The sequence below is a fragment of the Dermacentor andersoni genome, chromosome 8 (assembly GCF_023375885.2).
Source record: "Dermacentor andersoni chromosome 8, qqDerAnde1_hic_scaffold, whole genome shotgun sequence".
NCBI classification, from domain to species: Eukaryota; Metazoa; Arthropoda; class Arachnida; order Ixodida; family Ixodidae; genus Dermacentor; species Dermacentor andersoni.
Window position 1 is genome coordinate 102,720,113 of NC_092821.1, and position 113,619 is coordinate 102,833,731.

Below are 113,619 nucleotides of genomic sequence, written 5' to 3' on the forward strand. Positions count from 1 at the left end.
TTTACTCTGCTACACGCGACCCGCCGCTGAGCGACCATAGGAGCAGTTCATCAATCGTCGATTACCTGTGTGCATCAGCCAGTGAAGTTCGGGTGACCGATGATGTATAGGTGGTACCGCGTTCCCCTTGTTGACAGCACTCGCCATCGCACACACAGCCAGGAAATGTTGCTCCCCATTACCAGGAGACGCTGTGGAACCGTTCTGCAACATACGACCGGGGCTTGACGCTACCACCCGCTCCACGCGTTAGCCGGTAGCCGTCTCCGCGGCATCACTACCCGTAACCAGCACCTGAAAACTAGTCAGCTCGCCCTCTGCAGGTGAGGTCGCGAGACACTCTTCGATGTCGACGGAAATACCTCCACACATTTTAAGGTTTAAGAAAAAGGTGTTTCAATAACGACCTTAGTGGACACGGAGGAACCGTTTCGGTGATGAGCTTTGTGCTTAGACGTATCCTAAGTGGTATTCGTTTGGATCATGCCGATACATTTCGCCGAGTGAATGGAGAGTTGTTGCATCTCTTCGGGGTGTGCAATCTGGACATTATTTTGGATGGTGAGGCACTTAAAGGAGAGTTCACTGTTCTACCTCATTCTACACATGACGTAATCTTAGGCCTTCTTTTTTTAAACTGTATGGTGCCACTGTCCGCTGCACAACGGGAAAAATTATTGTAGGTATGAGCTTTTCGGCTGCCTTCATGAAAGGACACCGTGTAACAAAAGAGTGCTTTATGTATCCTGGGATACAGCTGTGCCTCAATTACCTGCAGCCTATATTTCAGTCAGCTGTTTCCCGACCACTGACAGAACGCCTGACGCGACCGTGGGGTCCGTTTATGTGAGATGCATCAAGAGGAATGTGCTGATACCCTATTGTTCGCTGTGAATTCTTCATGGTCGCGCTAGCTTGTGGACTGTAATCTCTCTCAGTGGATATGCAACACTACCTAGGCTGTGAAACTTGCCGCCTAACATGGGCATGAATTGCTGTCACTCCCTATTCTTACAGTGGTCCCTGATTGTAGGATGAACGCCATTTCGTTATTGCAAGCTCTTCTGCAGGATCCTTCCTTCTAACTACCGCGTACAAGTCGCTTAGCACTAACCAGCGTAATCAAGCGCCAATATTCTTCTGAAACATGACGGACCGTTTGACATTTCATAGCAAGTGGGGCCACCATCGTCTCCTGCACTTTGTGACGCTATTTCGGACCCTGCCTGGTCATTCGCCGTATTGGCACACAGGATTGTGAAGTCATGCCAGACGGCAACAGGCAATCACAGCGGCGCCGCTCGTGACCTGAAGTCGTCCATGTTGTGCGCCTTACCCTTGTACCAGCGCTACGAACTCCCAGACTGTTTCGTTGTTTGTTTGTTTTCATAAAACATGTGCTTAATCACTTGCCCTCATATTTGTAGCATCTGGATGATGCTCCCAAGAGGGCGGCATTGATGCTTGGTCTTATTATATCCCATTTCCAGGACTGTATTTCACCCGCTAACCTAAATTTATCGCTTGGCGCAAGATGCGCCTCCGTAATATAGGACTTACTCGAATCTTATCATTGATTCCATCTGTTGTGTATGTTTTCGCCGAACATTGCGGAATATTATTGCACGCGGGGCACGAATTGTGTAGTACTCTCTGGAAGGCACGCAGGTGCCAGCTGATTACTCTGAAACGTTCGATGATTCATGTAAAATACCCCACGCGCTTGATTCGAAGGTCACATGATCACCGGTTATACTCGGAGCTATTCTTGTGCTTGGAGTGCCACTTTTGTGGGCATAATTTCACCCAAAAAGTTATCTTGGTGATTTAAGTTTTCCTACTGTGTTCCTTATTTTCACTACATGGTGAGACATGTATCAAATTTCCACGGCTCAAACATACGCCCTAGGTGCTCAACCTGCATATAAAACGCTAGTTTGGATATTTGTGCTGTTGTTTCCACTTTCTCCACTCAATCGCTAAGGAAAAGATGCACGATTCCAGAAGCTTATGTCTAACCAATACAGTACCCTTCATTTGTATCTCGATATGCTTTCACACATTAAATAAACGTGTTTTCACTTGCAATTTAGGATTCCCGCCAATAGATGTCTTTCCTTTCACATTTCCTTTATGGAAACATATGGATTCTTTTGGCGTTTTTACAAAATACTACTGTTATTGGACTTCGGCGGAGTTCCAATGGGTTTTCAAGATTTGCCTGAGATAAACTAACGCAACCTGCGAAATCGGCAACTTTTTCGTGCCGCGTTTATGATCCGTATGCAGCACTCTCCTAAATTGTGATGCTCTCACCAACGCAATCCTAAATCAACTCGCCGTGGCAATTTGCTACATTATGTCAGATATAACTTGAAGCGCAAGGCGTGGAATGACTTTTTCCAGGGCTGCTTTCGAAAACGACAAACACAGAACGGTATAATGGTCACCAGCTACCACACGTTCTGTGCACATTTTGATGAGAGATGAAGTATAGCCGTCGGTTACTAGCTCTGTACATGTACTGGCAGGGCGTCAGATCTTTCCCGAACCACACTCATAACTGAAAGGTGGGATCATATGTCGGAGAAAGACATGATGCGAACACAATAGACTTGAAAGTCAAGTTAACTTCCACGTTACAAGGATAAACACATGCTTTCTGAGAGTTAGTTGTTGCAGTCCCACTTCCGAGAGCTGCAATACATAGTTTGTTTAAGTGTTGTAATGATGGCAGTTAAGGACGGTCACTGAGTACGTGAGGTGAACAGGACCGACGCGCTTGTGCCAACAAGGAGTGGCTAGAGTACGGCATTCCACCATAGCTTATCTTTGAGTCTGAATTATGGCCGTTACCATCGCGGTAAGCGGAGTTCCCATTAATTTCTGTCTATGTAATTTCTGTCTATGTTTTTGACCAGCTTGTTATTCTTTCTACAAAATGTGCCTCGTGCACATATACATCAGAGCATCTTCCCTTCCCTTTGATTTGTGGCACCAATCACACGCGCCACATATAGTGAAATTTCCCGCTAAAGTATGGCATTACCCGACCAGGTGCCAAGTACGTCGAAGTCCCCAAAAGAGTTTTGGTGTTAAAGCACAATATGTGGAATTTAGCAACAACAGCATTGGGAGAACCTCAGCATAAACAATAAAAAACTAAGTGCACAACGCTGCAGAATACAAAATAAAGTCTGAACTCGCAATCAGACGTGTAAGGTACGCTAGAGGGTTAAGTAGTCTTGAAACATGAGCTCGTTAAAGCCCCATATAAATGTTGTTCCACGCAGCACAAGTAATTATAAATACACGAAAATGCATATTTATTTACAAGCGACTTTGTTATTCAGTTATGACTCAATCGCACTGACGTCGACAGTGATTTATGAAATACCGCGGCCAAAGCTTAGGCAATTATACTGCTAAATGGGCCCTGAAACGGCGGGCATCACTGTAGACAATAAAAGGATCATAAATAGGAAATGTTCGGCGTGAACAGCTTAAGGGAAGCCAAAATAAAAATAAAATGAAGGTAAAAAAATAGTGTCGGCATCACTTTTCTGAGAATATTACTTCTTAAGATTCAATTTTTGAAAGAAAAGATTGAAGCGTTTGTCTACTAAAGAGTGTAAACATGAATCGAATGAAAACATGGTAGCTCTATTGATTTTGTTTTTTATTTGTGCTGAATTGATGAGGCATGAAACCACGAATTTTGCCCAGATGGGGAGCTTTCTTTGCGTAAGCGCAGGTGAGCCTTAGACCTGGGTCAGTTGGCAACACCTAATGCTCCAATTATCGCCAGTGCTCAGGTGAATGCCATGCTTCCTACACGAGATTGACAAAAGAAAAGTTGTGTGTCGGCATTTATTGAAAAATCCAAGATTTAGCTGAGTCTGACAACATCAAATTTTGTTATTTACGCATTGTTTACAGGCCTACTGGAATATTGTGATTCTATTGGTATACTTTGATTCTAGAAATTACTCAAATGCTTCGAGAATTTTCTACAGGTATTGCGCATCCTTTCAGCTCAGTAGTTGATCGTTCTACACATCCAGAGGCACGCGAAAGTTCATAGAAATGGCTAGACAACAAGAAGCTGAAGGTAAATTTCATCGTCGCAGAGTAAGAAAGGCTAACCTAGCACGAGCTACATTACTACATTTCAATAATATTCTTGTTCTAGAACGAATGACCCACATTAAAGATAAATTTCATTCAAATTATATATATGCAAATGCATGCGGTGCGTGCTAATATTTTCATGGATGTATTCTTATTAGGCCGTTTTCTCAGCTGTTGTGCCGAATGCAACTAGATTATAGCAAAAATTTGCATGTATTGCCTGCATAAAATCACAAAGTCCACAATCTCAAAACAACTGCAGTGTGTTCTGCTATTTACACGCTCTCCTATGTCTGTGAAAGTGGCCCAATCAGGGCATCGGGACCACAGCACGCACTACTACCTGCTTAGGGCTGTCCGCAAAAAAAAGGACGTGCGCCACTTCCAGGCATCATGCGTAACTGACGTCTTGATCAGTTGCGCTCTTTGCTTGACAGCGATTTGGCAAAAGCAATAAAAGCTACTCGTATTGCCATTCGGTTGGAGTGCCACTTTTTGCTATATATTTGGGATTGTCTTTGTGATAGAGAGACCAGGGAAGCCATTGAAATTAACTATACAGCTACTTGGATAGGCCACCACATTTCTCGATAATTTTATTTGGTAGTCTTATTGCAATAAACGGACCCGCAATGTCATGAAGCATGTCATAGTGCCACTCATGATGACATCTGCATTACTGGTTCGTTGGTTTCAGTGACGCGTAAAATTATTAGTTTTTTCGTGCACTCTTGAGTATTCGTTGAGGCATCTTGTCATAACGCACCATCATTACTGAATGTAGCCGGCAGAGCATATGGGGCGAAATAGTGAAAGTACCTCTTTGAGAGCTTACGGGTTTAAGTGCTTGATCATTTTATACAGTATTATGTCACTTGCTGGAGCATACTTGCTACGATTCAGGGAAGCCTGGAACTCGGCCGTGGTAAATGGACAATTGTATATTCCATTGGACGCGCCTTTCCAAACCACAGTGGGCGAAAAGCTCGTTCGACATACCAGATATTCTCACATTCTGTGTACAGATAATATTTGGAACGTCTGTCAAAGTAACCAACACTAATTATACTGTAGCAGAATAATACCAGCGTTATTGGGGTCGTTATATGATTCGGAACAACACATTACTGTTAAATCACAGCTTAGGACTGCAATGAGAAAGCAATAGAAGGTCGCATTATGGAAAATAATTTTCAGAAAGACAATTTCTGCTTTAAAAGACTTGTTGCACAGGCTGAATCACGCGCACGCACATAGCGACGCATCTTACACGAAGCCAAGCCTGCAAATGAGCGCCATCGCGTGGTGGTTTTAGCGTTCACACGCGGATCTACGCAATCAAAAGGCTATGCGTTGAAATTTCTTGGCGGTGGTAAGCAGTGCTCTACTGAAGCGGGAAGCTCTGTACAAACACGTCGCGTGAAGGCGATATTATAATAATGAGAATAACAATGCGGTAACAGTCGTCGTCGTCGATGTAATGGGGCAGACGGTGGAACTAGCAAAGCCAACATTGCTGCGTGCTTTCTTAATGCTGTCGCATATATTGTGTGCATACTAAAACCGCGGGTTTAGGGCGCGCATCACTGGTCACATTCGACGTATTCATTGAACGTAAGCGCTTTCTATGCCGACGGCACGGCCAGTCTTAATTATCACAGTCTTTATCCTGTGCGCAAGTTCCGGTGCTTTTTCTTTTGTACAAGTCATTCGCTTACCCGCACCTGATTTCCCATTGAGGACCGTGCGCAGGTTCGCATGGCAAGGCACAAGAACCTCGGGTAATCGACTTGCTTTGGGTTCTTTCAATAAACACCTCTCTTTAAATTACCACAAGCAGAGGAGAAAAATAAATAGGTCATATAACGCGCAATTCTCACTGAAATATGTCATCCATCGGTGCGACAGACATTTGGTATGCTGGTCCTCCCCATACCCCCTATGCTCCTCGTTAGTACCACGACAGTCGAAGGAGAAAGGAGGCAAATACACCTACCTTAAAGCAGCACCCGCATGAACGCAGCATTCAGTTAAGCGAAAGCGAGTTCTTGAGGACTTGAAACTCTTTCCTTCGTTGCAACACTTCAGTTCTGCATAAGGTTTCTTTGATTCTTAGCTTTTCATTGGTTATGCTGTTATTTCTATATTGCTATTGATGTCGCTCTTAGCGCAAATTAAGCGCTCGTTGTTGCAAAACCTATTCTCGCTACTTACCTACCCTATGGGTCATTGCGCCTATTCGTGCCGCTTGGCAGAGAGTGGCTGCTACTTCGTAGGGCATCACGTTTTCAGAAATCAGTTAAATATTATATTTTTTCACCAATTTTCCGCAATTTATTGGTGCAAATATATTTATATTGTTAGAAAACGGCGTCAGTTCCCTCCTGTTTTTGAATGTTGAATGCATGGTGAAAACAAAAGCACATATGTTAAGAGTAGGGGGTCGAGATGGCGATAAGGTCTCGCTACTGAATCCACCGCTGTTTCCTCTAGCACGCCTGTTCCTTTGGGCTATTTTAGGCTAGGCGAAGTTATAAATATTTCGACATAATTTGTGTTATCTTTGTAGCACTGCTAGCGAGAATAATGCACAACTGGGCTTGGTTTTCTTTCCTAATACAGTACAACTCTGTTTTGGCGTTACACCCGTGGTTGTCTTGTTAATTTTAATTTGAAAATATAAGGCTAAGAAAATCAACAGTGAGGCGAAGGGACATGTTGGTAGCGTTGAACCAAATATACGAGTTGTTCACCATGCTGCAATTGGGGATCCAGTAACTTTCTGATAGAAAGTTGGAACAGGGGCTCTGAAATAACAAATGTGCGACTACTTCTGCAAAGGGCAACCAAAAATTTTCGTTCACGCGATTCAAAAAAATTATAAATTCTGCTTGTGTCTATTGAAACGATTGTAGCGCAAAGAAAGACGGACAAGTAAGAGAACAGTACACCACAATTGCTTATTTTATCAGCATTCTTATTCGCCATTCGTCATAAAATATCTACCCATCAGGTATTTCTCATGAGAATCTTCCTTCGCCGCCACCTACCAAAAAACTCCACATACTAAGTATGCAACGTTTGCCGCAAGACCTACCCCAAATGTTTTCGTCCCTTCATTGCTTTACCAGCAATAGAGGTGCAATCACCGAGCCTCTTGGCTTTAAATCCGCGACTTAGCATGGTAGCTTAAGTTTGTTGGGGGTTCATTGGAAAAAGGACCAAGAGCAAAAAGACAAGGAGACGACGTGTATGCGATTCCTCTCTCTCGTGGAAATAAGTACGTGGGACAGACAGGAAAGTGCTTAAATGATAGTATTAGAGATCACCATAACAATGCGCATAGCACGGTACAAGCGATCTCGGTATTAGTTGCCACAACCCGGGGTGTAAGCCATACTTAAAAAAGAAAGCGAAGCGCTGGCTAAACCTAGTTCACAGTTAACACGTGGAACCATTGAGGCCGATTTCATTGGTAAGTTTGATAGCTCGTGCGTCAGTTCTCCTTCGATTGCATTTTATTCTCGGGAAATGGCGCCTCTTGACACGATTTGAATGGCAAAAATTGCATGTGCTCTATAGGTACGTGGTTACCATTATCAGCATTGCAACCGATATTCCAGGTTTTTTTCCTGATCATGCACATATTTCGCATGGTGTCACCCTATATATTTATTCCTTCATTGCTTCGTGAATAAACTTTTGTAAGTCAGTGCTTTGTATGTGTTGCTCTCTCTTACCCCTGTCTTTTTTGCGCGGTGTCGTTTTTTCCAATTAAATCCGCGCTGGAGGAAATCTTCTCTGGCAGCTGTAACGCATAGGAATACTTCTGCTACTCTGCTAATCCTCTTATATTTTTTTCTGTGGCAGTACTTAGCCCTTATGTAAAGTTTGTGATGGGATCATTACTAAATTAAAAGACAAACCTATTAGTTGAATATGAAGGACGCTCTGGTGCAGGGCATTGAAACTGTTTGGACCACCTCAGTTTCTTTAACTTTCACCCAGTGCACGGTACACGACCGCTCTGACAAGCCATCCTCATAGGAATGCGACCACTGTGACCTCGAGCTCCACAGTGCAACGACATGGTCACTAAGCCAATACGGCGTGTAAATGTACAAAAAAAGTTATTGTCATGGTTGCAGTGCTTTCTACGTGCGACGTTTACCCCGTACTAGCAAGGGCATGTAGCAAGGTCTCTAACGAAAGATGGGATATTTTCTGCATACATTCTGCAGTAAATGAAAGTTTTTTAAAATTATTATTACGTGTTCTTCTTTATTCGTTTTCCGCTGACTACATTTCACGCCCTAACCGGCTAAAATGATTGCTCAGCGCAATGCCCGCCTGCGCGATTTCGACCTTGCTCGAACGTTATCAATGACTCTATTTGTTGTGCATATTCTTGCCGGGTCTTGCGTAAACAGACAGGAGGCGTGATACGAAATATGCAGTAGCTTCTTAAAGATGCGCGTGGACATAAAAAAGTTACGCCAGAATGTTCGACAAGTCATGCATAAAAGCCGACGCGCTGACCCGAAGATCAGGTTTTAGAAGATCGCGACTAAGCTCGCCGCCATCGTTGTGTTTGAGTGCTCACTGATTTCTGGCACAGTTTCACTCAATAAAAAGTTACTTTCGTGATTCATAGTTTTCGAAGCTGTGTTCTTCACCGTCACTACAGCATGACATCTTGTGCAGGTGCTTTGCGCTCATGCACCGTATGCCCTCGTAAAACAATGATCAAAACCCGAATCGCGAAGACAACACCAAGAACGCTACGGGCCAGCGAGCTAGCGGCAGGCTGCAAGAACAGTTACCGGAATACGGACCACTTCCAGAGAAGAGCATTGAAATCAAACCAAGTCAATAACGACAATGGCAGCCCCAGCTTTCCTTACCATGCTGCAACAGCTCCGGCAGCCACCTACCTTTCGTGCGTAATCGTTTCAGTCATGAAAAACTTGATGTAAACGTATGAAAGGGTAGCTACATTCAAAATTTGGAATTCAGAGGAAAAGCTGCGCAATGTAGCGATATAGTTGGAGGAAACAACCAGGACGTGGTATGACAATCGTAAGTCGAAGCGAACCAAGGGATACCACCGAATAGAAGTCTGACCTGCATGCTTTGCGCGTGCTCGAAGATCACTTCCATATTTCTCCTTACGTCACCATGATGATTCTTGTCAGAACAGAACACACCCGACAGATGAAAGACATTGCTGAGAATGACCTACAGTAGCGGCTCAGCCGCGAAATCGGTGTCACAAGGAGAATCGCGAAATTTCGCCAAGGCCTAGCGTAGGTAATGGTGACCAATTTCTGTCGTCAAGCGGGAACATCTAAACAAGCGCCCGAAAATTCCATGCATGGAGCAACTTGCAACAGTCAGGGATAGTTGGTTCAGTCTGTCTCAGATAAACAAACGACGATGGTCCACTGTACGAAACCAGCCTTGATCTCTGCGTTTCGGCGTCGATAATCATCGCCTTAGTAAAACCACGAAGATGGACGTACACCCAATCCCACGGATAGACGAGGCGTTGGAGCGGCTTGGCAATGCAAAGTATTTTTCTTCGATGGACCTCAAGATGGGCTACTGGCTATTAGAAGTTGACCAGAGGGATAAAATAAAGACAGTCTTTATCACGCCGGACGGCATCCATGAAATAAAGGCCATGCCATTCGGCCTTTGCTCGGCATCTGCCACATTGCAGTTTGTAATAGACGCGTTAATTACTGGCTTGAAACGTAACAATTCATAAGACCATCTTGACGACTTCGCCGACTTTGCCTTGAACTTGAACGACCACGTTAAGCGCCTTGCAACAGTACTACAAGCAATCAAGTCAAATCGGCTCATCCCGAAACCAGAGAATTGTCGTGTCCCTTACGTAAAACTTCTGTTCATGGGCCACGTGCTATGCGAATGAGGAGTCCTTCCTGATTCGTAGAAAATAGATGCCATTCCAAACTCTTCACAGCCTGTCAACAAAAAGGGAGTGCAGATGTTTCTAGCTTGCTTTGACAAGAACTCGCATGGCCTCGTCTCTGACGTCGAATTTAACTGGACAACACCGCAAGTCAAGGTATAAGAATTTATGACGATGCCTGCAGTCGCCACTAGTACTCAGCCACTTCAACAAAGACGCCAGTGCCGGAGTACTCATTGACGCAAGCAGCGTAGGCCTTGGTGCTGTCCTGGTGCGGAGAAAACTTGAGAGGGTCATTTCTGACGCTAGTCAATCGTTCTTGAAAGCGGAAACCAATTATTCGACGACGGAAAAATAATGTTTTAACATTATTTTGGCTACCACAAAATTTCTTCCTAACCTATATGGCACACCGTTCGAAGTCGCATGCGACCATCTAGCTGTGTGTGTGCTAGGTATATTAAGGGAACCGTCAGGATACCTAGCACGGTGCTCCGGTGCTATTCGCATTATCGCTGAAAGCCATCGCTAGATTTGTAGTAATAACTTTTTCAGCCTATTTTATACACGCTGAGCCAGCGTGCCCGCATGTCTGTCTGTCTATATATCGATCTAGATATCAACCTATCCATCTATCACCTCTCGCCACCATTACGCCATAGTGTTCGTTTTTTAACTAAATCACATTTATTTCAACCTAATCATTCCATTGATTACATTTCTTACCTCCATGATATGATATGCATGAAATCAGTGACATCAGTGTGAGGACCTAGTTTCTTGCGCCTTTATTCCATAATGGAATTACGACGGCCATAATCAGAATGTGTGTGACAAGCGCACATTTTATGATATGTATGTCAAAACTAGCATATCGCGATCAGAATGACTACTGAAGACATGCCTGCCATTGTACGGCATGGACGCATTACAAAGCTGTATCTTATGATTTCACATGCATGAAGTATACGGCAGAAATGATATCCATTACCATTCAATTATGTTATTCGTCTCAGATCATTCACATCACGTAATGTATATTTAGCTTGAGTCCCTAGGACATATGTCATGCTGGTGCATGCCACATGTCGTTCATGCTTGTGGCATGCCATGTCAATTACTTCTGCAAGTCATACCATACGTGAACGGGATTCGTGCATTGCATGAGCAGTACTGTTTGAGCAGTACTGTGAAAGACAAAACTAGTTTTTATTGGGCGAACCTGTGCCCACAAAACAGGCTACACTTAAAGCACAACGATAGCGGCGAACACAGTCGGCGATCGTCGAAAATCTGATCAGCGGGTCAAGTCCGTCGGCTTTTATACAGCAGTCATCGAATGTTCCAGACTAATCGCTGGGACCCGCATGCCTTCCACAAAGTTCTACAACATTCGAGTCACGCGATGAAATCAGATAACACAAGGTTCGGCGACAACAAACAGTGGATAGAAGCATCGATAACTTTCCAGAAACTTCGGATACATGCAGACGCGTCCAGCGCTGTGCGATAACATTTGTTAGCCGGCGAATGTGGTCGCCCGTTAAATATAAGTTCACGTGTCAATATATCATAATATATCAGTCATCATATAACCGCCGCAGGGGCGTCTGCGTCAGCGCGCGTTTGGTATATTAAGACCCCAACGACCAGAGCACACAGGGGTCAAACCCTCCCATGTGTAGCCATGTGTTGGGGAAAGGGTATCCTGGTGGCGGAGGCTAAGCCTGGTGCTTGGACCTTGAGGGCACCTCGGCGAAGGCAACATTCCTCTTTGGACTCTGCTTCACATAGGCTACAGCTCCGGACTCACCATCCCAGGGGAAATCGGCAGTCACCTTTTCGTGTACTCTTTCTACACTCTTTTTCCTTTACTCTATACTTTCATACCGGCCATGTCTTCTTTTTGTTCTTACTTGAAATTTTTGTAGTGGCAAGGGTTAACCTTGTGTGGCTAACCTGCCTGCTTAGTTATGTCGTATTTGGTCATAACCACGTTCTACAGCTCGTGTTGGCTGGAATTCTCTCGCAAGGGCACCTGTCACGTCCTCCTATTCGGCCCAGTTGTGGGCGGCTGGTTTTGCTGCCGAAATTAAGATCTGAGGGCAACATTTTTCTTCCCCAAGCTACCTTAGCATCCGCTTTCCGAAGGAAGATGCACTGAACAAACATGAAAAACTTTTATCCAGCACAAAGAAAACATCCTCGCTATACCATGTCCTACCCTGTAAAGACTGTCAGAGCCATCTAACCGATCATTCTTGCCAAGTGTCTCGCGGACACACTGGGTAGTTGCTACAAAGTGACAGACGTGTCTAACGGCCACTTCATGCTTGAAATACGCGACAAGCTGCAGCATAAAGAAATTAACGGAAGATTACAATGCATCTTGATGTGAAATTTCAGCGCAGATCTCTACGTGTTTTCATTTCGCGAGGTATTGAGACATCGCACCGATCATCGCACCGCGTGGGAAAGCCGCGACGCGTGGTACTTTATGTAGGCCGACCACACAGTTGGCTATACGTCGGAACTGCAGCGTGAGCAACCATAATCTTTACCGGGAAACGCTTCCAGCGAATGCTACGCGCGAAGTCGGTGTTCACAGTTTCTTTGTTACCCCCCCCCCCCCCCCACAGCCGGTACCGCCACTGCCACATCTATCTGTGAGCGTCCCCTTTGAAACAGGGTGGCGGGTTTCGCCACCAAGGTGTTCGTAATATTTTGCACAATCTCCTATATGTAGTTAATTAACGTGAAGAATTCCGATCACCAAACTTTCTGAATCCCTATGGGGAATTTCATTTTTGTACGCCTCCACTGCTTGTCGCCTCCCTACTTGCACCAAATTTCCAAACCACTCTTACTAATCTCCACTGCGGACATATTTTTTCTTGCTCTTGCTGAACTCAAGGGCTTCAACTAATCAAAGGACCTTAAATTGATCACTGGGCACATACCTTGCATAAGCAGCGCGTTGGGCTGCTGCGCACGAGGTCGCGGGATCGAATCTAGGCCATGGCAGCCGCATTTCGATGGAGTCGAAATGCGAAAACACCCGTGTACATAGATTGAGGTGCACGTTAAGGAACCCCAGGTAGTCAAAATTTCCAGAATCCTCCACTACGGCGTGCCTCATAATCAGAAAGTGGTTTTGGCACGTAAAACCCCATAATTTAATTTTTTTTAGCTTAAACGCTAGCGCTATCTGGTTGGGCTTCAACCGCTTCAACAGCAGCTTCTTCCGCTTTTCTCCCCATGTTTCCGCTGCACCCCTCTCCTTCATTTTCCTTTTCGCGCTCTCTTTGTTATCGCCGTCTTTCACCCGCCTCTGCTCTCAGCTTTGGCTCTTCCATTGTTCGCTGTGCTCGTTGCTTGCACCAAGCATAGGCGAGCCACGCCGACGCTCAACGCACGAATGGGCACCTATCACGGTGACACCACATCGATCGCTGAATGCATGCAAATTAGTGATATCAGGTAAGATTACCTTTTGAACCTTGGTGAAGAAGAGCTCCTAGAGGGCTTGAATGGCAATAACATCATGCACATACGCAGAATGAAAATAAATATGGTAGAACAAGAAAATGCTAACAAGACGTCCGAACTGTCTGACATAATCAACGCTCAGTATTTAGAGAAAAGACTATGGGCGTATATCCCAAACCCACACCGATCCTTAAATTGGCAACACTATGGCCACGGTTCGCAAAGCTGCCGAGGGCGACAAGTCGTGGCAGCTGGCAGCTGCTTTATCTGGTTTGTTGGGCGAGGTTTTGAACGATTCATCAAATAGTTTGAGTTAGTATAACACACAGTTTCGTTAGCTATAGTAGAGAGGTCGATTGACCGTTTGTGAACTGTACGAGCGTCCGAAGCAGCTGTAAAATCTCGGTTATAAATATGTTTGTTTGACATAGGGTAATGCCCAAGTGGGCGGCAGGGTCATGTGATACCGTATTCAGGCGTTAGCACCTTATATTGTTTTTCATTCGCGAATCAAGAGGAGAACTGAGTTTTTCGGTATCGTTGCCCCGTTCTCTACGATGCAATAATCCATCTTGAAGAAAATGTGTCGCCATAAATATTCACTACATTCTATGTACGTGATCCCCTTCGGACATTACTATATCACCGGCGAAAAATAGAATGTCCAAAAACAAAGCTTTTATATTGCTACGGAACAGTATTTTCCATGACGAAGAGGCGATCAGTGAGAAGACAACGTCGACGACTGGAGGCTAGCGCGGGCTGTTGCCTCTTGGCCAAGTGCGGCGTATTCCCTTGTAAATATACTTGTATATAGCTTTCCGTATAACCCAGCCCCGTCGCTCCTTTTCGCCGACCACCTTCGGACGCCGCTCCCAACCGTAAAATTAAACGACGCAGCGCCTCGAGGTGACGCTGCATTGATCCCTGCGCCGACAAATCCTCTACTGACGTTGCCCACTCATGTGAATCTTCTTGACGTGCAAGTCGACAGTGTTTCTGCATCTGCTCTTATAGACACTGGGGCGCATTTGTCGCTAATGCGCGCTGACCTTCGTAACCGCCTCAAGAAAATAATCACGCCTACCACGGCGCCTGATGTCCGTATCGCCGACGGGGCAACAGCCCCCGTAATGGGCGTGTGCGCTGCCCGCGTCTCCTTCCCCGATCGCTGCACTATCGTGCGATTCGCAGTCATCACTCAATGTCCCCACGACATCATTCTCGGCTTGACTTCCTCTCCGCACATTCTGCTATCAACGATTGTTCCGCCAGTACTCTCCGCCTTGACCTGCCTGCTCTGGATCCCCCTGAACCACACCCCAGTCACCTCAGTTCCGTCGACTTCGTTCGCTTGCCACATTCGCCACGGACTTACGTTGACTTAGTGTCGTCCACGAGTGCCCGATGGTCATTACACCGCAGTTCCTATGCAAGACGTGATCCTTAACCACGTGACTTAACCACGTGATCAAAGTGCCTCATACAGTTGTTTATTACGGCGAATTGCGTCTGCCTGCCGGTAGTCAATTTTGGATTGACGACACAAGTGCTGCCACGCGGGATGTTTCTGGCCCAGCTTTGCTCACTCGAGGATGACTCAGTAGCACCTATTGCAGTAGACGACAATTCACCCGATCCTCCTCTACCGTCGCAGTCGGCAAATTTTACCATCGCCGACTTACAGAAAATGATTGCGCCCGTGACCTCTATCGTATTCTGGTTTCCTATCACAATATTTTTTACTTTAACGATCGTCCTTTGGCCCAAACTACAGCTGTTAAACATCGCATTATTACCGGCGATGCTCCTCTTATTCATCGCCGCCCGTATCGAGTGTCATCGGCTGAGCGTGAAGTTATTCACGCAGAAGTTCGCAAAATGCTTGCCAAGAACATTTTTGAACCGTCATGTAGTCCATGGTCGTCACGTGTTGTACTGGTAAAAAAGAAGGATCGCTCATGGCGCTTTTGCGTGGATTATCGGCGCCTTAACAAGATTACCAAAAAGGACGTGCATCCCCTACTTCGGATTGATGACGCCCTTGACTGCCTCCACGGTGCTGGCTACTTCTCCTCTATCGACCTTCGCTCCGGCTACTGGCAGATTGTCGTGGACGATCTTGATCGCGAGAAAACTGCTTTTGTAAAACAAGACGGTCTTTATCAATTCAAAGTGAAGCCGTTTGGTCTATGTAACGCTCCTGCCACTTTTGAACGCATGATGGACTCCCTTCTTCACTGTTTAAAATGTTCCACAAGCCTGTGCTACTTGGACGACGTTATAGTATTCTCCCCAACGTTCGCTACGCACCTCGAGCGCCTCTCAGCAGCCCTGAACGTTTTTTGTCGAGACGGTCTGCAACTCAACGCATCGAAGTGTCAATTCGGCCGTCGCCAGATTACCGTCCTTGGACATCTCGTTGACGCGAACGGAGTGCAACCGGACCCAAGCAAGATCCATGCAGTTGCGCACTTCCCTCTTCCGAAGTGTGTCAAGGATGTGCATAGCTTCATCGGCTTTTGTTCGTACTTCCGCCGTTTCGTGAGAAATTTCGCCGCCATAGCACGACCACTACCCGAGCTTTTGAAAAAAGACACCCCTTTCCAGTGGGGCGATAACGAGGCCTCTGCATTCTCACATCTAATCGACATTCTCACAACGCCTCCCGTTCTGGCCCATTTCAATCCTTCTTCGCCTACAAAAGTCCGTACTGATGCCAGCGGTCACGGAATTGGCGCAGTGCTGGCCCAACACCAGCGTGGCCACGACCGTGTTATCGCTTACGCCAGCAGGCTCCTCTCACCCGCGGAGCGCAACTATTCCATTACTGAGCGTGAGTGTCTGGCCCTAGTTTGGGCGGTTGCGAAATTTCGCCCATACTTATATCGCCGACCTTTTTCCGTTGTCACAGACCATCACGCGCTTTGCTGGTTATGCTCACTACAGGAAGACTACATCCTACAGGAAGACTTGGTCGCTGGGCCTTACGCCTCCAAGAATATTTGTATACTGTCACCTATAAATCTGGCCGACTACACAAGGACGGTGACTGCCTGTCTCGCTACCCGGTAGACGAGTGTGACGACGCCGACAGTAGTAGCGCCAACGCCATTTTCTCTGTGTCTGCCTTCGCTGACATCGTCGATGAGCAGTACCGAGACCTATCGCTGCGAGCACTTATCGAGCGTCTGCGCTCTACACCTACCGACGCATCCGTTCGCCGCTATGTTCTCCAGAGCGGCATTCTGTATCGAAGGAACTTCCTCCCTGACGGCTCTGATCTTCTTCTTGTCGTGCCAAAACAGCTACGACAGACTGTGCTCTTTTAGATGCATGGCGCACCCACTGCAGGACATCTTGGGGTAACCTGCACGTACGACCGCGTCCGTCGCCGCTTCTATTGGCCTGGTCTCGCTCGCTCCGTTCGACGCTATGTTGCTGCCTGTGATCCCTGCCAGCGCCGGAAAACACCTCAGGTGCTACCTGCCGGTCATCTCCAGCCGATCACCGTCCCTGTGGAACCGTTCTTTCGTGTTGGATTAGACCTGCTCGGTCCCTTTCCAGCGTCATCCTCTGGGAACAAATGGGTAGCCGTCGCGACTGATTACGCCACCCGATACGCTATCACTCGGGCTCTCCCTACCAGTTGCGCCACTGACGTCGCAGACTTTCTCTTGCGTGACATTATCTTGTTTCATGGCGCCCCGCGACAGCTGCTTACTGACCGCGGCCGTAACTTCCTCTCGAAAGTTATCGCTTACATTGTGCGTTCCTGCTCCATTCAACACAAACTGACTACCTCATACCAGCCTCAAACCAATGGCCTGACAGAGCGGTTAAACCGTACTCTTACCAATATGCTGTCCGAGTACGTTTCCAAAGACCACCACGACTGGGACATTGCCCTTCCTAACGTAACATTTGCGTACAATTCTTCCCGGCACGACACCGCCGGATTTTCTCCATTTTACGTACTGTACGGTCGCGAGCCTACCTTGCCCCTAGACATGGCACTTCCTCCTCCTGCGATCTCAACAAGCGAGTATGCGCGCGATGCCATCGCCCTCGCCAACCATGCACGCGAGCTTGCCCGTGCTCGTCTGACGGCCTCACAAACCACTCAGCAGTGTCAGTACAACGCCCGCCATCGTGACGTACAGTTTTCGCCTGGTGCGCTCGTGCTCCTGTGGTCGCCCTCTCGTCACGTCGCACTTTCCGAGAAGTTCCTTTCTTGATACACAGGGCCCTACCGCGTGCTGCGCCAGGTGACGCCTGTGACTTACGAAATTGCTCCTGTGGGTTCAACCTCGTCCTCTCCTCTGGCATCTAGTGATGTCGTGCATGTCAGTAGGCTCAAGGCCTACTACACTGCTTCCGAGTCCGATCTTTAGTCGCTCCGGGACGGCGCTTTTGCAGCCGGGGGTAGTGCTATGGAACAATATGTGCGATCACGAAAAGGCGAGCAGTGTGAAGACTACGACGACGATTAGAAGCTAGCGCGGGCTGTTGCCTCTTGGCCAAGCGCAGCGTATTTTCTTGTAAATATACTTGTACATAGCTTTTCGTCTGCGTGTTCCTACGTAACAATATCAACCTAAGTTGGTCACTTCATACAATGAAAATGCTTGCTAAAAAGGTACACATACCAGCAGGTACTGCATGAAACAATGAAAAGCGCAACCAGACAAAATTTTACGCAGTGCAAGGAACGCTGTGCTAACCTAAAACTAAACCATTTGCGCACGGTACATGAAAATATGGTGAGGAAAAAGATAAGTAAAATAAGAAAAAAGCGCACAATAATACAATGATGCCTGTAACAAATGAACAAGAGAATACTATGTTAGTATGTTCAAATAGTGTTTTAGTTTTGCTAGGAAATCATCATGACTTAGAGTTGATGCGATTTCACTTGGTAATACATTCCAGTAATATATCGCGAGAAACAAGGGCGAGCGACTCTAGAAGTTAGTGCGCGCAAGAATGGACTGCACTTTAAAGGGATGATCAAGGCGCGGGAAGATACGATGGGCGCGCTTGATGTGGCATCCGCTGAAAGACAACCCACAGCGATATAGCTTGTGAAAATGGGAAAGAAGTCCTATCAGCATTCGATTTTCAAGCGAGGGGAGATTTAGAGACATTTTAATGTTAGTGATGCTACACCTTCGAGGTTAGTTTCTCGTGATAAAGTGGGCAGCTTTATTTTGGACTGACTCGAGCTTGTTGATGAGGTACGACTGATGCGGATTCCAAATAAAAGACGTGTACTGCATTTTCGTACGAACAAGTGTCGTATAGGCTAATTTCGTTGACTTTTCTGCCGAGTAAAAGTTGCGCCAAATCTAGCCAAGGGTTTTACCCGCGCTGCTAGTCTTCGCTTCTATGTGATGATTCCATGAAACGTTTGAAGATAAATGAATTCCCAAGTATTTTACTGTTTGCGCATGTGCAATACTAACGCCGTTCATCGAGTAATGGGAAAGCCTCGGGTTACTAGATCTAGTGAAAGCTATAGCTATAGTTTTTGACACGTTTATTTCCGTTTGCCACTGTTTACACAGGTCCGTAGTTTTCGCGAGGTCAGACTCCAAAATATCAGTGTCGGAAGAGTTAATTATTCGTCCGTAAACTACGCAATCTTCAGCAAATAGTCTTATAGTATATATAATATTATTGCTGATGTCGTTGACGTATAGCAGGCATAAAATTCGTCCCCATGCCCTGCGGCACTGAAGATATTACAAGTGGTTGCGGAGAAAAAAATTCATTAGTAGTTACAAATTAGTACCGTTTAGTTAAAAATTTACTAATACAATTCGTAATCCTACTATTTATACTAAAAAAGCTAAGTTTCAATAATAAATGGTTATGAGCTACCTTATCAAAAGCCTTCGCAAGATTAATAAATATGGCGTCCATTTTTGAAGCGTCGTTAATAGCTTGGTAGAAGTCAGAGACTAGCTCGAATAACTGCGTCTCACATGAGCGACCCTGTTGGAGCCCGTGTTGGTTAATGAAGAAATGATTGTGCTCGCTTAGGTATTTCGCAATGGCTGGTGATTTAATGTGTTCTAATAGTTTACATGGAATACTTGTCAGGGAAATAGGTCTGTAGTTAGAGACAGATGACCGGTCACCGGACTGGAATATTGCAATTATTTTAGCTGTTCTCCAATCCTTGGGGACACATCCTGAATCACTAGAATGATGAAAAAGAGCAGCGAAAATGTGAGGTATCACTGGTTTAGTTATTTTTAGTAGTTTTGGACAGATTCCGTCTGAACCCGGAGCCGAGCTGTTATACAGGCGATCAATAGCAGCTTCGATGCCATTTGTGTGATTATGATATCATTCATGATGGAGGTAACAGAACCGAATTCAATATTAGTGGGCACGAGATGTTCACTTGTAAAAACATAACAGATGAAGGAATACAGTTGCGACATCCGATGATGGAAGGAATTCATTGTCTTTCTTTATGGAAGTGAAGCCTGATGATCACAGTTTAGGGTTTATTACTTTCCAGACTTTTTCGTGTTGTTTGCAAAAATGCTAGAAATACTATGGTTTAAAAATTTCTCTTTAGCTGCTTCAATTTTTGGTTTTGCATAACTTGCATTGTTCCCGATAGCACTTCCAGGCGTCATGAGATGTCGAAATTTTAGCTATTGAATAAGAGCGCTTTTTTTTTAATAATACAGCGCCTTACGTGAGAGGTGAACTGCGCACATCCAGTAGACATAGTTATTTGTATTTTTGGTATGTACTTTTCTTTAAGTTCAATTTGGTTGTTACAAACAACGATCCAGTTATCATTGCTATCATCACCATGCATGACGCTCAAGAATTCTACACAAAAAGCCAAGAGCTCCGTGGTTGTCATTTCAGCATTTCCTCGCCCATAATCATAAATGGTTTTCTTTTCCTGTACACTTGCTTCGCGCTTTATATCATATTCACAATAAAGGACGTTGTGGTCACTAATGCAATCTAACAAATGAACAGACACGTTGACACGTTCAGTTGTCAGCTCAAGTTCCAAGATAGCATCTTCCATGTTAAGGAAACTATTTTGCTTAATCCGTACGAAGAAATGACGTCAAGAAAATCCTTACCTTCAGCTTTCCTTGTGTCACCTTCAGCTGGAACCGTCCGCCAGTAAATTCCAGGGTAAATAAAGTCACCAGTAAAAATATTGCGCCAGCGGGGAAATTTGCTACATACAAAGGTTAGCGATTCATGTAGGCATATAAAGACAGCGTGTTGTGGGTCTGGAGGACGGTAACAAACACCAACCGCGCAAGTTACACATGAAAGCTGAAGCTTGACTCACAATATTTTAATACAGGAAACTGTGTCAAATAGGCGTGCTTCGAATGTTTTTTTACTGCAAGTATAACACCGCCTCCTCGTGTTTGTACCCTGTCTTTTCGAAACAAAATAAAGTTTTTAGAGAGAGATAATTCATTATCGGACACATTGCACGACAGCCATGTCTATGTCCCCAGCATTATATCAGCTGAGCAGGACTCGACAAACGCACAAAGCTGATCCTGTTTTCAGAACAGACTTCTAAAATTTGCCACAATAACAGACAGTTTTTTGTCATCTGCATGGAAACGTCAATTGCCATTCGTGGGAGCCTCACGTCTAGGAATGGTGACCCATTCATTGCTTGAAGGCTCGACGGTGAAAGCTTGGTTGCCCATTATATGTTTATCAAAACTGCAATTTATATTTCTCGTTCGGCTGGCTCTTCGCATGTGTGAAATCACGGAGTGTTTTTCTGATTAGTTGCATTCGCGGTGAAAAATCTTCCTGGATCGAGAGCGAGGGGCTGCGAGGTCTTTAGTCTGACTATTTCAGGATGTTGCTTTTGCCTCTGAAGTTCAGAAATTTAACCACAACGGGCTGAGTATGATCGGGTTTACGTTGCTCGACTCGAAGGGCTCGATTCATTTCACCTGGTTCAATAGCCAGGTTTGCCGTGACAAATCCAGAAATGAGTTTTTCATTATCGCTTTACCTTTCAGCAGCTTGTTCAGGAATACCCTTGAATACGAGATTATTTCGCCTCAATCGATTACTCAGGTCATCCACGACATAGTTTGTTTGCTGAGTCTACTTCTGCTCTATGTTCTTCAACTGCACTTGAGATTCTTGTAGAACAGAGCCGACAGCCATAACGCCTTCACTAAAGTTGTCAACAGTCTCAAGTCGTTCTTCAATTTTCGAGAGGCGCCTTTTGACGTCTGTAACAGTAGTGCGGATATCTTTCAGCTTATTTGTCACTTCCTTGTGAAATCGCTCGTTCGACACTGTAAGTTCCTTCATTAATGTCGCAAGGTGGTCAACCTTATCCGGACAAGGATTAACCTTAATGTCTCCTGCTCACAAATTTTTATTTCTTGGACGCCATATTTCTCCACGGCTGTCGGGGCGATTTCTTGCTGCATTTGCATGCCTGTTTCCAAGATTTCTATAGGCTTTGGCGGAGTTTTACTGCCCAGATTCCTAAGCCATGTCCTACGCCAATCGGACCAGTAATAATATCATGCACGCAAATACGTGACCCATTAAAAGAAACAGAAAGTTTGGAAAAAATGAAAGGTATATGAAACAAACGAAGAAAATAATCGAAATATATGGCAATGTATCAGGCAATTACAAAATATTTGTATGATATACGTGCCCTACGTTGAGCATATATATATATATATACTGAGTGTGTGTGTGTATTTGTGTGTGTACGCACGACGGAATACTTATATCCACATTGTCTTCCCTTTTGCCACGCCTTTGGCAGTGAAGCTCATAAGTCGTCTTCGCTAGTAGAAAAAAAAAAAAAAAAACGAAGATCGTGCAATGCCGGGGCGACGCGCGGCGGAGGTGAAACAGGCGTTAAGCACGTCCCATGCGTAGGCCGATCCGGAAGACAGTGCAACGCCGCGCCGACCAGCGGAAGAGGTGCAGTTCATATTAAGGGGCCCACATACACAGCTTCGCTGCTCATCCTTCGTCACAGAGTGTAAGGGCACTTATTTTTTTGTTGTTGTTCTGTCGTTGTACATGCGCATATATTTCACTTGCGTTGATAGAAACTAGAAGAATAGTGGTGCTGGTCATTGATAAGATGATTAATAAAGTGTATTTTCATAAGGAGAGATGCACCACTTCCTTTTTTTTTGTATGAGAATGTTGTACTAAATCTCTCCCTAACGTTATTGTATTAAAGATGGTAGCGCCTCTGTCAAGTTAACGCCAAACTTTCGCACTAAACAACTTTGGGAAATGTCACCCAAAGAACGCGCCGACATCTTTTCGTGGCCCTGCCGTCATATGCGTTTAGAGAGAAACCAAAAGTTACCGATCTAAATATCTGTCAGAACAACTAGTCGGAATAAAATGATCTCACCTTTAATAACATATTTCGTACGTGATGCATGAGAATGAATAACCACAAAGTAGGGAATAAATGTCGGACTATATATGTACTTCTTCAAACCACTATAGTGATTTCATATGAATCGAACATAATTTAAAAAATGCAACAACCATTGGTAAATGTTGTAGCCGCACAAACATTTGAAATAATTATTGTTCACCTAACAATAAGATATAGTACACAGCGCCTTTCTCAGTAGATTTCTAACGCACACATTTTGGAAAAGATATCAATAATAGTAAACACCACATCATAAGCTAATATGCGGACGTGTTCTGAGGCGGCAAGCAGCATAAACTACTTCATGGTGAATTAAGGCGTAATTGTGTGTGCGTAACTAGACGGCACGGCTAGTCTTAGAGCGACAATATTACGCCTGAACTTCAGCGCCATTTCTTCAAGTACGATAGTTACGCGCAAAAATTACTGCACTAGCAATCTTTCTAGTGCCTTACTTTATAAGTACTTAACTGATCGAAACCGTTTAAAATAATTTTCCCTTTTTCCATTTCACGTTGCGCGTGGCGTCCTCGCATTGGGAGTGATTTGTCATATCTGCAAGCAAATGGCAAGAGGAAGAACAGGGCAAGAGGGTGGACAGCTTAACCTATTTATGGTGCGCTCTATGACATAAAATTTGTACTTAAGCAAGTAAAAGTAGAAAAGAAACGAAACGCTATTTCGCCGTACTATATACTCCAAGCAGTACTTCTTAAAATATTGCTTGAGTTAGCAATAAAAGCCAATACCAAATCTTAGAAGTAGCGATGCATGGGTTGTTTCTTGGAAACACATGCATCAACGTAGGTTTCTCTGCATTTTATACGATCGAGCAAAGAAACTTGAGCATTCCACCATTGATGTCGTTGCCTTCGGCTTAGATATATACAGCCTGAAGAGCAAGCACATGTAATATACCAAGGAAGATTCTAAAACCTGTTTAGACATGTCTGCGAACTGCTCATTTGAGACTAATTACGCACCACTATGGCGTTTGGGAAAAATAAGTGCGCCAGAACCAATCTGACGGCCACTGTCGACGGTAGTGCGTAAGAAATAAATCGATAAAGCTGTACAACACATAGCCCCTGTTATCTAAAGAAGATAACCACGCGCTGCAGATCGCGATCCATCTGCCCTAACGGAGAATTATAACGCCCCGCTTTCACTAGATGGCAGCATCTACAACCAAATCACCCCTCCTGTTCCTTTCTTTTTTGAACGCGGTAGCGTTAAGGGCATCGGGTCGCCGTCGTCTGTTAGAGAAAACTCTTCCCGAACCACCAATCTTAAACCATGGAGGCTTTCCGCGTGGCACACAGGCATTACTGAACTAACTGAATTTATTGAAGTAAAACGCGTCAGAGAAATCGTAAAGTACGACTGACACACAGCCTGCAGACACGATAGCGTGGGATTCTTATTTGAAAATATGAGAAAACGTAAATCTTTTACGCAAAAACTCAAACTCAATCCGCTTTTTCAGCTGCGGTTTCAGGTGTTCCTTAGTAGGAGCTCCACACACCACTAGGTTCGTTGCAACAGCATCCAGATCGCACTTGCCCCTGCGCAAGCGTAGCAGCGGTAGCACCCCCCCGGGGGGGGGGGGGGGGAAGATGAAAGAGGGCCAGAAAGCTAGCCTTCATGTCTAGCGTTCGCCATAAGCGCTTCCGGCTAAACATTGCGGTTACCTGAGAAGCGGTTGCCAAGAAAAGAGAAGCAGCCAGGGATTTTTGAATGATATAAGCGAAGCATTGTTTAAGACATAACTAGGACTTGCCTGATCGTATCTGGTATACACTCTAGTCATTCGTAAACAATCTCTCTCACTCGACTGTATCCAAAGCTGCTGCGTCTTCCGCAACGAAAAGTGTGGGTACGTAAAGCAGAATCCCTTCTGCATGGTCTTAGATGAGTGGGGTACATAATATTCTGAGTCATAGGCTGTACTAATAAAGAAAATGATATGTCAAGGACAGGTTTTGGCGCTATGCCTGGCGTGTTCATATTTTCCCTTTGAACGGGACCCGCTTTCTACAGGCTGAGTGTAATTTCTCGTGCGTATATATACGCTTGCGCTTGAAGAATCAGCTCCCACAAGTTGTTTGGGCACGACGATTCCTGTATTGATTGAAGTCGCCCCGGTCGTCATTTTTATTCTGGTTAGGGCTTCTTCCTCATAACTTAAAAGCAATGAGAGCTTTTTCAAATGTTGATGGCTATAAATATTTTCCCTTAGGCATTTGGAATGCGTAAGCTCTTTTCTTTCTTTCTCAATGTTTATTAAATTCAATAGACAATTTTGGTAACCGATAAGATGGTCACAGAAAACCGACAGTAGGAACCCATTACTACTGGTGGAGGTGGTAAAAGCGGGAAGGCAATTTGAGTACGCCCTTCATTTTTGAAACAAATATTTTAAAAGTTGTTCTTGCATTGCTACGCTTCACATTTTGTGTCAATGGCCAGTTGTAGCTGACAATTAATTTAGAAGAGCAAAATTAAATACACTGAAATTTTTAAGCCTCACTTTTGGTCAAAAAAGATAATGGACGTCTCGAAAAAGGCCGCACGTTACATAGACCATTACGCCAACAGTTGCCGACAGAACAGCCTAGGCAATACGACTTTACATATGATTGTAACTAGTTGAGAAAACAAGTTGAAACATGTGATTTGTATGTTATTAAAATATATACACAGGTTCACACGCAGTATCCGTAGTTCAATATTATTCACTAATGTATTTTAGGGTGACATTATTTTGCAGCCACATGATTCAAAAGACTGCAACTGCCAGGGCGAAACGGTCAAAATTTGCTATTGCTGTGGCGGAGGTTTACCTAGTTGTATGTGACGTTGAAGGTAGTACATTATCAATAATAAAACGTTGTTGGTTATTTATTCATTTATTTATTTCACAGTAACTCAATAGGCTTCTAGGGAGGGTATTACATTGGGTAAAGGTTGCATCTGTGAGGCAAAGAATAGTGTGCACATATAAATACAATACAAATACAAAACTGAGATAAAATTAATTACGTGCATCAACCTATAAACGAAGAAGAAAATAAAAAAATAAATATAGCCGATCAGTACAACCACTTTAAATGATTTGCACAAACTGTGGCAACATCACGGAGCCTTTGGTTATCGGCGCATGAAAAAAAAAATTATTTACAAATCAGACAGTCTAACGTTATACATTAGTTGTGCATGGTACTGCATAGAGCGACTGTAAATTTGCAGGCAATTGTTTGCGTGACAATGTGCGATGGCAGATTATTCCACTCTATCGTGGTGCGAGGTATAAATGACTGACCAAATGCCAGGGAACGACACATGATTCATTAATCTTTCCAAAAATGATCCCGACACGGAAAAATGCCTGAGGGTTCACACATGAACTCATTGTGAAGCGATACGCGATGGTAAAGCTTATGGAATAGTGTTAAACGATATATAATTTTTTTAATCAGTTTTGCCATAGACAAATATCGAACACATTGACGATACCAAACTAGGAATATATTTTTAAGTGTTGGCACGTAATGTATGTTCAACATTACTTACCGGACGTTCCTATACAACGTCGGTCGGGGACTCTTTGTGCTTCGCACATGCTTTCCAAACAGTGAATGCGGAAGTGGGTCAGAATAAGTGAATTATGTGAGGTAAATACAAGAAGTAACAAATGGTTGGAAGTTATTACTTTAGCTCTTACAAGTAGGAAAATTCTATGCTGAGGAAACACATAATTTACTCAATTGACTTTCCATCTCAGACCTTTAGGTGTGCCTCTGAGTGGAGATTTTCGAGTTGATTACGCCTAGACGTTTTGTGCTATGCACACCCGTGAGCAAAAAAATACGGACCAGCGATCGCGAGATAAAAATTATTTTCTCCTCTGTCTCTGAATGCAAGTTGAAAGTAAAGATTGCAGTCGAAACTTGGCATTACGAATTTTCTAGTGCACTGGTTAGTTCCCGTTTACTTGTGTTATTTACGGAAAAATTCTCTTTTTAGGCGATCCTGTGGTCCGTATACTCTTCCTCATGGGTGTACAGTTTTGATGCCATCAAGTCTGTACTTAAGCATTACATCACAAAAGCAGAAAAATCCTCAGGTGAGTATTGCTGTACCTATGTCACGGAAAAAAACCAAGTGCAAGATACGATGCGCACAATAAATGTCTGGAGTTCATACCATTCCTGAATAGAAGATATGTTAGCTAAGTAAGAATCACTCAAAATAAGCTAAATTAAATGTAGCGGCTTTTGAACTGATTCCAATATTATGCGCAAACGCTTAGTGAAGCTTATGGTGCGCGATTACATTGCATAGTCATTCCATTAAAAGGGCAGCAGCTAGATGGACTTTCCTACAAAGAAATGTGAGTTTACAGTTAGCTTTGTCATCAGTATGCTACAAATTTTTGATGGATGAGATACTGACGGTGGTCTCCTAAATCTATAACACGGAAGTTAATTTTATAACTTTGATAATCATAGCCAGCAAGTAATAAAATCGGCCACATGGCTCTGTCGATATTGTTTCTCCGCTAGTTAAGTCACGTGTTGAATAAAGACAAAATGTTTTTACAGGTCACAATGTAGGATACATAAGTCAGACGCTGTTAAAGTTCTCAAGCAGAGCACAGTTGGTGTAAGTTAACCTTATAATTTGGCAAACACAGCCAGAAAGGTCAATATTATAACAAAGAGCAGGGACCCTTAGTTTACGGTCTAAACTGTATGTCTTCCTTCCTTTTTTTCTCTGCTGTGTCGCACTGCGCTCGTCCGAAGAAACAGAACCACTGAGGAGCGCCAATCGTAGCCCGAAAAGGTTTGAATGTGTTCACCCTTCTCTTCTGTGTAAAAAAAGAATCAGTAAATTTAGGTGAGTGGTTCTCAGCTTTAAATGCACTTAATAATTGTGTGGGATGACACACGATGTCCCATGTCTTAGCGCAATCTCAGGAGATGCTACCAATTGCCGTGGATTGGTCCAAACTTCGAATCAAGTTATATGTAAGGGCTAATAATTGCACCTCAAAAAATGTAGTTGGAGAAATCTGTGCTGATATCTGTGTTAAAAAGAAAACGGACGCTTAGAGTACTCCAAGACGCGAAATTTCAGCGCAGCTCTACAGGTGTTTTTCTTTTGCGATGTATTGGCTGGTGCGGGCATTTTGTCTCGTGGGGCACAGGTCAGACGGAGCAAAGTTTGACGCGACTACCTTGTTTTTCGGGAGAGCGCAAGAGGAAGCGCGTGGGTGCCGCGTGAGCGTGATTCACAGCAGCCGCCGCAAACAGACATCCACTCATGCAGCTCTTTGGGCGGGCTCGCGGCATGCTGTCGAAGAAGAGACGACAGCGCGCTACTCTGGGGCCATCTAGTAGCGGCCGCTGCCGCAGAGCCCGTCTTGCACAGCACTACGTTTTTTCAGCGAATCTGTTCTGACTAGGTTCTTTGGGATTTCGTGTCCGTCGACATAGACCAACAATTTCTACACCTCTCCACCGACAAGGCCTATTTCGCAATCCTTGCCACGAGCACTGCCTCTCTAATGAGATTGTGCGATACCGCTGCACGCGCAGTTCGCCAGCGACTGTGCGGTGCACTTGAGCGCACGTAATGATTGGCGTAGCCGCAATTATTAAAACACGATTGCCTCTACACATATTTTCCTATTATTGCTTTGTGACGTAGAGATCGTGCCACTGCCTTTATCATTTGCACTTTGGAATCAGCACGGGCACGACGCCTGTTGTTCAATCGTTACTGCTATGAAAGCGGTTACATACTACAGATACCTAGGAGTCCATTTAATCTCTACTCTTTGCTGGTCTTCAGACATCGACAGCGTTATACATAAATGTAACCGCATGTTAGGTTATATCCGTCGAAACTTCTCTTCCGTTCCGTCATCAATAAAGTTTATTTTGTACAAGGCGCTGCTTACAAGTAAAATGGAATACGCTTCACCAATTTGGGGCCCATATGCTGAGACACTAACCCATTCTCTCGAACATGTTCAAGATAATGCCTAGCGTTTCATCTTAAGCAATTATAACCGTACGGCAAGCGTAAATTCTTAAAAAAGAACATCGTGTAACTTCCACCGTTTGCTGCTTGTCGCCAATTCTCTCGCCTAGCTTGGTATCAAAAAATATGCTTCCATAATTCATATCTGCGCGATAATCTTACTTTATCACCAACCTACATAGCTCCTCCCTTTGATCATCATCACAAAGTTGGAGTTTTACAGTGTCGCACTAGAGCTTGTCACGAATCTTTTCTTCCGAGGACGTGTCAAGAATGGAACCGCCTTCCCGGTGCGTTGATTGCTATTAAAATCCACGCACAATCTCGTACAGCCATAATCGACAGCATCGCTTAGGGCCTATGACAATGTCACTTGCTGCCATTGTTTTGCAACTTTCTTTAGCCCACTCTCCTCTGTAATAGTTGTGGTCTCGAGGATATACTTAATGAAATGAAATTAAATGGAAGAAGACCAGCGGAAATACAATGAGTGTCGACACGCATAGAAGCGGGAACGAGCGTGCCGCGAACGTGAGGCCGCCCTTGCTGCTGCATCCAGTGCGACAGCGACGACTGTTGGTGAAGCTCTGCCCGAAGAAGAGCAAGTTGCACGTGTCGATTGGCTTTGGTGCGAGCGGCGCCATCGAGCGAATGCCCCCGACGATGATTGGGCCCGTGAGGCGAAACGCAAGCGCGATGCATACCAAGAGCTGCATATCGCACAGTGCAAAAGGCATGTCGCCCCGTGAGGTCCCACAATCAGAACGTTTCCCGGTTGCTACGTCGACGTGCGGAGACATAGCAAAAGCAACTATAGCGCCAGGGGCGCTGGACTGCTCTCTTCACAGGGTGCAAGGGTTCTGAATTTTCTGCTCACGCTTTCGCCATGCTCTCGTCCTCCGCTTTCCGCTGCAGGGTTCCGCTGCACCTCCACATCTACGCTTTCCAGCCTTCCACTCGCACCACTATCGCCATCTTTCATCCCCCACTGCGCTCCCCGTTGGCTCTTTCATTCCTCGCTGCGCTCCTCCTTCTATCGGTTATGCTGAGGGAGGACACCGACACGAAACACAGGAACGGGTGCCTCAGAGCTGCGATTGACAATGTTATGTCAGAGCTACGCTTTAATATGTTAGCGCTCGCACCATTACCCTTTTAAGATTCAAGGCACTATCTCATATTTATTCTGGCCTCAAAATGTCCTATGTTTAGTCGTTGCGGCATTCTTCTTCCCATTTTTTTAGATTATCTTTGTGTGTGCTTCAGTAAGTCTTTTCTTCGTTTATGTTCGCGCACAAATACTTGTATTGCTCGACTGCGGGAATGACTTGCTGTTGAATTGACACCATTATATTACTCGTCCTTTCATGAAAGATCATATTTTCCGATTTGTTGGTGCTAAAGTGAAATCCTGGATGCGCCCCTTCACTGCCAAATATTTTTGCAAGTCTCTGCAAATCTTTCGCATTATCTGCTAATAGCACTATGCCTCCGCTTACTTCAACCCCTGGACCTCCTTGCCACAGTTTATCCATTACGCATGTAGGGCCAATAAAAAATAATTCCCTGTTCCCATTCGTCTTTATACGCCCTTAACATAAAGCGCTAAAACCAATGGAGATAGACTGCATTCTTGTCGCTGTACTTGCTGAATTTTCCCGACTTCATTACCTTTTCGGCCTTCCCATGCAAATAGTTATCGGTTGGCTCCCACTCCGAACACGTGCAATCCTCCATCTCTTGTCGCCTAAGAACTTGCACGCAAGTTGCGGTATTGCTTCCAGGTAACGTCAACTCGACGATGTCGCTAACAACATACGTGTCCGTTGCAGTCGAGCCTACTCTGAACATCCGTCCATGCCGATTGAGCCTTCGGCGGCCGATCTGACTTCACTGCCTCCCAGAGTACTATGTACTACCCACATTGGCGTCCATCATGTCCTACGCGGTATTATTGCTGCTATCGAGGCCATATTTCACGTTTCTACTGCAAGTGCGAGCAGGACCAGCGTCGGGAGTAGGACCTGTCTGAACGCAATTTTTCCAGTGGAGCCTCTTCCCAAAGCCAGCGTTTGCCTTCACCTCTGCTGCGCTCTACATCTCCTCCCAATTCAACGGAATACTTACCGTTCAGACAGACGCCGCTTGTCTTCGCATTCCGCTGCTCCATGTCGACACTATGGCGCGTCTCACTCAACTCCACCGTTCATCCGGAAAACTAAGTGGTGCATTTTTTGCAGGAATAACTGCACACGTCAACAGGACTGAAATTCCTCGAGCGTTGAGGTCCAATCTGCTTTGGGTGTTTGTTCAAGGGTAACCGTAAATTTATTGCTGAGCACATGCGCGACAATTTCAGTTATTCATGCTAAGACGAGAACTGTTCCCGTCTCAGGAAGGTCACGGCGCATATGATGAATCAACGCTAATTTCAGCCCAAGGGCGCACGCTTCGCCCTTCCCATCTTTGTACTCTCAGTGTACTGACCGATACTATCCTGCACCATAGACAGTTACCTGTGTTTGCCCTATGCGCTCATCAACAAATTTTAGGGTGAAATTTTCTATTTTCTGCTTCCACGGCCATTTGTTGTCGGTAACGCTCGTGCATCTTACCGACACCAATTTATTGCCTGAGGATCAACCTTACACGAAGTTATGGCCAATCACTGTGGACTGCCACCCCACCCACAGCGAATAGTTACCATTCTGTCCAATGACATTGACCATGGTGATGTCTTGGTCTCACTCTCTTCCTGTTGCTTTCATAAAAACATCACTTTTGTACCAGGTGCGGTTTGATTTCACAATGGCTCAGCGCCCGTCACCAACGCGAGCGCTACATCGGAGAAAATATGTGTTCCGCAACGCACCACATGGGCTTAGGCGGCAGCCCCAGGGCATGAATGCATCGTGCCCAATAAACTTATCTCCTCTACCGGCATTTATACTTGTGATGGTGCTTCTCCCAATAGCCTTACTAGAGCCGTAAGCAGCGACTTGTCTCCTTCACAGATACCGCAGTTGCCCGCTTTTTTGAACAAACACGCAATTCCTTTTCAAGTCCGTTCGTCGTCTCTGGGCCAAACCACTGTTGCAGAGTATTGCATTTAGACAGACGAAGCGTCTACAGTGCGCCAAAGCCCGTACCGCGTGTCTCTCACCGAGAAGAAAGTCGCGGGAGAAAATGTCGCGGATATTCTACAGCAGAAGGTCATCCGACCTTCATCTAGCCCTTTGTCATCCCCTGCTGTTTCGTTCCGAAAAGAAAACAATTACCTGCTCTTTTGCGACGATTAGCGCGCCCTCTGTAAGATCACTCGAAAAGACGTATATCCTATGCGACGCATTCATGACGCCCTTCATTCGCTACAAGGTGCCGAACCCTTTTCAAGCCTCGATATGCGTTCTACCCATACAAAAATGACTGTTGAATAACCATTGATATATTGTTGGGAAATTGTTGAAACAACGGACGTCAACAAATTTTCAAGAGCAATTGAGTTCACTCAACCTTTGCACAACAATATTTACGTTGAAAGGTCTCAATAAACAATTTATTGGGTAATTTGTGTTGATTTTTCTAGTTGTTTTTTTTTTGTAGCAGTTGAGTCCAGTATACAATAATTAGGACTCGCATATGAAGACATTCCAAACGCTTATTGCGATGCGTTCCAACCTCATTCCTGTAACTTGGCGGCAGGTAGGTTCTTCTTTCGCCTCGCTTTCATTAAAAAGAAAATAATGTGTGACCGATGGGGTGGAATCGAACGTCGGCCGTCGAGCCCGATACTATAACCAATAGGTCACGAGCGAACCAATACTCCTCTCATTCGAAAGCCAGTAAGCTCTGAAATGCTTGGCGCGTACGCCGCGTCCCACCTCCAGGTGCTGTCGCTGCAGCTGGTGCTTTGAAGCGCCTATGTCCGGTACCACCCCACTTTCGTAGCCATTTTCGCTACGTAAAAACTGCAACGTTAGACTAGATTTATGACCGCCCAAGTTCATAACGATTTATTTCTTCGCCGGTGTACAAATGCCATCGTCGTTTTAACATACGCTAGATGACATAACCATTGGTACGATCCGAAATGAGCACGTTTCGCGGAGCAGAAGAATGCGAAATTCACTTGCAAACACGGTGACTACGCGCATGTGGAGTTCCCCAAAAGTAGACACAGCGGCAGCGCGGCCGGCGATAAGACAGGTGCCGACAGGCGACGACGCTACCTTCGAGCATCGGACGCGCTGTGGGAACCGTAGGATGCAAGCGCGCACACGCTACAAGCATACACGGGTGAGGTCTTCGAATTTCCTGCGACGTACTCACTGTCCGGAAAGCAATTATAAGTTTTTTTATTCAATGTCCGTGGTACTAGAGATCAAAGAACGAACGCGCTTTGAGATCGCAGCGCGCAGCCGCTATAACCATTGACTTCAAAGAGCTTCGGATTCAGCAACGGCCGCAACAGTATCACAGCTAATCGCTGTATCTGCGGCTGCTCCCATCTCTCGCCTTGCAAGAAGCACGCGATTTATTTGAGCCTCGCCGAACTATCGTCTTCTCATCTCCCAAGCCTGCAGGTCTCGTATGTTCAGTTAAGAACACCAACGGGAAATGAAAGAAACACAGGTAACGGACTCTTATCCTGCCTTACTTGTCACCTTGTCATCTGCGAAGGCGCTACAAACTATTTTAGTAGCTTTAGTTTTGTAAAGACAGCAAAACCAGTAGTAATTTTTATTTCTAGATGACGCTACAAACGTCAAGGTAGCGTTCGGGTGTGCATGTGTGCGCGCAAGCGGGTGCAACCGAGCTTCGTTTTGCGCACACTTTTGCAACAGTACACACGGTTGCCGCTAGTTTCGTAGTCGCATTTTTTGGTCGTAGTATTTATTGTTTACGCTACAAATTAGGTTGTTCTTAAAAATTTATAAAGGTTAGTTGATGAAAAATTATTGCTAATTAATTAGCGGTTTTTCAGTGCCGTTATATTGTGTTTGAAAGGTTCTTATAACTGAATACGATAGTGAAGCTGTGAACGGCTTTCGGACTCAGTTGTCCGGTTGCCGTTGTGCGGTGGTCCACGCCTCGTGCTTTTTGGTGAAAGTATTTTTTTCTTTTCGGACATCATCACGCACATTTTAGTGAAATGCTTTAACGATGATAAGTGGGCCGTTTATCCGTTGAAGTGGTTGGCTCACCCAGCTACTAGTCTTCGACTGATGTGCGAGCCTGGTTGTTTTGATGAGTTGCGCGGCAGAGGTCATGATGCCTGTTGGAGAGAAGGCACCCCGAAACAGTCGCAGCCAAACTTCTGCAGATAGGTAAGTAATCTCGTCTTCTTGGGCACGTAGCCTTTTTTTCTATTTTGACATTGACGAGTGTGAGATGTTAAGCACACTGTTCACTTTCTTCAAGCGAACCGCATGCCCCGGAGCAAATGCGCGCGACACTAACTCTTGCTGTCGCCGTCACTTCGTTTGAAACAATGGTAGGCGAAGAGGCAGTGGCGCCCCATGTGCGTAAAATTGCATTGCTTTATTTGTTTCTGTCTACTAACGTTTCCTTCATTTGTATGAGAGAACACAATTGGAACGTAATGACCGGCTTCTCTGCGCAGTGATAATTTTTTACAGTGGCCACGTCGTCTTTCATGGGGGCTCACGTGGGCCGTCCAAGCGCTTGTTATCGCGTTCCGATAAGTGAGAGGCGCGCTGCCTTTCAAGGTATTTAGGCAGGCACTACGAGCTTAGGAGAACCGCGACACATAATTGTGCAGCAGGTGTGCAGCTGTGCTATGCTTGTACCACACTCGTACCGGAAGGCAGTGGTGCACTTCACGCTTACGCATTTCGTAACTATGGTGGCAGCCGTGGCAATTTGGTGTTCGAGGTCGTGGATACGGTCCCTGCTGCCGCCGCATTCCAAAAGAGCGGAATGCAAAAACGCTCGTGCAATTTGCGTTGTATGCACGTAAAAATTTCCAGGAAGTCAAAATTAATACGAAGTCCCCAACTACGACCTGCCTCATAATCAGATCGTTGGTTTGGCACGTAGGACATCAGAATTATATTTTTTTTAAATCCATGGTAACTCATCTTATACCATACGGTTAGTGTGATCACCTTTTATGCCGTAGCGCTTAAGCGCGCCTCGATTTAGGTTGCGGCTAATGATGCGGCACACCGCAAAATATATTTCGCCTCTTTTGCATTTGCAGAGAACGGCCAACCGATTAGTCACAGCTTCCGCGTGGTTACTGTACACAGATACAGAGCGCTAATGAACAGAGGTGTGGTGACAACGTCGGCAAAGAACACAGCCGCCGACGGGCTCACCTTATCGCCTATCACCGCCAAAACTACCACCGTAAGCATCTTTATCTAGCGCGGCGGGTTGCCGTTGAAGGCGTACTGTACAATTTTAATAGGCGATAACCGAAACATGCCATCGTTCTCTGCTGCCTGTTTGAGTTGGAACGATCCGAATGTGGGTTGCTTGCAGAAGCGAAAGGAGCGCCAATCGGCGCGTTCTCGCCTCGAGCTAAGCGTCGCACTCGAGCACCGTTTGCGCGGTGAAGAATGACGCGTGCAGCTCACTGCGCGGACGCTACCGCGCAAAACGCGCAAGGGCGTGTACGCGACGTTCTGCACACAAATCGCGCGGGATGATTGGAGCCACGCCGGAGCGGCTAGCTTCAAAGAAGCGGTACTTACATGTTCTCACTCGTACGGGCACGCTCACGCTTGCATCGCTCTCGGCGTATGTTTAGGTCATTCCTTCTACTGAACTTCTACCCGAAGATTCGATATCTGTTTGGTATCGGCTATGCACTGTCGCGTGGTCTTTGGTTCTGCGAGAGAGCCGGGAATATTTTCCCCACTGTGAAACATCGCTGTGCGTGTTTTAGCTAACATTTACCGTAGCAACCCAATTCTCCCTTTTCTCGGCGGCGCTCGTGAAGAGTCGCAAATTTTTACTTGCCAGTATAGTGTGTACTTCTATTTCGTGCGTAGTTATGTGCAATGTGTGGCAGATTCTTAATCCGCGTAATCTCATTTTCTGTCCACATTCCCTTCTCACAGGTTACGCATGCAGCAAATTCCCAGGTGCTAAAGTGTTCTACGACAAATGCACCTTGGCGTCGGGCAAGAGACACCCGTTGATATGTGGCTGATTCACTAGCAAGTTCGCATCTCTGTTGCCACTCTCCATCAAGTGAGATTTTCAACTATTTTTTGTGCTGCTTTGTGGTGTACTAGCTGCCTCATGGACGCTGTGAAGGCTTACTTTCGTTTTGCTCTGGCGTTTAGTAGTAAATGATGGGCTACCGTTTGAGGGCTACTTTTCTTTGTGAGAACGTTTACCAGCCTAACCAAGTGATACGCGCGTACTGTAAATAGCAGCACGAACAGAGACGGACGACGAATTAGGTAGGAGCACACACGAGCGCAAGCTCTACTAAAGGTTTACTTTTAATTACAGAGGTATTAAACACACTGGTCAGCTTGACAAAGGTAAAAATCCGTGCATGCGAGGCAGAAACAGCCCCTTGCGACAAGAAAAGAATATGAAAAAGCCATGTCATGAAGAATAAACGTGCATGAAAAACGAGAACTATCGGACAAATCTTTCGAAAAAGCGAAAGATTTGTCGGATAAGTGATACTACTCAACGACAAATACTCTTTTGAGAACTGCAACTTTTTCCCACTAAGGGCAACAGATAACTTGACTATGCATTTTGTTTCGTTTGTGATCAATAAATATTGCTTCTGGAACTCCTCTGGTGTTGCGGTGTAGAGCAGAAAGAACGATTGTTTCATCACAAAGACCAGAACAGAATAGGACTTATGGAAGCATTATTTATGGATCACGAAAAAATATTCATAAGCAAGATTTCTGTGACCCTTAGTGGGAAAGAGTTGCTGCAGTACTTCTCGTTTATATCACTTACAGGGCGAACCTTTCAGTTTTCATGTTTTGGTTAGTTTTGACGCACATGTTTATTCTACAGGACGTATTTCGGTCCTTTTTTGTTGTGCCGGACCGTTTCTGCTGCGCATCCATGGCTTTTACTTTGTGAAGTTGGCCAGTGTGTTTAAAATCTTTGTCTTCAGGAATAAACTTCTAGTTGAGTCAGCATTCATGTGTATTCCTACCTGAATTCATCCTTCTCGTCTCCGTTTGGGTGGTTGTCAAATATAAATGTACACCGAATTGGCGAAGTGTCCATAGAATTGATACATGAAGTTATTTGCGCTGTTTATTTCAGGAAGAATGCTATAGGGTCTTATCTTCTCTTTGTTTTTAACACTGAGTACATTTTTCTAGTTCAAGGAGTCCCTTGAGGAAGCCAATAAGAGGGATGGTAACTTCCTTTGTGTGTAAGATTTATAAATTTCATCCATTCAAGGCATGACATGGCACATGTCTGATTGTAGGTTGCAATCATTCGTAGTAAGATATACTTTTCGGTTCTCATGACGCCTCTTTGTACTGTGCTGCATTCCCCAGGCACATGGACCTTTTTATGCTCTAAGTGCATGCATTCTTTTTCTATATGTTGGAGCGAAAATTATGAGCCTAAATATGCATATATATCACTTTCCTTGTAATCTTTTCAACATGGGTGCTGTAGCTCCCTCCGTCTTTCAGTTACTGCTTTGTCCCAATTTTTATGCAAACCTTTATGTATTTTATGCAGCAAAATTCTGGTGCTATTTTAATAACATTTTACCTGGGAAATTGAGGTAATTGGTGTTTTGTATATGCATGTATTTGCGTTTTTCACTGTCTCACCAATCTGGCTGTCGAGTCATTGCAACCTTTTCTCATCCTTTATGACTATTTCTGGGGTACTTGATACGGAAAGTGCAGGTGACCATTTATTTGGCTGTTTGGTATTCTGTTAGTTGTGTGTTACTACTAATTTTCTGTGCTAAATTATTTGTATTAGCCTTGCCTTATCTCTTTTTTGACTGAGGTACCACTTAGTTGCTGGGTATAGGGAAAAAGGCCACAAAAAGTGCTCTAATTAGCTTTGTGCAAGTCCAGCAATATTACCTAAAAATGAGCTCACTAAATTGAGGAAATGCCACCAACAAACTCTTCTGTACCCCAAATTAACATAATAAAATGGTGTACTGTTTGTTCTTGACTTGTGCCAGGGAGATAAGCTGCATTCATTACACAACAGTTTTACAAGTTTGTTTCTGAAGAACGCAAACCTGGCTCGTGAGAAACATATGATTCAGGCGTTCACCATACCCGACAACTTTCTAAATGTCTCGTCAGTTATTAGATGTTGAGTGATGTTATTTTATAAAATAATTGGGCAACATGAAAATATATACATCTCGAAGACAAAGCTCAGGCAAGTCTACTTTGTACTTCATTAAATTTTAATCGCAGTGAAAGACGTGTGCTAAAGCTTGTATATATTTACGTGAAGTCATTCGTTTCAAGTCTGTTATTTTGTTTTCTCACAGTCAGCCGTAGCTCTTCCTGTGATGTGTTAGTGTGCGAAACATTTTAATGTAACATATTCAGATGTCTTTTGTGTAGTCACACGCAAGCAGCTTCAAGTGTTCATGTGTTCAATGTTGGTTGTTACTAGAGTATGCTTAAGCCCTGCCTTTTGAGTCTCTTTGCCTTCTAGTCATAAACTTAAGTCGAAAGTGAAGACCACAATAGTCGTTTTGATTGAATTCATGTATATAGGTTTTTTCAGATGTATTTACACTGCTAGGTGCTGTAGGTACGAGCCTATGTCTCCAGGTTAGATGTAGTGGTGCCTTATGTACTGTAATAATGTTTCACGTGCACGCTTCTTTAGTGTAAATAAAGGTCCTTCAAGTTGACAAGTCTCTCCTTTGATTTTGTTTGTGTTTTGGAAAGTTATGAGCAGGCACAGGGGCAGGCAAGTGTGAACAGCAAAGAAATTTCAATATATGAATAAAAATCCACTAGCCCAACAAAACGTCAATCATATTTCAATGGCGACTTCTGAAATCTCAATGCCATCTCAACTGTGCCATAATGTGCTTTTCAATGCTGTGGCAATAATAACTCAACAACAGGTCAACAGAACTACCACAACATAAGTTCAATGCAGAATCAATGGTAACTCAACAACTACTCAACAAAACTAACACAACGGGCCGTTTAAGCACAATGGACTTTCAATGGTAACTTCACAATTATTTAACATTGAGGTGCCCAATGGCGTTTCAATTAAATTTCAGTGCCCAATATTGAAGAGTCCTCAACACTCCACCCAACAATTCGTCAACAAACTCTCAATCATTTCTCAATAAAAACTCAACGTGGACCAACGATACTTCAATGCCTTCTCAATAATTTTTTCTACGGGTAGCTACATGACTAATTCTAATGCATAAAAATTATAAAGAAAAACTGCGTTTGCCACACATATAGGGTTTAGGAATTCAACGTCATGGCTTCCGGGCTATGGAATGCACCTGAAACTTTCGACCGCATGAGTGACACCATGCTCCGTGGCTTGAAATGTTAAATTTGCCTCTGGTACGTGGATGACATGGTCATATTTCGATCAACATTCTTCAACACCTGCAAAGCTTGAATGAATTTCTAATGCGCCTTGCCAATACAGGTCTACAGCTCAACACGAAGAAATGCCTTTTTAGGTCCTGGGGCATGTCCTGAGCAAGGACGGCCTCGGTCCTGACCTTGACAATAATACTGTGGTCCTTCACTTCCAGTCCTCAGAAAGACCTAAAGACTGGCGAAGCTTCCTTGGTCTCACTTTCTATTTCCGTCGGTAATACTACACCACCTCCTTGCTACCAGTTTACCCTCCTTCGAGCCTCTAGAATGTGACGGAGCCTTTAACATGTTGAAGTGCGCCCTTACGTCGGAACCTGTGCTTTGGCACTTTGATTAGACTGCATCGACTCTCTTGTACACAGGCTCTAGCAGCTGTGGCGTCGGTGCAATTCTTCTAGGACGCAAGAGCTCATCGCGAGACAGAGTCGTGGCACACGCCAGTTGCGTTCTCAGTGATGCCCGGATCAACTATAACATCACTAAGCAGGAGTGCCTAGCTGTTGCTTGGTCCATATAAATGTTTCTCCCATATTATCGCGGGCGTCATTTTAGAATTGCTATGGAACACCACGCCTTACGCTAGCTCTCCACGCTGCAGAACTTGACCGAACGCCTGGGTAGCTGGATTCTCCGCCTGCACAAGTATGACTTTGACGTTGTTCATAAGTCACGCAAAAGACATTCAAGACGCTGATGTTAATTCTCGTTGTCCGTTTTCTGCTCGCGCCGCTCGACACCTCGGAAACTGCGCCGCGAAGCAACTTTTCGGATGTAATCTTTACGCCGCTTTCCTCTCTAGTATCGATAGATCGCCTTTGTCCGGACGACGATCTGACATTCGAAACTCGCCAACTGGCTAACCCATATGTCAGCGTATGACAAAACACCTCCCCGACGCTTCTTCTCCAGCTAACGCGCAGCCTCTACGCCAACTCACACAATTCAAGCTGAACAATAGTGTGCTGTACGGCGCATTTACCACCCTGACGATAAATGCCGCGCAGCCATTCTGCCACACATCTTCGAGCCCATATCCTTGAAGCATACCACAATTATATGGTGGCTGCCCATCTCGGTTTACAAAAAAAAACGATACGGTCAAATTCGAAGCCATTACTATTGGCCTGACCAATCTACTAGTGCAGCGAGGTACGTCGGTTCCTGTTTCCTGTGTCAGCGTCGCAAGCTCCCAACCTCCACTTCTGCCGGTTAATTACTGCCTATTATTTGTCCTGCAGGAGCCTTTGAGGTTGTTGGTATCAACCTTCACGGGCCCCTCCCTGCTACTGGATCGTAACCGCCATCGACTACCTGACGCGCTACGGTGAGACATCAGTGACCACAGGCTCACCTAAGGAAGTTGCCGATTTCATTCTTCAAGATATCATTTTATACCACGGTTCACCTCGGTCACTGCTCAGAGACCATGGAAAGGCCTTTTTCTCACCACCACTAAGCCGGCGAATCTCTGATACCACCTACAAAACACCTTCGAACTACCATCCACAGAATAATGGCTTGACGAAGCGATTTCATCGCACGCTTACCGGCATGATCGTCGTATACATTCAAACTGACTATAAAAGTTGGAGGAAGCTTCTGCCACTCGTCACTTTCGCCGGTGATGCGTTCAACACGCCACCGATTATTCGCCATTTTACCTAGTTTACGGACGGACGCCTACTTCCCTTCTCGAGGTTTACTTCTTCGATTCCCCTCTCAACGCAGCAAAATTGTCTATCAAATAATTCGTTTGACGACTCGGTCAGTGTCGCAAGCTTGCTCGCTTTTACACAGCTGCCCGAGAACAGCACGGAAAGTTTATTTGGGAAACATTCCATCGTGTTGTTTCCTTCCGAAATGGTGATGAGGTAGTTCTATTGACGCCTCTTCGAACTCATTGTTTGTGTGACAAGTTCCAACCGCGATTCAGATTCATTGGGCGATACTTATTAAGGAAGCTGACATCGTCCCTCAGTTATTACACAACTCTTGTACATTTCCTACAAAACATATGCTTGATGCGGACCCCGGATGGCAGATGCGATATACATATATATACATATATATATATATATATATATATATATATATATATATATATATATATATATATATATATATATATATATATATATATATATATACAGAAAAAAGAGAGGGAGAGTTACCGTAATATTCCTCTAGAGGAGGGTCGATGAAGAATACGTAGTTGATCTGGCACGCGCATTCAACTATATGGTTCAGTGCTTGATGTTCTTGTAAATATATTGTAAATGCATTTCCCTGTTATATGCGCCACCACGTAAAATCTTGGTGAAAGTGTTGTGGGTCTCACGCAAGACGGACCACTATAAGACTAGTCTATTCCTAGGCTGCCGGTGCAGATGCCAGGAATGGACATTCTTGTCTTTCTTTCTTCCCGAGCATTGGTTTCTGCCACCTCTCCTTCTATTATCTCTTTCAGAGACACGATAGCCCATGGCCACCAGCGAAGTTGGTAATAGAGAGGCGCTGTGCACACCGGTTGACAACGGCCGTTGGCCGGTGACACGTGGCTGACCGACGGACGTGTCCCCGGCCTTGTGCACAGCGCTTCTTTATTCGAAATTCTACAGCCTGGCCGCTAACACAGCTTCGCTCGTTGCCGCACAAACTTGCTTTACCCCCTCTCTCTTTCGAAAGAACTTTATGTATATATACCGTGCTGAGGAAAGCATACATATGTCGTCTTGAAGAAGAGAAGCCCATTTGTCGAAATGTTGGCTCCTGCTTTCACCTTATTCTCGTTTAGTTCATCGTCTTGAATTTTCATCTCCCGCCTCCTACCTGTTTTACGAAGAAATAGCTGAGGGTGTTAGTCAAGACAGATAGTAGAGTTCAAGATTAATATGCAGAAAACAAAGGATGTGTTCAATAGCCTAGCAAGAAAAGGAATCATGCTCGCCAGGTAGCCTCTAGCATCTCTGCTGGAGTAGGCTTACCTAGGTCACCTACTCAAAGGGGAACCTGATCTTGAGAAAGAAATTGACAGAAGAATAAACTAGGGCTTGAGTGCATAGGGTAGGCACAACGAAATCCTGACTGAAAGCTTACCGCTGTCATCGAAAATAAATATACAATAATTGCATCGCACCTTTGAGTTAAGCACCGCGCATGGGACGGTGGAATGAGAAGTTTTTGGCATAACGTTAAGAGAGATGAGAGTGGCGTGGAATAGACAGCAAACTATGATAGCCAACACTCAAGTTGAGATTATGCGATAAAAATTGAGCGTAGCATGACATGTAATTGGTAGGGCACATAACGGGTGTGCCAATCTTCTTACATAAATGGCGTGAAAGGAAGGGAAACGCTGTCGAGGATGGCATAAAATTAGGTGGGTTGACGAAATTAAGCAATTTCCTAGCACAGTTCGGAATGAGCTAACCAAGACAACATCAATATGAGGTCACATGCAGAGGAGTTCGTCCTGTGATATGAAACTAGGCTGATGATAGAGATTCTGACTATTAGAGAAATCGCCGAGCAAAAATGTAAAAATATATGTTCAGTTGCTTGCGGATAACTACGTAAGCATCCTTGATCCTACAAATAAAAGCACGCAGACTTGATATTTTTTCCTAAATGGGTAATGCCACCAAGTTTTAACCATTATGTCCTTGAAAAGTAATACGACGGAAGCTTGGGGTATGCAGTCTATGAAAAGAAACAACCATAATAATCAAAAAGCTCATTTGCTCTGCATCCAGCTAATAGCTCACAATATAAAAACAACACTCATGTATTTCAGATTAGCTTTTTACCGACATTAATGACAATAAGTAAGCAGCTGCAATTTAGTGAATAGTAGTCACCACTGTGCTCTCGCCTTTAATTGACACACACGTAGCATACTTGTTCTGTTGTTTGCATTCATAGGACTAAAAGCTCCAGCAACTTTTTAAGTAAGTTTCTAGACATCGCATTTTCTTCCATAACAAATATTTCATTGATTACCATTGAAAAGTCAGTTTTGAGGTTGTCGTTCCAATGTTATTCTACTAGGACGGAAAAATTGCTTTGTTTTTCGAACAACTCACATTGTTATACACTGAAAGCTTTTGCTATTATTTCTTCTCAGAATATATTGGTGAAACAAAGGGAGAACTAATGGTACTACTGCTGATGATTGTCCTATTTACAACCTATGTTTCACAGATCACAGCATGTAAGTGAAATTTTTCATGACTGCAATGTAGTGGGGGTGTCTTTAAGGTGTCCAAAGTGAAGTACTCGTGCCACGTAGAGGGAGGAATGATGACCTTGGAGGGTCCTTAAGTTTCTTTTTAGACGACATTGGTTGTACTAATGCCCATACAAAAGGATGAATGATCAACTAAAATTAGAAGCACTCACTCACTAGAAAGACTTATTTGTTGAAAAAAAAAAAGTTCGATCGGTGCACACCATTCAATGCAAACCAATGCAATTGTTTTATTTCTGCACAAGTAAGTGTTACTAAATCCTTAAAATGAACTTACTCTGCAAATAAATTATGTAAAATAAACAACCTATAGTAAGGATGGGTGAACCTTCCTTAATTTGTGCATCAGACCATATTTATCCTCTACCACGCTTCATTATCGTATTTCGTAGTGCACCCCTCTAGACTTAACTAGATTGATAGTTAATGGACCGCTTTCTAAGGCGATAAACCTGATGCCAGTCGTACGCCATGGGACCCCACAGTCTGAGCACCTATTCCGTTTTAACATAAAGCCTCTATGTGGGCACGTCCTTAAAGAACCAAAATTTAAGTGGATTACATACCCTTTTATGGAGTACGTGTTCTAGTAAATGATGATGAGGCAATCGGTTTGTAGTGATATAAATAGTATCAAAATAACCTTATCACAGCTTGCGCATTTCAATTTGCTGTGTTCTGCATTCCTCCTTCGCATTATGCCGGAGACGAGTGGGAAAATGAGGCGTCATAAGCAGGAGTTCCTCTAGCGTTTCGGAACACTAATCCTTACTGGACAGAGGAAGAGCTCAAGTGCATTGTAAAGAAAGCTCATTTTCAGTCAATCTCAAGTCTGAAACACGTTTAGTACCGCCACCCATGCGCGTGCTAGTGTCGCACTGCTCAAGGTGGACGAAACAGTTGCCACAACGTATTTTCTTCTGGTTAATTTGGAGCTCTTACTGTACAGAAATGGGGTGAGGCAATCTATCTCCCCTCTTGAGTGTCGAGGTCAAGGTCTGGTAAGCCGGCTTATGAGGCAGTTCCTGCCTATCTACAAACTTCATTTATGAGGGAGCTGATACCTCAGCACTAATTCTATAAAAAACTAGAGTTGTTGGCATTGCGAGGGCTCAGGCAGTGTCGCAGTTCTGCTCCTCGCCCAGTCTTAGCATGTCGGCTCTCTCGAAAGCTGTATCCGGGATTGCACTGGCTTCAAAGAAAAATTGAAATTGTTTGAACCACGATGTTCAGGACGAGCAGCTAAATTCCGATAGACAGCTTGGAAACCTGTGGGTAGCTATGGCGCGTAGACAACTTTGCGCAGCACGAGAGAAAATCCACTTCGTTGACGTCACTTTATAAGTATCTTCTTACTTTTCTTGTGTAGAGTTAGGTAGCTGGCTGTACGCCTTGATTACGTAATGGCTCTATGACTGCTGGTATCTCTACTGAATATAGTGCCTTTTCGTAATCTATGAAAGCCGTGTAGAGAGGCTGATTGTACTCTGCGGATTTCTCGATTACCTCTTTAATGACATAGATGTGTGCCACTGCAAAGCATCCCTTCCTGAAGCCAACCTGTTCTCTTTGTTCACTAAAGTGCAGTGTTGCCATGATTTAATTGCAAGTTATCTTGGTTAGTATATGATATAATAGTGGGAGTAAGCTAATGGGTCTATAATTTTTCACTTCTTAGCGTCTCCCTTTTTCTTCATTAGTATAATTTTGACATTCTTCCAGTTCTGTGGGACCCTTGAAGTCAATAGAACGTTCGTATAAAGGGTCGCCAGTTTTTCAAACATTAGGTCTCCTCTATGTTTGATTAAATAGACTGTTATTCTATCTTCTGCCGCTCTTGTCCGTTTGATGTCTAGCAAACTTCTTCCAACTTCATCGCTAGTTAAGAATGAACCTCTGTGATCTGTTCATCACTACTTCGATAGAGGTGTCATGGCTGTTTTGGGTATTGTACAGGTCATTATAGAATTATTCCGCTGCTTTTACCATATCTTCGATATTGCTGTTGATACTACCCTGCTTACCTTTCGGTACATATATGTTCATTTGTCCTATTCCAAGATTCCTTACACTGATTTAAGGCTGCGTCCAATTTTTGACGGCTTTCTCAGTATTTCTCACGTTATAATTCGAATATCGCTTAATTCCGCCTTGTTGATCACGTTTGACAGTTCCGCGAATTATATCTCATCTCTTGAGTTGGGCACTTTCATTCTTTATCCTTTCTTTATTAGGACCTTTGTTACTTGGCAGAGCTTGCCTACTGGTCGCCTTGGTACCTTGCCTCCCACTTCATTTGCTGCCTCTGAAGCTAGCCTAGTTATAGTTTCATTAATTACCTCTGTGTTTTGCTCAGTGGCTATGGTGTTCGGCTGCTGAGCACGAGGTCGCGGGATCGAAGCCACGGCGGCCGCATTTCGATGGAGGCTAAATGCGAAAACACCCGTGTACTTAGATTTAGGAGCACGTTAAAGAACCCCGGGTGGTCAAAATTTCCGGAGTCCTCCTCTACGGCCTGCCTCATAATCAGAAAGTCGTTTTGGCAAGTAAAACCCCATAATCTAATCTAATTACCTCCTGTGTTATCTTCATCTCCCTCTTCTAAGGCTGAATACTTGTTGGCAAGTACCAGCCTGAATTTGTCTGCGTGTACCCTTACTACAACAAGATTGGAAGGTTTCTTCTTGACCGATTCGTCTTCAATTTGAGGCGAATCCTAGCCCTCGCCTACCTATGATCACTGCACTTTACCCTACCTAACACTTGTGCATCTTGTGCCATGCTGGAATCGGCAGAAAGTATGAAATCAATTTCCTTTATTTTTTCACTGTTACGGGTTTTTCATGTCCACTTTCTGTTGAGATACGCTTCCTGAAGAATGGGTTCATTTCTCGCAGATTACTCCGTTCTGCGAATTCTACCCGCATCTCTCAAACGTTCCTAGAATCGACGCCATAGTTGCCAATTGGTTGTTCACCAGCCTTATTTTCCTCCACTTTGGCAATGAAGTCGCCTATTACTACAGCATGTTGAGTTTGCACTTTTCACTTCGCTAATTCAACATCTTCATAAAACTTATCTACTTCATCATCATCCTGAGTGGATGTGGGAGCGTACGCTTGCATTACCTTTATTCTATACCTCCTATTATGTTTGATTATAATTACTGCTAACCTCTGACAACTGCTGTAGGATTCGTCAATGTTGTAAGGTATGTCCTTACGGATTAGGAATTCTACCCCGTATTACTTCTTAACCTGGAGACCTTGATAGCAGATGACAAGGCTGTTAGTGAGCACTGTATGGGCCGATTCAATTCTTCTGATTCCACTAAAAGGCTGATGTGGTCAAACAATGTCTGATAGTTCCTCAAAGATTCCTGCTAACCTGGCCTCCCTCGACAGAGTTCGCGTGGTAAAGGTTGGCAGTGTCAGTTTCCAACGGGAGCCTGTCATGACCCAGAGATTCTTAGCACCCTCTGCTGATGTTACAAGTCTGACCGTCCCCGTGGTAATGTGCTCCGCAGCTGCTGGGGATGGGGTGCCATGGGTTAATTGTAAGAATAATCAGTGAGGTAGTGGCCGGACACTGTACCAGGCAGGTCAATACGTGTTCTGATGACGGAGTGTCGTATTTGAAGCTTAGAGGGCCTTGCTATTTGGGTGTACCTGGATTAGGGTAGGCCAACTCGATCTCGGCATCTTTTGTCGGTGTGAGCCGCCACTACAAACCTAGAGATTTGGCACACTTGATGAAGTGAAAGTCGAGCTTACCATCCTCAGTTTAAAAAAAACCATCCGCGGTTTGTAAGGCCTTCCCTACATCAGAATGGGTCTTGCCTGAGCTCGTTGGTTGCACCTACCACCAATTGTTTCCAGCTGAACGTAATCACAAAGGCAGAAAGGGGCGATGGCATGGACTCGACTAACAATTGAATGCGTATTGTTTATTTTCCACATTTTTTAAAGCATGAGACAGCCAATGCTTTTTTTATATTTTTTTATTTTCTCATGGAAATCATCCGCCTCTCTGGGTTAAATACCGTCTTTGCGCAAGAAGCCTTTTTCTTTTTCTGTTAGTACTACCGGTGGGGTACTTGCGCCTGATTGCCCGCTTATAATAATACCCATGGCTGCTAGAATTTCGCCCTTCAACTTGCCTTTATTTTTTTTTCAAAGACCTCCCTAGAACAGGACAAATGAGCATGCAGCATCTTTGGAAAGAATCGACGCTGAGCATCTTGCTTTCCATTATTGCCAGCACCACTGCACTATTCAATTTTTCGACATCAATAATTTATATAAAAGTCCGTACAAGCTGATGCGTGCAATTTTAGAGCCATAGCCATTAACAGAAGTGGGCAATCATGCATCTGTACAACATTGATACTAATAACACAAAAAGAAAAGGGCCACTTGAGCAAAACGACATTAACCATAACAAACGGAAATCGGCATGGCAAAAGAAGAAACAGAAAACAAGCATCTTGCACTATAAAATATGTGAGAAATAAATATAATAAACATTCAATTGCAAGTCCAGTGCATCTCGTCGTCCCTTCCTGTCCGTATCACTAGGTTCTGCTGAAAACCAAACGTGCGTTTGCTAAAGAATATTGTAGCACTATGTAAATATTCGCAGTTCACACCTGCACAATGGAGACTTTGGGAAAGTGCCCGTAAATATCTCATTCGTCCAGCTATTTAGGATGGGCCAGAATCATTCCAATTATTGTTGCTCTTGATGTCAGGCTCAATATCCACCATTTGGACGGTAAGAAACATGGTAAAATTGAGCCTATGCTTCGTTGCAGAGTTTCATTCCAGTTTATTTTTCTCTAGGACTGTCGCTGAATATATGGCGGTCAAAAATAAAAAAAAAACATAAATTTAGAAGAGGTACTAGAATATTTTGCCCGAGTGCACAGCCAGAAGGCTGTCATGGAAAATGAACTATCCTAATAGGCCTTCTTAGAAGACCCGTGCCTTTCGCAGGAAAGTTAGTCATGACGTTCTTTTGGTATAAGTCTCAAATGTGCTTCAGAAAGACACGATCTTTCGACAAGAAATTCAGGTCTCCACGGCTACATTTAGTGCACCAAACATTGGTTGGTGAACAACCTTTGTAGTTATAACTGAGTCTGCGATATTTGCATGATATCACCGTACAATTAGTTATGTGACATTCCTCCGTTCTAAATCTAACTGATGTTCTTCACGTGTAAGGAATGGGTCTCTACTCTGGCTCGAATAGAACCGTGGAAGTGCGCGTCTACATTACGCGATGTAGTGATAAGCAATGAAAGGTTAAGGGTTGTCCACCTACTCGTAGCTCCTTTACCAGCAGTATTCTGTTAACATACTATGTGCGCTGTCTACCATACCAGCAGAAAATAAAATTGGTGCTCCATTAGGGAGTGCGAATGTTTGCTACGTAAGGCACTCTCAGCCTGTAAATACCTACATAGAGTGATGAGGTCCGCCGATCTGGACCATTCGCTCATGCGTCTTGACACATAGGAGCGTTGATTAACTATTTGCGTAAAAGGCATTTCTCATATCTCGGCACAAGAAGTCTTCACCAGATAAATATAGTAGTTACAATGTAGAGAAGAACCCCACTTAAATTGTGCGCGATAACTGATTGTTGACTTTATAACGAACATTTCTAGGTAATCTACCTCAACCGCTTTAAATGTTTATTTTTATGTAAAATTTATCTTGGCTAACTGTGAACTGATGACTTTCATGCATGAAATGATGGGCTGCAGCCGGTGACAAGAACCAGAGAAGCCCTACCGCGCATAAAGAATCTGACGGAAAATCTTTAGTTCCACAGATAGCTTTACAAAAAGTTATGCGGGTACGTATTTGTCAATATTATTTCGTTGCAGTAAATTTTGCTGAGTATATCACCATTTGCGAGCATGAGAAACACTATAAACTCGGCTCAGTGGTGCAGTGAGCATCACAATGTTACTTGTTTGTCTTCAGATGTAGGCACGCATACTTCATTTATGTATTTTCGCTAAAGCACTACCCGACTAAAGATTAGCTATTACCCGCACCTGTCAACGCGAAATTATGCTTCATTTTTTCTCAATCCGAAGAATACATCCTTCAGAATGCAAGGACCCAATATGGTATCAGTTTTAATTGCTTCAGTTTACGATATTTGCAAGAGCACACGATGTTTGCACGAGTATACCTCAATTTTTTTTCTTGTTTTACAATCCGAATATAACGCGCCTGGCGTTATATTACGGTTCGTAAGATGAACATAGGGCTTATTTTTCTTCATTTTTGTCCAGGAGGTTCAAACTGCAGTGAGCTAAATCATTGGGCATCACCGTAATCGCTATTGCAGACAGAGCCATGTTCGAACAAACATTTTATCCATTCAGAAATCACAAGACTTTGCTGTGAGCACTTCCGAACGCTGCCATGAAGGACGACGGCAATGTCACCAGCAGTGTCAAAGACATCATCAGTGACTACGGCTAAATGGTGCACTCAATCGTTCTCTCACTGTATTTGGTGAAGAGAGTTTGCAGTAACCATTAACAGAGAGCACCGCGGGCGTCCATCTTTATCGGAGATTTCCTGTTCCTTCGTGGAGGCTTCACTTCTCTTTATACTCATAGCACTATATATGTTATATATTTTTTATTTATTTTCGTGAAGTTCCCAAGAACAGCTTTTCGGCTTAACATTGGTGCATTTGTGTTGCATAAGGAACATAATACGTAAAAACAAAACAATATCGCACAGAACAGTGGCACAAAGTGTAACAAAAAAATTTTATTATTCAGAGGCAGAAGTCACATAGTGAGCAAGTAGTAACACTGAATATGTCAAAATAATCACACACCCACAGATATATATATATACATATATATATATATGTATATATATATATATATATATATATATATATATATATATATATTGTAAGCACTATTAACGTACTTCGTCGTTTTCATTTGTACATAGCCATCATCATCTTCCCTCTTCTTCGACTTCTTCGCGCGTGAGCTGCGGGCGTTGCCTTTTTTGGAATAAACAGCGCTGGACAACTTGATCGGTCTCGGTATTATAAAGTGGTGGAGGTACGTCAAGATCCCGACGTCCTCTCGCGTTCCCGTCCTCCCTGGAGCTCCGTTCCGGTCGCCGCCTGCACCCAGCTACGCCTACAACAATGGACACTTCCAACCCCGTTGTTTCGCTACCCACCCCTACCGTGCCTTCCGTGCCTACTGGCGCTTCCTATGACCATTTGGCTTCGATGGGAACCAGAGCACTTGCTGCGCCATCGTACCCTCAGTGGCGTCCACCTCGTCCAGTTTGTTTTTACTGCGGTATACGCGGCCATATATCTCGCTTCTGTCGCCGGCGCCAGCAGGATGAAAGGCGAGGCTATGCTGAGCACGAAAGAGACCGCACTCGCCGATCAGACGACTACTATCCCAGACCGTACTCGTCCCCGCAACAGCGTTCTCCGTCTCCACCAGCTGCTCCCAATCTGCCTCATAGTTCCCGTTCGGCCAGACGTCGTTCCCCATCCCCTTACCGGCGCTCTACATCACCGCTTCGCCCCACTTCCCATTTTGTCGACCAGCACTCGGAAAACTAACTGTTGCAGTTTTTGGAGGGGAAACTGCTTCTTATCGGTCTTCAAAAATTCCTCCTGTTCGCCCGGCCAACATGCTTTCTGTGACTGTCGAAGGTGTTCCCGCATCAGCTCTCGTCGATACCGGTGCCGCCGTTTCTGTTCTTCGGAGTGATCTGTGTTCGCGGCTCCGTAAAGTAAAAACGCCTTATCTTGGACCTATTTTGCGTGGTGCTAATAATGCATTCATTCACCCTGACGGACAGTGTACTGCTCGTGTTCTCATCGACGGCATACGTCACCACATCGAGTTTATCATCCTTCCAACGTGTATCCATGAACTTATACTGGGTTGGGACTTCCTACATTCTGCTTCAGCCGTCATTTCATGTAGAGAGGAAGTTGTCCACATCACGGATACAGAGCTTGAACCTGTTGCGGACTCTTCACTTTCATGCGTGAACTTGACCATCGCTGCCGACTACGTCCTGCGTCCTGGTCACGAAGACGTTGTAGCCGTAACATCCAGTCAGATCGCCGACGGAGACGCCCTAGTCGCCCCTTCTTCCCGCTGTACTTCTCGCGGAATTCTCATTGCCACCTGTCTCGTCCGGTTTTCACGCGGCCGCGCCCTTCTGTCTGCTTGCAACACGACCCCAGATCCTGTGATGCTGCCCAAAGGGATGACTGTGGCAACCCTCGCCGACACTCAACCTATCTCTCTAGTCGCGCTTTGCCCTTCTTCATCGCCAGCCCCAACCTCAGGTCTGGATGATTCTTTCCCTCCTCCAGCCGTTCTTGGTTCTGACCTAACAGCCGCGCAGTCCGAAGCCCTAATGGTGGTCTTGGCAAAACACAAAGCCTGTTTCGATAGCTGTTCCCCTGTGTTGAGCCAAACTCCTGCGGCTACACACCGCATCGAAACCGATGGTTCCGCTATTATACGACGACGCCCCTATCGTGTATCGCCGTCCGAACGAAAGGTCATTGAACAACAGGTTGCTGACATGCTTGCGCGGAAGATAATACGACCTTCATCTAGCCCATGGGCGTCTCCCGTGGTCCTGGTAAAGAAAAAAGATGGCTCAGTTCGCTTTTGCGTGGATTATCGAGCGCTCAATAAGATCACACGCAAGGACGTATATCCAATACCTCGAATTGACGACGCTTTGGACACACTACAAGGGGCGGAGTATTTCTCCAGCCTTGATCTTCGGTCAGGATATTGGCAAATTCCGATGAACGAGACTGACAAAGAAAAGACCGCATTCGCTACACCGGATGGCCTTTATGAATTTAACGTGATGCCTTTTGGCCTTTGTAATGCTCCTGCCACATTTGAGCGCATGATAGACAACGTCCTTCGTGGTCTAAAATGGAAGACATGCCTCTGTTATCTGGACGATATTGTCATCTTTTCGTCTGACTTCAGCCAACATCTTCATCGATTAGACGAAGTTCTCAAGTGCCTTGCGAATGCTGGTCTCCAAATCAATACAAAAAAATGCAAATTTGCCAGCAAAACAATAAAAGTATTGGGTCACGTCGTCTCAAAAGCTGGCATCCAGCCTGACCCCGAAAAGATTAGTGCCGTTCTTCAGTTTCCTCGCCCCCAGCAACAGAAAGATCTACGTAGTTTCCTCGGCTTGGCGTCATATTTTCGTAGATTTATACGCAACTTCGCAGCAATAGCAGCTCCTCTACACAAGCTACTGGTTACCGGTGCCTCTTTCACGTGGACTAGCGACTGCGAGTCGGCTTTTCAAGCTCTTAAGCGGCATCTTACTTCTGGACCAGTGCTTCGCCACTTCGATAATCGTGCCCCCACCATACTCCATACTGACGCAAGCGCACAAGGTATTGGCGCAGTACTTCTGCAACATAATACAGAATCTAAAGAGCAAGTCATAGCATATGCCAGCCGAACACTTTCTCCAGCTGAGCGGAACTACACCATTACAGAGCAAGAGTGCCTGGCTATCGTTTGGTCGATTCAGAAATTTCGCCCATACCTTTACGGCCGCCACTTCACCATCGTCACCGACCATCATGCTCTGTGTTGGCTGTCATCAATGAAAAACATGTCAGGACGCTTAGGACGCTGGATACTGCGATTGCAGGAATATGACTTCACTATAACATACAAGTCTGGAAAACGCCATCATGATGCAGACGCATTGTCTCGCTGCCCACTCTCACTCTCTCCCGGTAACGCGCCGTCGTCTTCCCAACCACGTCGTTCCGATGCTACGCTTGCCTCCCACCAGCTCTCGATAACGCCCCTGGACCAAGTTACGCTTTCATCACGCTCTGATTTCGTCTCGCTTCAGCGGGCCGACTCCTACTGTCGAGCTCTCATGGATCGCCTTAGTGGGTTCACCGAACCACCCAACAGCCTCTTGCGACGCCAACTTCGACAATTCCGCCTTCAAGGTGGCGTGCTACACCGCTACGTTTACCACCCAACAGGTCACCGGTGGGTCCCAGTTCTACCTCGCTGCCTTCGCTTGCGGGTATTAGAGGCACTTCACGACGATGTATCGGCTGGCCACTTAGGCTTCCATAAGACTTACGACCGCATAAAGACCCGCTGCTTCTGGCCTGGCCTATCCACAACGGTGGCCAAATACATTGCCTCTTGTGCGTCATGTCAGCACCGCAAACGCTCGACATCCCCTCCTGCCGGTTTACTACAACCTCTCCCTTGCCCGGACGCACCTTTTGAATTTGTTGGCATTGATTTATATGGTCCCTTGCCGTTGACACCCTCCGGTCACCGTTGGATTGTCACTTCGGTCGACCATTTAACAAGATATGCCGAGACTGCCCCTCTGCGATCCGGCACCGCTTCTGAGGTCGCCGACTTTTTCTTGCGCGCCATCGTCTTGCGCCACGGGGCTCCTCGCGTTCTTCTCAGTGACCGTGGCAAGGCGTTCATTTCACAAGTTCTCGAGGAAGTTCTTCGAGCCACTAATACCGTCCACAAATCTACTTCTACTTATCATCCGCAAACCAATGGCCTTACTGAGCGCTTCCACCGTACGCTGTCTGACATGATTGCCATGTACATCCGTCCTGACCACACTGACTGGGATAAAATTCTTCCTTTTGTGACATTCGCATATAATACTGCTATTCAACGGACTACCGGCTACAGCCCTTTCTTCCTTGTGTATGGACGATCTCCTTCCACCATATTCGACAGAGAACTATTTTTCGCACCTTCTTCGCCTGACGCGTCGCTTCCAGAAGATTTTGCTGCCCGAGTTGCACATTGCCGTCAAATCGCCCGGCAAAGCACAGAAGCTACCCAAGCTGAGCGCAAGCGTTACTGCGACAACAAACGCCGTGACCTACGTTTCCACCCAGGAGACCAAGTCCTGCTTTGGACTCCAGTCCGCACCCCAGGCCTCTGTGAGAAGTTCCTTCCACGCTACATTGGTCCATACACCGTTGTGCAGCAAACATCTGCAGTGAACTATCTCGTCCGCCCAGTACACTCCGTCACTGACCGGCGCCGCCGGAATGCCGAAATTGTTCACGTGTCGCGGATGAAGCCCTTCACTCCCCGTTTAGATAATCTCTAATCTGCGGCCAGGCTGGCCGCTTCCATGACGGGGCGAAGTTAGTGTAAGCACTATTAACGTACTTCGTCGTTTTCATTTGTACATAGCCATCATCATCTTCCCTCTTCTTCGACTTCTTCGCGCGTGAGCTGCGGGCGTTGCCTTTTTTGGAATAAACAGCGCTGGACAACTTGATCGGTCTCGGTATTATAATATATATATATATATCTGTGGGTGTGTGTGTGGGTGCGTGTGAATTCTTTTTCTGGGACAAGAGTTCCTCCTCATGTTCTAGTCGTGGCAGCACTAGCTAGGAGAAAATACGGTATTTTCTCTTCAACGCAATCTCCATTTGACCGAAGATTTACGTTTTCTACCATCCGCGAGGGCCCATCAGCGGTTGTACCGTGCTGCAAATCCTACGTTGTGTGACAGCAGATGCGCTGTTCAGTAGGCCACGTCATCGTTCTAGGATACTTACAATTTCTTGCTCTTCCTTTCGGCATCATCGCTTTCGAGTGTTGTGCCACAACGTTACCTCTCCTGCCTGCTCGTGAAGTTGAACGTATATGGTAATGTCATTGCCCAATCAAAGAGGAATCATTGTGCATCCTCGCTGTACACGTGGACAATAATTTCCTTTTGGAGTTCCACCAAGTGTGCCCGTTTTGTGATCGTAAACGCATCATGTGCACCTCGTTTTCGCCACTTCGACTCAGATTTCGATTATGAGAAATATCTAAGTATCAATAGTTAAACGTGCTCATGAATACACTGCAATGCTCCCCGATTTGTTATGTGCAGCTGCATTTCACTACAATGTTTATTTATCTTTCTCAAGTTTGTTCAAACTGATGAAGAAATTCATCTACAAATGATTGACCTAGAGGATTGGATCAACCTCAGATGCGAATGTGTGAAGTCTAGGTTCCAAGCAAGACATACCGATGGATGTGAGAGGACGATGCACTGCTACACGTGGGTGAAGGTCTCGTAAGTGAAATCTCACATCAATTTTTATCCCAAAGCTCTCAAGCTAGAGCCTGAAAAAATAGGAATATTCCCAGTGCAGTGTGTAAGTGTGAAAGGCATTTTTGCCAAGACTGATATAAACCTCAGCTGATTACTCACCACATCCTTGCACATCATCATATATAAGCTAGCTTCCTACTAAAATAGTTCCTTTATATATATATATATATATATATATATATATATATATATATATATATATATATATATATATATATGTGACCCGTATATACGATGTTGTTGGATAGCACGTATGTGTCATACGGGTGATATGAGGGCATACATGCAATATGTAAGTGTGTTTTTTTGTGTGGAGGGGTTAAGGGCAGCGCGGAATATGCAGCAATGTGTGTTGTCATCATGTGTTTCACGAGTAGATAACCCCATGTAGATGTGTGCAAAAAACAATGTGCACCATATAGAAGAAAAACGAGGCGTAAATAATTGAGCCCTGAGTACTATTTAGTTAGATCGTTCAGTAACTTTGCGATAAATCAGTTGATCTTTCGCAGTCGATCTACTGCTGGCACTTCCTATGCCTTGTTGTCGACGTAGGCTGCAAAGTCATCTCTTGAGGAACAGGAATGTGCATTACGTATTAAACAGTTAAGTCAGCTGCCCATGTGTAAATTAAAGTGCATTGCAAGATGTGCTAGGTTAGAAATACTCAGTCGTGATAGCCTGCAGCTTCTCAGATGTCAGTGCCTTTCGCGGTGGTGCCTGCTTATCCTGCTTGTTGAAGCGTCTTCAAGCTGCGCCTGTGAGGCTCCCATGCCTCAAGTTAGGGATACGCCGCCGGAGCTTTGTGGCTTCCTTACAAAACACGCAGTCTTTTGCACGTGCCAACAGCCAGTCCACTGCGCCTCTTTAACAAAGACTCCTTTGCCAAGGTGAACCTGTATGAAGAGTAACGTTCAGAGCCAAGTAATAACTTTATTTTTGAAAAAAATGCTATGTCATAAGAATTCTCCTATAAAATAAGTATCACCTAAAAGATGAATAACAAAGTACTTTACATGAAAGCCACCAACTTTATCTTGATATGATCATGCGATATTTTTTGTTGTACCACTAATATTCAGGTTTGATTTTCAAACTGTCATTACATTCATAAGGAGCCTATGTGTATGTTGTGGAAGCCATCGAGATATAATTGATAAAAGCCCTTGAAGCAACAAAGGGCTTGCATAGTGTTCTCTGAAAAAGAAAGGGAGCTGGTATGATTTTTAAAATTACCTCGTCAAAATTATTGCATCCCCATAGCAGGGATATCAGTAGTTTCATAGTGATGTAGTACGTTGAATATTTTGCGGGTGTGCAAACCACGGAAACATTTAGAATACATTATGTATCACAAAATTTTATTTCCCTGTGACCATGCTACAATGCTCCGCCAAAACCACACTGTGAAAATATCTAAGCTGAGACGGGCTGCTTAGGTTTGTATTCTAGGGCTAAATAATCATAGAGCAACGGCTTCGTAGTCGGCGCTGAACACCCACATGAAGCTAAAATTACCAACTTAACTTGCAATTTATGTTTTTGTGCGAGATGACAATATTGGTGCAGCACTTCCACAATCTCTGGAATGGATGGACTAATTAAAAAAATTCTTGTTGTAGTACACTCCTTAGAGGGCATGTAACAACTTTCAGCATATCAGCTAAATTTTCTACGCAGCCACATGAGGGGCCCTTAAAAGTGATATTTTTATTTTGAATGTAACCCTTTCCTCGCAATTGTGAAAAATGCGGTAGGGTAAATACTGTAAGCACAGTCGAAATCGGGTATATCAAACTAAGAATATTATAAGTAAAACAATTATATTATATATAACAAGCAGCAATAAATTCCTCTTGAAAGTTATTGTATAATTTTTTTTATTTTATGTACCGATTTACATATACATCGAACTTTTTTGTGACGCCCTTCAGATTTAATATAAGCGGGTTCGACTTTATCAACACGAAAAATCAAAAGCATGGTGTCAATTGCATCAGGGCAATTCGGATACTCGGCCTATATGATGATGGTAGTGAGCAAAACTGACTGTCACCTTTAGCAACAAGCAATGATGCATCAGTGGTGCAAAACAATTTTCTGAAAGATCAGTATGCTTACTTCACTATTTGCGCTAGCCAATAGTGGAGCTAACTTGGCCCCAGCGTTTGAACCCTAAAAGACAAAAGATGATGGGTTAACGACTAGCGTAGGTAATTGATTCCACACATGCACACCAGTGCATGTCAGTTTGCTCTTTCTTGCATATGCACCTACTATGCCATGATAGACACACGCATCTTTATGGACATGCCTAAATACGCGCAGTAACTTGTTACCAAAATGCAAATGCACTTTTGGTTTACAACACAATAGTGTCAGTGCACTTCATCTCAACTCTATTCACAGCTTTCAAAGCGATATGTCGTTTAAATTCCGAGGAACGTGAGCCACAAGAATGGCTTGTCCATTGTCCACCTTCCCTTGAGCATCAGTTCAATTATAACTACATAGATGTGACGATTGCACAATGGAAGATTTTCCTCCTGCGAGATTCATACAGTTACTTAATGGTTGGCTATTTGAACCTGCAGATTTATTTTAACTGCAAAGCCCCTGTTTGTAAGACGAAATTCACAAGCAATTGCTCAAGATTTGAATGCGTCAACCACAATGTGATAACGAGGCGCGCCATAGTAGGGGACTCCTGGTTAATTCGTACCATCTGCTGTTCTTTACTGCGGATCTAAATGAAGATGTAATACCTTTACTGGATAAGTTTAGCTAAATAAAAATTTTACATATGTAGTGCGTTCACGGTACTCTACACAGAACCATGTGTGCCATTTAGTAATGTTAGCTTTCAGAGTTCTTGATTGCCTGATTATCCAGGGAACACTAAAGAGACTCTCATTATACCAACATATTTTTAGTTACTAAACAAATCCACAAATCCTGTACCTATTTCGCAAAAACGAAGTGTGGAAGCTGCAAATACGGCCATTTCGCGATTAATTAGCGTTCGCAGCAGCGGGCCCCTCACGCCTTCCTTTAACAAGGTTTCGTTTACCAAGGTTTCGTTAAAAGCAAGAGCATCCGAATTGCAGTCGTCAAGAAAAGAAGAAACAAGTTCGCGCGTTGACATCTTACTACGGATGTTAGCAACCGATAATGATAAGGATGAGGACCTAAGCGTTGTATTCGGTTTATGGTGGTTGTGCACATGCGTATTGTGTCCGAGCTATCTATTGACCGCGACCATTGCACCACTTCCGACATTGCAGGTGTCGGTCTCAGAGCATATGCGCATTCCGTCGACATGCTACTTAAACGCCTTGCTTTTATGCTTAGCAAACTGTTCAATTCCGCCTCACTTGTCGCGTTGCGGGTGCCAAATCTTTCCGGATTGAAAGCGTTCATTCGTTATGTTTAGACACTGAAGCCAAGAAAGGCTGTCTGTCTTTGGAAAAAGTGACCTTTGCTATAATAGTGTGTGCGCTTTTCTTCCGAACCGTTGTCCAAATGGTGCGAGCGCTCGAATTGTTCACCTGTCGTGGCAACGCCAAGCGTTTCTTGGCAAGACATGATAATTTTGTTGCCCGGACGTAGCCCAATCTTCTTTATGATCACCATCTATTCCAAAAAACAAGAGATTAGAGTGGCGTGGTCTATTTTCAGCGTCATGGCATGCTGAAGATATTGCTACAAATTTCATGGAAACATATAGCCTAAGCGTATGACTTGAAGGACTTAATCGTTTCTGCCAAGAAAGTTTCCGCGTCACAACGAGACATATTCGGTCTGACGTACACGCTGACGACCACAAGACGAGTAGGCATCTCGACCGCACAATGGTCTCGCACATGGTTTCTGCGTGCCATTGCCGATACACGGGATCGGCCTTACGGGCACGATCGCACTCGCCCTTACGTTCACGTAAGGCAGCCTTTTCTGCCATGCGCTGCACCCGTGGCACTCCCATGGTCGCAGCTGGGAATTGGACAGGGGACTGGACAAGAATTGGACAGGAAACAGGACAGGGTATCTTTTTCCAGATCCTAAGACGAACCCGTCTTTACACGCACTTGCTGTCTGTGATAGGCAGGGAAGCTCAGTTATTCGCGACAGGGGTGGTGTCATGGCTAGCAGACGCAACTTACGCTCCCATTGAACTTCGTGCGCGTGCGCTACCCTTACTGAGGTTGTCTCTGCGACCCGTTATCGGCCACTGTCGGGCAGGCCAGTCAACGCTGCCACGGTACGGCAAAGGCAAACTGTACAGTTCTACACAGATGTCTAGATTGGTTCTCCTGCAGTGGGTTTTCGGCGCTCACGGACGAGTCAGTGAAACACAGAAAGCTTCGCTTTGAAAAAGTAGATTCGTAGGTGACCATTTTACTAGGAGGCACTACTACGCTAAGTCAGTGTTTTTCTCGAGTAAACCTTGCACAGTGAAACATCGCGTAGTTTCTGAAGTTTAGCTTAGATAGTTAGATATATCCAGACCATCATAGCGGCATCCACGCAGATACCGAGAAGTTCCCTTAGGTGTCCATTCAGTTGATATCGCAGTACAGTACAACAGATCGACTAGGTCTCGTTATTGTTTCTGCAATCTCTGAATTAGAGCTGCATATTGTTCAAGTATACCCTAGCAGACACTCACAGTTACTCAATTTGGTGCACTACTGAAAATGAATCCTACTTCAAATTGCACAGACATAACACCCAAACCATGCCAAGTCACTTGTACAAAGCACTGGCGCGGATGGTGTTTCCTCTGAGGAGTGATATGGTGACGCTGTTTAGTAGCGCGCAAAGCAGGCCTATGACTGAATAGGCAAAAAACACCGTCGGACACGTACAGTAAACACTCCCCGTTAGAGAGTCTTGGGAAAACCTCGAAGCGTGGATAGATTTGAAATCGATATCTAACCGCAATAGACTGCGCAGATAAAATCAGCGTAAGTGGCGTACATAGTGCCTTTTAGAGTATAAAGGTCTCTTAACTCAGTTTTCTTCTAGCCTTCCACCGAGTGATACAGGCAATAATAGGCTACTATTTCTCCATTTGAATGCACCTACTATGTACGCTCCCTCAGTTCACTTGTTGTCATGTTTGATAACATCTACGCATAAGTCACTAATCATTCCCGTGACACTTGTCTCATAAAGCTGATTGGCAGACTTTTTCTGCGTATTTATTTGGTTTGCTACGATTTCTATCTGAATTAAAAAGCAAGGGCTTGGCTTGTGTCCAGGATAATTTTTATGGTGTTCTAAATAAAAAGAAATTGTGAAAATGGCGCATTTTGCATTTTTCAGAACCGGAAAAGAGAGGATGATAAGAGAGTACGTAACGCCTATTTTTTCGAGGTCCTTCTCTGTTCCAGTGAAACGATAAACAGTCGGAAAGCAATGCAACGTGTAGTCTACGTCGATAAAAGGGATGTCTTCCTGAGTTAGTTGAGGGGAAATTCTGAAGCATGAACCATGTTAATCGTTGTAAGAGCCAAGCCGGCATGTGTACGTTTGAGCGACGTTGACTAGAGGTTGAATTGCCTTTCAACATTTTTGTAATGCACACATAACTGCCGTTCGCAATTCCTTGAGGTGTGGCATGGCAGCGTGAAGACGAAAAGAGTACACGTCAGTGCTGGCCTCAGTCCATGCCGCTCTCCAATGGGATGGAATTTCCCCACACGACGGTGATCCAGAGCTCCTCAACGCGCTGAAAATGGAGTCACCGCATGTGACCTTCTCCGCCGTCATTGCTTGGGTGCCAAGAGTAGCCGGAGCATCGCACTTATAGCTGCTTGAGTTGCGCGATTATTCTACATTGTTAAACTGCACTACCTCTGGCAACGACGCATGAAAGACGCTGGAAACACACGCACCCAATACGCAAAAGTACTGGTAATTACCTACAAAAAATTGTAGTTAAAACGGTGGTATATAAGAAAACGACGTTATGATAGCTACAATAATACTGCAGTTTTTTACTCTCAGCCATATAATAGAAAGGTTCAGAAAATATAAAAAATCTCAGTTTCACAGCAGCCGAACCTGCATGACATAACTATAATTGCTTATAAATATTGAAAATTCAGCAGCATATCTGCATAGTTTCGACGCACATATTAATATAGGAGATGCGGGAACGCGCCTCGAAAGGCCAACGTCTTTAGTTTGCCCAACTCAAGTGGTTTGACCAATAGTAGCCACCACCAAACTCATTTGCCGAGTACAGGGTTGCGTTGACCGAGAGAGGCAGGAGGACGCGGAGGTGAGCGCAGAGGTACCACTGTACCACTCTACCGGCAATTGGGCTTTGTGATCCTCGAGCGTTGCTCATTGCGCTTTCTATCTTGTTCTTGAAGTCGTGGTCCTCGTCCGTTTGTGCCGCTCTAGGAGCAATGCCTAGTTAGTCATGGTGGCGGATAGAAGAATTCTGGATGACTGGGACAGTATATATCCACACAGGTTGGTTCCGCTGGCTGCTGCCCACAGTAAGTGGCAAATCTTCGTCGCCGCCAGAGATAACGCGGCTGTTTGTTGGTAAAATGAACATTGTTGCAAGATTATATACAGCCATGAACCCATGGGAACCAAATGGGCAGTTCTTGTGCAAGTGTCTGCTTGTTTCGGCGACGCTTCGCTTGGCGTAAGATAACACCACAAAATAGGGAATCAGCGCACTAGCCTGATTTTTCTGATTCATCAACGAAAGACAAAAGTGTCTGGTGTATCTTCGGACGCTGCCACCCGACCATCAAAGAAGCTTCAAGTAATATCCCTGGTTCCCCCACACAGTTTCCCGCAGTGTCGATTGAGCAGGCCACATTAGATGGCAACTTGGTTGGAGTACCTAAGCCCACATAATCCTGGCACCTTCATAGCAAAGAGGAGCGGAAAAAGTAGCCACGACGATGACTCTTCGTCATCAGACAACCCCCTCTTCGATGGTGACGTAGAGAAAGGCAAGATGCCAAAGAGGCCCGGAAGGTGCGTTCCGAGTGGTCATATACACTGAACTCCACTTAACCATAGAACATTACCGCGCCTTGAAGACCTAGCTGGAAATCAGCATCATAAATAGCGACACAACCGCCAGCGCGGGAACTGATATTGTCGAGACGACACATGAGACCAGTTTCATGTGCGTGTGGCTATATACAAAATCTTTGCGGGAGCATTCAAGAAATTTTCCTAAGACGCTGAAGTTCCAGTACGGATCGAGCCAGTCGTTAGCTAACTCGAACCTTATGAGGTTGCAAAGGAACGCGTCAAGCTGATTGTAATCGCGGAGGTTGCTGAACGGGTGACGTATCTATCAACGCTTTGTCATGCCCGAGAAAAATCGGGACTAGGCTAGAATAAAATAAGCCTTTCTCGATGAGCTTAAATTTTTCTCGTCAGAATACCACAAGCGGTTTTACGGCGCAGCTAATAACTCTAACCCCAAAGCATTTGTCGTGTCCGTGGGCAAAAATGTTGGCCGATCCCGGATGTTGTGCAATAGCGGGCCTTCCAGCGACTGAAGGGGCGCAGGCTACAAGCACTCCGCTCCAAATTATGTGAAACTTAATAATATTAGAAAATAATAATAAATGCAACATCTGAATCAAGATTTCCATGTGTTTTTCGTATTTGTGCGGCAACGATAAGAAAGGCGGGCGTGAGCCTATCCCGGAAATACCGGGCCAAGCATGGGCGGCGGTGAAGCAGGCTACACACCCTCCACCTCACGTAGTAATAATTAATAATAATTATGACTAAAACAAAAAAAAGATAAAAATGCGTTGTTTGAAGTCTATTTATATGCTGGAATTGTTTGTGAACAGCGCATGGACTAAAGAGCAGGAGCCATACCGATATACGCAATGGACAAAATGTATGTACAACCACACCTCCTTGACTCTCAAGGAGATAAGACCACATAAAATATTTTGTTGTGCCGTATGAAAGATATGCGGAATTATGGTATACACTATGTATATAACTACACGCGCACCCGAGTGTGATATCGGGAAGTGCATGACGACGCACGTTGCATGGTTTAGCCATGATGACGCTACACCTGTAATCACCGTTGTAAATTTCGTTGTGTACATTTCAGAACCAGACAAGAGATGACACACTCAGCTTGTGCTAGAATTGTTTGGTTTCAAACGCCGTACGAATCCAAGTGACTCAACTACTCCAAAACAGTCGTGTATAACCTTAATAATGGCGAACATTTTGCCTAAAGCTCTGACCCAACCAATCAATGTATAGTATAGTAATGACAAAGCTATTGTTACTACCGTTACTAATTGGCAAATTGGGAATATGTACCCTTGTCGAACCCTGTGTGATGCGCTACGGCTTCGCAGCTTATCAACCTTTCCAGAGTGGAATGGCTCCTCTATTTCTTGTTAACTAGGATATGGAAAGTTAAAATTGGGAAGGCATTTGCCACGCACCTGCACAGCTATCTCCAATAGTTTGTTCAAAGCAGGTTCGGTGTCGTCCTTTAAGCAGCTTCTGCAACTGCTACCAACGTATTCACAAAGACTCCTCAACTCGTAGCTCTTGCTCCTCTTCACCTAATGAAGCATAGCGCCACGGCCCGACCGAAAAAGACACTACGCTTCTTGAGAATATATGGGGAATATGATTAAAGTACATTGCCCATTTCTATAGGGGGGCCGCACTGGCATCAAGGTTAGCTAGTATATGTGCAGTGTTGACTGGAGGAGCTTTGTAAATACGGGCTTAGTCGTGGACCAACCGAATACACGCCTATGGGAAGAGCTGGTAAGGGCCTGAATCACGGTGAAGGCGAGAAATGGTTGGCCTTCAAACCAGGGCCGGCGACACGCCCTGTCCACCCATTGTTTTGCGTGCACCTCACTTCTTAATGCCCCCACGAGCACGGAGACAAAGTGCAGACAGTTCAAAAATTAGAATCCCTAGATTGTCCGATTAAACGCAGCTCCATAGAAAGCATAATTTCCGCGGGCCCAAATTTACAAAGCTAAGAGTCAGCGTGCGGTCACAACAACCCTGTGGTTGGCATGATGGCCAATACGGGAGCGGGTATTATTATTATCAGGCAGAATGCGGTGCTAACTGAGAAAGCTGTGCCTTAGAGCACGGGAGAGCTAGGTGCAGCGCTGGGCAGCTGTGAAACCAAACCTGGCTGTTCTGCTGTTGTCTGCGTGCGGTGCAGAACACGCCACGCTAATAGCCTGCACTCTGAGAAATATAGTCACTCACACAGTCAGTCTGATTTCGGCGGGTACATGGCGGGAGCTGTAAAACTCGCGTCCCGTAAAGGGATCCGTATCAGAGCAGTCTGTAGAGTCAGGGCCCAGTAGAGACAAGAGGGAAGGAAGGACAGGGAGCTTAGCCAGTGTGGGTACCCGGTGCCTACCCTGTGTTAGGGAAATGGGTAAGGGGAATGAAAGGTGAAAGACAAAAAAGAAAAGAATGAAGTAAACAATGCTCACACAATCGCGGATACTACACGCCAAAACTTTAGAAATCGGTCGCACAATTCACAAGCCTTCAAAAATTTGAGCAGAGTTCTGTATGCCTTGAGTGCCCAAACCCGTCTGGACGAGCGAGTTTCTTAAAACTTTTTCATTTAGCCCAAAAATTTAAATAGGCTTGCGTAGCAGTCGGTTACTGCTGAACTAAAATCCGATCCCGAAAAACAATTTCCAGCTTCAACACTTGGCATTGTAGAAATCTAAGTATGTCGTTGGAGCCACCGATACCCACGGCAGCCCACAATTGTATGCGACTAGCAATTGTCCCCAAAAGAAACAAGCATATGAAGTATGAGCCTGAGGCAGGTGTTAGCAATGTCGTCGCACCATGAACAACGAAATCTACGATTTCGTTGTTATTGCCATCGTTGTTACATGCCATGTTCGTTGTTAATTTCGTTGTTACATGTTACATGTTCGTTGTTACATGCCAATCGGCATGTAATGCGTTACTATGAACGAAGCGTAACTTGAACAGTGCCTAACAAAATACATGCAGCTATCCTTTGTCTTTAAATCATTTGAATTTCGTTCCAGAGAAGGCTGGGTTGACTTCCAGGTTACTAGCATACGTGGGATGACGAGCGTCGATCTGAAGACCATAGTAGGGAGTAAGAATCATAATTTTGATAAACTTTCTTGCTTTATGAAAGCAAAAAAATACGTTTGCCATTTGTATACGGTTTAAGATCTTCCGCATAGTGTAGCAATAAGAAACTTTGATCTTACGCTCCCTTTCAAAATTTCTTTTTTTTTTGAAATTCGCGCTTTCGTGGTTACTGAAACAAATGGTTTGACATTTTCAGTTCAGTTTAAAAAGCGATGCTTTATATAACTAACTAACTGTAAAATCTATATTCCAGACCGCCGTACACATTATCAGTACTTCTGAATGCAGTTACATTCTTGGAATGACCTGTTCGTTGAATAGAATTTTCATTAGCTTAACCTGCACCAAATATAACAGGATTTAAATTGACAATGCTGCACTTGAAGATGTAGCACTTATCAGGATGACAATCGACCATGCCCAGGGGTAGGGCCCGCAATGTTGTTTGAAAAGAACGGTACCTGCTTCACTATCTCGCAGCAAGGCAAGCCCAAAATAGATTCCCAGTACCATGCAAGATCAGGACGGACCTCCCCTCCCCCCTGTACCCTGTACTCCCACCTGTGCGTAGGTAAAAACATCAGTCGTGCGGATGCTACTCGTCTCTGAGACCGCCAATTGAGATTCATATCAAAAGAACATTGTCCAAAAATCGCGTCTGGTCACCCCGTGTTCCGGCAGAAATATTCGAAATGCAAAACGCCTGTGTTATGACGGTGCAGAAACTCTTGACTTAATGGCAAGAGTTTTTGCGAATAGAATGTTGCACTGAGAGTAAAACTTCAGGTTACAACTATGAATTTTTTCATGTGGTCATAAGCTGCGACGACGCTTAGATTTTAGAATAATCTATCGAGCTGAAGTCACTGCGCAAGGAGCGTAAAAATTGTTGGGAGCTTGGTTTAGCACAGAAAAGTAATATTCGTTCTCGCAGGTTGAGAACAAAGAGTAAACTGGCTTCAGTGGTGGTGCTCCTGTCGGGCAGCCATCTCACCTTCCAAGAAAGAGCAGGGGGAAATAAAGGACCCCCACTCAGAGGGCAGGCGAGGTAATTGAGTTTCCCAGAAGTGGGGGACAAATCACAGTCACAGGTGATCGCTACAAAATAAAGTGGAGCAAATGTCAAAAATTTTGCAGGAGAGCAAAGAAATAATCCAACTGATGTTTACGGTGTTTTTCAACTGTGCACCACAATATCAAACCTGAAGTGCTATATTCACTGCTAGCTTGATTTAGACACAAAATCTTTTTCTTTCTTTCCCAACTCTAAACTGGTTCTCTGGGGTCATGACATTGGTGATGAGCCTACTATTGAAAATGACACATCACTGCTGAAGCGCTTCAGAAAATGTAACTTCCAAGGAAGTTTTCAGCAATGGAAGATGAAAGCAAACCTGTGTTATGTTTTTAAGAGGGAATATATTTAAGGTGACCGCATTGGTGTGAGAAAGTTTCTGACAGAATTTTCAATGAGTACTGCGATGAATTAGTATCGACGTACAAAATTTTTGAGATGACATGTGTCACCTAAATTTCAAATTTTTAATCAGACAAATTTCGCATTGGTGCGCATGAATTCAGTACATTACATTATTTGCAAGTGTGAGTTTAGCCACAATGGCATTAAATTTGGCAAAAGCATGTCACCTGCGAAATTGAGAAAGTTCGCCCCGTTTTAGTCTTGTCGTTGTTAGAACGGGCATTAAGAGTGCTCGCGGTTATTTATCTTCGTTTAGCAAACCATGTGCTGACTCTTAAATATGGCACTTCCTGACCAGCCCACAGCAACAAATGACATTTACGTACAGAGTTTCAAGATTAACTAGTCGTTCTTGCACATTTGGCGAGAGACTCCATTAGGCTAGTGTAACTGATTCGCGAAGTAGAACGACGAGCCGAGCTGGAAAATGCAGACAAGAGATTAGTCACGGTGAATACATACAAACTTATCCAAGTCACAATAATTATATTAAGACCCCCGCTATATTATTATGGTGAGGATGTTAGGTGCAGAAAAATAGTTTTTGTCATCATTGTATATATTCGGTAAATGCTGCAATAAACAACATTCACATACAGGAGGAAAACGCGCTTTTAGGAGAGGCGCCGTAAGCATGAATCTCCCTATGTTGAAGTCAGACAGGCATTCGAATTACAGTAAAAATTGTAGGTTTTATATTTTGAGCATTATGTTTTGGCGAAAGCTCTTTTATTTGGCATGTGCAACCACAATGAGAAATGCTCAAAGTAGAAAAATATTTGGCGCAGATCCTTGGCATAAAGCACCGAAATGTGTGGTGAATATTTCTCGTAGGAGAATTAACGAACCTTGCACGTTTTGGTTCGTTAATATGGAATAGTGCGTCGGTTAGATGAGACAAAAAAATTTCAGCTTACAAGAGAGCTTGCACATTATTACGTAGTGAATATTTATACGCGCCACAACTGTACAATTTATACAGCTGGTTTTTTGTATAAATTGAAGGAACTTGTGGACTCTAACAAATAATTTAGTGCATTTTATTTCCAGTTGAGCCAACCGATGATGCACCAGAAGAGTTTCCTCATACTTACCTTGTGTTGAAGGCTCAAAGAAACTGTCTGCTTGTCTCATATGGTCAATCAAGTAATGGTAAGAGTTTTGCGGATCCTGTGATCACAGTCGTAGTGATTCTTTGATATACAACAAATCATCCAAAAATTGTGCTAGCTAGTGGAACGAGTGCGATCTTATGGCGTATTGTACGGCGTGACCCATATTTCGCTACTTCCTTTACGCTAACATGTTTTCTGCGTGGAACATAATTATGCTCTTGGTGAGCATATCATTTTCATTTAAAAGGGATGCGTAGGGAGTGGTTAATAATTTGAGATACTCAATCAGCAAGGCAAGAACTTCGACTCCCCATTGTCATTTCTGCGGTGTGTTGTGGAGTAGGGAGCTCTACACCGGCGATGCAGGTGGCCTCTGGCCAAAATGTGGACTCGCATAGACGGTTTTTTCCACTGCTAGCACCGAGACGAGTGGTTCTGACGGAGGTGTGGAACTACGCAGAGCACACAATTAATTCAGTAACTGTAGCTCACCTGCGAATGATTGCTCTTACGTCCTTGGATTATGTTCTCATAGCACTTGTGCATCGTCCCCGACAGCTCTGGAAAAGGGCTGATAGTAGGCTATGATAGGCCTAGCAGCTTCTGCAATTAATTTTTCTGGACTTCTGATACCACTAGGTGTGAATATATGTTTTCGTAGTTCATGAAAGCTCTAGAAGTTTGTAATTAACATAGTATTTGCTCCCCCTAGATCACATCCAATTGGCCTTTCCTGAAGAATATTTGCAGTAGTGACGGTGTCGGTAAGAAACTGCGCCGCACTTTTGTGAATGACTGCGTACGAAACCACTGAACAAAAAGGGTCGAACTCTCCATGGTATTCTCTTTCAAGTGCTCGTCGCCATTCGCCCGATGTCTTTTGCAATATTATGCGCGGCATCACAGTGGTGCAAAATTTCTTCTTACGAACAATTCTAATTTAAGACCTTCTTGTGAATGCGGCTAATTTTCTTTCGCATCGTGAATGGAGTACTGCGCTTAGCTTTCTTCCGGACATTTTTTTTAATGATACACCCTCCACATACTCGCAATGCACTCGTACAGCATCAGCATACGAGCTCGTGATTAGCAATGACAACTGTTATAGTCGTTATGGCGCCAGAGTCAATTCTCAGGGCGTCAGGGGCATCATTCACAAAATAAAAATAAAATAAAATAAATCATTCACAAAATAAATAAAACTTCCAGCCAATCCTTATGCTAAATTTAATGTAATAAAAAGCGGCAAAATATACCCAAAACGAGTGACGAAGGAAAAGCTTTGTGAATACGACCCCAATTTTTTACGGTTCACATCGCATTCGCACATGCCATCTTGCGGGCGCAGGTAAATATCCATTACTGCACTACGTTTATTCAGTGATTGCTAGTGCTATAGTGTTGCAATGTATCGAACCTGACTTTCATGCCTTAAAAATAGGGTGTCATGGAAGTTGTTATGCGCCTACGGAGTGCAACGGATAGTCAATCTACGTCGTACGGTGTACACGAGCTGCAAATGTGAAATGATGAAAGCTTGTCCTTTTTTTACTTCTAGGAATTACTTGATGTATAGACTGACCCCATCATACACGAGATTTCTCACTAATAAAACAAAAGTTTACACAAGCGACATACGCACGTGTAACAGACCGTCTCTGACTGCCGCGCAGTCAATTTTGTATCATAATGGCGCACCGTAAGTGCGACACCAGGCGGCATCACTATCCAACATTTAGGAAACTTCTGTTGTCTTAAACCTCACTGCTTTCAGGATATGGCTCACGCGATTTATCAATTCCGTCTCTGGCTGTGTAGATACCTCTTATGATATTTCGTATAGTGATGCAAAGATATACTTAAGGAAATGCACATGTTGTGAGGTAGAATAAATGATGCGCGTTAATTGAAGAAAAATAACAATATTTCTTACAGGATCAACAATTTTCTACGACAAACAGAAGTTTTCTTCAAGGGGACTTGTACTTATTTCAGTTGTGTGCTTGTTGTGCATTAAAAATGACAGTCGCAACAGAACTTTGTTGACGTCGTCTCCCCGTCTAAGCGCCTATAGTCTGATAATGCAAGTCGCAACTCTGAGTTGGAACATTTGGAATTGTCAGAAAAGTCATTCACATGTTTCAGAGGGTTTCGTTGAGCTTTATGAAACACATGCACATACCATTCTTGGCTCCGAAGCGTCAACTAAATTTTATTATGATACAGCGCTAGTGTCAGTCAAGTGACACTAGCGACAGAGTGCTAGTGTCAAGAGAGTCAATCAGCAATATCCCAGTCCATCGGAATGAATATTATTTCAAAAAAATTAAACTACATGTGCAAGAAAATTCACACAATTTGACAAGGCTGTCGCAAAGAATGAAAGAATATTTTTGTAGAAAACTCTGCAAGAGTTTTTATGATCAACAACACGTCTAAAAATGACTATCTTATATCTTCCCACAAATATTGATCTTTCTGGTGCATTTTTGTGGCTACAATAAGTTCCATTATACCGTTGGAAAGTCTCATATAATGTAATTTCTCAATGAAATTTAAATGTACAATTAAAGGGTAATATTGTGAAATGTGTTATCAATATTTTGCAACAAATCATGCTGATAACAACATAATATATACAATGTTGCAGTGAAAAGACAAAAATATAATCAAAATCTAATTCTGTGCTCCGCCTAACGGGCCATTGCCTACATTACATAAAATTTTACAATGTTTAAACACGTAAAGCGTAGCAGCGACGAACGATGTTTCTTGCCAAATGAAAACTGTCCATTTATGTCACGAGTGCCAACTCTTATGCATAATTTTTTCACTCATTTCTACCTGGCAAATGAGAACTCCTGTCATAACTTATTAGCCACTGAAAATAAGAAGCATAATAGCGCAACATTTGGTTAATGTATTAGTGGGTGTTAGAAGTACGTTATTCCTGAATTGAAAAAAAGTAGAATTGAATAAAAGAAAAACAGTTTATGGCTATCAGGGTTGGTTTTCAGGATATACACTGCCCTAAATTGAAATCCCATCAACTTCCCATTGCCATCCGAGTCAGCACCACCAGTAGCACCCAAGTAATTACATGAAGACGCAGCGTAATAGTGTGATTGACGTCGTTCCCACGAAAATTCCTTTACTGGAGTGCCTATGGCCTTTGCGATCACTGTGTGCACATAATTAGGGACTTGGTTAACTTGCCTCCACTAGGCAAAAAACAATCGCTGAAGAATCCCGTGCCTGCCGGATCACGGTACAGACTGAACTACAAGTGAATAAGAGCGTCGGTAGCCTTGAAATCTGGTGTGACACTCGAAAACCACCCCTTGCTCGCGCACAATGGTTTTAGGAAATACTGTGGAATGCAGCAGTGTTACCACATGTCGTTAGAGTATACCTGCTTCTTTTTTATGTTTTCTTTACTTGTCACAAGCTGGTAATTACTTGTTTATGGAGTCTTAGCCCCGTATTCAGTAATGCATCTTAAGTTGAAGTCCACGCTTGACTTGATTTAAATGGTGATTGTCGTGAACACGCCAAAGAAAACGCAACGAGCGCCTTGGACACGTTGACGGCAGGCGCCATTTAGATCTAATGGAGCATGAGCTTCAACTTACAGTGCACTGTAGAATACGAGAGTTTGGCTTGATATCACAACAGTGAAGTTGGTGCGACCCATGATTTTAGATGTAGAACAGTGCTGTCGATTGCCAAAATACACTGCGCAGCGGCATGAATAATTCTGCACCGGCAGTGAGTTTTGTGATGTTCAGAATGTCAGTGTAGCAGCGTATCGAAAACAAGAATGACTTTTCGTAGTATGGCTACAAGAACTGTATTATTTGTTCCCCGTCTCACTTTGTCACTGCGATATGGCACAATTTGTTTAAAAAGAAACAGCTATTTTAAGGTATTGTGCTTTTACGCTTCATACCAGTTTTCAGTAGAGGCTTTAGTACGAGGTATTGTTGCTTGTCTTGAGTGCATGGATTAACTGTTTATATGTCCCGGATTTTTTCGTTATTGTAAGTAGTTTAAATAAAGTGCTAATCTCGAGGACCACGTAGGTCTGACTATATCAGCGACCTAAATTGGTTTTTGTATAGATAGCCCATAAAAACTTGTCAGCAGATTATTTTCTGAGCCTGTTCCCTTTTTCAGTGCCCACTGAAGGTTTCTTATGTTTTTGAGTATCGCTTACTGCTGCTTTCAGGAACGCAAAGGTGTCTGCTGTGGGGATTATCTGGAAGCCATGTTAGCAAACAAACTCAATGCTATAAGGCGCTCAATTCATTTTGCGCTCCAGACATATACGATATGACGGAAACTGCCAGTTCATGTCAGCAATACGATCTTAATGAAGACACGTGAAAAGAAAGCACAGCAGTATGAGAAAAAACATTAGCACCACGTCCACCAAATTGTTGAAAATAAAGAAAAACCTTGTCTTTATGCCCACAGCATTCCTATAGCATGATCGCAATGCTACTCTCCCTGCTAGGGATATGATGCATCATTGTCCCGGCATCACGTAACATCTACTATTTCAAGAAATAGCTTGCACGAAAGATGCGGAACGCGTAGACCTGTTTAATTCTAGACGAAATTGGCTGGGAGCACAAGCCGCGTAAGAAGACATAAATGAATGACAGCGCTAAACAAAAGCAAGAAAGAACTGAAGGTTACACCTACTAAGCTTAGTCAATTTGTTATTCGTTGAAGAAAGCTTTTCATAAAAATATTTAATAATATAGCAAGCGGAATCATATTCAACATCTTTGTAAGTTCCAGTATCAGTGTTCGCAAAGTTGTAATACCGTTTCCATCGCGCGCAACGCAGCTAAGGTAACGTAAGCTTCTCTCATTGCTTGCATTGCCGACAAGAAATATTCCGTCATTGATGAAAGAATGATATGGTTATGAGTAGCGTGTTGCAAATGTTTTATAAATGCTTTTCTAGGCTCGCACTTTCATGTTGAAAATATTCATGCAATGCTTTCATGGAAGGTTCCAAATGTCTGAACCTATTTACCACAAAACAAGCTAAGTGACTCGTTCTTGCACACGAGGGTTGCAATGTGGGCTTGTTGGTAATGCATCTTCAAGGGGAGTATGGTAGCGCGATTCAAAGACGGGACAAGAGAAGACACAAAGGGACACACACAGCGCTAACTTCCAACACTGTTTATTGTCGAAAACCAGGTCGTACTTATACACTCAGACCACATGAGTCACAGGCACGTGAACAGATTAACAATCAGAGCGATACATTTTGTGATATGCTAAGCCATGCGCAAAAATGTCAGTTCTTTTTCAGAGAGAGCCAATGATGGTTTGCTGATGCATGAATCCCCTAGGGCATCAATCTGCTCGGCTTCTATTATAAGTCTAGTGAGTTCGCACTTGTTTCTACCGGTAATGATTGTTGATTCGAAGAGAGGGGAGCACTTATGTTGCTTACAATGAAGGGAGAGAAACCCATCTGATACAAGTTTGTCGACTTTATTTTTGTGTTCGCGCAGTCTATCATTAATGCATCTGCCCGACTGTCCGACGTAATACTTCCCACACGATAAGGGTATACGATAAATAATTGAAGTCTTACATTCTCTGAACTTCTTCCTGTGTTTAACTTGGCAGCTAGGGGCACTTTCTTTCTTTTCTGGTCTTGTTTTCCTGCACAGGCTGATTAGTTTGTTGGGTGCTGAAAAAACCACATCAGTGTTACCTCGGTGGGCAATTTTCTTTAGGTTGTGCGACAACCGGTGGATATAAGGTATCACTGTTGGTCTTTTTTTCTCTCGGGTACTATCTCTTTCCGCTCGTTCAGCAGTCCCTGATTGCTGCACTTGCCGAAGTATTCCCTCTGCAACTGATGTCAGTACATGATTGGGATAGCCTGCTTCATGTAGCCGCATGGCTTGTTGTGTGAAGGCTTCGTCAGTGCAATGACGGCATGATTTAGTCAGTGCGTTAGTGAAACACATTTTCGCAATTCCTCTTTTTACCAGTTTAGAATGGGCTGAATGATATGACAACAACGGTTTATTTGTCCGGGGACTGTAACACCAGCAAGTTAGTTCATCACCGAAGGTAAATTTAATATCCAGAAATTTGATCTTTTGTTCTATAGGCACTTCGAACGTAACTTCTAGAGGACTAAGGCACTCGCGTATAATGTTACTAATAGCTGAACACTCTGTGTCAAAGTTGTCTGGCTGAACATTCACAAACACCAAAAAATCATCAACAAATCGAAATATTTTAACAACTTTTGTATCATTGATGCGTGAGCACAGGTCTCTGTCTAGCTTGGCTAAGTACAGGTTGCTTAAAACAGGCGCTAAGCAGGATCCTATACAGACCCCTTGTTTTTGAAGGTACGCAATGTCATTTCTTTGCACAAATGTCGACTTCATGTACAAGTCTAAAAGTTCTAAAAAATATTCAACGGTTGTGCCCGCCTTCGTGCTAAATCTTACTGCCCCAAATTCATCTATACATGATTGAACACAACTTAACAATTCATTCTGTGGCAAAGAATAGTACAGGTCCTTAACATCTGCTGAGAAGGCCTTTAGTCCCGCGTTACAGTTGGCCTCTACAAAGGTTAACACATCCTCGGAATTTTTCGTGATGAACGGATCTTTAATTTCGAGTAGGTTAAGCTTGTCCAATAAATAGACTGCAATAGATTTCTGCCATGTGCCTTTCTCCGATACTATTACTCTGAACGGGACACCTTTTTTGTGAGTTTTCGCGCTAAAGAACACATCTAGACTGTCATTCTTGCTTTTTCCTATTGATTTCAATACTTTTCAATAAGTTAGCGCTGTGTGTGTCCCTTTGTGTCTTCTCTTGTCCCGTCTTTGAATCGCGCTACCATACTCCCCTTGAAGATCGTTCTTGCAACCAGCCGTCACTGCGCACTACAAGCAGTAACGTCCAGAAGAATAATATGTCGCACTCTGGAAGCACAAATACGCACGCATAAGTTATTGGGTGTAACCTGATGGTAACACGCGAATGTTTTTTATATAAAGTACTCTTTTACAGCCCAAGGCAGTATGACAAGGAGAACATGAATACAATGAAATGACACTTGTGAATTCATGGCGGCATCACGACGACAGCGTAGCGTGGTTAGGTTGAGGATAAAGGGGTGACTGCGAGCCTATGGCGATGATGGCTTGACCGTGATTGTATGAAGAGGGCTGTGTCAAGATGATAGCGTGATGACGACCGCGTTACCAGGATGGCTTGGCGACGGCGATATGACAAGAAGGGGATAAGGAAACCGAGAAGACGATGCTGTGACTACGACGGAAAAATGCATCACGACGACTGCATGAAGAAACGGAAGAACAATGGCGTCATAATGAAGATTGAATAGCCACAGCTTGATTACAACTAAGGGATGGAGTGACATTGATAAAATGATGCCGGTATTTCGACAATGTCATTACTACAAGTAGGACGCCAATGGTGTGACGATAGCACCATGACGAATAGAGCCTGACAAAGTTGGTATTACGAAACTACGAAATGACAATTGCCTAACGACTTCTGTACGACGACGAAGCTGTGATGATGACGGCATGACTACAATTACATGACGAGGCTGTAATGGAGACGTTGGAAAAACCAGGACTGCATCATGAATAGCTTGACTACAACAGCGGTGACGGCTGCATCACGACGACGAGTACAACATGACGACTAGCACCTCAGCTAGGCACAGAATGCCTTGGACCACGCAAACCATATCTTTCGCGTGTGCCGGAAGGCCGCACTTGGGCCCTGTAATGAGTGGGCCCGAGTCCGCCCTGGTCCCGCCGAAAGACGCTTTCGATTGCCCGGCCCGAGTCGCGCCATCCCAAGCGAAATCTATTTTTTGATCAGTGAAATCTGCTCTTTTTAGTCAGCGTCACAGTGCCAAGTGTCGAACTTCAATTGTTGGAGTCCGATGTCAATATCAGGCACGTTTTTTTCTGTTCCGGCGCTCTTCGTTTACATCTTTTTTCTGTCGCAGTCGTTATGGGTGGAGCTATATCTATAATCTGTTCATGATCCAACTTGTCCACAAATAATTAGCCTATCTTCGGGCACTATCCAGCGCCTCAGAAGGGCTTGTCGCAGCAACCAGCGCCACGCTGGCTTGTATCTTGTATGGCGAAGGGCCAATGCCTAGGGTTCCCGAAAAGTTTGGCAGTGACGTTGGTCGGTGCATTAATATTTTGGGGGGTGGGAGAATTTAGGATTTCAACGGAAAAGTATTGACAAATGCTATTCTATAAAACGAGAAAAATCCTTGCTTTACTAACGCATCGTCAAAACATTTTCTTCTATGTATGTACATTTCTTTTTCATTGTACAACCTCATTCATAAAAATACCCACTGTTCTCAATGCATTTCAGCATAAAATCCCAAAAAGTGGCTAAAACTCTACTGCTAGAGACACTTTCTGAGCACGGTAGAATTTTGTGGAAGTTACACCTTAAGGCCTTCATTTCTGAAACCGAGCTTCAGTTGATGTTGTCGCCAATTTATAAAAGATTGTTGTGTCTTAACCAGCAAAGAAAAGCATGTATGAGTTCCAATTGAGTAGCACATGACGCCATGAAAAAGCGCACTTCAGCGCCAATGCGCCAACTTATAACAACATAATGCGCCGTCTTTCCCAGAATTACTGCAAAAACGCTGCTTTTGCGATGAATATTTCAAGTTGTGGTTGCTTTCTCCGCGTGCATGGAAGTCTTGCTTTCAAAAACCGCATAGGATGCAAGTGAGAAGTTGAATAAGTAGGTTGGTATGCATGATGTGTTTCAGCTATGATCATGACTAAACGTGTTTCTATATCTATCTACCCAGCTTTTTCTAACCGTAAAAATATCTGCGAGAATAACACAGCTGCATAAATTCATTGGAACAAATATATAAATAAATCATTAAAAGTAGGCTATGTGGAAGGCAGACACAATATTCCTAATACTGGTCCCTCAACTACTGAACTAATTATTCTAGCTGCGACGCTGTCAGTGAACCGGGATAACAATAAGAAAACGTTCCGCAAAACTGTACAGTGAAGTCAGGCAATTGCATCTCTTCCTATGAATCTTCGAATCATTTAAGTATAAATAGTTTCTGGGTGTCCACAGCAAATGCTATGTGTAGAAAATTAATGCCTTACACGTTTCCAATAACAGTTCCTAATAAGTTTGTGATCACATTTATTAGTATCTATATATTCTATAATATAATATATTATGTTATATTAAATTATATATATATATATATATATATATATATATATATATATATATATATATATATATATATATATATATATTAGTGTTAGTATTAAACCCATATAACGATATCCTCTGTGATTACTACGTTTCGTTTGTAAGTAATGGAGTACCATAATACTTGCAAGAACATATCACCCTCGGATTTTCAAAAAAATTTCTGCATTTCAACTTTGCACAATATGCAGTTTACTCTATAAAGGACCACAAACTGCTCTTTTGCAATGACACACTTATTGCAAGTTTTACCTATACACAGGGACGAAAAAATGCATAGACAATCAAATTGTTCAGATAATTCACCTGCCATGGTGGCTATACCAATCTGCTGCTAACATATGGTGAGGACTTGAATTGCCAGCCATGGTAGTCGCATTTCAATGGGAGCCATAGGTAAAAAAAGCTCTTGCACTTAGGTTTAGTTGATCACCATTACTTAACCCCTTTAACTTTGCAAGACTATTGTAAAATGGAGCATACATACGCATAATATAATAAACAATACCAAAACCAATCAAAAGCAAAGGGCCTAATTGTAGAACAAGCACCTTTCCTGGTGCTTCGAATGCACAAATATTTGTTGGATCAATATATATTGTTTCACGGCACTGCACAAATAAGCATGATCAGGCATAGTAAGATTTCTTTCAGGTAGCTGGTTTTACATATCTGTAAATGTCCAAAGATATGAACGCTCATGCTAGATCATGCACATAGCACAAAGAAAACCTTTTTCATATAGGAGGTACCTTGCCATGACTCTTTCAGTCACAATTACCCTTACTGGCATCCCCTCTTTGTGCGTTTTTACAGAGAAAAATGCAGTCAGGAGATCCCTTTTTGCACAACCTGTTGTCTTGTTAAGGCTTCGAAGTTCATGTTATCATACACAGCGAAAGCTTTCTTCCTTAACTCTTTCTGTGAGCTCTTGACGGGCAGGAAATACTTTGATATTGCATGTTTAGCTGTTTCCTACGACACTACTTTGGGAAGCACTACGAATCTCCCTCTTCATCAGACAACAGGAGTGCTAAGTTAGTTTTCTCAAAACCGAGTATTGAGGAATGAAGAGTTCCTTCAGAAGGTGATGACTGTGTTACGTCTAGATAAGTGCATAGTGATGCCAGTTTTCAAGTTTGGCACAACGGTAAGTTTTTGAAAAAAAGTAACTTGGCGCTATTGATGTGTCATGAAGAGGGTAAATTCATGGCCCTTCCTAAGGTAGTCTTCTCAAAACAAGTTCAACAAGCAGTATCATAGAATTTTGTACCCGTCAAGTGCTCACGGAAAGAATTAAGAGAAAAGCTTGGCTTTTTGCGATAAGGTGAACTTTCAAAGCTCCGAGAAGGCACGAAGGTTGCAGAAAAGGACCACCTCAATATGCTTCCCCTATAAAATGCCGCAAAAAAGGATTCCATTGAGGGCTGTTTGTGACTGAGAAAGATTCCTGGCAAGACGCTTTCTCTAAATTCTTGGAATAGTATATGAGATTGTTTCAAGTGTATGGATCTTAATTCGTGCCGAATACGGAGAGTGTCTTACGTTATCTTTCCAAGCATGAGTATCCTCTGCAGCTGCTATATACTTTTTCTGCGGATGCAGTAAATATTTTTCTTGTCTAAAATTCTATTCCACAAAGCGTACTTTCTTGTGCTGTAAAGCTTCGATTATTTTGTTCCTGTTGCCTTTCAAAACTCTGCTAGTTTGAACATTGACAACCTTATGGAGTTCTTCAGATTTTACCCGTGCTCTACTGCAGTCGCTTTTAATCACACCACTGTCCTTCAGAAGCAAGGAATTTGTACACGGTAAGGTATTGCTCCTTTTTTAAGTTGTCTTATACTTTTCTCACAACGTATTTCCACATTCCTTGACACAGCATCTTGCAGCTAAGGCATTACCATTCTCAGATAAGTTGATGATTACTCAGCTATCCTAAAGGATCTGTGGCCTGAGAATTTTGAAGAACCTGTGAACCAACTGCTTGGTGTTTTTCATTCTTGTGGCAAATGACTCAAATTTACATTTCAGTTGTCTGAAGAGGGACACCCTCAGTTTCTCAATATCAGTAACATTTTGCAAGGCGGCCTGGGCTATGGAAGCTATCCTCCACGGTCCAGAAAACCAGTCCTTAGCTAGGGTTTCACCCATTAGAATATTTTCAATAGGGGTGGCGCAAAAAACTGTCAAAAACTTTTGACCATCAGGTTGCATGCAGCCTTCAGATTCCAAGTGGTACGCCTGAGAAGTGCAGGCGTTCGCGCAGAATTATCCGCTTCGATAGCTCGAACCCTGATGAAAGAAGTGAATTGGGGGAGCCACGCATACCATATAATCCTGAAATCAAAAACACGTGGATTGTGGTTGCGCCATGCATTCATGACCTGTCCCACTTGATCAAGAAAGTGGCTGGTAAATGCGGCATCGCAGTCGTTATTAATTGGCCTGGTTAGCTCGCACGTATGTGCAATATTTTCAATGATGCTGCCAAGGCTGGTTGCATAACAAAGCACACCACACGTTTCGAGGTGCACAGATTAGGTGTGGTGTGCACGATCCCTGTTTAAGTGGAAAATATTATGTTAGCCAGGCCGGTCAGTGCGTCAATGATAGCATTGGAGGAGGGCGTACATTTGGCAGATGTCTGCCGGCAGTACTCATGCATGTCCTAGTTCATGGCACCCGCTTCCTGTTAACCCTTCCAACAAGCGAGCTAGGAAAATCTTCGACGCCTGGTGCATTAGCAACAAAACTGACAGATGTGTGAGCACTCCTTCCCTAGCCTTAATTGAAAAATTAAATTATGGGGTTTTGCATGCCAAAATCACTTTCTGATTATGAGGCGCGCCGTAGTGGAAGATTCCGGAAATTCTGACCACCTGGGGTTCTTTAGTATACGGATGTTTTAGCATTTCGCTCCCATCAAAACGTGGCTGAAGTGGCCTGGATTTGATAGCGCGACCTCGTTCTCAGTAGCCCAACACCATAGCCACTGAGCAACCACGTCGGATTTACAAAGCCCTAAATGCCAAGAAAAACGTTATCTCAAGTGGTGCTCGTTTTCTTTTCAGTTGCAACTGCACCTTCTGCTTGTTCTCGTATTTTACTGCGCAATTCTCTCGTATATACTATTCTCGTATATTACAGTTGCAGTCTTGGACTTTGGGACCCTCGTCAGTATATTGTATATTAACAATGCATTGTATTTAAAGAATAATAAACTGAAACTGAAGTGTGTAAGTTGCTCTTTCTTCGTGATTAAACCCTTCAGTTGATGTTTAGCGCCCGTCCAGTCTATATGTCTCTTATTTGCGTTCGCGTTCCTTTGTGCATCTTATGACGTCCAAGTTCATGTACTTCTTCGCTTATGGTTTCTGTAATGATTACATCATGGCTCAAGCCAAGTATTCTAGAGATACAAGCTGCACTTTGGCTACCAGAATTGCTCGCAGCGTGATGAGATGCACACACAGGGAGGGCTTTCTTCGTTGGCTGGCACAACCTATAAGTGTTTCTGCACTTTCTGAAATACACTACTTGGGCTCACTGAAACTGCTTATGTATTGCTTGTACATCCTCTTTGAAAATTACTTTCAAACAGAGGAGTGCCATATCGATTTATTTGCAGCGCTTATGCTACTGCCACTAGACGCATCTGCTCTTCCAGGCTACATTTGTTGCACAGTTAGACTTCTTTTTGGTACCAGCACTTCTTGACAAAAACTGGCAATGGGGTATACTTACTAAATGAAAAAGTTTCGACTGATGTCAAGAAAACTTTTAAGCCAATCTACTCTATGAAGGTGGTTGCAACTTGCAAACGGCTTTTAATATTTTTTTCTATGAAAGACTTTGTAGGTTGGCGGCACCGCGACAGCGTATGCTCCCTCAATCTAGAAGCGTATGCGAGGAGAGCTACTTGCTTCCCATTGTCACCGGGCTAGTGACGTCACTCTCCACTTCGTAATCTGCTGTTGCCGCGGCAGCGTATATAGCAGCAATTATACTGGGAACACATGCGAGGGAGTGCTACGTACTACTTGCTACTTGCCTAACCATGAATCTTATGGTTTGAATGTTTGTTGTGTGCTTTTTTTTTTATTGAAACAAATGGCTGCGCTCTATGTTGTACTTGTGATTCCAAAGAAGAAAGACACCTTTCGCCTCGAAATTCGTAGAATGAATTTCTCTGTCGGCGGAGAGGAAAAAAATCGCAGGATTCGCGATAAAGACAGCCATACTACAAAAGAATTTCCGGTGATGTAAAAAATTTACTTTTACAGGCAGTGCTGCATCTTTCGCGAGGATAAGAGGGTGCGACTGAGTGTGGACTGAGGGAAGCTTCCACAAGACTTCCAAGTTTCTTGACAAAATTCTTCTATGCTCATGAGTGCTGAGGTGTCATTGAGTCAAAAATAACAAGCAAGCAATTCAGACTTAGCATTTTGCCTTCACATAATAATTGCTTGCAAGGCAAGAAAGCGCGTGCGACGAAATTTGGTGCTCTTGGTTTTTTTGTGGTGATATTTTGTATAAATGTGCATACTGCAGCAGGAAACTGAAGTAATGTAATACAGGCTTTTGCATATACGGATATTTGATGCATGCTAGTACATTTCAAACACAGCAGAAGGCGCAAAAAAGAAGACGGCGCACCGATAGACTGAAGACACCAGGCGAGCACAAAAAACACAATGCGTTGAACACACCAGACAGGGCTCACTGTAGCCACAAGGATCGGTACAACACGTAAATCACACCCATATCCGAAAACCCACTCTAGTGTAAATGATCTGGTGTATTTTTCGACTCAGTGTTTAGCACATAGGTGGCAAAACAACCAAGTATTAGCAAGGATGTTTATCTTCAGACATAATGTCGAGTATTGAAAACTTTGATTGGTTTATCATGTAGAGTAATAATATATATGAATCTTGCTCTATAGCTGAAATGAAGGATGGCCCAGATATTTCAGTAGCTTTCTTATGTAGTCGGAATGTAACCATGCATCGACAAGTTGCATTCTATGCATTAGAGAAAACGAAACCATTATGCTCCAATTCTCTAAGGGCCTTGTTTTGAGTGAAGAGGTGCACAGCTATTTCACTAAGCACTTGATTGCAATGTAGTTGCGGAAGATTCCTCTAATTAAGGAAGAAAAATAGAACTCACTGAAAAAAACATAATTTTTAGGAAAGTGCATATTAAAGCAAATAGTACACATAGTTTTGTGCCGTACGCTAAATCTGGAACTAGACTTTACAAAGAAAGCTTATGATAAATAGGACTTGGAGACTGAGCTTACAGGCATAGATGTTCTCATAATCTGAGCGAAGTATGCCGTTTAATTGTAAGTGAAGGTGGGTAGAAATATCTTTATATCACAATGCGTAGTTTTCGCAGAGCTGTATGTCTATGTGCAATACAGATTATGAATTATTCTCTCAGTACAACACTTTTAAGGGATCTCGAATTACTTTTAGGTAATCTTTTCTTTCTCACCATGCTACATGATAATTGTCTTTGTTTTCTTGCTTGTTGCTCTGTCAATAAACGTGCTCGACATTCCACCGTCGCATACAGACCACTTCTATGGAGTTTTGTGCAGGGGAGATGCTATATTGTACAAGCACTACACTATAGTTCAAACAATGATGTAGGCCACTTGGTGGAGCATTACCACAGATTTTCCAGTGTGTCATATCCGGCATGCCACCAAGCACACTACCCATCACCCAGCGATATGCCCGTTACCCAGCATGCTGCCCGTAACCGAGCATGTCATTACCAAAACTCAGCACGGTGATGGATGATGGATTCCATCATGCCCAGGAACGGGCAAATTTTCAATAAGGTTTGCACAGTTTTTGTCACAACGGTGTGCGGAAATATTAGGCAGTTACGCAATATTTCGAGAGCCAAAGTCTGAACGCTTTCTTTGCAATATTCAACGAGGTAGTTTCTTTCTGCAAGGCAGAAATGTTTGCTCAGAAGCGAATAAACTATATATTGTAGGCGGCTGTAAAAAGTATCCCAAGCTTGCTTTTACGTCTCCTGTTCAAGAGCTGCTTTGTGAGCGCCTGTAACACTTTGCAATGTGGGGAACACGGCTTAAAGTACGTATCAGGTACTTGCATTAGTTGCGACATAATTATATTGCATTTCTCTAGGTTTTATCGCTAAGTCACCACTTGATTTTTATGAATACCAGGCATATTGGCGCATCTTCGTTAGCAGACCCCGACTATGGTTAGAAAACCGCTTGGGGTGTCCACGCGCCCCACTAAGCCTTTTTATTGCTGTCAGTGATTCAAGCATCGGGCGAAATGGACATTTTGTTTTCTTCCCACTAGCGCATAGCGTGCGAGACCGGAGACCACGAGTCATCAGCTGGCGTGTGAAAGCAGCCATAGGCTTCCTCGTGATTGCGACGGACTTCTCGCCGAGTGTCGCCTTATATGTACAGGGTGTTTCAGGAAACACTCTCAAAAAATATTTAAAAGTCGCCTGTGGCAGATATCACAATTCAACTTTATGAGCTGGTCTACTCGAAGCGGCGGACAATACTTGCACAAAAATTTAACTTGCAATATAGACTAATTATTAAAATTTCACTAATTAACCTTTCATCTAATTACATTGTGGTCCATATTGCAATTTAGGAATTCAGGCCGTGGAATTCGCAAGGCGGACCCACATTGAAGGAATTTTCAATATGACACCAGTTTCGACATATAAACTCCCGAACATTGCAGAGAAATTCATTGGCGTTCTAAATAATTTGTTAACAAAACATCGTTTCATGCACTGAAGCATACAAGTAACTGGAACGCCAATGCATTCCTCCGCAAAGTTAGGGAATTTATATTTCGAAACTGGTGTCGTCCTGAGAATTCGTTTCAAGCGGATCCGCCTTGCGAAGTCCAATGTTAGAATTTTTTAATTGGAATATGGGTCATAAGATAGTTATATAAAATGCTAATTAGTGGATTTTGGCATTTAGACAAATTATCATTTCAATTTTTTGTGGAAGGAGTGTCCGCCGCTTCGAGTGGACCGGCTCTTCATCTACAATTGAGCTACCTGACACAGGCAACCTTTAAAAAAATTTGAGAGTGTTCGCTGAAACACCCTGAGGATAAATATATACAGGGTGTTTAGAAATTAAAATAAATTATAATTGAATTGATATGACACTGCAGCCGCATTTCTGTCGTCGCCGTTGCCCGGGGGTTTCATATAAATTCCAACGACGTAAAATGGTTGCCGCGCGCCATACGCTGTATGTGCGAGTGTAAGCATGCCAGGATGAGCCGGATAGCACGGTTCAATCTCGTACATGCAACGGACAAAAGAGGGGCGTAAGAGTGCCATATTCTGTCTAGCGCTTGACTCCGGGCGGCCAGGGTGGCCGCGCAAGGTCGCCTGGGCCGCTGTAACTTCAAAGCTATCTGCGACGTGGACAGAGTCCGGCAGCGCACTCTGTATTCGCGGCTTAATTCGCGTTGATGCGAGACACAGCACAAATGTTAGTTCGCTCGGTGCTGCTGCCGTTTTTCCTCACTCCAGCGTGAGGAAAATCTGCTGTTTGCTTGTGTGCGCATGACACCATGATTGTTAGTTCAGTTAGGTTAGCTATATTTTCAAGTTTATACGGCCGATAAGATTCATATCCTTAGTTCCTGTAACTACACTAATTTGCAATCTCAATCGATGCTTCGCCCTTCGGGTGACACCTGCATTTTTTTTCACGCCTGTCTCAGAGCACTCCGTATGTGGCACTTGGTAAGTGCTTGTCTACAATGAACATCTTTCATGCAAACTTGCCGCGGTGGGTATTAACAGTAGGTGCGTGCCGCTATTTAATGAACGTCATTGACATTACCTTTGGCAACAGCGTATGTGCCACTGGGGATGTGCTACTCTAGAAATACGAATAAGATCCCTTGAATCTCTCTGATTCTAAGCTGAATCGAACCCACATTGCAAAGGTTCCCCAAGTTCCGCAACCTGGAGAACTTGCAGGCTGGGCTAGAAGTGCAGTGGGCATGTGCAGCTTTTCAATCAATGCCTTTCACGCGAATGTTTTAGCGGAGTGCGGAATAAACGCAATGAATATGGGCCACTCTTCGATGAACGTCCCGTGAACTTGGGTCGCTGTCTAAGTGCCACTGATTGCACGGCAAGTGAGGGAGCAATTCTCGGCGTTCTCAGGCACCAGTGCTCCGCGATTCTCGTTCGAGAAGTCGCACGCGGACTTAATGACCGCGCCACTAGGTGGAGCTGCTTGCTCAGATAGAAGCCCGAGATAAGAATCAGGCTGTCGCATTACATGCTTCTTAGCGTTCGCACACACCGGTGTACCATGCATTAGAGACGCTACCCGTGGGTAGATGGCGCCGAGTGTTTTTAGGCAAGCCTGGAAAAGGACCGCTTTTGCTGTACACGTCTCTGCATAATTCGTTGAGATGGTGGTAATACTATGTGTCGCTATATCGATTCAATGCTAACGCATTGCCGTCAACAACCATCGTGAGTTGGTCCCTGCCAATACTTTTTAACACTTTGCTCCCGTAAGTAGTAAAGTCCTCAAGATTTGGCAGGAGCTAACAATTAAGCAATGCTGCAGCGTTCACGGAACGATAAAATTCGGATGGGTGCCAATCACCATTCTTTTTTTGCACCATGTGGTGTAGTGTGGACCAAACAGAACATGAGGGGAGACTGGCACTAATTTCCAGTATATGTTAGAACTCGTGTTTTTCCACAGGTAACTTAGGTGACGCGACGTGGTGATGCATCATACGACGGGCCTCAAATGACGCAGTGATGTTTGACCCTATGCCAGATATGTTTGGTCTCGTCGGGTGAAAAAGTGAGGGATGCACACTCTTTTAGTAGGAAAGAGTAGGGTTCTACAACATCTTGCCGCACCATAAATGCGAGTGGTGAAATGACAGAAATTTTCCTGGTTACACCTAATTTGGTTGTTAAATCCGTTATTGTTTCCTTTGTCTTTTGATTAGGAGGCTGTAGCTAGAAAGTGAACACATAGCAATGCGTAAGTGACTGATGGTACCCCAAAATATCCACCAGAACGACTTTCGAAGTCCACTGTTAAGTGGACTGCTGCAGTACACGTCGCTTCATTTGCCATTGACAACTTGCTGTTTCGTGATGGGCATATAATTCCTGAACAATGCTACGGGCGGGTAGTACGATCACCGCTGCTTCCATGTCGACGAGGCTGCTGATGTCTCGAACGAAGAATAGGCGACCGGAACAGAGGCGAGTGGCTTTCGTCATCGTTAGTGGTTCGCAAGGACCGAGGTAATTTCAAGCCTGCCTCACGGTTGAGTACAACGCTGTGATACCGGCCAAAATCATCGGAGGTAGCAGTCAGGCATCAGCAATTTGAAACATGGCATCGCTGGATAGGTAAGCGCTCTTTCCGCTCATGCTGCCTTAGCGCTATGTGTCGTGCTCGCCGCATCGGCACATCAGCGGCGCTGCGCAATGAACATCGGTACGTACCCTGTCCTGCTTCAATGACCCTTGTTTGCTTGAAAGGGGATAGTTGAAAAGTGGCACATATGTACACATACTCACATACTCAGTGAGCCAAGTCGGCGCGATGGTTCATTTCGATCCCTAGGCACAGCCACCCTAGGCTACCCATTCGATCATGGATTACGAAATGGACGAGGTAGGTGGGAAAATGGTTAGAGACAAACTTAAACACATAGATATGCAGTTATCCACTCAAAAGTGCCTGATCTACCCTAAAAATGCTAAGTTATTAAAAAACGTATAAGTGAATTTGTTTACTAGACTGCCTTGTGACCGTCTGAAGTGTCGCACAAGTTTTTAAAGAAATCCAATCATGCGCATAATGCCCAGCTACGTAAATATTTCAAATCATCAGATCCAGCTTTGTTTAGGCCACGTTGGTCCCACCACGGGTCTCAACACGTTTCTTTTGTTCGATCATAATTTAAACTTCATAATTTAAAATCATAATTTGAAACACCAGAAAATGTTCTGTGCAGTAAGACACCAAAAATGGTTCTGGGCATTCATCATCATCTACGATATGACAGGCAACCTGTCGTCTGAAAGAGACTCATCATCTTCAATGGGTTCGCAATAAATGCAACTGGGACTATGATAAATGATGCTGGGTATTGCAGCGAAGCTGTCTATGGCGAGGATCCTCGGATCTTTCCGCGTCCATCAAGTCCACAGCAAACGCAGTGGGCCCATCCGGGTGGCAGTGAAGGGCAAGGGCCAATGGCTCATACCCGTGTACGGCAGAGGCCTGAAGCGAACATACAGCACAGCGTTCGTTTCATTACGAAAGACACAAACAAAACAGTCTTCAAACCCCATGATTATTAACGAGGTCCTCGCACTTACACGATGATCAGCCTACGTCAAGCGACCACAGCAGACAAAGCAGTGGTTTATCCACTGAGTGGAAGTGCTTGGCCTCACTTTCTTCAACGATCCCATTCATCCAACAACCGTACATGGGTCATGAATTTATTTACCATGGCAAAAGAAATTCTTAAATTATAACGCAAAACTATATGTATCCGAGTGACGACAAAGAAGTTAAAGCAGTAATTTCAAGTTGTAAAATAAAATAAATATTTTGTAAACTCCAATGAAACGTGTGTTTGCATCATATATCACATTTAACAGCAACAAGCGCAATGGGCGCACATCATGGGACAAGTGTTTCACGAGTTGCCATACATCAGGCCTAACGAATCCAGAGCTTGGCTGACGAACCGCTAACATAAAGGGTATCCGCGGGGATTTTTACGCGAACATTCCGAAGAGCAAGTTATTTTTATGGGGAGGGACAGCTTGCGGCGACCAAGAGCACAGTAAAAGCAAATAGTAAGTCAACGCAAAGTGTTACATTAGTGCTCGAGAAACTCTAAGGCATCAGTATCGCGAACAGTGCCTAACTGAGAAATTGAGGTAAGTGCAGTACGTGATTAGGGACTCTCTTCTGGACATTAAGATATTAGCTTGACGACGTAGGCGCTCCTCATTAAAATTCTGTCACTACTACATAAACATTCGTTATAAATAAACCATTGCATTGCTTTATACGACTTAAGAAAACGCTACTTGTCCACTACTATTCTATATTTAGAAAAAAGAAGTCATTGACATTATTCATGTTTTTTCTGCCGATTCCACCCCTATTGTAATATGCCCTCTTGGGGTCTTTAAGGAAATAAAATTAAATAAAATTATCGTTGACTACGACGCAGGGGCTCGATAGGTGTCAATATCGCTAAAATCTGCATCGCCCGCGCGTCGCACTCGAACAGCTTCATTAGCGCATAACGCATAGCTGGTTTGGCTGGCTCGCTAAACTTACACTAGCTGCAAGTCGCATAGGACTCCACTTCTATGAAAGGTCGCGGGATATTCGAAAGGTTCACGCCACTTGGCTAAAAGCAGCTGCCGCGGCGAATCCGCCTCTCTGTTTTGGCTCAGATTCTGCACGGCCACGCGTTTACAATTTGTGCAAAAAATTGCATGTCCGTTTCATGGACGCTGTTTTACTCAACGACGGCAGCAAGGGGCAGTAATGGGATACACAACGTCACCACTTCCCGCTTGAGTTGCCGGACATTAGAATTGCGAGAAAGGTATTCTGACCCTTGGGATTCAAGTTTCTTATAAACTATGTCTTGCCTAGGTGAGAAACAAGCGTTCTGAGGCTTCTGGAATAGTATATAGGCAGTCTACGTCGACTTCAAATTTGCCATTAGTGTGCCTTCAAAAATTCTCGCTCGTGTTTGGCAAGCTTGGAGCTTCATTTCGCACCTGTAGCTGTGGCAGTAGTCTAAGGTTGTTCGACCGAACCTATAGGACGCTTCTCAATGCGGCTTGGCAAGGTGGGCTTGATTTATTAGTGTTTATAGCACCTTCACCTCAGAAACATTATAGAAAGGGGAGCTGCTGAAGTGGATAACGTACAATGCATTCTCAACTTATTGGCAACTTAAGCATCCGCTGTTTGTGCTGGCAATGTTGTCCAAACAAAGAAAGATGGCTACAAAATTCAGGCTCACGGTCGCACTTTCGCTCGATAATTTGCTCAAGTTTCTCGCTTGTGGCGTAAGATCGAGGTGTTTCGTCGAAGCCGAAAAAGCGCTTGCTGCCGATCACTTGCGATCCGCGAGGGCTCGGTCCTCTCGCTCCTGTTATACAATATAGGCATGCACAAGCTCTCCACACGACTTGCTGCAATTCCTAAGGTGGGTAACGTCGTTTATGTGGACATCGTTTATGCACTCTAACGACGGTCACGTTGTTCATGCGGACGTCTTTATGACCTGAGTGCCTGGCAGCTCGCTAGCCATGCTTGAACACTCGTTACAACGCACGTTGCAGGCTACGGAAAAGTTTCTTTCAAACACCAGGCCTTGAATCCCCCCCCCCCCCCCCGCTAAATCAGAGCTACTCTTATGTCGTCATTCCTGACAAGGGGTCAAAAACCTTGCACTTCTGGAAACTCTGCTGAGATAAATTAGAGCTAAGCATGGACATCCCATACTGAACTCGGTCTAGATTCTAGGTCTCCTCATTCATGCCAAGGGCTGTAACTCGACGGCCCCCAACAGGCTCACTGGACAGGCTAGTAATATCCTAAGACGTGTAGACCTCGCCTCAACTCGAAGAAGCGGTCTCAAAGAGGACCCTCTGCTCAGAGCTTATCAGGCCTTCTTTCTAAGTCATGTTATTTACAGCACGCCTTAACTTAACCGGGGTAAAGGGGAAAAGGGCAAACTCATTCCCCTAATCAGAACCGGCCTCAAATGCGGGTTCGGTCTTTTGCAGTCCACGAGCACCGAGAAGCTGCTGGAGCTAAGAGTCCATAACACCATCGATATGCTAATAGAAGCTCACGCAGCACCTCACATAAGGAGACTATCATCCATGAAGTCAGGAATAATGATTTTAGAAGAAGCGCGTATCCAACCCAGACATGAAACCGGCGAGAAAGTTAGCTTGACTCGCGAAACCCGAAGAAGCATCATGGTTGACCCCTTCCCGTGAAACGTCCATCCAGTGCACAACGATGGTAGAACATTCGCGATTGTCAAGTCCATCCTTAAAAATATCAATGAGAACAAACTAGGCGCCCTCTTTGTCGATGCTGCTAGATATGACAGTAGGGATAAGTTTGCTGTCTCGGTTGTAGACTCAGTGGGCAACCTGGTTAATGCAGCCTCTGTCCATACTAAGTGTGCCCATGTGGCGAAAGAAGCGGCGATTGCTCTGGCTTTTTACAGCGCAAAAGTTCCCCCTATCGTCTTCTCGAACTCTCGCACGGCGGTCAGATCCTTCTCGATCTAACAGGTGAAAAGTATTGTGAACAACGCACTTCGAATAGCTCGGGAGAGCAGCGAAGGAGGATACCACATCTCGTCGTTCCCGGCCCATCTCGATGGCTAGTTAACCCGCTCCTATGTAATCCTCACGAGCAGGCAAACCGGAGCGCCCATAATTTCACATGCCCCGCTGTCATGTATAGCCAGGCTTCGAAAGCGGTCAACATCCATAAAGATCCAGTAGGTACTTTTCACGAAATTGTCTTCAATTATCATCTGGTCAGAGGAACATTTCCACATCCCACACCAAATTGAACAAACCTCACGCAAGCATTTAGAGACTTCTGCAAACCCGTTCCTATCCCACTCGTCGGTTCCTTAACCACATAGAACATAACCACTCACAGTCGCGCCCCAAATGTCATGACTCATGCTCTTTTGCTCACATGCTCTGGCTGTGCCCAGTTCTTAAGGCCTCTCCAAACATCACGAAAGAGCAATGGAAGGGATCCCTCAAGAGCGGCAATCTTCACTTGAACTTCAGGCTGTCCAGAGGGCCCACGACATTGCGGTGGGACTCCTTAACCTGGTCCCATCGAGGGATCTTTGGCGTAGCCACCAACTTCATCTGACGGGCCCTTCGACTCCCCGAGAGCTCAGTTCCTCAGGACTCAAATAAAGTTCTTGTCATGACATGCCGATCACTTTATTTTGATTGGTCTCGGGAATTTCAGCTACGAAACCATCGAAATCATGGCTGCGTGCGTGCAAATGTGCCACATGCCTAGCGAGCCGAATGAGTCTGTGCTAAAGAAAGAACATTTCAAGCTAGCCAAAGGTTGAAAAACGGAAGTGTCTGTTCGTAGCGAGCGTCCGTAGGGTGCAAACACATGTTCGTTGCGTCACTCCACCGCTACAGGCGTGATACGAGACTCTTTTTAGCCTTTATAGAAAACTCCACCCTATATTTCATGCTGCACTGTATCGAATAGCATACCGCGTTATGTAGCAGTACTTAGCGTCTGTAGCGGTTTCAGAAGGTAAATACGGATAATGTAAACTGATAGAATGAATCTAAAAGCTTTTAAGTTGCCTGGCTTGTGCATCTTTGGATACAAATAAATGATAGTTGGTTTGTCAGTCTAGGTGTACCTTTCTATTTATAGCTACCTGATCCCTGCGATTACGTAGTTTGTGTCTCATGACTGGCACTTGTTCGTGCTCGCAGTATGCAGTATTCGAGTTAGATTTTTGCAGGCTTGGGAACACAGCCGACGCCTACTTTCCGTACGAATTGTGAAACTTTGGTGAAACATGAGGCTAGATAACAATCAGGTGAAGTGTCCCCAACAGGTTTCCCCAACTTAGCAAGGGTTTTCTTTTGAGCAATTTCACTTATATTGCTGTAAACGCATGACTCGGAAACTAATCACACCAGTTGTAATGGGATTTGATTGCGTCCACAGTGTCGGAAAGCAAACTAGCGGCGATGTGGCGAGGCCCAATGCTCGAAATCTCTTTGCCGTTGGTTCTAAATTTCTTGACAGCAAATAAACTGAGAGCGCACCGCACTGACTGAGAAGAAGCATGTTTTGCTTGCACCACTAAACGTAAGCATGCTGTGAAAATGATGTGTCGCCTCGCGGTATAACCAGTGGCTTGATGAACTTCAGTTCATTCGCAATATATGTCCTGCTAGCGGTGCCTGCGAAAAAAAAGTGTATTATCGAGAATATTCCAGCTGCTTAAAGCATAAGTAACTCTAATGCTGTGGCAGAAAACAAAAACCGAGCCAACCCAATGAAGTTGAGGCGTACATCGCTCATTTATTAACGTGTCTCTCTAAACAAAGTACCCTCCGCGATTTCAAACGACAGCAACATACTTAAAGGGACACAAAAGCGAAACAATAAATCAGGTTAAACTAACGTAGCAATGTTTGAGAACCCTGCAGGTAGTCATTTTTTAAAAATTACCTTGATTATTAAATGAGAGAATGACGGTCCAAGCATCGGGATTTGAATTTCGCACCGGAACCCCAGCTCCATTACGTCAGCGTGACGTGAGGGATTCCAAACTATGTTTTCGCATTTGGGCCGCGTTGGCTGAATAAAGGTTCCGGAAACTCGGAATGTTTAATATTTTGTTCCTTTAGAACACAATGTAGTCAATCTCTACCGCTATATATATTTAGTAGGCCCTAGAAGATGCCATGAAAATCCAAGACGTCACAGCCCCCAGGTGCGGGAACTTAAGTAGGCGTCGCCACCCGTATTTCGTTCTTGCGCTTTTTCTGGCTTACCAAACTTCTTATCATGTTATGAGTGGTGTTTTTGGTGTTGTAGAACGGTAATATACTTATGCAGCAGAAATCATTTTTCATTTTAGTGTCCCTTTAAAATATCTAAAAATAAAGCAATGATCTGCTCGACGGGACTAACAAAGTAGTCCTAAGTGAGGTGATTCGAGCAGATCAACGAAATATCACTCACCTTTTTTCCAACACACAAGCTTCTTATCCATACCGCTGTTGGTTGTGCGTCATTAGCTACTTTCAAGAAACTATGAAATATTGGATTGATTTCTCTTTACCGCTATAACCCGACATAATGACACTGTTTCTGCGTGGCGGCATCGCGTAGATTTGAGGAATATGAGGAAATGTTGCAGCGCAAGCTGTAACGTGAGAACGTGTCACTCAACCTAGATCGACTGGTTCTTGGTACGTCCACTGGGGCGAAGATTTAGTTGAAGTTGAGAATGAATTGTTATCGTGTAGTGTGGATTACCTGTGTGTCTATTTGATTACTGCGACTTCGGTGTAAACTGGCGCGAACATTCGCATGGAGCGCCACTCGATCGTACTAGTTGTGCTATGTAATTGTGCTGTTAAGATCTTTCAGCCAGCACTTCAATCTACCATGCTTGAGGCTGCTCAATGAGCCACGACACCAGCGCAGCATTTCCATCTACGCAAACCAGAGAGTACGGGAGACTCTGTGGTTAGCGCCAGAGATTCGATGGGTGGAGAGCAATGTTTGAGCGTACTAGTTCGTGTTTGTGCAATATATGGCTCAGACAGCAAGTGAATTTCCCTTGCTTTGTTTTCTAACGTAGACGGACGTCACAAACTCTATTCAATTCTCAATTTCCGTTAAAGCTAAGAGATGTCAAAGAAAATGTCCAACCTTTCCGTTTTACTTATACGGGATTTCAACAATGACAGACCAGAAAATGTAAGAGCTTGGTGTGAAAAGAAGAAATTCGGGTTAGTATAACTACATATTTCGTTAGACTTTCAGGTCAGGAAACATGGGTAGGACGGAAAAAAGAATGTTTTCGAGGATGAACATAGGAGTTAACCAAGGCGTCTAATGGTACCTGAGGTGTGATTTTGTTACGCGTCAAGATTCAACACAATTTTTGTGTCTTCACGCAGGTTATAGTGCTACTTGAATTGAAGAAATCATTTTAGCGGTAATTTAGCGGCACAATATGCATGATTTTGACTTTTTTCTTCCACGCTTACCCATCGCGAGACTACATGTCACGTGCATTTCCGTGATAAGAAAGGTCGACGTGGCGTTTAGCGGATCAAACAGAAGGCCAATGCGGCGAAATAATATACCATGTTTGCTTTTCTCAGCTATTGCTGAGCCAATCTGAAAAGCTTTTGCGACAGAACACTCCCTAGAGCACACTTAACGACGTGCACCGTTTAACCAAAATTTGCTATGCGACCTGGCGAGGGGCCCTTTAGAGGGCCACATACACATCTTCGCTGGTCACCTTTCTTCACAGAATGGAAGGGCGCCGAGCTTTTTTCTGTTATGTTGCTGTATATGCGCACATATTTTACTTGCGTTGTTATACAGCACAAGAATAACTATCCTGAACAATGGTGACATAATTAACAAAGAGTACTTAGAGAAGGAGCGATAGTAGGACGTCATTTTTCTACTAGGATGTTGCGTTAAACGTGTCACTAACGTTATTGTATTAAAAAGGGTACCTTCATTGTTAAGCGAGGGCCACACTTTCACATTAAAAATTTTCGGGAAGTGTCAGTCAATGCACTACCCGACATCTTTTCGTGCCCCTGCCGTCATATGCTATTATAGAGAAACCAAATGTTACTGAGATAAATATCTGTCAGAACAACTAGTCGAAATATAATGATCTCACCTTTAATAACAAATTTCACACGTCATCCATGAGAATGAATAAACAGAAAGCAGGGAATAAATGTCAGAACATACATATATAACTTCTTCAAACCAATGTAAAGCTTTCATATGAAGCCAACACGATTGCAAAATGCGACAACCAGTGCTAATTATTGTAGCCGTGACGACCTTTTGAAATGCCAATTCTTCATCTAGCAATAAAAGGGCGTACAGAACATGTTTCTCAGTAAAGTTCCAACGCATACACTTTACGAAAGACATCCGTACAACAAACGCAGCATCGTAAGCTGAATATGCGGATTTATTCTCAGGCATCAATCAGTATAAACAATTTCACAGTTAATTAAGGCTTAATCGTGTGTACATGACTAGAGGGTACGGCAAGTGTTAGGTAGACAATATTACGGCAGATCTTCAGCGCCATGTGTTCAAGTAGCATAATGACGCCCAAAAATAGTAACTGTATTACCTATCTGCGTGTAGTGCGTAATATTATCAGCACTTCTTTGATCGAAATTATATAAAATAATTTTCACTTTTTCAATCTCAGCCTGCGTGTAGGAGGCGCAGACATGGAGTGATCTGTTGTATGTGAAAGAGAACGGCAAGAGGTAAAACAGGCCAGGAGGGTGGACAGCGCAAACTGTTTACGGTGCACTCTGTGATAAACACTTATAATGATGTAATTAAATGTGGTAAAAATAGGAAGAGCTATTTCGCTGTGTTACATAATCTGAGTAGAAGCTATTAGATTATTGCATGAGCTAGCTCAAAATCCGATACAATATCTTAGATGTTATGATACATGTGTTTTTTTCTTTACCAGCATGCATTAACGAAGGTTTCACTGCCTTTTATCTGATCTAGCAAAAAAACATGTTGAATTCCACGCTTTATATCGACGATTTCGGCGTAGATGAATACGACTTGGAGAGTAAGGCTATTAGGGATACCTAGGAAAATTTCTAAAACGTATATAGACACGATGTTTGCGAACCGATGATTTTAGATATAAAGTTTTGGGAAAAATAAGCTACGCCAGAATCCATCTGACGATGACTTATGCTATTGCCGAAACGAGTTTTGTATGAGTCGTGTTCTGCAGCACGAAACCTCTTTTAAGCTTACCAATGAGCACTGCATCATTTAGCGTGGCCTCCGATATAAATGGCTTGCGACTACGTGCGAATGCACACACTGAGTGACATAAGTGAGTGAGGTCCACTTTCATAAATGGGAAAGTTGCGCGAGTTGGTATACATGCATAATGGTAACGGCGTGATGAAAACGATGACGGAGTGAAAGGACAGAGGACAGCGCTCGTCCTGTGTCCTTTCACTCGTCGTGGTTTTGATCGCGCTGTTACCATTATATAAGGTCCGCCTTCGCCAGATCAAGGCGGGCAGAAGCTTTGTGCGCAAGATCGGATGGCAACAATCACGCTACATCCGCCACGGCCAATAACCCTCAAAATGTACTGAGAAGCTGGAATGCAAATCAATACCGCGCAACATGAACCCCAGAAGACACGCCGGACAACGTGACGTTCGGGCAAGAGCCGTCTCTAGGACCCTGGGGGAAGACGAGACTGTCCTATACAGCGACGCCTCTGTACCCAAACGCTCCCCGAGGGCAATGGTCGTGGTCACCGGGCTGGACAAGCTGTTAACATGCGCAATATTCAATACTCCGTCTTCGGAGGAAGCAGAACAAGCGGCGATTGTCCTTGCGCTCCTGCAACCTAACATCCCCAAGATCGTCATGGACTCACAAGCAGCGTACAAAAACTACAGATCGGGCTGGGTGTCCCTTGCGGCACTAAAAATCATCGGAAAACTACGCCTCCTGAACAAACAAACGAACTATTTTGGGTCTCGGCCCACTACTCACTTGAGGGCAACAAATATGCTCATCAACAGGCCCGAGCACTCAACTCCCGGGCCACCGAGCAGGAGGCAAGCGGATGGCAAGCTGTCAAAAGTTACGCAGATATAGCCAAGTATTACAGGCACGGTAGGAAGACGTTCCCCCATCACCCATTCCTTGACCAGAGCCAAACCAACGATATGCAGACAAATGCAGGCAGTATCCTTTCCCCACCCATGCCTCCAGAATATAATATACCCAGAAAGATACGAAATTCCATGTCTTCGCTGCAATGCACTAGGCAGCCCCCGACACGTCATAGGAGAGTGCAATTCCTCCAGAGGCCGCCCCCCTACTATCCCCACCATTTACGAGCGATGGGAGATCTTGTTATTCAGCCCCGCTGTGAAGATGCAGGGGTCCGACTGATCCACAAGGGACAGGCGGTCCTGGAAGCATATGGAACCTGTGAAGAGGCAGCCACCCCACCAGGCGCCTAACTCGCTTCATTTCATTACGGATCAATAAAGTCGTCTCTCTCTCTCTCTCTCTGAATGACCACTCCGTGGCACATACTGAGTGACCCTCGTTGGCGAGATGGTCACTTAAGAGCGACACATGCCGATTGAATTCGTGGTGCAGCTAGTAAAGTGCTGGTGTTAACCTTCATTGAAAATTGGTTCATACACAGTTGATTTGTCCCGCCTGCAAATTTGTATGGTTGCTTATCTTGAAGAACCCATCAAATGAGGCTTGCATTCTGCTTAACAACGAAATTTGTGGGATCGTTTTCGTCATTAGAGAGCTCCTCATTCCCACAGGCAAATATCTATTTACCCTAGCGACCACGTTGGCAGTGATGTTAGGGAGTGATGTCGACTCGTCATTAAATTTTTTGGCACGCTCAAGTTCAAACTACTGCGTTTAAATAGATGATGGAAAGAAATGAATAAGTTTAGTTGCTCGCCCTCTCTGTCTTTCTTGTTGTTAAATGGTAAATTCAGACCAAACGAGGCAGTCCGCTGACCTTTGTGAAGCGCTGGATCTAGAATCCAGTCTGCGATAACTGAAGAAGGAAATGGGAAGGCTCGTTCGAGCTATCGACTATAAAAAGGTTGCGCCTCGAATCAGCGGTTCAGCAGCTCGCAAAACCGCTGATTTTAGGCGCAACCTTTTTATAGTCGATAGCTCAAACGAGCCTGCCCATTTCTTTCTTCAGTTATCGCAGACTGGATACTAAATCCAGCGCTTCCCAAAGGTCACCGAACTGCCTCGTTCTGTCAGAAGTGAACATTTAACAACAAGAAAGATAGAGCGGGCGAGCAACTAAACGTATTCATTTCTTTCCATCCTCTTTTTAAATGCAGTAGTTTGAACTTTAGCATGGCAAAACATTTAATGACGAGTCGACATCACTCCCTAACATCACTGCCAACGTGGTCGTTACAACAGGATTGCATTGGCTAATATTTGCTACATATTTGCAGTATTAAAGCTACAGATTTTTTCTTATTCACAACGCTTTCGCCAATTTCTAGATCTTAGCGTACCTAACTGCACTCTGTACTCACCGGCGTAACATTCCGATGCCGCGTGACGACGCTATGCAGGCCGTCGGTGCACGGCGACATCCGGTTAAATGCGCTCTTATGGGGGCTCGTGTTTTTATTGGCTAGGCTAATAATTTCTAATAAAGCACTCAAGTAAAAACTTGAGGAGCTGATTTTCTTGTCTAGATGTTCCTCCATCGACTCAGGAAATTTTGCGTCCGCGCAAGTTCTACTTACCGCAAGGACGCTTTCCTACGAAGGGGAAACACGTGCAAGTACAGAGACCGGTATAACACAAATTCAAAAATGTTTTCCTTGCTTAAAACAAAAAGAAATTTGATAACAGTTTCTCAGTTTGTAGACAATGAATATTTCTAAGAAATACACTCTTTAGTCTTTTTACCCCGAACACCTCAGTGCTAAATTTACGACTAAACATAGGCTGAAACTAAATTCTTGCAAATTTGTCGCCAGCTATACATGCCATTTCACGTTATATTTGTTCAAAATTATTCTTCACTTACAGCACAACTTCCTGGCAATTAGTTGCTATAAAATATAACCTTTCGGAAAAAGTTATCTTTCTGCAAACAAATTGCCAATATGCACCAAATTTTGCATATGTAGTGGCGTATAAAAAAACTCATGGATACATAAAATCGCTAACACCTTTTTAAATTGAAAAGCCTATCTTCATTCTCAAGGGAAAATCGTGTGCTCGCCTAATTTAAGAACAGAAAAATTTTTGACAATGTATTTTACGACTCATACTTTCATGCATTCTAAAAAATTTAACATGTTTCTAGCGGTGCTGACAATTTTTTTTTACAAAAAATGTTTTGCAGAAACATTTCTTGCTTTAAATAGATGGTCCTCAATTTTTTTTAAAGAAATCGCTCATGGTCGAGCGTCAACAGAGGGGCAGTTGGCGTGGAATGACCGATATAGGAAAGGAAAGTAAACTTTGTTAACCCCGCGACGGTAATAAATACAACTTCAAAACAAATTAGGACAGCAATTATAAAAACAGCAGAACACGAATTAAATCAATCAGGCAACATATGGAAACATTACCAATTTAACAGAAAATGGGCTTCTTTAAACAGTTTCATACGTGACTAATTAGCATGATATAAACTTCAGTATTAACCAATTAAAATGCAAACGCCTGAATTATGCAGCATATACAAAATATGTTATGTAAGGCTCGGTTGGTTTAAAAGCACTTTTTGAATTCTGTAATAAATGAATGTAGTGTCATTATTTTAAAACAAATGGTAGCGAGTTTCAAAATAAAAACGCGTTGAAATGAAGAAATTGCTTGCCAAAGTTGGTGCGAAGTTTGGGTAAGATGAGATTTTTCTTAAGAGCAAATCTAGTGCTGTTAGTGTTGTCTAGGAAAGAAGACGAAATTCATTTTCATTTTATTTTATTTTATTATACTGTCAGCCTCATTTCAGCTATAACAGGGGTGGGCAGGAGCATACACTCTCAAAAAAAGCACTCCTTATACAAACAATTATACACATATAAGAATGATTGACAAAGGATAGCCAAAACTTTTTGCTCTGAAACACAGAAAACAATGCATAAAATACACTGTACATCTTTAAACAATAAGTCATTTAGTTTTTTTAACGAAAGAAAGTAACAATTGAGATGGAACAGTGCAATTTGGCAGCCTGTTGTACTCATTCATCACTTGCGGAAAGAAACTGTACTTAAAGCAATCGTCGTGGTGTCTCAGAGGAGGAACGTACATGTTATTCCGGTGTCTTAATGTTGCCCCAGTTTTCACTTTGACGTACTTTGATCTGTAAATCTTTATTTTATGTTGAATTATTCGAAAGAGTAATTTAAGCCTTTCATAATCTGTCCTTTGTTCTAGGGATCGAAGGTGAGCTAGTTTACAATGTTGAGTTGGCGAGTGCAAACGCTGGTATTTGTTAAATATGAAACGTGAAGCCGGTCCTTGTATTCTATCTAGCTTATCGTAATTACTTTTTGCATACGGACCCCACACCCCCTTTGCGTACTCCATCATCGGCCGTACTAGTGCCTTGTAAGCAAAACGTTTCAATTCTGGGCTGGCATTGCGCAGATTTCTCCGGAGTCTCCACAGCGCTTTGTTTGCCTTAGCACAAATGGAGTCCATATGTAAATTCAATCGCAGATATGCAGTTATCCATAAACCCAAGTATTTGTATTGTTCGACTCTGGCAAGCTCGTGATCGCCTATGGAGTACGGCCATTCTAGGAAGCTTTCTTTCCTGGAAACGCTAATTGCAACGGATTTTCCCGCGTTTAAATGCATCTGCCAAGTAATGCACCAGTTGTTTATCTTCTGTATGTTGAGGTTTAGTTCTGCTTGATCAGAAACAGATTTAAGTGGATGTTAAATTATGCAATTATCTGCAAAAAACCTTATAGGGACCGAAATATATTTAAGTAAATCGTTGATTAAAATCAAAAACTGCATTGGGCCCAAGACATAACCTTGGGGAACTCCAGAAATAACGTCAGTAAATGTATATTTCTTAATGTTGACTTGAACGTACTGCTTGCGAATGGAGAAATAGGAGGAAAGCCATTGGGTTATGTTTGGGTTTTTAAAGATAGCATTCGTTTTAGCAACAGTTTAGCATGGGACACCTTATCGAACGCTTTGGCGAAATCCAAAATTATTATGTCAACCTCACCCCGGGAATTTATTTCAGAGGCGAGATCGTGAACAAGCTCAAGGAGCTGAGTAGTTGTGGATGGGCCTTTCCGAAATCCAGTTGCTGAGGGTATATTATCTTGTGAACATCGAGATATGCCAAAAGATGTTTGGAGACAATATGCTGGAGTAGCTTGGAACAAGTATTTGTAAGTGAAATGGGACGGAAACTATTGCAGTCGTTAGTACTACCACCTTTGTACATGTGTATGATCCTAGCGTCTTTCCAAGCGTTGGCAAAGCAACCATGGGTATTGAGGAATGGAAAATAATTGTTAAATGCTTCGAAACCCAAAGTGCCTACCTATATAGGAATTCTTTTGGTATTCCATTAGGTCCTGCGCTTTTCTTTTTCTCGATTTTAGGGAGCAAGTTCAATACGCCTTCTGCATCAATCGCTATTTCTTCTACGGCAGGTGTGTCAGAAGCCTCATTAAAAGTCGGTACTTGTCCATCATCGTGGTTGAACACTGACGAAAAAAAAGCATTAAAGCTTTCAGCACGTGCTTGCAGGTCTTCTTTATCGGCACTAAGACTGGTTTGTGTATTTGGGATCGCGTATCTCCAGAATTTTTCTGGCGCTTCGTGTAAGAATTTCTTTAACTTATCATTATAAAAATTATCTTTCGATTTCTTAACAAGACGCCTAAATTGCGTGCTTATAATGTAAATGGTTCTCTTCCTCACAGGGCAAGTTTTTTTTGAGTGGGCTTTACGTTTCCGTTTCAGTTGCCATTTGGCATGGATCACTTCATGTGTTACCCAAAGATTTTTGTATGTATCTTTTTTTGGCGTGTTGGAATAAACATTTGAATGCATTCAGCGACCACCTGCGAGAAATAATCCCATAGACCATCCGTACCTGCATTCGATTATCGCAGGACAAGAAATGTATCGAAGGAGTTTTCAAACATTTTTACAACAGAGAAGTCATCGGCAGCCTCGAAATTCAAAACTGTATTTTTGTAATCACTATGCAGCTTGGCGGGTGCCATATCTAAGGAAAAGATAACCATCTTATGATCAGAGATACCTTCAATTACATCACAAGTTGTAACGTTTGCTTGCAGGGGCGATGATAGGAATACAAAGTGAAGAATAGAGAAAGCAGCCTTAAAAACACGTGTGTATTCTGACACAATTTGGCATAGGTTAAAACAAAAGGCAAGGTCCAAAACATGTTCACAATGTGCTACTTCGGTTCCTGTAATTTCATGTGAATCCCATTGAATATCTGATAAGTCGAAATCACCCAGCAAAATTATTTTGTCGTTATGGCGCATATTAGAATCCATAAAACATCCTAAGTTGTCAGAGTCGTAATAGGAGAGCAGGGGGTCTGTACATATCTCCAGTGTACACAGGGAGATCATTTATACGAATCTTAACCCATACCGCTTCAATAGCATCAAGATCTGGTAAGATTGAAACGCTATGTCTCTTTTATACATAATTGATACCCCGCCTCCTCTCCTGTCTCGATCTTCCTTATTAAGACGTAGCCTGGTGGTGTAACTTCCACATCATGTACAGTCGCGGACAGAATATTATGGACCATGAAATCTAAGAAAAAGCTGAATATCTCCGCAACCTCACAACGCAATCTGGTATTTGCATTTTGGACCTCGACTAGAATATGCTAACAACGTTGTCGTGGGCAGTTTTACTGGTTACTGCTACAGGCTGCTCGGGAATTGAACGTTTTCGGAGATCCCGTGGTACATTTTATTCTGTCCGCGACTGTACATCACTGTGAAACCATATCTCGGCAATTGCTAATATGACAGGATTTTGTTCAAGGGTTACACGTTCAATTAAATGGCTTTTATTCAACACGCTTCAAGTATTTAGGATTATAATTTTAAGGTAAACTGGTTGGAGTCTTACAGGACATTGGTGGTTGGGTTTAGCAGATGCTTTGTACCTGACCTATTCCTTGGAATTTTCATTCCAGGTGTATAGAGAATTGTTAATGAGCACTGTGTCATACACCAGTCTTACTTTCATTCCTTTCTTTCTTCCTTCTAGAGTTGAGATTCACGAGCTTATCCGTATTTCAGTAACTCGTTTAGAGTAGTCCTCACTAATGTTAAGGCGAGTGCCCTTTAACTTGAGACAATTCTCCAATAGTTTTGCTTTGTTCTGGTAATCTGACACTCGAATGATTACAGGGCAACCCTTGCCCGAAAATTTCTTTCCTAGTCTATCTATCTTTTCTATATAATTCAGTTTCTGATTAAGAGTGGACCCAAATATGTCGTCATTTCTTTTTCTCAGTTGGTCGTCGTCATTCTTGGGGCCTTCTTCTCTTACTCCTCTAATAAGAATCTTATTTTGTCTCCAGCTGTTTTCTAGATCGTCAGCCTGCCTACACAGAGCGCTCACTTCAAGATCGATCATATCAGTTGCATTCTAAAGTTTTTGCAGCCTGCCATGCGCTTTATCTACGCACTATAATTTATTCTCAATGGTTAGTGATCTGTTCTGTACTTCAATAATTGTGGACTCGGATGAAGCCTGTGTCTCTTGCATTTGCGAAATTTTAGACAGAATTTTTTTTTGCCTTTCTAATAGTTCCAGAAACACTGAGTACATAATAGGCCCAGGGCTTGTCTCAACATCCTCTGACAAGTAAAGCAACAGACCTGCTAGCGCAATATAGTCACTTATGCAGTTATATTAGTGTGTGGACCTGGCAACACAATTAAGCAAACATCGTCACTACAATACTCAAATTTCCAGCCACCAACCTGCACATCTAGTGGTGCATTTGGTGACATCTTCACGGCTTGGTTGCCGTGTCCACCACCGCTCGAAGCAATAGGCATCCCTTTTATAGACACTGGCGTGGCGCTGGCGGAGTAGATTGATGATGTCGCCGTGCCACGTAGTTGTGCGCAGCAGAGATGGTGCTCGTTATGCAGGAACCGTCATACCGGATTATTGGATATATCGCCACCATCGCTGCCCATGCCGAGCTTGAGCGATGTAGCAATGGTGGGACGTAGGAGTTCAAACAGGTCCGTGCAAAGCACCGAATAGCCCGTCGACAAAGCAAGGCATCCCTTCAAAACCTGCGCAAGTAGGGGTACATTAGGTGACATCGTCACGGCTTGGTAGCCGTGTCCAGTTGCATTTGCCACTTTCAATGAAAGAAAAGGGAAATCGATTGTTGATATGTGTATATAACCAGATACCTACATTACATTTAAATGTGTCGGATACTGTAAGGATATTATTGGCTTGCAATAATTTCTTGGCGTTGGTGTAGTATGAGCTAAAAGTTATGGTTTTGATTGCTGTATTCTGGATGATTTGTAGTGGCGCAGGATGAGGACTGTAAGTATTACCCCTTGTAATTATATAGTAGTTAATATGTGAATTAATGAATGCATAAGACACTGATAACAGAATACAAGGCGAAAGAAAGGGCCGAGCTCGAATGAGGATGCGTATACTATAAGACATCTTTCAACATTGAACAGTGCCTATTTTTTGCAGGCTCAGTGTAATTTTTCGTGCATTCATATACGCTTGCGCTTGAAGAATCAGTTGCAGCAATTTGTTTGGGCACCTCTATTCCTGTTTCGTTTTCAGCCGGCTCCCTTCGTCAGGTTCCCCTTGTAGAGCTACTTCCGCAGAGGTGGAAACCCAACAAGCGTTTTGGCAAACTTTAAGGAGTCTAAATATTGGCATATAAGCATATGGAATGTGTAAGCTGTTTCCGTACTGTTGAATTTTTCTTTCTTTTCCTGCTTTTCTCATAGTCAATTAACGATTTCGCTAAACAACAAGATGGTCACAGGCAGTCGATATGAACAACCCATTACTAGTGATGGAGGTGATGGAAGCGGGAAGGCAATTTCTGCACTCGGTTCATTCTTGAATCGAAGATTCTACAAGTCATTCTTGCAATGCTACGCCTCATATTTTGTTTCTATGGGCAATCCTAGATGGCAGTTTATTTGGAAGATGAAAATAAAATAAGTTTTTACTTTAAGCCTCATTTTATTGTTATAGGATTGACTAAACATCAGGGAAAAACCGCACGTAACTTAGCCCACTACACCAAATGGGACAACAGTTGGCGAGGGAACAGCTTAGGTGATACAACTTTCGCATGATTGCAACTAGTTGAAGCGCATGAGTTATATGTAAATTAATATAGATACACGCGCAAAGACGCATTTGAAAACAGTGCACTAGATGAACATAGTATTACGATATCATAGAGCGATGCTCAAGAAACGAGCCGCCGCGAGAACGACGATGAAGTTGGTCGGTGCGCTTGGCGCGAGCGAGTGTCGGCCTGGCTGCCTGGCTCCAGTGGAAATAGCCTGTAAATAGCCTCTTCTGTCTGTGTCTTTCCGCACGTAACATTCTGGTGGAGGGGCTGGGTATCGATCCCAGTACCTATCTGTGATTCCAGTACCTCTCTGGCCGCCTGCACCAAGACGCTGACAGCTTGTCGCGTTACCCTGTTGACGACTCTGACTCCTCTAATACTACCAGTGCTTCTTGCGTCATCTCTGTATCACAGCTGCTTCATTTCGCTGACGAGAAGCGCCATGACGCCTACATCAGAGCACTCATCGACCGTTTTGAGCACCCTCCGGCCGATGCTACTCTACGTCTCTTCGTCCACCGCGACGGTACTCTGTACCGTCGTAACCTTCATCCGGACGGCTCTGAGTTCCTACATGTAATATCTAAACACCTCCGCTCCACCATTATAGAAGAGCTCCAGGACGCGCCAACGGCAGGACATCTCGGCGTATCTCGAACCTATGACCGTGTACGTCGCCGTTTTTTCTGGCCGCGTTTTGCCCTTTCCGTACGACGTTACGTCGCCGCTTGTGAAGTTTGCCAACGACTCAAGAAGCTTTCCCAGCTCCCCGCTGGTTACCTGCAGCCGCTCGACATTCCTGCCGAGCCCTTTCATCGTGTCGGCTTAGACCTTCTCGGCCCATTTCCGGAATCTACATCAGGGAACAAGTGGGTTGCAGTCGCGGTGGACTACGCGACCCGCTACGCCGTAACCCGTGCTCTTTCGACCAGTTGCGCAACTGATGCTGCGGACTTCCTCCTACATGATATTATTTTGATGCATGGTGCTCCGCGTCAATTGCTAACAGACCATGGCCGTACGTTTTTGGCCAAAGTCGTCGATGACATCATGCGTGCCTGCTGAACACGGCATAAATTTACCACCTCCTACCGTCCCCAAACGAACGGCCTCACTGAGCGCTTGAACCGCACCCTGACAGACATGCTATCCAAATACGTTTCCGATGACCACCGTGACTGGGACCTGGCTCTACCTAAGATTACCTTTGCATACAACTCTTCCCGTCTCGAAACTGCTGGCTTTTCCCCCTTTTACGTCTTGTATGGCCGCGAACCAACGCTACCACTGGACACTGTGCTTCCGTCCGCCACAGCTTCAACTAGCGATTATGCCCGTGATGCAATCGCCCATGCTGACCACGCTCGCCAACTTGCGCGCGCTCGTCTACAAGTGTCTCAAGACAAGCAGAAGCAACGCTACGACTTCCGTCACCCTGATGTCCATTTTGTGCCCGGCAGCCTCGTGTTGCTTTGGTCACCTTCGCGTAAAGTTGGCCTATGTGAAAAACTCCTTTCTTGTTACACAGGTTCATATCGCGTGCTCCGCAAAGTGACCGATGTCACCTATGAAATTGTTCTAGCCACGCCCCCTACGTCCTCCGCTGTGAGAACCAGTGACATTGTCCACGTCGCCCGACTCAAGTCCTACAACTCTCCACGCACCTCGGATATTTAACAGCACCGTGACTGTGCTTTTGCCGCCGGGGGGGGGGGGGGGGGGGAGGTAGTATTACGATATCATCGAGCGATGCTCAATAAACGAGCCGCCGCGAGAACGACGATGAAGTTGGTCGGTGCGCTTGGCGCGAGCGAGTGTCGGCCTGGCTGCCTGGCTCCAGTGTAAATAGCCTAAATAGCCTCTTCTGTCTGTGTCTTTCCACACACAACAATATTGTTACAACACGAAATATTAACCGGGCCAGGCAGTGGCTCATGCTGTGGGACCCTGAAATGCAGAATTACTAAAGGAGCGCGGAGGTACCGGAAAAGTGCACTTAGTATATAATTCTGCGAACGTCATAAATGTTTTGTGGATGACAGCTGAAGCAGAAATATTATTCCTGGTGTAATAATATTCTCTTCAAATATTTTAGCCTAACAGAATATTTTAGCCACATGTATCCAAAGGATGCAAAATCTGACAACGCGAAACGGTCAAGATTTGTTATTGCTTTGACGCAAGTTTATCTATGTGTACGTGACATTGAAGGTAGTACGGTATCAATAGAGAAATGTTTTTTGATATAACAGCATTCCTTTCAAAAATTGAGTAATGTATATTTATTATTTTTCAGGGAAAGCATGCTATGTATGTTCAAAATTCCTAAAGGTTTCTTTACAACATCGGTCATGGACGTTTCTTGCTTCGTACGTGTTGACGATGCAGTAAAAATGGAAGTGAGTCAAGATAATTTGGTCAGATAAATACATGAAGTAAGAAGTGGTTGAAGAATTACCTTAGCTCTTAGAAGTAGAAAAATTCTGTGATGACAGAACAAGTAATTTACTCTGTTGACTTGCTATGTTAAATCGTTAAGCGTGCGTCTGATTAGGTAATTTCGAGATGATTACTCCAAGACATCTTTCGCTACCTACAGTTTTATACAGTCATGTGCGCACTTAGGCATAACATTCCAAAATGTAGAGAAATCCTAAGGCCAGTTTGGCTATACAGATGTCGCGGGAGAAAAGTAAGTGGAAAATACGGTGCGTAGCTTAAAGAGCGGAGTTGATATCTTTACTGAATAGAAGACATGTTCGCTAATTATTAATGAATTGAAATAAGCTAAATTGAATGTAGCGACTTTGAAGAGATTCCAATGATTGACCTCATGACGCTAATATTTAGTGATGCTTAGGGTACGTGGCTGTTTTTTTGTATTTATTTCACTGAGACTGCAGCCGCTAGATGAATGTTTCTACAAAGTGAAATCAATTTACGATTAGCTTTGTTATCAACATGCTGCACATGTTTTCTCACGATAACATTTATATAGAATGGGCAAGGTGACAGCAACACCGCAACCATGCTTAGACGAATTCTGCTCTTTGTGCAGTTTCTCTTCGGGTTCCTTGCTACTGCGGGCCCCCCTCCGGCGGTCCAGGATGCGTCGTCGATTCCGGAACAACGGATACAGGATTCATCTCGCCCGTGCCTGGTCTGCCCTGTCTTCTTTGGTGAAGATAGCCTTGGCCCGACTGCCGCCGATTTCAACTTATGTCCGTTCGACTACATAATCACGGACTGTCGAATGCTGCTGGTATCCAACGCTGTGACATCAGCGCCTGCGACTATAAGAGCAGCACCGCTGGCCGCTTTCTTCAGTGGGCAAGGTGACAGCAACGCCGCAACCATGCTTAGACGAATTCTGCTCTTTGTGCAGTTTCTCTTTGGGTTGTTTGCTACTGTGGGCCCCCCTCCGGTGGTCCAGGATGCGTCGTTGATTCCGGAAAAACGGATACAGGATTCATCTCGCCCGTGCCTGGCCTGCCCTGTCTTCTTTGGTGAAGATAGCCTTGGCCCGACCGCCGCCGATTTCAACTTATCTCCGTTCGACTACGTAATCACGGACTGTGCAATGCTACTGGTATCCAACGCTGTGACGTCAGCGCCTGCGACTATAAGAGCAGCACCACTGGCCGCTTTCTTCACTGGCCAAGGTGACAGCAACACGGCAACCATGCTTAGACGAATTCTGCTCTTTGTGCAGGTATGTCACTTCAATAATGCTTACTGCATTCGATCTGACGACCCCTTTTTGTTGCTGCTGCCTTGCCCACGATGCTTCAATTCCTGTTTTGCGTACATTTCGAAAGAGCTTGTGCATCTTGTTAGTAGCCTTTTGTTGAGTGGTGATGTTGAGACGAACCCAGGGCCTCCTAGAAGGAACCCTCAAGCCAACACAGAGCTAAGCTCGCAGTCCGGATGCGCCCCTACCCTCGATAGGTCGTCAGCAGCGGTTTCTGACACTCACAACGTTGGTGATATGTTTGCTCAGCTCCTCGCTGGCCAGAACCGAATTGCGCAAGATATTGCTAATCTTAAAACTTCCGTTGACTCCCGTTTCAAGGCCTTTGAAAGCCGTATAGCTTCACTTGAGTCCTCCTTCTCGGCCTCTGGCTCTGCGTCTGATGACGTGCAAAATAAAACTCTGGCATTAACAGCCACAGTGAACAGGCTTGTCACGCAGAAGGATGAATTCGAAGCATGTCTCATTCAAAGCAACTTCAAGGTTGTTTCTTCACTTATCGAGGACTCAGACAATCGCATGACCGCAGCGGATAACGCCCCTGCGGTCAACGACCTGTGCACCAAACTACAGGCAGAGGTTACTTCGCTTTCGACAACAGTGACACGGCTACTTTCCAAAAATGATGAACTAGAAAACAGGTCCCGTCGCAACAATATAATTCTACACGGTCTTGATCAACCGACTGGCGAAACTCACGAAACATTATTAGCTAATGTTTCACGGCTATTTTCTGAGACATTGATGATGCAATGTCCGCCCATTGAACGGTGTCACAGGATTGGTCGGCCTCGGGAAGGGCACCGGCGCCCGGTAATAATGAAGATGTTGAGTTTCCAGGAAAAGCTTCAGATCTTCAAAAATGCCGCTTAACTCGTAAATTCTGATCTGCGCTTCACAGATGACCTGTCTTCAAATGTGAGATCTGTTCGCAAAAAGCTCTGGGAGGCCTCCGGTTCATTTCACGACAAAGGTTTTGTTGTAAAAATGTGCTATGATCATGTCTTTATTAACAAGATTCGCTATTGCTGGGATCACTTGTCTAACTCAACGGTGAAATCTTCCAGTAATTCCTTTCGCTCCTCATCTGTGCCTTTAGTTAACAACTGTGCCGATGCTAGCAGCCATACTGTATCACCGTCATCGCATCTTTGACCAGCTCCCACATCGCTTCACTGCCTTCGTTTACTCAATCTTAATGCGCGAAGTATCACCAATAAATTTCCTGTCTTCTTATCTCTTATTCACTCGTACTGTCCTCACGTTGTTGCTATCACGGTAACATGGCTACGCAATGGGATTTTTGACTCGGAATTCACTCCACCGTACTATATCGCAATTCGGACGGACAGACGGAACAGCAAGGGGGGCGGCGTCGCCCTTTTGCTTCGGTCTGATCTTAGGTTTTCCGTTCTTCCAGCTCCTATAGATACGGAGTCGGCCTGGTGCAAATTTTACTTGGAAAAAACGCATTTTGGTAATCGGCGCTTTCTATCGCCCCCCGGGAACAACGGTGGACTCGCTTGAAGCAATCAAAACGTTCATGCACATGCACAACCTAGGTCCTTCCAACTTTATTTGTCTGAGCGGCCCTCTTTATCGTCATGCGGTCATGATGGCTCTTTCGATAAAGAACTTTTGAATTTTAGCCTGAATTTGGGGCATACTCAGATTGTTTGCGAGCCTACCAGGCAGAATGCTCTTTTGGACTTGGTCTTTCTTAGCTCGAACCTCACCGCGAATGATTACACGTGTGAAGTGGTAGAAGGAATTTCTGATCATAAGGCTGTTTTTGTTTCCCTTCCGTGCATTGTTCCTAAACCATCCTTCGTTCTTACTACATTTCGCGATTTCAATCACGCTGACAACACCTCTATTTTGGATGCATTGGCTGATGCCTTCGACACCTTTGAAACACTCAGTATATCAAGTGACGTGAATGTTCGCGAGACATATATTGAAAATATTGTCATGTCATGTATCGAACACTTAATTCCCATCAAAACAAAAAAGAAAAATACTAAAATCCCTTGGACGAAGAGAGATATACTACATCTTTCACGTCGTGTTCGCAGGCTTAGACGCTTGAAGGACTCCCATAACCCCGTACACACTGCTAGGTCAGCTAAGTCGAAGGAGGGTCTTTGTACAGAAACCAAATCAGCCAAAGATTTTTTTATAGCGTGCAGCTACCGCTTGTGTTGAAAAGTAACCCGCATAAATTCTAGGGATCCATTTTTCCTCGTGACAGCTCTTGTACATCCTTATGTGTGAAGAACGAAATGACTAGTGATTCACTATTAATCTCCAACGCCTTCAACGCATACTTTAAGTCCGTTTTTACTTGCGATAATCATTGTTCCTCCTTGGCCCATTAATGATATCCTAGCACAGAAGGTGTCCTAAACCTCATACTAAATCTTGATACAAAGAAAAGTGAAGGGCCTGATGGAATCCCGAATTTGTTTCTCGTTCGGTATGCCTTATGGACTTCACAATACCTTACTCTTATCTTCAATAAATCACTAACTTCCGGCATAGTACCTTCATCAAGGAAGATGGCTAAGGTGCTTCCGTTACATAAGTCAGGTAGTAAGCAGCATCTTTCTAACTACCGGCGAATATCTTTAACACCATATTCATGCAAAATACTAGAGCATATAATATACAAACACATTATGGAATTCCTTGAATGAAATAAGGTTCTCTCTAATGTACAACATGGATTCAGACGCGGTTTTAGCACCATAACACAATTTGTCGAGTTCACGCATGACATAGGTTCTAACCTGGATAAGGGATTTCAAATTGACTATATTCATAGATTTTTCCAAAGCATTCGATACCGTACTTCACTCAAAACTACTGTCCAAACTAAATGCCATTCTTAACAGCCCTCAATTAGTGAACTGGATAGAAAGTTTTTTGTCTCACCGCACTCAATTCGTAAGCTTTAACTCGATCAATTCTTCGGTGGTGGATGTGTCATCAGGCGTCCCTCAAGGCTCGGTCCTCGGACCTCTACTTTTGTTACTATATATTAATAATTTGCCACGCGAGATATCATCGAAAATTCGAATGTATGCAGATGGCTGCGTATTGTATGACATTGTTTCATCTCCCTCTGAGCATCTTCGCCTTAGTGAATCATTCGTCAGATTTTCTACATGGTGTGAAACATGGCTAACGAATATTAACTTCCGTAAGACTGTCGTTATGTCCTTCCCTAATAAATCTAACCCGTTCCTTTTCAGCTACACATTGAATGATAATTTAATTCAATGCGTTTCTGAATATAAATATCTTGGTCTCACGTTCACCACTAACCTGTCCTGGTCAAAGCAAATTGATTCCATTACAACTAAAGCTCTACAAAAGCACGGTTATTTACGTCGTACTCTGTCTAATTCTCCGCGCGACAATAATTACTATTATATAAAACTATTGTTCACCCTATGCTTGAGTATGGTGGTATCGTTTGGAATCCCTACAAGCAGTACGAAATAGACAGAGTTGAGGCCATACAAAGGAAAGCCATTAGATTTGTCTACCGACGTTATGACCACCAGTTCTCGCCATCGTCAGTCATGTCCTCACTCAACCTGACATCTCTCGCCGAACAGCGACATGTTAATTCTTGAAAAATTTTTCATGGCATTATTCACTCATCTTGTAGCCTCTCCAGTAATGAATACATCACCTTTGCAAAAATCTCTTCTAGTAGGAGACATCACGCGCTTAACATTACACCATTTTTTGCACGCACTAATACTTTTAAGTATAGGTTTTTCCCTAAAACAATTGAAACATGGAATTCGCTACCAGGAACCAACGGTTCTCTCCCATTACATGAATTCTTCTCTGTATTCCCTCAACACTGCGCCTAAACTTTA

The 113,619-nt window shown here is 43.9% G+C and overlaps 1 protein-coding gene across 11 annotated transcripts; it reads left to right on the plus strand.

Annotated features, from left to right (window-relative positions):
* Positions 1-27,769: 27,769 nt before the first annotated feature.
* On the plus strand, positions 27,770-73,309 carry LOC126529268 (uncharacterized). Of its 11 annotated transcripts, XM_055069727.2 has the most exons (9): positions 40,577-40,798; positions 40,888-40,973; positions 43,773-43,859; positions 49,666-49,757; positions 55,911-56,062; positions 61,427-61,453; positions 66,175-66,248; positions 68,778-68,879; positions 73,071-73,309. In XM_055069727.2, exons 3-9 carry the CDS (start codon positions 43,802-43,804, stop codon positions 73,226-73,228), a joined length of 663 nt encoding a protein of 220 aa, XP_054925702.1. In that variant the 5' UTR covers positions 40,577-40,798; positions 40,888-40,973; positions 43,773-43,801; the 3' UTR covers positions 73,229-73,309. The 11 variants fall into 11 exon arrangements, with proteins under 11 accessions (XP_054925703.1, XP_054925709.1, XP_054925701.1 ...); XM_055069728.1 differs by lacking the exons at positions 40,577-40,798; positions 40,888-40,973 and adding an exon at positions 27,770-27,854; XM_055069726.2 differs by lacking the exons at positions 40,577-40,798; positions 40,888-40,973 and adding an exon at positions 27,779-27,908.
* Positions 73,310-113,619: the final 40,310 nt, after the last annotated feature.

Coding starts and splice junctions, on each gene's coding strand:
- LOC126529268 (XM_055069728.1), top strand. CDS start 43,802: ATGGTACTACTGCTGATGATTGTCCTATTTACAACCTATGTTTCACAG. Junction 43,860..49,665: donor TGTTTCACAGATCACAGCAT/GTAAGTGAAATT, acceptor GATGGGCTGCAG/CCGGTGACAAGAACCAGAGA. Junction 56,063..61,426: donor TACACGTGGGTGAAGGTCTC/GTAAGTGAAATC, acceptor TGCATTTTTCAG/AACCGGAAAAGAGAGGATGA.